Source organism: Pungitius pungitius, chromosome 1 (genome assembly GCF_949316345.1).
Source record: "Pungitius pungitius chromosome 1, fPunPun2.1, whole genome shotgun sequence".
NCBI classification, from domain to species: domain Eukaryota; kingdom Metazoa; phylum Chordata; class Actinopteri; order Perciformes; family Gasterosteidae; genus Pungitius; species Pungitius pungitius.
Window position 1 is genome coordinate 26,133,984 of NC_084900.1, and position 140,760 is coordinate 26,274,743.

The 140,760-nt window shown below is 42.2% G+C and overlaps 11 protein-coding genes and 1 long non-coding RNA gene across 25 annotated transcripts in view; 6 read left to right on the forward strand and 6 right to left on the reverse strand.

The window, feature by feature from the left end:
• Window positions 1–7,711: 7,711 nt before the first annotated feature.
• LOC119223261 (NLR family CARD domain-containing protein 3-like) lies at window positions 7,712–15,419 on the reverse strand. 2 transcript variants are annotated; one of them, XM_062563725.1, is made up of 8 exons: window positions 14,964–15,419; window positions 14,101–14,775; window positions 11,669–13,466; window positions 10,660–10,836; window positions 9,914–10,090; window positions 9,677–9,723; window positions 8,876–9,379; window positions 7,712–8,776 (listed from the first exon to the last, which is right to left on the reverse strand). In XM_062563725.1, the coding sequence occupies exons 1-8, from the start codon at window positions 15,349–15,351 to the stop codon at window positions 8,484–8,486; spliced, it is 4,059 nt and encodes a 1,352-aa protein (XP_062419709.1). In that variant the 5' UTR covers window positions 15,352–15,419; the 3' UTR covers window positions 7,712–8,483. The 2 variants fall into 2 exon arrangements, with proteins under 2 accessions (XP_062419709.1, XP_062419708.1); XM_062563724.1 differs by having other exon boundaries at window positions 7,712–9,379.
• Window positions 15,420–15,703: 284 nt separating this feature from the next.
• Window positions 15,704–16,870, reverse strand: LOC134131227 (uncharacterized). Its single transcript, XR_009956631.1, has 3 exons — window positions 16,772–16,870; window positions 16,095–16,151; window positions 15,704–16,007 (listed from the first exon to the last, which is right to left on the reverse strand). It is a non-coding gene; the product is annotated as an uncharacterized LOC134131227 (long non-coding RNA).
• An 8,182-nt stretch (window positions 16,871–25,052) lies between these two features.
• LOC134131229 (uncharacterized) lies at window positions 25,053–26,731 on the forward strand. The gene is made up of 2 exons (XM_062562949.1): window positions 25,053–25,647; window positions 25,842–26,731. The coding sequence occupies exons 1-2, from the start codon at window positions 25,354–25,356 to the stop codon at window positions 26,529–26,531; spliced, it is 984 nt and encodes a 327-aa protein (XP_062418933.1). The 5' UTR covers window positions 25,053–25,353; the 3' UTR covers window positions 26,532–26,731.
• A 622-nt stretch (window positions 26,732–27,353) lies between these two features.
• On the forward strand, window positions 27,354–29,335 carry LOC119222225 (uncharacterized). The gene is made up of 2 exons (XM_037478682.2): window positions 27,354–27,453; window positions 27,883–29,335. The coding sequence occupies exon 2, from the start codon at window positions 28,070–28,072 to the stop codon at window positions 28,721–28,723; it is 654 nt and encodes a 217-aa protein (XP_037334579.2). The 5' UTR covers window positions 27,354–27,453; window positions 27,883–28,069; the 3' UTR covers window positions 28,724–29,335.
• A 113-nt stretch (window positions 29,336–29,448) lies between these two features.
• Window positions 29,449–31,020, forward strand: selenok (selenoprotein K). The gene is made up of 4 exons (XM_037478683.2): window positions 29,449–29,581; window positions 30,107–30,197; window positions 30,420–30,494; window positions 30,921–31,020. Exons 1-4 carry the CDS (start codon window positions 29,563–29,565, stop codon window positions 31,018–31,020), a joined length of 285 nt encoding a protein of 94 aa, XP_037334580.1. The 5' UTR covers window positions 29,449–29,562.
• A 768-nt stretch (window positions 31,021–31,788) lies between these two features.
• Window positions 31,789–36,179, reverse strand: actr8 (actin related protein 8). The gene is made up of 13 exons (XM_037478668.2): window positions 35,886–36,179; window positions 35,465–35,635; window positions 35,024–35,134; window positions 34,789–34,893; window positions 34,532–34,705; window positions 34,349–34,442; window positions 34,076–34,208; window positions 33,590–33,743; window positions 33,315–33,410; window positions 33,051–33,191; window positions 32,631–32,940; window positions 32,363–32,526; window positions 31,789–32,189 (listed from the first exon to the last, which is right to left on the reverse strand). The coding sequence occupies exons 1-13, from the start codon at window positions 36,018–36,020 to the stop codon at window positions 32,046–32,048; spliced, it is 1,932 nt and encodes a 643-aa protein (XP_037334565.2). The 5' UTR covers window positions 36,021–36,179; the 3' UTR covers window positions 31,789–32,045.
• Window positions 36,180–36,348: 169 nt separating this feature from the next.
• LOC119222224 (uncharacterized) lies at window positions 36,349–40,919 on the reverse strand. Of its 5 annotated transcripts, none has more exons than XM_037478679.2 (10): window positions 40,724–40,919; window positions 40,613–40,634; window positions 40,030–40,149; window positions 39,302–39,411; window positions 39,058–39,178; window positions 38,923–38,980; window positions 38,701–38,723; window positions 38,324–38,428; window positions 37,728–38,002; window positions 36,349–37,628 (listed from the first exon to the last, which is right to left on the reverse strand). In XM_037478679.2, exons 1-10 carry the CDS (start codon window positions 40,787–40,789, stop codon window positions 37,197–37,199), a joined length of 1,332 nt encoding a protein of 443 aa, XP_037334576.2. In that variant the 5' UTR covers window positions 40,790–40,919; the 3' UTR covers window positions 36,349–37,196. The 5 variants fall into 5 exon arrangements, with proteins under 5 accessions (XP_037334576.2, XP_037334573.2, XP_037334574.2 ...); XM_037478676.2 differs by having other exon boundaries at window positions 38,674–38,723; XM_037478677.2 differs by having other exon boundaries at window positions 36,350–37,628; window positions 38,701–38,721; window positions 38,897–38,980.
• Window positions 40,920–40,984: 65 nt separating this feature from the next.
• chdh (choline dehydrogenase) lies at window positions 40,985–47,935 on the forward strand. Its single transcript, XM_037478669.2, has 10 exons — window positions 40,985–41,093; window positions 42,027–42,477; window positions 42,694–42,924; window positions 43,290–43,456; window positions 43,808–43,959; window positions 44,164–44,293; window positions 44,446–44,580; window positions 44,877–45,019; window positions 45,649–45,751; window positions 46,023–47,935. The coding sequence occupies exons 2-10, from the start codon at window positions 42,053–42,055 to the stop codon at window positions 46,439–46,441; spliced, it is 1,905 nt and encodes a 634-aa protein (XP_037334566.2). The 5' UTR covers window positions 40,985–41,093; window positions 42,027–42,052; the 3' UTR covers window positions 46,442–47,935.
• Window positions 47,936–55,660: 7,725 nt separating this feature from the next.
• On the reverse strand, window positions 55,661–109,751 carry cacna1db (calcium channel, voltage-dependent, L type, alpha 1D subunit, b). 8 transcript variants are annotated; one of them, XM_037478658.2, is made up of 52 exons: window positions 108,928–109,257; window positions 106,922–107,393; window positions 106,535–106,640; window positions 88,739–88,878; window positions 88,452–88,594; window positions 85,938–86,087; window positions 84,354–84,550; window positions 82,528–82,631; window positions 82,217–82,386; window positions 79,564–79,638; window positions 77,842–77,926; window positions 77,634–77,660; window positions 76,996–77,156; window positions 76,655–76,880; window positions 76,285–76,492; window positions 76,060–76,180; window positions 75,788–75,902; window positions 75,576–75,636; window positions 75,388–75,448; window positions 74,844–74,988; window positions 74,625–74,754; window positions 74,001–74,060; window positions 73,854–73,913; window positions 72,538–72,644; window positions 72,340–72,427; window positions 72,098–72,205; window positions 71,945–71,997; window positions 71,692–71,838; window positions 71,396–71,597; window positions 70,925–71,083; window positions 70,512–70,622; window positions 70,144–70,221; window positions 69,434–69,517; window positions 67,229–67,270; window positions 66,342–66,470; window positions 66,143–66,208; window positions 65,838–65,929; window positions 65,574–65,733; window positions 65,338–65,465; window positions 65,099–65,195; window positions 64,548–64,650; window positions 63,846–63,947; window positions 60,815–60,951; window positions 60,443–60,559; window positions 59,417–59,841; window positions 58,850–58,876; window positions 58,501–58,680; window positions 57,911–58,068; window positions 57,495–57,607; window positions 57,246–57,380; window positions 56,755–56,931; window positions 55,661–56,325 (listed from the first exon to the last, which is right to left on the reverse strand). In XM_037478658.2, exons 1-52 carry the CDS (start codon window positions 108,953–108,955, stop codon window positions 56,020–56,022), a joined length of 6,876 nt encoding a protein of 2,291 aa, XP_037334555.2. In that variant the 5' UTR covers window positions 108,956–109,257; the 3' UTR covers window positions 55,661–56,019. The 8 variants fall into 8 exon arrangements, with proteins under 8 accessions (XP_037334555.2, XP_037334563.2, XP_037334558.2 ...); XM_037478666.2 differs by lacking the exons at window positions 70,144–70,221; window positions 79,564–79,638; window positions 108,928–109,257 and adding an exon at window positions 109,579–109,751; XM_037478661.2 differs by lacking the exons at window positions 70,144–70,221; window positions 74,001–74,060; window positions 108,928–109,257 and adding an exon at window positions 109,579–109,751.
• Window positions 109,752–110,408: 657 nt separating this feature from the next.
• Window positions 110,409–118,108, forward strand: dcp1a (decapping mRNA 1A). The gene is made up of 9 exons (XM_037478670.2): window positions 110,409–110,595; window positions 110,906–110,946; window positions 111,622–111,749; window positions 113,596–113,662; window positions 113,814–113,952; window positions 114,299–114,394; window positions 114,996–115,610; window positions 115,770–115,991; window positions 116,789–118,108. Exons 1-9 carry the CDS (start codon window positions 110,416–110,418, stop codon window positions 116,867–116,869), a joined length of 1,569 nt encoding a protein of 522 aa, XP_037334567.2. The 5' UTR covers window positions 110,409–110,415; the 3' UTR covers window positions 116,870–118,108.
• A 2,217-nt stretch (window positions 118,109–120,325) lies between these two features.
• Window positions 120,326–130,540, forward strand: LOC119223483 (transketolase-like). Its single transcript, XM_037480811.2, has 14 exons — window positions 120,326–120,611; window positions 121,601–121,718; window positions 121,906–122,019; window positions 122,911–123,008; window positions 125,291–125,482; window positions 125,607–125,725; window positions 126,545–126,741; window positions 126,902–127,066; window positions 127,196–127,352; window positions 127,841–127,971; window positions 128,132–128,215; window positions 128,304–128,397; window positions 128,501–128,623; window positions 129,780–130,540. Exons 1-14 carry the CDS (start codon window positions 120,505–120,507, stop codon window positions 129,965–129,967), a joined length of 1,887 nt encoding a protein of 628 aa, XP_037336708.2. The 5' UTR covers window positions 120,326–120,504; the 3' UTR covers window positions 129,968–130,540.
• A 6,861-nt stretch (window positions 130,541–137,401) lies between these two features.
• Window positions 137,402–140,760, reverse strand: part of LOC134132258 (uncharacterized) — a 4,442-nt gene continuing 1,083 nt past the window's right edge. The window contains exons 4-8 of one of the 2 annotated variants that reach the window (XM_062563771.1): window positions 140,272–140,349; window positions 139,584–139,731; window positions 139,259–139,338; window positions 139,073–139,166; window positions 137,402–138,591 (exon numbers count right to left, since the gene is read on the reverse strand). In XM_062563771.1, coding sequence (XP_062419755.1) covers window positions 138,182–138,591; window positions 139,073–139,166; window positions 139,259–139,338; window positions 139,584–139,731; window positions 140,272–140,349 — 810 coding nt within the window. In that variant the 3' untranslated portion in view covers window positions 137,402–138,181. The remainder of the gene's footprint in view (window positions 138,592–139,072; window positions 139,167–139,258; window positions 139,339–139,583; window positions 139,732–140,271; window positions 140,350–140,760) is intronic. The other variant, XM_062563764.1, reaches the window with a different exon arrangement.

A 140,760-nucleotide genomic window follows, 5' to 3' on the forward strand; every position in this document is an offset into this window, starting at 1 on the left:
AACACAACGGCTATTCACTGTAATCTTCAGCAGGGAACAGTATGCTGTCTCTCACTTTACAAATAAATAGAAATATCTGACTCGATCCTGCACCTACGTAGCAGGCATCTACTGTATTGTGCTGCCTCAGTTATAAGCATGCAGTCCACCTCCAGCACCCACTGCTGCATTAAGCCTGCAGGTATGTTGGGCAGTGAATGGGAGTGATTTGCAGCGAATATTTGAACATTAATCACACTTTCAGAAACGCGATAATCCTTCCCTGGGTTAATCTTGAGGGGGAATTTGAAAAAAGGGTTTGGAAAAGGTTTTGTTGGATTTTAGTGCAGCATACCACTGATTATTTTAGCTGATTTACGCCCAAAAATGTCAGAGAGCTTAAGTCGTACACGTGAGCCTGCTGCTCCTCAATATTCCTTTTCCAGGGGTTTTGTGCCGGTCAACTCTGATTTAAATCTCTTGCTCATCTTTCCTGAACTCGGATTTATGACACAACTGTATTAAAGGTTATATTGCCCAAATATGTCTTAATTAATTGTGTTGGATATATGTTAACTTGTTTTCTGAGTGAGTTCAATTCTTGTTCACATGCTTTAAATATCTGCAGGCATTTGTCCTGCTGTTCTCGTTTGAGAGACTGCATGCTGTGATCGTCTTGCATGTCGAGGTAAAGATGTTTCATTTGATTAGTTGAGTCCCTCTTATTCAAAATGTTTTTACTTATCTGACTTACTATGTCATGTGCCTCTTCCTGTTGCATTTACTGTACAATGAGTGATCATCAAGTTAAATCAGGAAAGATATTATCAGGATGTTAAACAACTTGTTGGAAAAAAAACAATAAATAACAAAATGTTTATTTCTGACACGATCAAAGCACTTATTCACTGCACTCAAATAGATCTGACTGACTTCTGTGCCATGGAAGGACACCAAGAAACCATTTTGTTAGCGATAAATAACTTTCACACTCATTAAAGGCAGTCAAGAGATGAGAAAATGATGATGATCAGCTATGTTGTACCTCAATAAAAGTCGGGATGATGTTCGCATTCATTCTTTCCACCAGCTGCGAACAGGAACTCTTACGATGTCTTTATGTCGTGCTCTTGAAAGTGGTGCTTGACACAAGTTGGTGTTGGTGTACAAAACCGTTATTAGACAGATCTTAATTAACTAAATCAAACCACCCGTTTCCAAGAGGTCTTCAGCTGACAAAATACAAAATGATCCGAGGAGAGAGAGGAGAAGAGGAGGAGACAGAAAAACAGGACTGTCACTCTTATATTGAGTCAGTGGTCCAAATGGGAGTAACGGAGAGGAGGCTCCCCAAGCCGCTGATTCCCAAAACCGGTCCACACCCCCTCACTGCTGATTTATCACCACATCATCCATCTTTCCATAGCAGAGCAGGGAAACCCTGGCACCTGGAAACATATCAGAAGAGGTGAATATATTGCAGAGAGAAGGAAACGCTGATGATGAAATTGAAAGGAGGAGTCATTTGTTAACCAGATGGTTTTAATAATGATAAGACGATGAGTTTCTTCTAAAGTTTCTTTGGAAATGAGTTGATCAGTTACCAGATCAAGTGAAGGACGGCTGAATTTTCTGCTCATGAAGTTTGAGTTTCTGTCCAACTGTTCCTCTCAACCATCAGCTCACAGCAAACTCCCTGAGGCAGCCAATAGATTTTGGTTTTAACAATGACTACAGAGCTCTTAAAGAGACAGGAAACAGGGAAATGTTGACTCATAATGAAGCAAAAAAGTCATATAATGTGCAATACATTAACATCATAATCCATGTTGGAGTTTAAGGAAAACGGCCGAGACATGCATACAAACACAAAAGAAGGTCAAGACAAAAATGCACGTGAAGACAGGACAAGATGGACCAAAAAGGGCAAAGAACCCACCAGGGGAGAGTTAAGGCAGCAGGAATGTATGATCAGAAATGAGGTCCGCGCTCAAGGAACAGCAGCCGTTCGGGGGGTGATAAATGTTGTTTTGACACGTGCGTATCCACAGGCCCACAGGTCGCAGTTTAACAGGAGGAACGAAGGTCAGTTAAAAGTCTGGGTGCAGTCAAATATGATTCCCGAAGTGACGAGTTTGGAATTTACCTCTATGGTTCAGTGCCGCTCAGTGAGAGAAGGTTTAACATAAAGATAAAGTGAAAAAACTTAAAATAATGTGGATACATCCACCATGTTTATGGAGATAGATGTAATAATGTGTACAATGTTTTTTATTAGAAATTTTCTCAAATGTTGACAAGACGGCACAAAATGCAGGAAATATATAAAAGTAAAACAACAAGATAGATACAATAGATTTAGACTGAAGGCATGCAGAGAAAAATGGTAGACAGGAAAAGTAGTGGAACAAAAATTGAGAAAAGGTGGGGGTGGGGACAAAGAATGTTGATGTTACAGTCATACAACAAAGGAATGAAGGAAAAAATAGGTTTAAATTAATGTGTGTTAAGTGTTGTTGCATTTTACCAGCAGACACAGTTATTAAAAAACCTACAGAAAACCTGGAAGCAATTACTCTTTATCTGCAGGCCTTACTCAACATGCTGGGTAATCAACACTAACCCTGTGTGTGTGTGTGTGTGTGTGTGTGTGGGTGTGTGTGTGTGTGTGTGTGTGTGTGTGTGTGTGTGTGTGTGTGTGTGTGTGTGTGTGTGTGTGTGTGTGTGTGTGTGTGTTACTAGATACTAGTTGTTAAGTCTGATGTCAACTATCTGCAGGAAACACAGACATAGCACAGTGGAAAGTGTTGACATCACAATCACACACGTCCTCAGTATGACTCCATGAAACATGGCTCAGATCATTGAATAAACTGATATTATGTCCCAGCACAGGGGAGAGGAGACAGATCACTGAAACCGGAGGTCAGTGTGGTCACCGCAGCTGACCACACTGAACTGATGGATTGTTCTTTGTCTCCAACCAAATTCATTTTTTTATGGTCTCTGATATCTTCATTTGTTTTGTTGTTGACTCTTAATTTGGCCAAAAGCTAACACAAATAAGGACAAAGAATTACCTCAGAATCCAAACATACTCCCTCTCTTGCAGTGTTAATTTCATTGACAAAAACTTTGACAAAAAATATTCGCTAACGACCTTTTTGCCATGACTAAGACTAGACAAAAAAGGATCGTAAAAAATAAAAACTATGACTAAATCTATGCTAACCTGAGACGAGACGAAAATGTTACTTACTTAAAAATACTTTTTTTTTAAATTTGCGTGCACCTAACAGACATGGGCAACGTACGGACCCCGTTATTAAAGTGTCATGATGACATCATCCACGGACCCAGAGCGCTCGATCACTGTGGGGTCAGCGGTGGTCACAAGAAGACGACTGTTTCACGCTTCGGTGAGGGTGCGCTTCCTCGGTTCAGCTCAGCTGTCTCCGTTTAGCTAACGTGTTAGCAGGCTAAAGCCGCGGAACTTTGTGCGTGGAGATGAAGACCCGTCGGGCCGGCAGAGATGTTCATGCGGACTAACCGTACGTTTGTTACGTTACAGTTGTAGACACAACACAGGGGGTCCCTGGGCCTGAGAAGGGAAGAAAAGGAGTTGGTTTATTACTGTAAATGTTTCTTTAACTTTACAGCAAAACTTTTGTTGAAGGTTTTGATGCTGTCGAATACATAATAATTCCTGTAACGGTCCCTCCAGTGAGCAGAGACAACATCGATGGACCCATTGGGGATAAACCCGGTCCAAAGCGGATTAAAGCTATCACCGTACATTTGTGTTGAGGAGTATCATGCACCATTTGTCTTTCTTCACCACTTCCCTCCTCAGCGATAGAGACATTCATGTGGTCACTGATAGGTGTTGGCCACAGAGAGAGATATCTGGACGAAATGAGCGCAGTCACAACAAAGACAGTCAGACAAGCTGAGCACACGCATGTGCATAAATATGACACCGCTCTGCACATTTTAGGCTTCATAATATCCATGCTCCCCAAGAGACGTCATTGTTTTTCATTATCTTTTGTAAACATTGACAATCTGACGCTTTTGTCTTACATATTCATTTCTACCTGCCCCATATTCTGAATTAGTGATGTATAGCAAAATCTCATTTGAAATATCACTGTCAGATAAAAAAAAACACATTAAAAAGCAGTGACCTTATTCAGGTGTACAGTAGAATTCCAATATCAGAATCATTCAAATATGTCCCCAGATGTTTTTGTTGTGTATTTATGCACAACACCATGCTTTAATGTTTGTTTTATTGTAAAAACAAGTTATCCATGTATTTTCTCTGACAGGATTGTTCATATGTCCTTCAACACGTGTTTCCTGTCTTGTTCATCCTGAGTGTCTGCCCTAAGTCTTTCAACAAGTGTGTGTGTGTGTGTGTGTGTGTGTGTGTGTGTGTGTGTGTGTGTGTGTGTGTGTGTGTGGAATGAGAGAGACCAGGCTGATGGTGGATCATAAATAAAAGGTCACTAATGTATGTTCTTTACATGTGTCACATATGAAAGGGGCGCCGCTACATGGAAACACATGTTGGCTTTGAGATAACCTCTGTCTTAAATGTAGAGAGAAAACAGGAAACTAAAAGCAAATAGTTGAGAGAAGATGAATGAGATGAGAAGCAGATGCAGCTCTTACATTATGAGTCAATAAAAACATAAATCTCTCCAGATTTAAATATGTTTGATGCGTCAAATTAAAGCTCAAGTGAATCTTCGTTAGGTGAAATGCTCAGACATCACAAGACTGATCAAAGTAGAAGTGCTTTGTCTTTGCATTAAAAAAGGAGCCAGTTAAAGGGGGCATCTATTTGGGGTTTGTAGTGAAACATGTTTACATGCTTTCATTTAGTAGTTTAGGCTAAAAAAAAGTCTAAAAACCTTCAGTTAGGTATTTTTAATTGGACCTTACATTTTTATGGAAGTAAATCTGTGCCATCGGGGGTTGAAATAAAAAGTTGATTGAATTTCTAGCACTGAATATTTATGCATTGAAATTATGTACCTGAATGTTTTTCAACATTAAAACACCGCAAAAAAATTCAACCTAAAAAAAAAAATGTTGAAATATTCGAAATGGAGGCTACAATATTCAACCCCAAAAAATTCAACCTTGGCACACCAACATCCGGAGGTTACAATATTCAACCCAAATAAATTCAACCTTGGCACACCAACATCCGGGACACTAAGGTAGAGCAATCGATTCTAGATTCAAGATCAGGAGCGTGCGTCAAGCTAAAGGAGCGAGCACCCAAAACACCTTCGGCTTCGGATTGTATCCATGTCCAATAATAACGGGGCTTTAACTCTTCTTCATGCCATCAGTGTGGCAACGTATGAAGAAATACATAAAAGAACATATAATGTTCACCCTAAACCATAACGTTTGCTTGCCACTGACGATATACAACTCTATTAAAATATACAAATCAACTAAAATCCCTTAAGCTTGGTTGGCTGAGTGGGCAGCACAGCCGCTCTGTGGCACCACGTTATTTTGCGCGACACGGTTCGAATCCCGGTTGTGGCGGACTTTTAATAAATGTTCTTTTATGTATTTCTTCATACGTGGCAGTGACGTAGTGCTCACTTATACAATCGTAATCGCTGCAATGGATATGGGATGCATTTTTGAACATTTTCAGAACAATATGTTTGCAAATGTGTGACGACTCAAGTGACGGAGGCAGACAACACCTGCCTGCCGGGGGAAAACAAACACGCACCCGTAGCCAAACCAGTAGTTCAAAAACCAGTAGGCACGTAACACCGTCACTGAAAAATGGGTTCTCGTTTCAGACTTTACGAGCAAATACAGGATCCCTTTGAGATAAATTCTAAAGCCTCGCATTAAGACGTACATCCCTTTATGTAAGACTCTGCGCTACTTGCAGGTCGCTGTGTTGTGCCAGATCCTCAATAAAGTTTACCCATGGCCATGAAGACTCATTTAACGTTTCGTGGACTTTGAATGTCGCTTAATACCCAACTGAGATCGGCTTGTGCCGCTGTGAAAAAAGATCCTTTCACCGACGCTACTGCGGTTATTCCTGCATGTCCTGTCGGGTTTATGCGTCTGCACGCTCCGCTAAAGCCGCTGCCCCCCCACTACGATACAGCGGCTCATGTGCCTCTTCAAGCGCGTTCCTGGATTCAAAACTCCGCCAATCACTCCTAACAGCTTGTCCAAGGATCTCAGCATTATTAAATGAATTCAAAACTAGAAGAAGAGGCGTATTGTGAGCGGCTGTACGCTCTCGTTTAACTTCCGCTTAGTTCATGTCCAACACAGTCTGTTAATGTACAAATGTCAGCTGTCTATTACGGAATCTTACAGACACAAACCACACTGATGACATGAAGAAGAGTTAAAGCCCCGTTATTATTGGACATTTTTACAATCCAAAGCCGAAGGTGTTTTGGGTGCTCGCTCCTTTAGCTTGACGCACGCTACTGATCTTGAATCTAGAATCGATTGCTGTTCCTTAGTGTCCCGGATGTTGGTGTGCCAAGGTTGAATTTATTTGGGTTGAATATTGTAACCTCCGGATGTTGGTGTGCCAAGGTTGAATTTTTTGGGGTTGAATATTTTAGCCTCCATTTCGAATATTTCAACATTTTTTTTTTTAGGTTGAATTTTTTTGCGGTGTTTTAATGTTGAAAAACATTCAGGTACATAATTTCAATGCATAAATATTCAGTGCTAGAAATTCAATCAACTTTTTATTTCAACCCCCGATGGCACAGATTTACTTCCATACATTTTGGAAAAAGCCATTTGCTTGACTAAATCTCACAGCCTTAATCCTGTCTCACAGTCAGAGGGTGACATGCTGTCAGTACGGGTGCTCATGGATGTCTTCTTATGAGGACACATACGAAAGTCCTTGTTGTTTGAGGGTCAGGATTCAGGGTCAGGTTCAAGTTCAAAAGTAGGTTCAGAACTTGCTTCTCCAGCGGGAAGCAACACTGCTGTTTCATACATTGTATGTATTGTGATGTAGTTTGAGGATCAGTGTTGGGCGTTATATTGGGAAATATTATGTCAATGACTGTCCTCACAAAATACATTCAAACATGTATGTTTGTGCAGCAACAAAGTAAAACAATATTTATTCTTTAATGGATGATGTTACAATGCTCTCCCTCTCCCCCCTCTCTTCATCCCTTCCTATCTAACCGCATCAGCTCTCATTTAATTACTGAAGTACCAAAGGGGGGTGACCTCATCACCCCAACGCCATGGTAACAGCCCGCAGCCGTGCACCCTTGGTCCCCGGGATCCTGGGAAGGTGGAGGAATGTGGAACGTGATTGGTCGGCGAGATGCAAAGTGGACGCAGAGGGTGGGATCAGAGAAACCTGAGGATGGATTAAATGACAGCCAGTACACACACACACACACAACTCTGACATACTGGGAAGATTCAACTCACATGCAGGCAAACACAATACGTTTCCTCTGTTGGCCAAAGTATTAAACGACATAACATCCTAGAGCTACATACACACACACACACACAGATCATTACACATTTGAAGCCTGAAAAGCTATCAGAGTCTAATTCACTTTGTCTGTGTCCCAACATGTGAGGTTATCTGTCTCTTTCAGGCCCAAAGTGCTATTTTAAGTTGTCTGTGTCACGCCGGGGGCTGAGGAGGAGGAGGAGGACGCAAAGTGAAGGTTCAGCAGACAGTTCTTTTATTCTCCAACAAAAATCAGGAGAAACTTTGGAAACAAAAAACTCCTCCGAAGAGGGATGGACGGGGGAAACACTCCGCTTGACCAGTAGCGCTGGGCAATACTAAACAATGGGGAAAGCGTAAATTGCTCTGAATAAATGAAGAGCTGAAACGTTCAAAAAATCAAATGCAAAAACCAAAATCTCTCTTACCGAGGATACAACAGAATACTCAATTCGGATGTGCAGGACAAACTGACATGACGCACTTGGCACAGGACAAGGGGAGACGCAGACTATAAGTACACATGAGGGAAGTGTGTGAACAGGTGGAAACAATCAGGAATCGGGGGTGACACATGAGGAAGGGCAAGGAACCTGAAACGAGAGGAGAGTTCATTTCCAAAATAAAACAGGAAGTCACAAAACAACCGTGGAGACAGGACGAAAACTCAACTTGACATACAGGTGTGACAGCCTGTGTAATGTCTGAACGTGTTGTCAATTAACAGGAAATATTCTAATTGAATCAAACAGGTATGTTGCTTTTATGCTGTCTGTCATGTGGACCTAGAACTCAATGTTTACCTCAGTTTCAAAGGTTTGGTGAAGAAGTAGTTTTATTTAAACGATGAAGCAGCTTGTAAAGACAGGACCTCAATGGGCTAAAATCTATTAACGTCGGGTAGAAAATATACATTTCTTAAACCTGTCCGCATTCCCCCTCATGGTTTTGAAATGATTTTCACCTCATGGCTTTGAAATATAATAGTGTAGATCATCTACGGATCACTACACAAAGTCACAGAGCCTGTCTTAAACCAGAAGCATGGGAAGACAGGTTCTGTGAATTTGTTATGAAAGGTGTGTATGAGCACCTTCTTTTCAGGTTTGACACAGTAATAAGACAGAGTACCGGCTTCCCAATCCAGAAAAACACCTATTTTTTTGCAGCAGTGCTCGTTCTCTTTAAGATTAACAGCTTTGGATGTACTCTCGTCGTTATGATCTTTGAATGTCTTCCCATTGTTGGGCTCAACATCTTCGTACTTCTTCTGGTCGTTGGGCTCAACATCTTGAGATGTCTTCTTGTCCTTATGCTCAACATCTTTGAATGTCTTCCCATTGTTGGGTTCAACATCTTCGTACTTCTTCTGGTCGTTGGGCTCAACACCTTTGGACGTCCTCTTGATGTTAGCCTCAACTCTTTTGGAAGTCTTTTTGATGTTAGGCTCAACACCTTTGGACGTCCTCTTCGTGTTAGCCTCAACACATTTGGACGTCTTTTTGATGTTAGGCTCAACATCTTTGGATGTCTTTCTGTTGTTGGGTTTGACATCTTTGGACGTCTTTCCATGAATTGCAGTGTATCTAGTCCCAGAGCAGAGCAGGCTCCAGGACTCCTCATTGCATCCCAGGCCACCACTTCTGTCCCATTTTCTACCCACCGTACTGTATGCCACTGCGATACCGACCTCCCCTTGCCACTCCACCTCCCAGTAGCAGAGACCGTTTAGGCCTTTCTCACAAAACACCTGAGTCCTCTTAAATCTGTTGTTGGTTTTAGGATGCTCTACTTTCTCCTTCACCAGTTGTACAGTTTTTGCTTTCCTGCCTCCATCAAACAGACTGAGCCTCTTGCTTGCAGTACTTTCATCCAGCTTCAGATCATCGCCATCTGAAAGTGATACAAAGAACACATCATTGAGGGGTTGTAACATTTCAAGGCTAGAAGATTGATGAAAGGGGGTTTAGATAAAACACAAACAAAATTAATTCCAGATTAAATCTAAGCATGTTGAATGTAACAACTCGTACAGGGTAAAAAGTTCATACAAGGAAGGAAGCTAAGGAAGTGGAAAGCGTTTATTGGAAATTTATTTCAAATATTTGGGCATGAACTTGTCTAAGGCTCTATTGAAGTGATTACAGATTAAATAAACAATACAATTCATTGGAATAGTAAAGAACGTACACTTCTTCAGTCCTGCCTTTAACCGATGTGCTCCATCGTGGTCCAAACTGCAAAATAAGGATAGCGTTGTCACTAACGGACATTTTCAAATTAAATTCTATACTCAAAAACATTGTTTGAAATATTTGTTAATATATTGTGAGTTAAGACTACATGTAGTCTTATTATAATTAGGAGAACCAGCTATGTCAATAAAACTCTACACATATAAAGGCACATCCTAACATCTTGACGTACCAGAGTTTCTTCAAGCTCATTCTTGGATCTCCAACTATAGCCTTCAGCATTGCCTTCCCATTGACTCCCGGGTGATTGTAGCTCAGATCCAACTGTTTTAGGGTGGAGGCCTTATTGGACTTGAGTGCAGATGCCAGGGAGGAGCAGCCTTTCTCCGTCACCTGACAACCTAACAGCCTGCAGACAACACACACACACACACTGTGTTTTTATGACTTGGGGACATTTCACTAATTTCCTGTAGACCCTAACTCTAACCATAACAGTACCAACAAACACCATTTCCCGTATTTCTAGGTCACAGATTGAACACCAAAACATTGCTACACCACATCTGAGGAGGCAAGTCTCTTCTATCTAATAAGCACAGAAAAAACATTACATCGTTAGATCATGAGCATCTTGCTCACCCCTCCCCCTCCTCTAATTATCTGTATTGTCTCTTCTGATAGAAATACTGTGTAGTAAATTGACTGCACTAACCTGTCAACTTTTATGACACTAGTCAAAACTCACCTTTTTATATTTGCTTTTAATGTTTAATTAATGCTGTAATGTCTACATTTATTTTAACCCTGTAAAGCGCCTTTGAGTATTTTGAGAAGCGCTATATAAATAAAATGTATTATTATTATTTTTGTTATTATTATTATTAACAGCACTAGTGGAGTTTTTTTCCCCTTTAACATCCTGTAGGTTCCCTGCGCCTTGCTATAAAATGTAAAGTAAATACCCTGTACACTTACTTGAGAATCTCCAGCCTACAATGTGGACTCTGCAGGCCTCCCGCAAGCATCTCCACACCCAAATCCAACAGGTCGTTATGACTCAGGTCCAGCTCTGTCAGATTAGAGGACGGGGAGCAGAACACTGAGGACGTGAGACCTCTGCAGGACTCCTCAGAGAGCTCACACCAGCTCAGCCTGTGAAAACATTTGTATCCATAAATAAGCGTCTTATCGTTAGAACACAAATTACTAAACCTCACAGCAATTTGTGGATAGGATGAAAACTGTTGCATTCAAAAAGTTCACTTTTTCTCTACTAAACATATTTCTAATTTTCATATATTGATATATTTCATATATCTAATTTAATAGGTTGAATGATGATTTCAATCCAGAGCCTTCTCCTGAACATTAATGCTTTTTATATTGCCAATTACATTACTCATATATTTCTAAAGACATAATATGCATATTAACAGTCTCAAAACAAACCTCCTTTGGAATAAGAAAGGATCTGTGCTAGGCCCATTCATACATATATAAACAATAGTATCACTCCTATAAATATAAATACAAGAAAATATATCTTCTATTACTACATCACAGGAAAATATCTGTTCTGTTGTCTATAATTCCAGTTAAAAGTTCCCTGCCATTCCTGTGATCAATGCTAGCCAAATCGAATGATCCAATCTTTTTTGGGGGGGGGGCTAGAAAGCATCACATTTTAAAACACATTGAGCACCTGGCACCAAAATAAATGGCATGCAGAGAGCAGGGACCTCTAAATAGGGGGTTGAATTAAAAATAAATATCCAAATGTTATGTTCTTTTCCTTGGGCCCTGCTTCACTCTTCTGCTAACTTTATTAAAATCAGAGCAAAGATTTGTTTTCCCAAAGACGACAAATCATAGCCCAATATCAAGCCAGGTAAACTTGACTCAGTTTGAAATAAATCATGTATTGTATAACATATATAGAAAAATACTTATACTTATTTTTGAAAAATAATTTTAAAGTACTTACAAAGCTGTTTTGGAGACTTTAACCACCGGCAACATTCCCAAAAGAACTTTCTCTGATTTCAGGTACCTTTTCAGATCAAACACATCAAACTTCTCATCTGATGTGAGCAGCACAAAGGTCAGAGCTGACCACTGGGAGGTGGAGAACTCTTCAAATGTGGCTGTCTCTGATTGCAGGTACGCTTTCACTTCTTCTACAAGAGAGTGGTCATTCAGCTCATTCAGACAGTGGAACAGATTGAGATTCTTATCAGCATCACTATTCTCTTCCCTGATCTTTTCTTTTATGTACCCGATGGTTTCCTTGTGGATTTTGTCGTTATCTTTTGTCTTCTTCAGCAGTTCTTCCAGTAGATTCTGATTTGTCTCCAGAGACAAGCCTAACAGGAAACGGAGGAACAAATCCCATTCTCCAGTTTTACTGTCTAAAGCCTTGTCCACTGCTGTCTTGTAGAAGTCTGCAGGCGAGTCTCCAACAGTTGGAGAAGGCACCGCAAGCAGATTTTCTCCTGTGTTATTGAATTGTAGAAAGACGTGAAAAGCTGCCAGGAACTCTTGAACGCTCAGATGGATAAAGCAAAACAATTTGTGTGGGTACAGCCCAGAGGTTTCTCGTGTGACCTGTGTGAACAATCCTGAGAAGACGGCAGTTTTTTCGATGTCAACGGCGCAGTCTGTCAAGTTCTCTTCGGTGTACAGAAGGTTTCCTTCCTGGAGCCCATCAAAAGCCAATTTTCCCAGAGACATGATTGTTTCCTTGTTTGTTGTATTCCAGCACGAAGGCTCGTCATAAGTCTCAACTGTCACCTCTTCCCCGTACTTCACATTCGCCTGTCTGCACTGCAACATTATGAAGTGTATGTACATGTCAGTCATTGTCTTGGGCATCCTTCCTTCCATCTTTCTGATCACAAAGTCCTCCAGAACCTTCGCCGTGATGTAACAGAAGACAGGGATGTGACACATGATGTAAAGGCTCCGACATTGTTGGACATGTGACAAGATTTTCTCAGCCAACTCTTTATCACTGAATCTCTTCCTGAAATACTCCTCCTTCTGCTCGTCATTGAATCCTCGTACCTCTGTAACGCGGTCTACTTTATCAGCAGGGATGTGGTTGGATGCTGCAGGTCGGGAGGTGATCCAGATCTGAGCTTTGGAAAGCAGGTTTCCTTGGATGAGGTTTGTCAGCAGAACATCGATTGAGGTTCGCTTTGTCATTTCTTTCCATTCTGTTCTTTTGTTGAAGTCAAGATCAAGGCGACATTCGTCAAGACCATCCAGGACAACCAGGATTCTGTACTGGTTATAGTTCATTATTTCTGATGTCCTCATAGTTGGGAAAAACTGATGAAGGAGTTCTTCCAAACTGAGCTCTTGCTCTTTTCTCAAATTTAGTTCCCTAAAAGAGAGTGGAAACATATAATTTATGTCCCCGTTGGTCTTGTCCTCAGCCCAGTCCAGCATGTACTTCTTTGTGGCAAACGTCTTTCCGATGCCGGCCACTCCCATCGTCAGCACAGTTCTAATGGGTATATCTACTCCAGGAGTAGGTTTGAAGATGTCATGATATTTAATCATTATTTCTTCTCCCTCTGGTTTGAACTTTGCATCTTGAACTTGTCGGATCTCATGCTGAGCATTGACCTCTCCCCTCTCTCCCTCAATAATGTAGAGGTCTGTGTAGATCTCATTCAGGAGAGCGGAGGGTTTCTGCATATCGGTCCCCTCAGGTACATGGGAATATTCCTCCTTCAGCTGAGATTTGAGCATCTTTTGACTTGCAATATCAGGCTTGCCTATAGGACAATAATTATAGTTATTAAGGATGAAAATTAGACAATAGTTGTGACTTAATGCATCACCTCAATCATAGTGCTGTTCATCAATTCCAAACTAAAGGATGAAGTAGTAAAAATGAAGCAGAGCTCAGAAATTGTATATATCTGCGTAAGAAGATACTGAATGTGAATATTATTAATGACACTGTAGTTTGTTGGTTTGAGTGTGAATATTATTTCTCCCCCTTATCCTGCTGGTCTGATTTCATGATTGTTTATTTAACATATTGTTAATTAGCTTTCTTCCTTAAAGTACAGTTGTACAGTTGATTGGCAGCTACTCCCAATTGGTGCTTATACAGACATATTTTAATGGATGTTATCAGCTAAAATAAAGTGGACTAAGTTGTAATCCTTTCTTTACTGTTCTATTGCAGCGCTGCTTTACCACTCGGATCAAGAAGCTTGGTAGAAATAAGGTGAGGCAGATAATATTCAGCAGTCTATAGCTGGTATTTCACTGGTTCAGACACATGTTTAGTCAACAGGAAATATTACTATAGGACTCTGCATCAGCAGACACCGATGGGTTTTCCTTTCATAACAGTTTGGATCTTAAAAAAGAATGTTTGATTTTAATTAAAACACTTACATCGTATTTGTGTGATCCTGTCGACACACGCATCAGGCAACTTCAGTGGGAAGGTTATCCAGATTCTGGCAGAAGGAAGCAGGGTTCCTCTGATGAGGTTCGTCAGTAGCACATCCAGTGAAGCTGGCTCCCTGACATCAGTTACTGTGTCTTTAATGTCAAAGTCAAGAGCAGGTTGGTAAACTTCTAAACCCTCCAAGACAAATAACACTGGGAACTGGTCAGAGGTAGAGATCACAACTCTTTTAGTTTCATTGAAGAAACGATTAAGAAGTCCCATCAAACTGACTTCTTCTTTGAAATTCAGCTTTAGGAGGTTAAGTTGAATTATGATGTTATCCCTTAAAGGTGACTTCCTGTCATTTTTCGCCCACTCTCTTAAGAATTTCTGCACATGGAAAGATTTTTCTATTCCAGCTTCTGTGGTGGTCAGCACAGTTCTGATTTTTTTCCCGTTTGTTTCTATAAAGATGTCCGATCCTCCATTGACTCGTGTCAGAGATTTAGCTTGAGTGTGTCCATTTTTCTCTTCACTATCATCCTCACCACTTCGATCTTTTCTCACAACATGCTCTATGTTTTTCTGGTTTGGATGATCAATGTCTTCTTCTTGAGGGTTTTCTCTGAGAATTCTTTCACGCAGGGCTTTAGTCAGCTTCTGCCATCGCTTTGTCTCTGAATGAATAAAACAACATTAGGGATGATGAAGGACACCAGCAGCGTTTATCAGTTATTTTTAAGCATCATTAAGGTGGATGGTTAGCAAAGACTATTCATTGCATGATAACAAAACAATAATAACAAGTATTATACTTATATATATATAGTATAAGTATATACATATATGTTACTGTGTTTCATACCTCGGCATTCTGTGACTTTCTTAATGTAATCAGGAGGAATCTTGTTAACTCCTGATGGTTGGGAGAGGATCCACAGCTTAGCAGAGGGAAGCAAATTCCCCTTGAGGAGGTTTGTTAGCAGCACATCCATCGAGGCTTTCTTTTTGATATCCGTCAGTTTCTCGTTCTTTTGGAAGTCCAGAGGAAGTTCACATGTCTCCAAGCCATCAAGGACAAAAACTACTTTACACTGTTTGTAGTTGTAAACTCTTTGTTCATCCTCATTGAGGGACTGACGAATCAGATCTTTGAGACTTTGATCTTCCTTTCTTGATTTCAGCGCATCAAAGTTAAGTGACACAATCAAGTCTATCTCTTTGTTGGATTTTTGTTTTGCCCAATCTACCATGAACAACTTTGTTTGAAATGTTTTACCAACACTTGCCAATCCCTTCGTCAGCACTGTTTTCACTTTGCTGGATGTTTTTAAAGCGAACAATTCATCAAAGGATTTGAGGACTTTAGCTTCCGTGCTTTTGCCATCCTGTATCTCGTAGAGTTCTGTCCCTGTTTCTAATCCTCTCAGTGCCTTTTCATACTGATGGAGGATTCTTTCCCGCACTGCTTTGGTCAGCTTCTGCAATCGCTTTGTCCCTGAATAAATAAAATAATGTTATGGATGATGAAGGACACCAGCGGCATTTATCAGTTATTTTTAGGTATCATTAAGGTGGATGGTTTTGGTTTTTGGTTTTGGTCAATGTGACCAGCAACTGTACATCATCGCACAATAATGCACCCCCCGTGACTCAATCTCAACCAATCAGAATGCTGGATTTTATCTACCCGTGTTATAATGAGATATAAAGTACAGCGTAACAAGATGTATTGTGTTCTACCTGCTGTTAAGGCTCAGAGACAAATGCAAGGACAATAAACAAATGTAAATCTACATTTGACATGTTTTGTCTTTGACTTAAAAGTCGTTATAAAGTATATACATTGATCGTTCATTATCTACCTGTCCTGATGTCTTTCCCATCCTGGTCAGTCTCCATTGAAGGACTGAGGTGTAAAGTCAAGATATGTTAGTGTCAATACAGTTAGACAGATTTGTCCTCATATCATTAGTTTTATTCTGTTATTACTCACAGTACACTGCATGTATTTTCCTTTTCCACAGCTGAATGAGGGACAGGTCTGTTCCAGCTTTAAGGGTAAAATATTCCTTTAATCACAAATGATTGTCTTAAATGTATTTCTCTTTGACTCTGAGTTGCTCTGTGCCAAGCATCCAACATAATCAGCACATCTTACCCTGGTTCTTCTTTACTGAAGTTGGGAGGATCATCCCTTGAGCGTACACTCATCCCGGAAATAGTGCTGGACACACATTAGAATAACAAGTATTAATACTTTAACATATTAATTACCGTTAAAACCCCCTCTCAAGTTGTATGGAAATACTGCACTGTAACCAAAAGTTACACCTTGAAGTCAAGCGCGGCGATTGGAACGGAAAAAGATGAGACTGGCGCTGCAAAGAAAAGCACCCCCACCCCCCCCCCCCCCACCCCCCCCACGTTGACCGCTAGCACCCCACCTGACCTGAATAATTTGTCACACTGCGCATGCGTGAAATTTGTTTAAAAAATTGACGTAATAAACAACAAACAACTAATTAACGTCGTTAACACGCTATTTTTGACAGCCCTACATAAAACATCTTAGACGTTTTTGAGTCGTGAAGTGGAATTCATAGTGTGTTTCTGTTTCAGTAAATTGATTTCTTTCTGTATCAATTATCCAACATAATCAGCACATCTTACCCTGGTTCTCCTTTACTTAAGTTGGGAGGATCATCCCTTGAACGTACACTCATCCCGGAAATAGTGCTGGATGCAGGAGAGACTGGTCTTTCTAGATCGAGACATCTTTAACACACATTAGAATAACAAATATTAATACTTTAACATATTAATTACCGTTAACCCCCCCCCCCCCTCAAGTTGTATGGAAATACTGCACTGTAAATACAGATGATTTGAAGGGTTGTTTAACTTCAAACACTAGAAGGAGTAAGCTTGATTAAAAAATGATCTAACTGAAGAACCCAGTCCGGGCTTGACAACTCTTTTTGCCATTAAAATGAACTAGCTCATCACCACATATTTCTCTCCTGTGTGCGTTGAGACCGAGCCAATTAAAAAAATTAGTCACTCACGTGTCAGTTGATGTGGACTCTGCCTTCTCCTGATGCACATTGGTTTCACACACAGTTTGACCTGTTTTCTAAGAAAATTACATAATTAATAGAGCAGCATATTATGTTCGAGATTATTTTCAGTTCCTTGTCCCTTTTACTTACTAGAGTTTCCACAAAGAACAATGTGATGGACATGAGTTTGGTGATGCTACCATTCATCATGGTGAAGTTATTGAATATTCCTGTATTATGATTTTCGGCATTGCACTTTGCAGAAGGTCCGTGGGCGGCCACCCATTAAGATCAATGTGATTTGTACATAGGGTTGCCAACCGTCCCATATTACCCGGGACATCCCGAAATATGGGCAATTTTGATTTGTCCCAGCCGGGACAGCTCCAGTCCCGATTTCCAATCACAGCCTCCTAAGTCAATGACGCGCGAAAAACTCCCGGTTGTTGTGAGGTTGTGGCGCATCAGACCAGTGTGTGCGCGGGTGCCGGGTGGCCAGAGCGGAGCACGTGAGGTTGTGCAAACAGGTGTTACACCGAAATCTGTGACCCATCAGGAACTGTGACCGCAGAGGGCGCTGTTTCACATCGTCTGCTCGTGCGTGCTAGACAATTACGCAAACGGCATAATGAAAACCTAAGACGAGCACGTTGTCCAGAGCTTCATTAGCGAGAATCGTCACAGTATCTTCAGTTATCTAAAGAGATTTGCAATATCAATGCGAGAATGTAGGCCTAACCACGAAGGCTACACAGCATGTCCGATGTAAAGAAATGCAGGCGAACATGACAGCAGTATACTAAATAATATATAACGTTACACATTACACTATAACGTACACAGACTACATTGTTCTTACTAGTACAGGTATCGTTGGAGTCTTTTGGCCATTCTTCTTCTTCTTCTTCTTCTTTCCTCCACCCATCTCTAACGCAGACTGCAGAAACTGATTTCCTCCTCTGCAGCGGGACTACAGCTTAACTTTAACTTTCACTTTCTGCGATTGGACTTTGCTTTCTGAAGATAACCACACGAATATGTAAATAAGTTACCAATGCATATATGGGTTCTGTAAATCAGCAATTGTAGCTTGTGATTAACTCATTATTGTCTGTTTGTTCATATTCTTGTCTTCATTTAAATCAAACGAAGCACTTGTAACCTCTGTTTTTTCATATACTAGATCGGCACGGCATAGGGTGCCACCTTTTGTACAGAAAAACAAAAGGCGCTACGGCCGACGGGGGGGGGCGGACGTTACGAGACGGGTGCGACTCTGACTCCTCTTCCACTCTCATCGGTACTTCATACTTCAGATGGACGTGTGGGTTTCGGGGGCTGCCAAGACCCACCCACCCTCCTCTGGCTCTGATTGGTTTGTTTTCAGGTTCACGGTTAATCAAACCAACGATGGCAGCGAGTATTACCCAATCAGGGACGAATAGGACGAGTCTTCACAGAATTCGGGTGGGATTATTTGCATGGGATGCTGCATTAAAGACCACTTCAAAACGGGACGCGCTATTTCGTTCTCAAATACGGGACCGCGAAATCGACAGTATGCGCACAATGGTGCTGCAAAACCATATGGCACTCGATTTGTTAACTGCAGCATCCAGTGGTACCTGTATCTTCCTAAATACGACTTGCTGCACCTATATCACTGATGATGTCCACTCCCAGAACATGACAGACGCACTAGGCCGCCTGACCCAACTACAGAGGGCTATGGTTGCTGACCACGTAGGCCGTAGTGCGAACTGGTACGATTGGATGTGGTCCGGCACTTGGATTCATCTCCTCGTAAAAGCCGGAGTAGTTTTTTACAGCGGCCTCCTTATCTTTTTTCTGTCTTATGACCTGTGTTATCCCGTGTATCCGCTCAATGATTACCAAATCTATAAATGCCTCAGTAATCTCTGTTGCCAATAAAAGTGTTGCCCTAGCTCACTATATGCCCCTGTCCCGACAGGACCCAGAGGAATATGACGATGGTAACCCGAGTTCAGTGTGATGTACCTGTTTTAAACTCCCTTGTAGGAACGAACAGATGCTGACGTAACGAGCTCGCCTCTCCAAGGTCCTCATTGCTTGCTTTAAGTAAAATATGCAAACAATAAGTTACAAAGCATAAACAGTAGGGAAATAATAGGGCACGGTGGGTGATTATTATGCTTTTGGAACATCTTATACTAATCTATCACGTGCAGCTGGGGATTGGTACAGCACCAGCTGACTGTAACACAGGATGTTATACAGATAGCGTGTGCATGTGAACTCTGCACCCGACCCAGGATGTTGTACAAAATATCACGTGCATATGAACTCTGCACCCCTCTAGAACACAGAGGAAGCCCCCACATGTTCCACCCTGTTGTTGTGTATGTGTGAAGGATGCAATAAAAGGCTGGTGAAAAGGGATGTTTGGCGGAAGTCGACACTGCATACGCTGTGTGGCTGGGCTTCCCCTTTGCAAAGCAAAATATACACGACTTGTCTGTGGTTTGTTCTCCCCTTTCAGTAAGGTAGCAGAAATAAAAATCAGATGGCCCTTTCCGGGTTTTTTTCTCCTTGTTAATAATGTTTTTCTGTCTTCCATCGCCAGTGAGCGACCCCCCTCCTCCAGCAGTGACAGGTGACCTGGAAGCCATCGCAGTGATTGGCCTGCTGTTATCTTCTCAAGGGGACTGCCGGTATGATGTGTGTCTGCGTCTGTGAGTGTGTGCATGTGTGTGTGTGTGTGTGTGTGATGGTAGATTAATGGAGATGATATGAATATTCAGGACAAAGAAGGCTTTCACTGTGGGAATCAGACACCACATCAGCCTGACATTCCAGAGATGGCTGGACTTGGCGTGGAAACATGCACCTGATCTTTGTAAACGCTGCTGGGCGACAGCTTTCCATCAAAAAGCACTTTCAAGAAGCTCACGTGTTTTCCCCATTTAGGCAAAAATCCACAATCACTGCCTTTTAAATGAGGTGATAACGTGCATTCGAGTGAGTTCAAGTTAACGACGATCTTGTGAAAGTAGCTTAGACTGAGAGACGGGACGGAGGTGAATCAGACGGCGATGAGGGACAGACGGAGGGGACACCTGCCCCAGAGAACTTGGTCGATAGCTGTCAGAGACGCTTCACTCCTACTGTCAGAGGCTATTAGAGGAGATCAAGTTGTTCTGGTTAGTGACCCTGGAGTTGGACACACACACACACACACGAATGACAAATTAAGAAATTATACTATACTGTAGTTCAATCAGTCAAAAACCACAAATTATTTTAAATCTCATTTATATTTGACCGATGTTTTAATGTATTCATTAGTAACTTCCTAACCTAGTGTGTAGGAGGCGACAGTAGCTTCAGCAGGCTGTTTTTCTTGTTCTCCTGAGAGAAAGGGTTAAAAGGAGAGTAAACCATGAATGAAAATCCTGTTTTCTTTTAAGGACATTTCACAGACCATTTCATTTAAAGAACATGCGCCTGCACAACATGGAGCACTTATGCTGTCATGTCCTAAATTACATCAGGAATAGCACAGAATGGTCGCTATCTCACGATTCTTTTTCGTCCTGGCTTTGTATTTTTGGCTGAAGAAACTAATTAACAAAAGTTAATACTGGACACAGCGAAAGAACCGCAGTGAGGTGCAACGCAGGTGCACCTCCCTCGAGAAGTGCCGGCTCACAACTCAAAGCTACAACAGATGCAGCTTCTTTTATTTGTTTAAAGCTGAACGGAACTATTCCTCTGAGTTAATTAGATGCTCATCAAGATCACCTGTGAAGCAGCATGTGGCAACTGGTTGCTAATGAAGAATTGAGAGCAGCTTGGTGCATTCCTCTCCTGGCCAATCAGAGTTAGACGACACGCTTTCTTTAGGTCCAACTGCACACCGAGGCTGTCTGACCCTTTCTCACTAGGGGTATGAAGCCTGGACTCTTCAGTTGAGTCATTACGAAAATGAATTTGCAATACATGTTGAACACCAGAAATACAGAAAGACACAATTGTTCAATAATTCATTCTGTTTTACTTTGACTGTCTAAATATTTCCAGTAGAAGAATTTAACCTCTGAACTCTGCTTTTCATTAATCAGTGAAGAAGTGGACACAGAGTCGTAGGCGCATACAGTCACGGGCAAACACACTAACAAGCACATATGGGAATACACACACAGACACACACACTTACAAGCTGCCATGATGATTCATGAGGGCATGATCATTTCCCTAAAGGCCGCACTTTGACCTTCGACCCCTCCCAGCTGCAGCGTAGTTCACCCTCAGAAGTCACATCCTTACAGTCGTCTGTCCTCTTCTTCTTTCACCTCCGTTTGGCTCATTCGTCGCTCCTCACCTTTTTACTTTCTGCCTTCTCCAAATTTCCTCCCGGCCTCCACTCGGAGGGAAAGTATTACGCAGTTGGAGAAATGATGGGCTCCTGTAATGAGTTTTTGTCATTCAGGAATTCACAGCTACTCATTAAGTTAACATGTAATTTCCTGCATCTGGTCATTTTTATGACTGACTTGATGGATGAACTGATGAACACAACGTATTACCTTTATGACGGACTAACTGAACAGACATCACAATAATCCTCTCCCATGCAGTGGGGAATAATATTTACATTTTACGCCACACATTTGTACAACATGTAATTTAAAGATATATACATGGTTAGACCAACTACTTTACAGATCAACGCATCATCATTAAACAGTTTGGAAAATGTCCAACGATTTTTAAAGTAGTAGCCACATGTAGGTGCTTTCATGTGAATGCATCAATTTTTACATAATATCACAGCTACAGAAATGCAAATCCTCGCCATGTCTACGGACTTACACCCGAGGGTGATTAGATTTACAACTCAGACACCAACACGGCCTTCCTACAAAATACATTTATCCACTACCACTGGCTTTGTCAAAAATCTTCCCGTTCTGAGTTTGTGTGTGTGTGTGTGTGTGTGTGTGTGTGTGTGTGCGCCCAACAAGTCAATAAACTCTTTCTCTCTGGTTCCTCCTTCTTGTCTCCTCCAAATGTTTAATAAAGTGATCACTTGTTTCCCAAAGGTTATCATTTTGCCCTTTTATATACACACAGTTCAGTCCTAATCAATTAATTTTCTTCTCACTTATCAGTTGCAGTGACTTATTGAGTCTACATGCACGGATCACCAGCCAGGAACTGTGTCCTAATCCCTGATAACCGTTACCAGCTGAGACCCACTTAGCTGCAGTAATTGGGGAACGGTGAAAGGGAAATAGGCGCGAGAAGGAGGAAAAAAGAATTACCAACAGCCTGCTAACATTTCTCTATGTTGCTCCTCATCTTTTTTTCATGTCCAGAATTGTGCAGCGAAGCCCACAAAAGCATCTTCATTTCTCATCCTCATTCGGAATCTTATTATTCTCATTTCCTTTTTCCTGTCCTCATCCTTCCACCTTTTTTCTCACCATCAACGTTTCTTGCCCTCCACCTTGAACCTGGCACCTTGACGAATGATGGCCAAAACCACAAAAAAGACCCGGATTGTAAGGAAAATCACATTTGTTTAACTAATTGATGCCATTTGAAACTTCTGGCTTCCTGCTCTTCATTTTCATGATAATTTAAAATCTATGTGTCCATAATCTCTCATGGTGCCAATGCATATGACTCTAAGCCATCTAGGATTATTTAAAAAAAGATGTGTCCTTATCAGCATGGCCTGTATCCTAAAAAGATAAAATGGCTTGCAGACAAAACACAGACGCACGTTTAATCAAACAGTCTTTCCTGTTACAAGCCACAGTGATGGATGTAGATGCAACCTACGTCTGATTGAAAGACTTTACATGTCAGTTGATTAGGAGAGGCTGCAGTGTTTCAGCGTGTGACCCAGTCAGTGTGTGTATGTTAAGAGAAAAGACACTGCACAGCACAACACTGCTTACTTCCCTCCCCTGGAAATGAATTTTTTAAACTACATTACCAGGATGGATTAGTTTTACCTGTATGAGCAGGGATAAGCACCATCTCTGAGGGACAGCTGAATGTCAGCCAGGCAGTAAGAACGGAGTGAAGTGTACTTGTCCTTACTCAAACGTAAATTATCTGATATCTGCAGTACCATTTTCAATTATATTTTAAATACAAATGTTATACTTTATTAAAATGTATCCATTCATCCAAAAGTTTCAATTAAACGACTACTTCCACACTTGGTGCACACACACACACACACAGACACACACACCAATGCCAATGTGAATGACATTGGATTCAAGTCAAAAGATAGAAAGCGAGCCATGGAAATAGAGAGAGAAATCCACACAGAAGACATTTCAACAGTCAATAACTGCAGATTATTTCCCCTTATTGACTTCAGTCAACCTCAAGAAGATAGAAGTCTGAAGAGAGTGAGTTCTCGATAAATTTGGGTGAAATATGGAGCTGAGATTTTGATTCAGAGAAAGAACCAGGAGACCACTGAAGGGGGACGAATAAGTCATGACCTGGGAGAAAGGAGATAATGGAAAGGACATGTTATTTAGGCCACAACTTAGTCATTACAAATGCATATTAGTACACATTTTAATGAGGAAAACCATACTCTTCTTACCTTCTCTCTGGCTCATCCTGTTACATGTGATCCCCATTCTCTTTGCCTTACTGTTATTTATGACCTTTCCCCCCTTGATGGGTCAACACTCAGAAGAATTGTCCTGTTTTGTCTGAACTTCTGACCTTTTCCCCTCTATCCCGGGTCATGGCAGCTGCAGAGTAACACCACAAGCTGCTTCAAAGACACTCAACCCCTGAGAGTTGTTGAGCCGTTTCTTTTTGTTTCATTAATCTTTGCCAAAGGGTCACCTAAGAACCAAAAGGGTCAGAAACGTGTAAGAAATTGTGTATAAACCTTGTTAGTTTGTTAATGAGTGCGGCGTTCAGTCAGACAGTAACAGTGTCTAACAAACTTTGGCGTCTGCTGCCCTCTAGAGGCTCTAAAGTGAACACAATATTGTTACGGTAAATGCCAAGGAAGCACTTTGAATGTGGAGCTTCTTTCATTTAAAATGCAATGGATATTAGTATCCTTAAAAGCCAATGTTGTGTCAGGAATGGCACTTATATTATGGCGTTGTTTTTTGTATTGCTCAATTAAAAAATACGATGTTACAGTTTTTCTCTATTGGTTTGGCTCATTTTTTGAAACAGAAATTACATTCTCAAAACAACTCGTGCAAACCTCCAAACCACTGGGCACTTGCTCACAACAGATTTGAATTTCTCATTCCTTTAATCAAATTGCAATTGTTTTAGAAACTCCTTGCAAATGACAAGAACAATTGCCTACAGCTTGCACACATTTCAAATGATTTAGCACATCTGTGCAAACGGTTAGGTACAATTGCCTTCAGTTAGCCCAATTGCCAATTGAATACACCTTGCTGGTCTAAACTGACTGTTGCTTCTCAGTCAAGTGGTTGTTCTCTGCAAAACATCTTGGCATAATTTCCATGTGTACATCATCACCTGCACAATAGTTCACTCCACTGTCAAAATCGTTCAGGCACATAATACCATGAAAAACATCATGGTATATACTATAATATGGATCATCGGCTTCATTTTCAGGTGCAACTAGAATTTTACTAATCAGGGGGAGTTACTCACATCCGATCACCAATCACACAGTCATTTTAGTTAGCTGACAGGTGCTATCCAGGAGTATAAATGCTTCCATCAAATATCTAGGGCTTGACCAAGTTCAGTAGTTTATGAACATGGAAGCACATGGCCAGGTAAACGAACAAGGGCAACTGCCTGTTCGAGGAAGAGGAGGAAGAAGAGGAAGAGGAAGAGGAGCAAGGGTGCGTGGTGGTGGAGTAGGGGGAAGAGGCCGAGGAGGACGAAGACAACAGGCTGTGCCAGATGCAATTCGGGCTACACTTGTGGACCATGTGGTCAACCATGGCCTCACAATGGCAGAGGCAGGTCGTCGAGTTCAGCCTAATGTGCCACGCTCTACAGTGTCCTCGATCATCCAAACATTCCGCAGGGAAAACAGGTATGTGCTCAGTCAACTATGGAATAATTGGTGGTAGAGTTACTAACTGTAGTATTCAAATGTATTGAACTAAAGTAAAAGTAAAACAACTAAATACAAATGGTAATAGTGTCTATTTGTGAATTCTAATGTCTAGGATTGCAAGACAACCTGGTGCGGGTGGCAGAAGAGCAATTTTCAGCCAACAACAGGAACAGGAAATTTGCAATATTGTCGTGGCCAACAATTCCATCACACTGCGAGAAATCCGGACCACAATCCTAGAGGACAATGCTGGCATCTTCCAAAACGTAAACGCTGTCAGCATCTCGACAATTGACAGGGTCCTGATTAAAAATCTGATGAGCATGAAGCAACTCTACAGAGTTCCATTTGAAAGGAACTCTGAGAGAACCAAGGAGTTGCGCTATCAGTATGTACAGGTAAAGCAGTGGTGTGCACTACGCCTAGTAAATTGTACAGTGTTATGCGGTGTATATCATTATGACCTGTTTGCAGTGGCGCATAGAGCCCAGTTTATTGAACTTGCAGAGAACGCAGAACATTGCCATGTAATTTGTTGTCTGATTCTACTGCATAACCAATTTACAGTAATATTGTGTTTACTGTATCGTAGAGAATAATGGAGCTGGAGGCGAATGAGAACCCTCACACCCTCATTTTTGTTGATGAAGCTGGGTTCAACCTGGCCAAAGGAAGACGGCGTGGCCGGAATGTCGTTGGCCACCGGGCAACGGTGGATGTCCCAGGACAGCGCGGGGGCAACATCACTATGTGTGCTGCAATTTCAGAAAATGGTGTAGTCACTCACATTCCAAGTATTGGCCCATACAACACCCAGAAGCTCCTAGTGTTCTTGGACCACCTGCATGCTGATCTTATCCCTCTACATGAGGGGGGTTTGGTAGGGCCTCACTTGCCTACATATGTGATTGTGTGGGACAATGTGAGCTTTCACCGTGGCCCACTCATTAGGGCGTGGTTCACTGCCCATCCAAGAATGCTGATGGTGCTCCTATCGCCTTACTCCCCATTCCTCAATCCTATTGAGGAGTTTTTTTCTGCATGGCGGTGGAGGGTGTATGAGCATCGGGCTCTAAACCAGAGGTCTCTTCTCCAGGCAATGGATGCTGCTTGTGTCGATGTCACAGCAGATCAGTGCAGGGGATGGTTGAGGCATGCACGGCGATTCTTCCCCCGTTGCATAGCAAGGGAGAATATCAGATGCGATGTTGATGAAAATCTGTGGCCAGACAGACGTGAGCGCGAGGATGAGCAGGAGAGTGAGGATGAACTCCAGCTTTGAACTCCAGCTTTGCTTTACTTTCCTACTGTATTTTATTTTTGATGTGCTTTTTTTTACAGTATTTTTTGCTGTACACATTTTCTGTTTCTGTTTTGCAATTACTGTAACAATTTCCATGGCAGTATAAGTGCAATACAGTATGTGATGTGAAACCTTGTTGGCTCCTCTTTTTTCTGTTTGATACACATATTATTCTGGAAAGAAAACATCTACTACAGTAACCATTCAGTGTCAAAGAACTAAGCCAAGATTGAAATGTGCACATGAGGATATTTCTATGGTCCACTGCCATAGTGACAAAACATCTAAACATTTTGACCTGCAGTGTTTAAACAATGACAAAGGAACTTTTCATTTTGGGGGCACTGACAATTTGTATGAGAAAAGGAATTTGTTTTGACTGATGAGTTGTCTGTTTTGGGAGAGATATGACCTTTTGCAGGTGTGCCATAGTGTTTTGCTAAACCATCTAGGTTATTTTGGCAAATGTATTTAAAGCTTTGAGAATGTCGTTTTTTCGAGAGATAGATGAGCCACAGCAATCGAGAAGGAAGTTTTCATTTTGGGGGCACTGACTATTTTTATGAGAAAATGATTTGGTTTTGAAGCTTGAGTTAACTGTTTTGGGTGAGATATGACCTTTTGAAGGTGATCTATGTAGTTGTGCTGAACCATATAGGCTATTTTACCAAATGCATTAAGAGCTTTGAGAATGTAATTTCTGTTTCAAGAATTGAGCCAAACCAATGGAGAAAAACTGTAAAGTAAAAAAAATTGAGTAACGTACGGTCGTCGTGACACTTTTATTATGAAAACCTTGGACCGGAAGTTCTATTTCACGTCTCTCCGGCAAACGGCTGAGCGGCTCGATGTCAAAGTAACGTCAGCGGGGGACATGCTGCCGACTTACACAGTCTTAGTTGTAAGTAAAACGGCATAAATAATACAGACTCCTGTAAACTGGCACTTAACCCTAAAACGTACCTTCACTCTGAAACCCTATTTTGTTAAAGGGTGCTAGCGTCACAGCTAACGGACCTGATTAGCCTAAATTACAGCATCCACGATTAATTTAACATCGAGTTAATTGAAAATCGTGACTGTCGATAAACCCCGAACGGATGCCAATGAGCTTCTCTACTTGTGTATAGTTGCCGCTTGCCTATTGTACTTTAGTAAGAATTGATTTGATTATATAGTACAGCTTGTTATGTATGTTCTGTCTCAGATGGTTGAGTCCTGATGACGTCATCGTCACTGGATTCAGACTAAAACAACATCTGTAGTGAGATGTGTCAAACAAATGCAATATCGTTTTGTTAATTCTTCTCCCTTTTTTATCCGTTAATAGACTGTCTTGGATGTTCACCTACCCGGGATCTCTCCGCTCCAGTGTACTAAATAATGGAAACCCCGAATGACAGAGGACTTGGAGCACCCAACAGTGAAGTATAGCAGCTGCTACCTGCCTGCCAGTTGAGATGTCCATGTGCTCCAAAAGAAGCTGTTAGCACCTAAATAACTGGGTTAAACGCAGTATGAGTGATTTAACAGAGTTTGAAAGATGCCAAATAGTTGCTGCACGACTATCGGGTGCATCCGTCACAAAAACTGCACAGCTGTTCAATGTGGCGAGGGGAACGGTCTCCAGAGTCATGACTGTGTACATCAAGCATGGACGAACGGCATCAGCAAAGAAGAACAGCGGGCGCAAGTCAAAGCTCACTGAAGAGGACAGACAGACACTTCTGAGGATAGTTGATGAGCACCCTGAGTATACAGCCTCAAAAATCACCTCAGAGCTGAATAGCCAACTCTCTCACACCGTGTCAGTAAAAACGATACGCCGAGAGCTCCACAAAGCCGGTGTTTTTAGAGGAGCAGCCAGTCGGAAAACGGAGGCCGACGCACAGAAGCCAGATGGAAAGAATACTAAACCTGGAACTGAAAAAGAGATTGACACTCAAAAAACTTGTGAAGAGAGCACAAGACCTGAAAGGCAAACCAAGGACAAAGAGTGGGGCACAGAAAAGACGGTGCAAAACATACCTGTATCTGAACCTCATGTGAAAGAGTACTACACAGGAGAGAGGATCCAACCTGAATCCAACGTTGGTGAGGAAGAGTACAGCACAAAAAAGCTGCGTGAAGAGAGCAGGGGACCTGAACCTCAGGCCGGTGTAACAGAATAGTGCGTTGTATTTCTGCCTTTCTAAGATGTCCTCATTGTTCATGTTAAGGGAACATCATCCCTTATTTTGACCACCGTGACACTGGGTTTGGAATTATGTTTCAGTTTCTAGGTTTTAGTATTTATTTTTTCATGCAAAATTCGGACTCCTCCCATGCTTTATTCATATTCCTTTGTAACAAGTGAATGGTAAATTTGAATGTATAATGTAGAGGGAAGTATTCAGTACTAAAAAACACAAGTATTACAATATTTGAGTGTTTTGGTTCATACCGCTGCTGTATTCTGTTGCTTTTTACTGCTGTATCTGGGCATGATTGTTGTTACATTAAAAGTTTTTGTGGTTGAATCGTCAGAATTGCATTATGTTTTATATGATCATTTGTTTGTAATGGTCATGTCCAGTGAGAATCTAGAAAATGTTGCCATTGGCTCGTTTTTCCTCAGTTAATTAAATCCAAGATGTAGAAGAATTTCTCAATCCATATAGGACAACCTGATCCTTCAATTTTCAGAACTAAGTCAAAGGAAATTTGGAGATACAGTTTTCAATAGACAGTAAGGAAAACTGTCATCTGAGATATTTACTAAAAATAAATATTTTAAGTGTGGACTCAAAGAATGCCTCTGACATCGTTTATAATTTAATGTGTATCTGTTTCATAAAAATAAACGCAACACACACGACAAACGTGCCCTGTTTAATCAATTGATTCATTTCCACAGCTGATGCACGTGTACGTCTCTCACAGTTGTGACTGCGTAGAATGACGCAACACCAACAAACCCGGAAGTGCAGCTTCAGCTGTAAACAAAGCTGTGGAAGCTGTTAAGTTAAAGATGGTGTACGTGTCTAACGGTGAGTGGTTTGTCCTGTGCCTTCAACAATTTCCAGATTTTTAGTGAAAATAGATCACGCTAGCTGTTGTGTTGACACACCTTCTTCTTTCCAGTTAAACCTTACGACTTCAACATGAAATGTGTGGTTGTAGCGCGGCTTTAAGCTGCATACAGCTAACGTAACAGTTAGCACATTAGCAGTTAGCCGAGATAGCTACGGAGCAGGAGGGACTGCTCATTTAAACAAACAAAGTTTTTTACAAGGAGATATCCACTAGTGGTTCATCTATTGCTCAGCATATAACGTTAGTTCCGCTAATAGTAGCTGGAGTGCTAACGCTATATCAAATGTTAGGCAATGTGTGTTGTGTCGCGTTCATAAGTTCTGATTCGCTGCTGGCCTGTGTGTTTAAACCATTAACTGGCAAACTGAGGAAGGAATGTGTAAGTAATCTTGATCGTAAATGCCAGTGACGTCGCAAGCTTTTCTGTTTTCCATTCAGAGATCCCTGAATCCTCTCACACGGCTTTCCGTCTCTCTCAGGTCAGGTTCTGGACAGCAGGTCCCAGTCGCCATGGCGACTGTCCTTTCTGGTCGATCTCTTCTGGGGAGCAGTGGATTTTATCGGCCTGTTGTAAGTGCTCAGTTAAATAATATTGTTTATTGTATTGTTGGCTGGACTGCTTTGAGCTAAACGGTTATGTTGGCCTCCACATGCTAACATGCTGAAGTCTGAATTTGGTGTTTACCATTTTTTAATGTAAAATGTGTCTGTTTTGTTGTCATGTCGAAAGGACAGTGATGCTTTTTCTACACCCTCATGACACCACACTGATCTTCTTTGTCCTCTTGACAGTTTCAAGACCATACTTAACCCTGACATGACGAAGGATGGAAAATCTGGTGCGTCCCGCTTCAGTGATGGCAGAGGGTAGGCCCAGTCATTTCTCTACTGTCACTAACACGGGGGACAATCCCCCTTAACATTGACGGTACCTTAATCCAATGTCTGAGGGAAAACCGCTTGTTACTAGAATCCTCTTTTAAAACGGTCCTTAATCCAAGGACATTCCTGACCTGGAGGCTGCAGTTTAAACATGATTTTAGACTGTGGCAATCCTCACTTGTGTCACTAGGATGACACAATTATTTGTTTGGGGAAAATTTTAACACTGTTAGTTGGACTATAATTTCCCTGAATGAGCAGCAGCATAGTGAGTTAAGTGTGCTCCTCGTTGATGTTTAAGTTTTGTTTTTTTTAAATAGGAGAGGATAAGACAAATTAGAATATAGTCGATGGCCTATTTTAAGACCTCCATCCTTATTTTATGTTCTTGCTTCTGTCACTTGTTTTCAGTCCTCCAGGTCCCCCTGGTGGCAGAAGGCGTATGGGGAGAATTAACCATGGTGCAGGTCCCTCTGCTCCACCAATGGGTGGGGGAGGATGAGGAAGGTGAGGATTTTTTTTTTTCAATTAACGTCACCCATATGATAAAATCCATCCCGATATCTTGTGACATCTATTTATGGAAGTCCTATAACAAAGTCAGATCAGGGTTTTTTTGGTGGCCTTAAAAATAACTCGTTTTGTTAGTTGCCTCACATATCTGGAGATGATGTGAAGATCTAACTCCTTCATCGTATAACCCTCATTTGTCTCCAGGTAAATGCCTACACTAAATGTGTAGGCGTGGGGCCTGGCACAGTGTCCACTTGCTGAGAACCTAAAGAAAGCTGATGTCACAGTGCTGAGGCCCCTCTTCGTCAGCTGCCGCTGCGACAAGCAGTTTCTTGACGCCTTTCTGGGAATTCCTACTCGTAGGGGCCAGAGAGGCCGATGCAGCAGCTCTCCACACTGCCCCGTCACCCTCTTCCTGGAAATCAAAGTTGATTGTCTTTTTTTTTGTATCTTTGTTCAATTAAAATGTGTAATGTTTAGACATGTTACTGAGTTTCGTTAATATCACATTGTGTGACGACACAGCACTCCTCTGTGTAGACCTCTGCAGTAAGGACAAATCGAGGTGGTATCCCTTTGACCCTGTTCTTAATACTTAAATTAACTACTTATTAAAATATAAGGGGTATTGTCTTTGACGAGTAAACTGGAGGCACTTTAAACTGAGATGCTTGTACTTCTTACAAGCTGAGTTACTGGGTTTATAAATTGTAATTCAATCCAATATGTTCATAACTCCAAGAAAGGTGGATTTACTGAGTCATGATCAAATGTTTATCCAAGTTGGTTGGGTTTATTTACACACATCCAAACTTTTGAAACAAGGCAACAGTTTCAATATTATTTACAGAATACAATACAACTTTTAAAGTTATACAATAACAACTATCTGGGCTTCTATTGGATGATAACAAATGAGGGTTGTTTGTTTGGTGGAAATTTTCAACATGGTGTTAGCCGGACTATAATTGCCCTGAACGAGCCGCTCCCGCTACACCTCCAGTGTGGACTCAGCGTTTGGATTCACCAGACAAAAGCAGCTCTCTCACGGAGCATTCGAACACCAAACCGCTGCCACTCCCTCTGATGGATCCACATCTCCTGAGTGGTGTCCAGACACGCCAGCACCGCTCCACCCTTCCATGATATGAGCCGAGGGTCCATGTCCTAGAGCACATGCACGTCCATATACAAGAAAATCAGAGAAGTTGTGTATTGAATGTACCCATGTCTGCAGGGTGTATGTACAGTATGTTGTTTAGCACTGATCTGAAGGAAAAGCCGACATGCAACTTTGATCTGAATCCGACTTTACAACTGTCCAACGTCGTCTACGTTACCTTTGGCCGCGTAATTACTTCCAGGTTGTCCACCAGCCTTCTGAAGGAAGGGGGCATTTTGTTGATGATGCGGTGAAGTAGAAACTCCTGAGCACCTTGAAACATGAGCCCTCCTCCCACTACAAGGATGGAGCTGTACATCTTGCGTTTGGTTTCATCGGATGCTAAAAAAAAATAATAAAAAATACAAGATGAGCTTAAATATGACACCTCGAGCGATGTAAACCATCTGTCCTCCAGATGCCTCATTACATGCGTCCTTCCTCACCACAGCAGTCGATGCTATGCAGGATGGCCTTATCCAGGCCCAGTGCCTTGCTCTCAAACTGGCTCATGATGGCAGTCTTCCTGGAGAGGTGAGCAGACAGGGGCTCTTCCACCTCCCCGACCCCCATCAGGCACTCCCCTTGTGCAGGCCCAAACTCCGTCTCCACTTTCATCCCTCCTCCACCGCTGCCACTCCCACAGCTCCTGTTTAGGTCAGAGAGCTCCCCAGCCCCTCCCTGACTGCTCATCTCCCCCTCCAAACCACCCCCGGGTCTGGACAAACCCTTTCGGTCTGCAGCAGATTTGGAGGACTTGTGAAGAAAATTGGATAATAATTGTTTTTAAAAAAAGACAGGTATCAAAGAGCCTCTACTTAACGAAGAAATAACTACTTTACAATATCTGTGTTACTGAGTGTTACCTGGTCCTGTTTGCTCTGTGTAGCCATCAGGTAGTGTTCATCATGAGGATCCTCTGAGTCTCCTTGGGAACGGTATTGAAGTGATGTCATCTTCTGACCTACGATGCCGAATGTGGTGGGGTAGAAAAGACCCATAGGTGCCTAACAGAGATGCGAGGCAGAAAAATCAAGGAGGGGACGCAAATACGGCCGTGGATAAGAAAGTACTTCCAGTACACAAGCTCCAGACTGAACATCGGAAAATAGAATATAAGACTTAATTACCTGTAATTTTTCATCTCCCAGTCGAACCTGGTAGAGAAGAGCCGGGGCTTCTGGGAGACGGATCTGGAATTCGTGATCTTTTAGTCCTGATATGTCCTATTGAAATGAAAATACGCATTTAGTATTTTATCTGAATAACTACAGATTTCTCTCTCCATTCTTGAAAAGGGCTACGGTGATATAAAAAGACACAAAGCAGTTGTATAACTGACGCCACAGTAAAACAGACCCCAACCCCCCACCCCCCCCCTTACATCCTGCTGACCAACACGTACTTGGTTGAGATGGCAGAAGGTTTCTTTCAGATGCTGCAGCAGCTGACAGTTCAGTCTGCTGGACAGCTGACAGTCTCTGTATGGAAAGCCGGCTCTCTGCAGGAGCCAGAAGAATGTGCGGGTCACATCTGAGCCTCCATAAGCCAAACACAATCTGCAACAAAGTACGACAGACAGAAAACACCATGTCACCGACGCTTGGTTCTCCCTGTCATGTCATAACTGGACCAACTAGAGGGAATGAACAAATATTATGAGGGAAAGTCAAACCTAATGCTTAACGGTAATGTTATTGTAAGGGAATGCAAAAAAAAAAAAAAAACACTGTGACATTTTTGGGGGGCAAAACAAACCATAAATGATTTATTTATCAAACATTAAGTATTGTCATCCTGTGTATGACACAGTTGTGTAAAAGGGATCCCTGATATCTGCAATTTTAGTACATCATAGTAATAAATTAAGTATAGACGGGGTCAGTCCCACCTGGAGTTCCGATGGGACACGCCATCCTCTACACAGCAAAGACTGGACTTCTGGTCTCCTACATCCACCACACAAGCACTGCTCAACCCACTGCCAAATGTAGCACACACAGACTCCTGGTGCACGATGATTGCTGCACGCACACGCACAAACACACACACACACAGAGCATGAGGCGTTGCCAATAGACCCAGCCTGCCTTAAATTTGCTATTGGAGAGGATTACATTGTGTATGTACATTTTAGTTGTGTATGCAGCCATACACTTAATACCTGAGAAGCCCATATTGAGCAGCAACATGTTGACGACTTCTTTGATGTGCTGCCTGTTACAGATGTCCGGGACCAGTAGGATGCATCGGTAATACTGCCAACAGGTCACAAAAGAGAAGCTTTAACATGAGAAAACTAGTCGCACAAGGCTTTTGTGATACTGAGCGGGGAGCTTTCTCCTACCTTTAAGTCTTTGAGGGGAATCTCCAGTTGCTTTTGAATAACATGACTCCAGATTGTCTCGAGGTCAGCCAGTACGGCGGTCAGGGAGCCTCCAGCACCAGCATGCACATTAAGCTGACCTCGGACTATCGGCCAGTGGATGTTGTAACAGTCAGAAGGATTTACATGAAGAGCCTACATTTAGAGAGGGAGAGCAGGAGAACAAAATGGATGAAACCGAAAGGAGGAGCCTTATTTCATCAGAAACGTGGACTGACCTCCTCTCCCACAAGATGATGGGGCTGGTGGGCTGTGTTGGTCCACTTCACCCTGGAGCTGCTCTCTAGTACTGCCGGACGGATCTGACAGTTATAAGCTCTGGCCTTTTTTCACACAGGTAAAAAAAAAAAAGATGAATTTCTGCACACAGCTTCACTTTTTTTTTTTTTAAAACTCCCCACACAATTTAAATGATGACATATGCAGCAACTTTCTCTCCTTCATAATCCACACCTGTTCAGCGGATACAGGCGTTCTCCTCACTCCGTTCGACATTTTCTTGGACCAGATGGCCTGGTCCACCATTTTAAGCCCGTTCTGCCTCTGCTCATTACTCTCTGCTTTCTGTCAAACAGGAAGCAGATGCAAACACACACAGTAAATTCATTCGAGCGCAGTGGAAGATGACAAAAAAATGTAATAGACCTACAGCAATGTATAAATCACACATTCGTGTGAAAGGCGGGGAAAAGGTGTTAAAATAGCATTTTAAATTAATTATTGTCCTTCTGCGGTGGTGCCTTTGCCTACAAATCATATTGTAAAGACTTGTAAAACACATGTCTGGGAAAGAAACCCATAGACGTCACACAATTATTATTTTAATCTGCAAAAATACATGTCAATGAGCAGCCGAACGAATGGCTGGGCCGTATCTGGTCATGAGTAACCTACATTCAAGCCGTCTCTCAACAGCCAGGCGTCTTCATACCGAGGCTGCCCAGGTTGTTTGTGCCTGCGCGCGATCACGTGCGGGAGTCCCACCGGCAGGTTGTCTGTGGCTCGGCCGATGCGCAGCGTCCTTGAACCAGGGTGGATGACGACTATAAAGTTGCTCTGTATTTGCTGCGAGAGAAGAACGTGTGCAAACAGAGGGAGGGGATCAACACAAACAGCCACGTCGTGCACAGTTATTACAAATCATACAACTGAAATCACTGGAATTGTGCGCTAACGGCCTTTACTCGCTAAAGGGTTTTTTTTTCCTACAGGGATGCCCCTCTCTTACAGCTGCACGCGCATAAGTGGAGTCCAACACGGACGCTTGTTCGCGGTCAGTCTTGGGAGCATTGAAACCCTGGACTTCCCACCTCACCTCCTGAAGCGGGTCCGGGATGACCGGAGGAGCGATGGGTCTTTTCACCCCGCGTTGTTGCTCCTTTTCTTTCTCCTTGTCGCGTTCCTTTTCTTTCTCCTTCCCGTTGTCCTGCTCTTTCTCAGCCTGAGTCATTGTTGTTGATGAATGTATTCGACTAAGTCGATTGATGGTGATAAATATTGAGTCGCGACGTCTTTGTGCTTCAACAACATGCAATCGTAACCGAGCACCTTAGAAAGTTGTGGAGCAGTAGATTCTACTTCCGTATTTGATCACGTGCTACAAGCTGGCGGCTTCTATTTGTCGAAAGACATTTTTACTCTGCACTGCCTCTTGTGTTTGACGAAGGTAATCACCTATCATCATATTGAAATTACTTTTTATTCTCATTTTGCATTTAGTTACTTAACTTGAGTATGTAATATTTTGAGTGGAAAAAACAACTGTAAAATAAGACTGTAACGTTTGTTAATAACCAGCCACTAGGGTTGTGACGAGGGAAAGCAGTAGACTAACAGCACTGTTTAGCTTGGAATGTAAACATTCATTTCATTTAAAGACAGAGACCCCAAAACATGCTTAATTGAGATGTCAGTGTGGTTGTAGAGCAAAGATGCGGTAAAGACTTGTCCACAGCACACTGACTACAAATCCTGGCGAGGTAATCGTTTGTACATAAGTTTGCGTAACGCATCCCATGGAAATGCAAAAATAACAAAAACAACAAAAACAAATTGCTCAGCGACACTTTTAACAAAGCCCCTGGTCTTATGGGCCCCTTGGCATTTTTGGCATAGGATTGTTCATTCATCCCTTCCCTGACACATGGGTATGAACCGTGTATTAATCCCGTTCAGGCTCAGACGATGCAGGTCTGTCCTGTAGCCACCTCTTTCGTTAATGCGAGACAATTTAATAATTTCAAATTAAATACAGATAATAAATGCATTATTTCTTAAATCTATTACACAAACAAAGAAGAGGGAAATTGACAGTATTCATCCTCTTTTAATTTTTACAAAATGACAATGATGCCGGATGATACACTAACCCAGCATGTTTGAGGTGAAAACCAAAAATGGCGTTATTACAAAATAGAGTAACTTCTTACAATATGCAGTACTGGAAAACTCAAACAAATTAATCAAGCCTGTGTTTCAGTTAGCAAAATAATCAAAGGACTATGCTGAAATACAATTGATACACTAAAATGCACTGTAGAAAGCGTAATAAAAACTCTTAAACTATTATATTATATACTATTATATATTATATATAAACTATTCTGACCCATCCTCAAACTCATCTTCAAATAATGGTAACCACAGATTTCAATGGTTCTGCCTCTCTGGAAATATTTGGCTGGTGTCCTCCGATTTTTTTTATAGCTTCCCTTAACTTCGCTGTACAGTTTTCCCTGTAGACGATCCTCGGTCTGAAGATTAAATCAGATATCTTCTTTTCATCCCGATCCGTGCTGTGAAGACTTCTGCACAGCTTGGTCAAGTCCTTCATCAAACAAAAACGCTTGCAGGCCCTTAGTTCAGGGGTGAGGTTGGAAGGCCTGGGGTCCTGCTCCTCGCTCAGCTGCACGACGCAGAACTTAGCCAGTTCTCTGGAACTCTTTGCGTGGCCCGCCACCATGTTGAGAATTAGGGGGTAAAGGTCAAGAGCTGAAGCTGGGATCGAAGGCTCTGGGAAGGTGTGATCGGGAGGACAGCGGCTGCGTCTTGAAGAGGACTGAGAAGAGAGAGTTGTTGTTGTTGTTTTTAAAATCACTCATAGCAACAGTGAGTTAAAACATGATATATTCGATATTGCATAGAAGGTACTTCCTACCTTTGGGAAGACAATGAGGACTCTTTGTGCTGTCTTGACTTTTTCTACCAACCAGCGCATTGGGCCCAGCTCTGCGATCTTCCTTTGTTGCCACATGTCTACGGCCACGCTGCATCCGCCGTACGAGTGCAGGAACTCAACCAAGGCCACCACGGCCCCCTGGAAAGCTGGATCCTCAGCAGGGTACACCACGAGGATGGGCACGAGGGCCATGGGAGGTGCAGGCAACTTTTTGAAACCCAATGACGTGGCGACGTTTGCTCCATATCTTGTATCTGCAGAATTTCAGCACTTCCTTCATTCAATCTACACATCTAGCAGGTGAAGCATATTTTGTTTGCAGCTAACAAGACTTTTTGCTTAAGGCTGAGCTCCTTTGCAATTTCGCAGAAAGGTTAGGGAGAATTTTTGCAATTTTCCAACATATGGATGTAGTAGCTATGTTACTGAGGACAGGTCTAATGCTTGTGTTCAAGATCGGTGAGTGAGTCTGTGCATCAGTCTTAATTTGAACACAAATTAACAATTTATTTTCCCTACACGTCCCTTTCATAACTAAACAAATATATATTAGATATAAAAATGGTTGTAGTTACATAATATATAGCAGGAACCCAGGGTCATCAAACCGGCCAGTCCTCCAAAGATGGCCGAGGCTATGCTGGTGAAGTCGACCATACCAGGGACAGGGTCTTTTAACTCTAGACAATCAGAGAAATGCAAATAAAACAATTACCCATTTAACTTAATGCAATTATATTTAGATTATACTGCATTTCTTTCAAGTAATGGTCAAACCTAAAAAGTTGATCTTACCTTCTGTTTAATTTTCCAAAAATAAGTTTAGTCAAAGACTTAGAATTATCAATCCCTTATCTCTTAATGTCATATCTTTTGCTTTGCATTATATACATACATTCATTAGCAAAGAAATTGGATTGCCAACCTTTACTAATTATGAAATAGACATTACCAGGGACGGGTTCTTTTAATTCTAAAGAGACAAAGAAACACAAATGAAAACAATTCCCCATTTTACTTAATGTAGTAATATTTAGATTACATTGAAGTGCTTGAAGAAATGTGCAGTCATTCCTAATGAGAATGTATTTTTACTATGTATTATATACACACATTCAGTAGCAAAAAAAAAGAAAGAGATTGCTCACCTGTAGTAACTGTGATAGGTTTTGGAGTAGTAACTGTGATAGGTTTTGGGTTAGTAACTGTGATGGACGGGTTTGGGGTAACACCTGCAAAAAATATTTTACTTTAAAAAAATGTTATGAAGTATCAAAGGAAGTGGACATTTAATAAAACAAGAACTTACATGGTATTTCGATTATGTCATACTTATATGCGAGGCCGCTTTCCGCTTGAGTCACTGGCAGATTGGCACCTTGGATGAGGATTGAGCCGCAGGGTGCATTTACTAAATAATAAAATTGTTTCTAGATTTGAAAAAGACAACAGTTATTCCATTTCCCTCCCATAAGTCTAAAATGTATGTGAGTCGTGTTGTGTACCCAAAAATAATAATCAACAAAGAAATGTAGTAGTCGAGACTCAATAACCTGCTGCAATCCACGGAGGTCTGCCTTTGCCAGAGCTGGTTTGTATTCACAGATGTACGCGTATCCCCCGTCAATCACTATCCGGGTGCCTTCCAGATATTCAATACTAGCTGCAAACCGAGAGTTTCCTACATTGTCAATGCCATGCTCTCATTCCATGTTTACCCTTTCACACAACTATTTGTGTGGGAGGGCACACGCACAAACATTTAGACACACACACACACACTCAAAACCACATTTACTGTTTCTCTACCATTGGTGGGCTGTGAGTTTGAAGTCGATGCATAGGTCAAACAAGCACAAGACAGATTACATTAAAATATGACTAACAGGGTTTAAAATGTATTCATTGTTTCTTACAAGCTTATTTTGTTGTAGCAAAGGAACAGCTTCCATAAAGTCAGCTTGATGTTATAGATCCTTTAACAAATACTTTGGTTTAGTTACAGGTCAGGGCATTGTCTATAACATTATTATAAATTATATATATATATTATCTATCATCTAACAGAGCTCAGTAACCTGAAGATGGCAATACATGGTGTTGCTTTGTACTGCCGTAACACAATCGATAAAGGTCTCTTTATTCTAGATTGTGTGTGTGTACCATGGTCTAGTACAGATTAAAGTCCTTTTCGAGAAAAAGAGTTTCTGGGAAATTTCCGCTTTCATTTGCCCAAGATCGCAGGTATACCAACTGTTATGTTTCAAGTGTTGTATCTCACCATCAATGTTGATTGCCCAGCTTATGTTCACTTTTCTTTCTCCATCAGTCACTCGCACCACTTTCAGGTCCACCAGTAAAGACGGACAGGTGTCATGGTAGGAAGGGAACTCTGAGGAAACTAACAATGGTTCAATATTTTTTAGCCCCTATTATTATTGTCTGACATTTAATCTGATGTTGTCAGATAATTCAGCTGTACTTTTAGTTGTGTAAAGCTCAATGTAAAAACATACATATTCACGAGAGTTTGGAATCGCTGACTTCACTACAGAATTAATTAAAAATCAGGCAGACAGAGCAAATGAATAACTTTGGCCCCCATATGAAATATAAACTGTATTAGTAACTGTATTGTTGTATTAGTTAGTCTTTCTTTCTTATTCTGATGGGCTAACTATATATACGATGTAGTAAACAACTACATCTATAAAAATAAAACAAATTAACAGTCAAAAATTGCTTAGAAGATGGTCTCTGTATTGGCCAAAAAATATTAATTTGAAATGAAACCCAAAGTTTCTTTAAAACCAGCAACGCTGGAGGTCAGACCTCATCAACAGTATTAATAATAAAGGACATACCAGATTCGTGACACTCCACTTCCTGAGAAAGAAATCCCATACATAGATTACTATATACACATATATTTACATCCCAGAAACAGTTACTTGCTCGACAAGTCGATAACTTACAATTTCTTGTGATGTCACCTGTGCAGCGAGACAGTAGAGCAAAATAAGTCCGACTGCCCTCATCATCGACACCTGTTTATTACCTGAATGAACATAGAACCATAATGGACAAACAGATGAACGAGGGCTACATAAACCTCTTCAATCCACAGCCTCTGACGCTTTTCCTCGCCTGCACTTGTTGGATTACATCTCAGTGACTGCTGCATACCGCCGGGGGGGGTTTCGTCACGTCAGGCAGTGATAAAAGCAATAGCGCTAAGCCCCGCCCACCGCGGTCCCCTTTTGGGTGCTGGAGCCTGCACGGTTAGTTTCTCCAAAAGTCCCACGCTCGTAGGCTCCAGTTCCACTGTGTAAAAAAAAAGAAAAGGTAAGGCTCTTTCCCTGCTCCTTCTGTTTCGGCCTTAAGCTCCGGCACCACCTCGGTTCATATTAGACATAGTTTGCAAGTTTTGCACTGAGTGCTAACGATATGCCGTTACGTCCAACTGCCAACTGCCAACTGCCGACGACGTAAATGGCGACGTTAAACTAAAACGTAACGGTTTAATAATGTTGAGTCCCCGGAGGAAAAGTATTTCTGCAACGCTGTCCCCATCGGCCCAACCAGTTTTGACCATTTCACTTTACACCTTAAACGTCTTCTCGAGAACTCGGAGGCTTTGAAGTGTTTTAATGAAGCACAACCGTGTCTCGCATGGTGACGTTACGTGGACCCGTTACACCGATAAACTACCGGCCTCCAGTCACAGTAACATTTAGCCCCGTTTTGAATAAACCATAGCATCTGAGTTAGTGAAACCTGGAGACATTTGTCTTGGTCCCACTCGCAGTGGATGTGTGCGGTGTCTCAGGGGCTATTTACCGACATGTCAGCTATTTGCTGATTCCACCTTATCGCGTGCACTCTGTGGTTTACTGCTGTGACGGTCCTGACCTAGTTACATATGCCTCCTGAGTGAGAACACCTTCTCCGTAAACTAAATACACGGAAACCTGCACCGAAAGGTGTGCAATGCCAGTCTGAAGAGGTCCAACTCTAGTAACAATGTAGTTTAAACAATAATCTCTTTTTTATATATCAATGGTTGTTCATTATCTTCCGGTCAGTTGAGAAGGACAAGGCGTGGCTGAACTAATGATTAATAAAGTATCAGCAGCCCTTTCCTCTAACCCACATTTTGCATACTTAGCTGAACAATTCAGAAATGGCTGTTAATGTTGGACATTTCATTAGATGCACTAGTTTCTGTCCCAGCTCCAGCTTGCCCACTCAAGTGAACCATTTAACGTGTGTTTTCAGTGAATGAAGAAAACCCTCCCAGAACCATGATGTTGTCTCTGGTCACGTCGGGCCAAACGGCGGCCCGGCGAATTGTCACTGCGACCCGGGGGAGGCTTGTGAGGGATGGCAGGTGTTTGCTTACCTATTTGCCAGAGTTTGCCCTCAGGACCAAAAATACGGGCCGGTCCTTTTCCCAATCCTTCTTCAACCATTACAGATGCTTCAGTGCCACAGCTGCTAACCGGAGCGGTTCATCACCTACAGCCAGTCAGAACACACCGTCCTACAGTTATGTCATCGTTGGGGCAGGGTCGGCGGGCTGCGTCCTCGCCAACCGTCTCAGTGAGGACCGCCATGAGTCTGTGCTGCTGCTGGAGGCTGGGCCCAAGGACATGTTGCTAGGCAACGTACAGCTGTCGTGGAAGATCCACATGCCAGCTGCGTTGATCTACAACCTCTGTGATGACAAGTACACTAGTTATATGATTTCACAAATGCTTTGTTGTGGATGTATTACCTCGTCATTCCTTACTAAAATGTATATTAGATGTGTGCAAACACAAATACCTTCAAGACCTTGTTAGTCTATCATTTTGCTATCAATGTACCATATAGTTATACAGTTGTTGACAGATATTGCTTCCAGTCAGATGCCGTGCTGTATTTGTTTCCATTCCATCTGCAGGTATAACTGGTACTACCACACTTTACCCCAGGCTCACATGGGCGAGCGGGTGATGTACTGGCCGAGGGGCCGCGTCTGGGGCGGGTCCTCTTCACTCAACGCCATGGTGTACATCCGCGGACACGCAGAAGACTACAACCGCTGGCAAAGGGAGGGGGCCGAAGGCTGGGATTACGAACACTGTCTGCCTTACTTTAAGAAAGCTCAGTGTCATGAGCTGGGTGAAAACAGGTACCCAAGAAAAATATCTGTTGGACATTTTCCTTTCATCCGTATGCTCTTGGTGTACTTTTTGACTGGTGTTTGAAATATTCTAATACGCAGTCCACGTTTGAAGGGGACTCTCGGTTCGGCAGTGTTAGTGCTCCTGTCCCAACAGACTCCCAATGCTTCACTTATGAGAAGACAAATTAAATGTCTTCTCGTAAGTAAATATACAGTGGTGTAGCTGGGAATTAAAAGGATTAATGGCAATGCAATACCAATCATTGAATACCTTTACCCTGATTCCATTTCTATGGACAGATGTTTCATTTTGAAAGGGAAATGCTCTTGTTTATGTCACATTAAATGTGCGCTTTATGTGTGTACTGTAGGTACCGGGGAGGCAGCGGACCTCTTCATGTGTCAAGAGGGAAGACCAACCATCCCCTTCACCGAGCTTTTATTGAGGCAGGGCAGCAGGCGGGATACCCTTTCACGGATGACATGAACGGGCAGCAACAGGAAGGCTTGGGCTGGATGGACATGACCGTCTATAAAGGTTAAAGGAACCATGATCTTCTTTATCCAATAACCATTGAGAACACTTGCAGCCACATTTCTGTATTGGAGCTAATCAGCATAATTTCGGGAGCAAGACCACGCCTCTTCCCGTATTTCTATAAATACAGCTCAACCCATTCTTCTTGTTCTCGAGTACGCATTCTGAAAACCCCACCCTCCCAACCCCTTTTCTTTTCTTTTCTTTTCTCTCCCTCCCTTTTCCAACTTTTTGTAAATTTCACGTTAAACGCCTTCAATGGATGGCGTGGTCTTAGCTAGTGAATTCATCCACCTCGTAACAACCAACTATTAAATATTGTCCATAAATCTCCTCCCCTAATCTGTCCAGGAAAGAGGTGGAGCACAGCCAGCGCCTATCTGAGACCCGCCCTGAGTCGACCCAACCTGAAGGCAGAGGTGCGCTGCCTGACCACCAAGATCCTGTTTGATGGCAACCGGGCTGTGGGTGTAGAATACACACAAAAAGGACAGACGAAAAGGGTAAGATGGGTACAATTACAATCACTTTAAAAGATAGATGCGTAGAGGTCATGCTTATAATATTTAAAAAACAACAAATATTGTTTCAATGGATTGTTGTGGCTCAGACGCTGCTGACGTGTAATGAATTTGGTCACCTGCTGACTGCCATCCACCGCTGCAGGATGCCGAGCATTCTCATACATTTTTCTGCTTTCTCCTCAGGTTTTTGCAGATAAAGAGGTGATTATAAGCGGAGGAGCTATTAACTCTCCTCAGCTTCTCATGCTGTCTGGGGTGGGAAACGCTGATGACCTGAAACCACTTGGTATCTCTGTGGTTCAGCACCTACCAGGTAACTGAAACAAGCAAAAAATGAGAAACTCTTCCAAAAACCTGCTTGCATTTATTTTAGGATGCAGGGAACACATGACCACATCAAACACCGATACACACTGACAGAGTGATACATTTACCACCGGTATTCTTGTCTCTGTTGTCTTTCAGGTGTTGGCAGTAACCTGCAGGATCATTTGGAGTTGTACATTCAGCATCAGTGCACTCAGCCCATCACCCTGTACAAGGCCCAGAATCCTTTCCACATGGTCAAGATTGGCCTGGAGTGGCTCACTCAGTTCACTGGTAACCAAAGCATATGTGTTATAACACACACATTATCCTTAATGTTCTAATAAAAATACGTTTTTTTCATTGAATTTCAATGTCAAGTATTATTGTGGGAAATATCAGTTATGTGCAGGTACAGGTTAATATAAAATTTGGATTTGACATTCTATTGGTAATGTTATTTTAATTTATTAGCTAGATTCTGCACATTGTACACGCAGAATGTTTGGATCTGTCGTTGCCGCCTTCTATCAGTTAGTGTGACGACGCTGAATCCAACCATCCAACTTACAAAGGAAACTGTCCCTTAGGTTACGGAGCGACGTCCCACCTGGAGAGCGGCGGGTTTATCCGCAGTCGACCACACGTCCCACACCCTGACATCCAGTTTCACTTCCTGCCCACGCAGGTCATCGACCACGGTCGGGTTGCCTCCAAAATCGAGGCGTATCAGGTGTGTGACCAGGAAATGTCGGCTCTTCTATGTTAAAATGGCCACGTTGTTTTGGTTTGACATCACATGAGTGTGTGTGGGGGAGTTTTGTATGAAGGTTTGATTGTGATTTACAGGGATGTGGGTATCTCTATGCATGACTGTGTAAGATAAAATTCCGAAGTGCACGTTTAGACTCCCATGTGGAATTCCACAGAAAGCCTCAGAGAGTCAATGAACAGGAGCTTAAGGGGAATTTCCTGTGGGTTGGTGACATAATTCCAAAGAAGTTTAACCAGGAACAAGTCTGGGGTTACGTGCTGTGTGAAATGTGTTTTTTATTGAATTGCTACAACAGGCTCTGTTTTCTGTTTTTAAAGAACGGCCAGGTTTGAGTTAATGTGTGCAGTATCCCCGAATGCCCAAAGCAATAATACTGGAAATGTAACTTTTAAAGTAAACAAGCTGTTTTTACCTAATTAGAAGCATGGTCTAAAAACAGATAACTTGACTAACTTGAGTACTTTATTTTGTAGAATATAACAAGTTTTTTCTTGCAGGAAAATGGTAATAAAATACATGAACTAGTATGTCGTCACAGTCTACATGGAGGAAGCCTTACATTTCAAAGCCTAGTGTTTGTGTTTTAGGTCCATGTTGGGCCGATGAGGAGCACCAGTACGGGCTGGATAAAGCTGAAGAGCGCCAACCCTCTGGATCACCCGATTCTCCAGCCGAACTACCTCTCCACGGGTAAGATTCAGCCACTCGGCAGTCTGCTACGGAATTCAGCAACACTTTTGAGAACTTCCTTATGTTTCCAGAGAGAGCCTTCCTTCTACGAGACCTGTTATATATATATGTCGCTTTGACACTTTCCTCTGATGGTTGATCTTTTGTTTGCAAGCATCGTTGTTATTTGAGATGTATAGTGTATTCATGAGGATTTTGGAGTTAGGTAAAATGGTACACTACTTATAATAATTATATAATAATTACGTTTCCATCTCCTCCATCCTCTCAGACATTGATGTGTGGGAGTTCAGGGAAAGTGTCAAACTCTCTAGAGAGATTTTTACTCAGAAGGCCTTCGACCCCTTCCGGGGTCCAGAAGTCCTGCCTGGTCCTCACGTCCAGTCCGACGCCGAAATCGACGCTTTTGTTCGAGAAAAAGCTGACACCGCTTACCATCCGTCCTGCACCTGCAAGATGGGGTCGCCATCCGATCCGATGGCTGTCGTCGATTCCGGCGCTCGCGTTCTCGGGCTGGAGAACCTGCGCGTGGTCGACGCCTCTATCATGCCCAGCATCGTCAGCGGCAACCTGAACGCTCCGACCATCATGATGGCAGAAAAGGCTGCTGACATCATCAGAAGTCGCCCGGCTCTCGTTGACCCGGGGGCTCCCGTGTACCGACCTCCGACACTCGACACGCAGCGCTGAACAGGGGGGGGAAAGAAGGGTAAAAACATAATGATCAGCATTGCATTATACCGTGTTAGGTACATCTGTTTTGATGAATAATGTTGTGTTGTCTTGTTAACACACCTGATTTAGGGCTGGTCTATGTTTTTTATATTGAAAACCATAATTGTTTGCTGATTTTACCCGTTTACATGTACAATTTAGTTCTTCACTATTGCACTTGATGTCTTGACGAGGATACAGTGGCACTTTGTTTTTTTAATAATGATTTTAGCCTAATTTCCTTTGTAAATGGCAGATATCTTTTATAAGCTTGAAGCCAATGTGATAACTCCCTAAAGGCTCTGACTGAAAGCTCCAGCTGAGTACTGCTGCTGCTGCTGCTGCAGGAGGACTGGACTTATATAAGAATTCAGTCTAAAGGAATTCTGAGTCTATTCATCACTAGAAAGATGTTATCAGCGGGAAACAGTTCTAATCAGATGACACTAATGTAAAACGGGTTTTGTAGCAGACTTGGCAGGATTGGACTTGTATTATTAACTATTTCAGGTCTGGCAGCTGTTTAATCGTAGTAGGAGTACCAGCAAATGATTATTCAGCATATCTGGCAAGCGTGGTGCCAAAATACTTTTAATATAAATTTTAGACACAAAAAGAGCTGCCACAGTCACTTGTGTTCATACTTTCTTTCTAATTGTATTGTGGATGTTCACAAATAATATTTTGACGTTATTCATGTATAACGGACCGGATCACCACCTGAGCCTGTAAAATCCTTCTGTTTTTATCTGTGTGTGAATCACTGCAGCTTCTTAATGATTAGGTGTGTTTACGCAGTTCCAGCAGGACTCATGCACATCTATGTTGAGTACGTTTAAGAATCAGCCTCACTCAACAATCATTCATTTCAATTGAAGTATAGGTCTGTATAGGTGCTAGAATGAATACAAATGACTAAACTTTGCACTACACTATTAAGTATCTTCAACAATTATTGTTCACATGAAACAGCGTGTGTTGTATTGCATGAATCTAATGACTTGATGATGATTGAGAAGTTCTTCCAGCCTCTATGCCTTTAATGTTTCTACCTTAAATTGTAAACAAACACTAGAAACTGCCCTGACTTCGTCCTCATGACTTTATTCGGTGATCCTTATAAAACGTTTCAACAGGTTCTTTGTCAAGAAACAAAATGTACAAAACAGGGATTTTGTTTTCCTTTGGTACAAAATCTACATGATACTAGTACTTGTGCTACAGAGTAGATAGCTATATATCTTTTTAATTTCCATACAACAAATGGGTAGAAAGAGGAAGTTTTTACAAACACTATACAGATTGTATACATTGTTATTATTTGATAGAAATGTGTTAAGCAGTGGAACAGTAAAAGTCTTATTTGGGTGCTTGCACTGTGACTAGGCAGCGGATGATAACTGTTACTTAAACTCCGCTGGCCTTTACTGACTCAAAAATAAATCTGGACTATACGGTCATGTTGGTCAATCATTTCTCCGTTTTTTAACGTAGATGTTTGTAAATTCAATCAATGACATCACTGAATGAACCGTTCCTTTTTAGTGTTTTGATTTAGTGATGAGTATGTTTCTCCCATTGGAGGAAGCATCACAATCCACTGCTTTTTCAGAATGACATATTTAGATTAAAATCAATATTACTGTTTAAATTAAAATGTGTCAAATGAATGCAGCCATGTATATATATATTTAAAACTGCTATAGTTGCGGACATTATTCTTAGTTTAACACCATTTCTATGCATATTGTCTACCCACAATCTGTATGTCTGTGCATGTGTAGAATGAGCACACGGGAAACGGTGTCATTTTCTTCAGTAACTTAAAACGACAGACCTGCAATAATAATTGAAAATCGATGCAAATGCGCTTAATGATCCCTTGTTAAGGTTTTATTTTTTAAGAAGCCCTTTGATACACAAAACAAGTATTCAAATCCAGGGGGGGGGGGGGGGGAAGAACAAGATGGCCTTTCCAAGACCCAAAGTTGGTTATGTAATAGATGCCCCAAAGGCATTATTACAGTTGGCAGTGGTACAGAAACACAGGTGAAAAACAGGTGAGAAATGTTGCCTCTCTTTAGTGTTTCTATCTGCAGGCCGTCCTTCAAACATGCACACTCTGTCCAAACATATTAAAACATCATTTCATTCCAGAAACCAGATATATTGAATTAATAAAGAAGGAATCAGGAAACCCTGTCTTTTCAAATATACAGTTAGACCTTTGTGTTGGAGATCTCTGTCATAACCTGACCTGACATGAATCAGACAGCCGGGGGCCTAAAGGGAATTCCACTCTTTCATTGCTGCTTAGCAGCGGCGTGTTGTGGGATTCAAAGTAAGCGCTGGAAGCAAAGCTGTTGAAAAGGACGAATGATGTCAGACGGATGTCACCGTTGCAAATACTCACAGTATAACAGATAGATTTCCTTTCCAGCTGTTTTTCAGTCATGTTTTCAGTGTAAACACAAAGAGACTTTGCGTACTCTTGAGGATTTAGTAACAATGAAATGGTTTCTCCTCCCAGTCTTCAAGGGGCTTTGATACAACTTGAGGATCACTTTGCAACATGTCTGACATGGAAATTTCACTCTATCGTTTCCTTTTTTTCCAGGGGGTTAAAATGAACTACGTTAGGAAAGAATGGGTGTTACTGTAGTTTTGGTTGGTGGTGGAAAGGGGGCGGGTGTGTTTCTGTTATCAGTGTGAGACAGAAGGATATGCCTGAGGACAAAGTCTGTTTTCGGTGATATGTGATTTCCATTTCAAGTCTAGTATCGAAGACGAGCAACATTTAAACCTGGACATAGAAATATTAATTATATTAAAGGATAGTTAAATCATTTTATATATTTTTATTTATATTTTTTCTTCAGCATTGAGGCCAAATTGTAATGTAAATAATCAAAATCATACATTTAACGTATGTACATGAGATCAAACTCCAACGGAATGAAGGGAACCTGGGAGTCATCGGGGCACCAAAGACATTTTGCAGAACGACTCCTTCAGACAGCGAGGGATTTAGAACTTTGATCCACTCTCGGCCTTCTTTGTACAAAGTAAAACAAGAGAAAAGAGAAAGCAGAAGTAAAACTTGGCAACAATTATACTCAATACGGATGCAAAAACCCTTATAAATTATTAAATTATAAAAGCCAACAAGGTTGTTGTTTCTTTCAGTCAAAATAATAAATTATATATATATATATATATATATGAATAACCATGTCAGTATTTTACCAAACTGTCCGGCATTGGGCAGCTGGACTTGATCCTCGCTGGATGTAGAGAGACGCTAATGAAGGAAATAAAAAACACCCTTTGGGGGGGTGTCCTGAACCCCTGCTAAATGACAGGCAGGCTGGTCTCAACGTTTGCTGAATTCATCTCAGCACTTTTGTATCTGTTTTTTTTTCTCCGTAGCTCCTACAATTCTGCACAGAAAGAGAAAACAAGGCACTTTGCTCTCTTGTCCATCGGTGTTCTACGTGTTCCGTCTCCTGCAGGATGCCCCTGAACAGCGAAGTCGAAGTTTCAATTGAAAAAAACTAAATGATCCCGCGTGAGCCGCTGCTATAGCGACGTGATGCATATCATCTCGTCTGCAAGGTCCTCCTCGCATTTCAGAGTCACGTAGGGCTCCTCGTCGCTGTAGTCGCGGATGCTGCTGTCCCTAACGTGCGCGGTGGCCCGCGGGTCCGAGGCGGCGCCCCCCGCTGCCCCGGGGTTGCCGTTGTCCAGACTGCCGTTCAGCAGGTTGCTGGCGGCGCTCTCCATCTCGTCGATGGTCATCTCGCAGGCGTCTGCGATTTCGTTTTTGGTCGCTGTCACGAAGTTGGGGTCCCTGGCGTATTTCCCCAGACCCTCAGAGATCAGCACCTGAGGTCAAGCGACACATAAATCAGAGCAGAAGAGAGAGCTTTGTTTTAATGAATTCATATACAGAATTCAGCTTGATGTGAGATTTTGGGGGCCGACACCAGGAACATCTGGATTTTCCGTGCATGGTGCACTTTTCATGCTAGGTTGTTTTCAAGGAGGCGTCCAAAGACCTTCAATGGTCCTCATGAGGGTCTCAGAGACTACGTTGTTAGTCTGAGGTTTGATATCATTCCTTCTACGAGACCTGTTATATATATATGTCGCTTTGACACTTTCCTCTGATGGTTGATCTTTTGTTTGCAAGCATCGTTGTTATTTGAGATGTATAGTGTATTCATGAGGATTTTGGAGTTAGGTAAAATGGTACACTACTTATAATAATTATATAATAATTACGTTTCCATCTCCTCCATCCTCTCAGACATTGATGTGTGGGAGTTCAGGGAAAGTGTCAAACTCTCTAGAGAGATTTTTACTCAGAAGGCCTTCGACCCCTTCCGGGGTCCAGAAGTCCTGCCTGGTCCTCACGTCCAGTCCGACGCCGAAATCGACGCTTTTGTTCGAGAAAAAGCTGACACCGCTTACCATCCGTCCTGCACCTGCAAGATGGGGTCGCCATCCGATCCGATGGCTGTCGTCGATTCCGGCGCTCGCGTTCTCGGGCTGGAGAACCTGCGCGTGGTCGACGCCTCTATCATGCCCAGCATCGTCAGCGGCAACCTGAACGCTCCGACCATCATGATGGCAGAAAAGGCTGCTGACATCATCAGAAGTCGCCCGGCTCTCGTTGACCCGGGGGCTCCCGTGTACCGACCTCCGACACTCGACACGCAGCGCTGAACAGGGGGGGGAAAGAAGGGTAAAAACATAATGATCAGCATTGCATTATACCGTGTTAGGTACATCTGTTTTGATGAATAATGTTGTGTTGTCTTGTTAACACACCTGATTTAGGGCTGGTCTATGTTTTTTATATTGAAAACCATAATTGTTTGCTGATTTTACCCGTTTACATGTACAATTTAGTTCTTCACTATTGCACTTGATGTCTTGACGAGGATACAGTGGCACTTTGTTTTTTTAATAATGATTTTAGCCTAATTTCCTTTGTAAATGGCAGATATCTTTTATAAGCTTGAAGCCAATGTGATAACTCCCTAAAGGCTCTGACTGAAAGCTCCAGCTGAGTACTGCTGCTGCTGCTGCTGCAGGAGGACTGGACTTATATAAGAATTCAGTCTAAAGGAATTCTGAGTCTATTCATCACTAGAAAGATGTTATCAGCGGGAAACAGTTCTAATCAGATGACACTAATGTAAAACGGGTTTTGTAGCAGACTTGGCAGGATTGGACTTGTATTATTAACTATTTCAGGTCTGGCAGCTGTTTAATCGTAGTAGGAGTACCAGCAAATGATTATTCAGCATATCTGGCAAGCGTGGTGCCAAAATACTTTTAATATAAATTTTAGACACAAAAAGAGCTGCCACAGTCACTTGTGTTCATACTTTCTTTCTAATTGTATTGTGGATGTTCACAAATAATATTTTGACGTTATTCATGTATAACGGACCGGATCACCACCTGAGCCTGTAAAATCCTTCTGTTTTTATCTGTGTGTGAATCACTGCAGCTTCTTAATGATTAGGTGTGTTTACGCAGTTCCAGCAGGACTCATGCACATCTATGTTGAGTACGTTTAAGAATCAGCCTCACTCAACAATCATTCATTTCAATTGAAGTATAGGTCTGTATAGGTGCTAGAATGAATACAAATGACTAAACTTTGCACTACACTATTAAGTATCTTCAACAATTATTGTTCACATGAAACAGCGTGTGTTGTATTGCATGAATCTAATGACTTGATGATGATTGAGAAGTTCTTCCAGCCTCTATGCCTTTAATGTTTCTACCTTAAATTGTAAACAAACACTAGAAACTGCCCTGACTTCGTCCTCATGACTTTATTCGGTGATCCTTATAAAACGTTTCAACAGGTTCTTTGTCAAGAAACAAAATGTACAAAACAGGGATTTTGTTTTCCTTTGGTACAAAATCTACATGATACTAGTACTTGTGCTACAGAGTAGATAGCTATATATCTTTTTAATTTCCATACAACAAATGGGTAGAAAGAGGAAGTTTTTACAAACACTATACAGATTGTATACATTGTTATTATTTGATAGAAATGTGTTAAGCAGTGGAACAGTAAAAGTCTTATTTGGGTGCTTGCACTGTGACTAGGCAGCGGATGATAACTGTTACTTAAACTCCGCTGGCCTTTACTGACTCAAAAATAAATCTGGACTATACGGTCATGTTGGTCAATCATTTCTCCGTTTTTTAACGTAGATGTTTGTAAATTCAATCAATGACATCACTGAATGAACCGTTCCTTTTTAGTGTTTTGATTTAGTGATGAGTATGTTTCTCCCATTGGAGGAAGCATCACAATCCACTGCTTTTTCAGAATGACATATTTAGATTAAAATCAATATTACTGTTTAAATTAAAATGTGTCAAATGAATGCAGCCATGTATATATATATTTAAAACTGCTATAGTTGCGGACATTATTCTTAGTTTAACACCATTTCTATGCATATTGTCTACCCACAATCTGTATGTCTGTGCATGTGTAGAATGAGCACACGGGAAACGGTGTCATTTTCTTCAGTAACTTAAAACGACAGACCTGCAATAATAATTGAAAATCGATGCAAATGCGCTTAATGATCCCTTGTTAAGGTTTTATTTTTTAAGAAGCCCTTTGATACACAAAACAAGTATTCAAATCCAGGGGGGGGGGGGGGGGAAGAACAAGATGGCCTTTCCAAGACCCAAAGTTGGTTATGTAATAGATGCCCCAAAGGCATTATTACAGTTGGCAGTGGTACAGAAACACAGGTGAAAAACAGGTGGGAAATGTTGCCTCTCTTTAGTGTTTCTATCTGCAGGCCGTCCTTCAAACATGCACACTCTGTCCAAACATATTAAAACATCATTTCATTCCAGAAACCAGATATATTGAATTAATAAAGAAGGAATCAGGAAACCCTGTCTTTTCAAATATACAGTTAGACCTTTGTGTTGGAGATCTCTGTCATAACCTGACCTGACATGAATCAGACAGCCGGGGGCCTAAAGGGAATTCCACTCTTTCATTGCTGCTTAGCAGCGGCGTGTTGTGGGATTCAAAGTAAGCGCTGGAAGCAAAGCTGTTGAAAAGGACGAATGATGTCAGACGGATGTCACCGTTGCAAATACTCACAGTATAACAGATAGATTTCCTTTCCAGCTGTTTTTCAGTCATGTTTTCAGTGTAAACACAAAGAGACTTTGCGTACTCTTGAGGATTTAGTAACAATGAAATGGTTTCTCCTCCCAGTCTTCAAGGGGCTTTGATACAACTTGAGGATCACTTTGCAACATGTCTGACATGGAAATTTCACTCTATCGTTTCCTTTTTTTCCAGGGGGTTAAAATGAACTACGTTAGGAAAGAATGGGTGTTACTGTAGTTTTGGTTGGTGGTGGAAAGGGGGCGGGTGTGTTTCTGTTATCAGTGTGAGACAGAAGGATATGCCTGAGGACAAAGTCTGTTTTCGGTGATATGTGATTTCCATTTCAAGTCTAGTATCGAAGACGAGCAACATTTAAACCTGGACATAGAAATATTAATTATATTAAAGGATAGTTAAATCATTTTATATATTTTTATTTATATTTTTTCTTCAGCATTGAGGCCAAATTGTAATGTAAATAATCAAAATCATACATTTAACGTATGTACATGAGATCAAACTCCAACGGAATGAAGGGAACCTGGGAGTCATCGGGGCACCAAAGACATTTTGCAGAACGACTCCTTCAGACAGCGAGGGATTTAGAACTTTGATCCACTCTCGGCCTTCTTTGTACAAAGTAAAACAAGAGAAAAGAGAAAGCAGAAGTAAAACTTGGCAACAATTATACTCAATACGGATGCAAAAACCCTTATAAATTATTAAATTATAAAAGCCAACAAGGTTGTTGTTTCTTTCAGTCAAAATAATAAATTATATATATATATATACACTCACCGGCCACTTTATTAGGTACACCTGTCCAACTGCTCGTTAACACTTAATTTCTAAGCAGCCAATCACATGGCGGCAACTCAGTGCATTTAGGCATGTAGACATTGTCAAGACAATCTCCTGCAGTTCAAACCGAGCATCAGTATGGGGAAGAAAGGTGATTTGAGTGACTTTGAACGTGGCATGATTGTTGGTGCCAGAAGGGCTGGTCTGAGTATTTCAGAAACTGCTAATCTACTGGGATTTTCACGCACAACCATCTCTAGGGTTTACAGAGAATGGTCCGAAAAAGAAAAAACATCCAGTGAGCGGCAGTTCTGTGGGCGGAAATGCCTTGTTGATGCCAGAGGTCAGAGGAGAATGGCCAGACTGGTTCGAGCTGATAGAAGGGCAACAGTGACTCAAAAAACCACCCGTTACAACCAAGGTGGGCATAAGAGCATCTCTGAACGCACGGTACGTCGAACTTTGAGGCAGATGGGCTACAGCAGCAGAAGACCACACCGGGTGCCACTCCTTTCAGCTAAGAACAGGAAACTGAGGCTACAATTTGCACAAGCTTATCGAAATTGGACAATAGAAGATTGGAAAAACGTTGCCTGGTCTGATGAGTCTCGATTTCTGCTGCGACATTCGGATGGTAGGGTCAGAATTTGGCGTCTACAACATGAAAGCATGGATCCATCCTGCCTTGTATCCACGGTTCAGGCTGGTGGTGGTGGTGTCATGGTGTGGGGAATATTTTCTTGGCACTCTTTGGGCCCCTTGGTACCAATTGAGCATCATTGCAACGCCACAGCCTACCTGAGTATTGTTGCTGACCATGTCCATCCCTTTATGACCACAATGTACCCAACTTCTGATGGCTACTTTCAGCAGGATAATGCGCCATGTCATAAAGCTGGAATCATCTCAGACTGGTTTCTTGAACATGACAATGAGTTCGCTGTACTCAAATGGCCTCCACAATCACCAGATCTCAATCCAATAGAGCATCTTTGGGATGTGGTGGAACGGGAGATTCGCATCATGGATGTGCAGCCGACAAATCTGCGGCAACTGTGTGATGCCATCATGTCAATATGGACCAAACTCCCTGAGGAATGCTTCCAGCACCTTGTTGAATCTATGCCACGAAGAATTGAGGCAGTTCTGAAGGCAAAAGGGGGTCCAACCCGTTACTAGCATGGGGTACCTAATAAAGTGGCCGGTGAGTGTATATATATGAATAACCATGTCAGTATTTTACCAAACTGTCCGGCATTGGGCAGCTGGACTTGATCCTCGCTGGATGTAGAGAGACGCTAATGAAGGAAATAAAAAACACCCTTTGGGGGGGTGTCCTGAACCCCTGCTAAATGACAGGCAGGCTGGTCTCAACGTTTGCTGAATTCATCTCAGCACTTTTGTATCTGTTTTTTTTTCTCCGTAGCTCCTACAATTCTGCACAGAAAGAGAAAACAAGGCACTTTGCTCTCTTGTCCATCGGTGTTCTACGTGTTCCGTCTCCTGCAGGATGCCCCTGAACAGCGAAGTCGAAGTTTCAATTGAAAAAAACTAAATGATCCCGCGTGAGCCGCTGCTATAGCGACGTGATGCATATCATCTCGTCTGCAAGGTCCTCCTCGCATTTCAGAGTCACGTAGGGCTCCTCGTCGCTGTAGTCGCGGATGCTGCTGTCCCTAACGTGCGCGGTGGCCCGCGGGTCCGAGGCGGCGCCCCCCGCTGCCCCGGGGTTGCCGTTGTCCAGACTGCCGTTCAGCAGGTTGCTGGCGGCGCTCTCCATCTCGTCGATGGTCATCTCGCAGGCGTCTGCGATTTCGTTTTTGGTCGCTGTCACGAAGTTGGGGTCCCTGGCGTATTTCCCCAGACCCTCAGAGATCAGCACCTGAGGTCAAGCGACACATAAATCAGAGCAGAAGAGAGAGCTTTGTTTTAATGAATTCATATACAGAATTCAGCTTGATGTGAGATTTTGGGGGCCGACACCAGGAACATCTGGATTTTCCGTGCATGGTGCACTTTTCATGCTAGGTTGTTTTCAAGGAGGCGTCCAAAGACCTTCAATGGTCCTCATGAGGGTCTCAGAGACTACGTTGTTAGTCTGAGGTTTGATATCATTAGAAAGTTAAGACTGTATAAATGTAACAATAAAATCTAGATGTTTGCGCCCCATCATTTGTCATCCTAGATAAAGTAAAACAATTCAAGAGTTTATCTGATATAAACACAATAAATACACCGACTATAGAGTGACAGTGATTTTATGTCCGTCTCCATGGCACTGGTCAAAGTTTAGCAGATGTTTGGTACCCACAGCCTCCACCACACTGTTGGCGCTGCCTCTCTTCTGCAGAATGTGTGGGCAGCATTCAGCGGGTAACTTCAGGCGTGACGGAGAGGGGCTGCGGCTGAGGGGCCCGTCTGAATACCACGAACTCCTCTTCACCGCTCCGGGGATGCTGCAGACGCTGCCGGGTCTGTGCCAGTCCACCTGAGAGCACACACAACACACACACACACACACACACACACACAGGCAATTTCAAACTTCATGTTTCGTCAAGATCGAGATTGAGATTCTTCTTTTATTTGTCTGGTATCGCACTGTTTTAACTGATGTCAAAGGCTCGATAAGATATCTATATTAAAACAGGAAAAATGATGAAGATAGATAAAATAAGTAAATCAGTGGTTTGTCTGTGTCCCTTACGTCTAGCTTTCTTTTCTTATTTCATATTACTGAACCAGTCTTTCCCAATAATAAAAGCATAGCAGGTGAGTCGGGGGTCACACAGTGAAGCGCACCTGTATGAGTGGGGTGTAGCAGGTAGAGCAGTCGCGGGCGATGGGTGAGGCGGGAGGCGTGACCCAGGAGCGGAGCGACCGCGTAGGAGACAAACGGTGGATTCTGCTCGCATCGAAACCAGCCACCGCCATCACCTGAGCATCAGTCGCAGCAGATAACGTGCCTTTGTTCGTTACAATACTTCATTCATCACTGCAGTGTCAAGCAGTAAAGGGCGTGTGTGTGTGCGTGTGTGTGTGTGTGTGTACCTGCTGCTGCACCAGGTGTAGTGGAAGAGCTGTGCAGGATGGAGACAGAGGGGCGTCCTCCTGACTACTTCTTCTGCGAAGACACTCAAAATTGAACGTCGATTTGTTGGAAGCTGAGGAAACAAACACCGAGAATATTCAAGCTCTGGATTCCAACTCATACAGCAAATCAAAAAGTGAAAAGTACTCCACAACAAGCAGACCAATAACAATAAAAGCTCATTTTAAGCACTCACAAAACAATTACATTGAATGAATTCATAATTACACATAACAATCAAACTGACCTTTTCCTTACAGTTACTTGCTACAATAAAGAGAATTTAATAACAACGGCACAACTTGATGCAATACATCTTGACGGAGTCAACAATCTTTTGTAAAACAATTGTAAAACTGCTGACGTCGTGCGTCACCTTGAGGTGAGGGTAAAAGCCACCTCCTGGGCGACCGGCTGCCAACTCGGCAGATCGGCTGCTGGTCGTCGTCATAGTAACCGTCAAGCTGGTGGTTGCTCCTGGAAACCCCGAGGTCAAAGTCTCCCTCCGCATCACGGTGGGCTTTTTTGGACGGCCTGTGAAACATGGGAATAAAATATGTTTCTAAATGTGTTAATCATAAAATGAATACAAAAAAGTTCAAATAAATCAGATCGTGAGAGCGTGGGATATCTTTGTTATGTTATTACTGGTGAGCATGTACTCAGTGTAGATACATCGATTCTCGCAATAAATGTGAAGTCAAACTAACAACATACAGTAAGCAGCAGTGTGGTACTGAGGATGTACTGTAGTACTGTAGCTTCCTGGTTCCCAACTGAGTTTAGCTGACTGTCACCCTTCCCCTGAGTTAACTATAAGCTCATCCAGTTCACCTGTTGTGCAGGATGTGCTACGTGGTCCCGAATTAAGAATTGAGAGGATTTTGGATCCGAGCGCACACACAGCACATTGTGATCCTATTTATTAATGATCGGAACCCATAACGCCACACGTTGTTTCCTCACATCACATCCGGCTGGCAGCTGCTGCTGGCGTCACAGTACGGCTCCTGTGCCAGCATGATGTCGTCTTCCTGAAACTCCTCCCCGCTGTAGTACTCCCCCGAGCCTCGCCCGTCCTCGCTGTCTCCGTCCCCCGGCTCCTCTGTACGGATGGTGGAACAGAGCCCATCGCCGCTTTCTGACCTTGCAACGTGGCGTCAAAGACGATTAGGGCACATTTGACACTTAGGAAGTACCGTTTTTTTTTTTCCTGGAGGCCTCAAAGCTGAATCTCCCAGCAATACTTTAACAATCCCAATCCCATGCCAAAATATATTAGATATTGGAAGGGGCGATAAGATCATGCACATACCTAATGTAGGCCTCATAGTAACGTGTCCTGCTCCGAGGGGAGGAAGTGATCAGTCACACAGACAGGAGTATTTGCAACAGGATATCAGGAAGGGAAGGGAAAGAAGTCACAGAGACAAGAGGACACAAATTAACCAAACATTTGCACCTGCACAAGAATTGTTTTATTATTACTCAGGCAGATATTGCATAGGCTCCTGTATGCAAGGAGGAGTTTCTATCGAGCAGGCACTTGGTCTTTTATTGTTACCCACTCGATTGAGTTTAAGACGGGAGTCTGCGAGGTGGAGTCGGGCTGGCTTCAATCGATATCCCAATATCACTCCGAATAAATTCAATAAACTCGAATTGAATTGTCACCCAGTGAGAGAACAGCTCATCGACATTGCTCTCAAACGGCTACACGTGGACAAGGATTCTTTTGTTTCTACACTCAACGGAAATTGTTGTCAGTTCTCAATCATGCAAAACATTGGTGTTGCTGGTGTTGCTTTAGTTAATGCGAAACCCCGATTGGGAGCTGCACACCGGTGCTACTGGCCATGTGACAAACGTCGTACCAACTGACCTCGAGGAGTGGGACTTCCACGGCTTGTCGTGTGCTCCTTTGCTGGAAGCGGCCGCCGAGGATCCGTTTTTGGCGGAGGACGCACGGCCTCCCCTTAACGAGCGCTTCTGCAGCCTCCCATTGGTCACGGAGAGGAGTGAGGGCACGTTGGCATTGTTGAGGTTGGCGTTGGAGGGTATCGGTGATTTATGAAAGGTGGGCACGCAGTGAGGGTCGTGGGGGGTGTGGTGATGGCGGTTGTACCGGATGGGGGAAGAGTTGGCCTCTGCGTCGGCGTCTTTGGCTCTGCTGCCCGTCGGGGCGGGTCGGGCTGAGGCACTGCAGGAGAAGGGCAGGATCTGAAGCGGCCGTTGGGTGGCGGTGGTCGGGTGGAAGCAGCCCTGCTGGTCAGCACTGACGTGGTTTCCAAAAAGGCTGCCGTTACGCTGCAGAGACACGACAGAAACCGTAAGGGAGTAAGGGATGTTTCAAGTCAGGGTTACGACGATTAAATGCTCAGTCGTAAACAGCCCAAACAATGGGAGGAGATATCATAAATAAAGGATTTCTGCCCAGCTCTTCACCTTTTGTTTACATTTGTTACACTGGACATCAGAGCCTGTAGTTGATCATTCCCCCTTGTACTATGCACTATAATTAACTATACATTAATTACAGTGGTTGGCTAAGATCTCATATCTGAAGGTGTTGAAAGCCTGAGATTCACAGTAACACCCCAGAGTTTTTAACTCCTTCAGTTTGTGTCCCTCTATCAAAAATATGATGAATTGTACTGTGAATAATCACAAAAGATGGTGTAATGATGCACAGGTTTGAAAGCAATAGAACACCACACACTGTAGCTGCCCTTGACTCATTCATTCATTAACATATTGAGCTTATGCTCCTGTAAACTGTGAGCACAACTAATTGGCTTCGTGGGACATCTCAATCTTTTGAGAGTTTTGTCATTTAAAGTTTAAAAAATGTGTCTTTTTTTGGAAAACAACAACTTGATGCCTGAAGGGGATCTTAGGGGATGTTTACCCTGTAGATATCCTCTTCTTCCTCTCCATTGTCATCTACTAGCCCCGCCTCCTGCAGGTCGCATGATATGGCTCGACGGATCTCTGGTCCAATGTCATGCAGCGTGCGCAGGCCGGCCTGCAGACAGAGCAGCTAGAATCTCACCTTTTCTTTTGCAGGTGGCAGCGTATCTCTGCCCCGTCTTTTACATAATCATAAAAGTGATAACACAGTTATTCATAAAAGCTGATAACGTTGTTACAGCAGAAATCTGATATTTTTATTGTTCTTAAGCTTTGTGGACCATAGGACAACCACATTAACCTTTAAATTGTCCTCTCAGCCAAACATGGCGTCCGACCTATGCGGTTTCTAACCTGGATGATTACTGACCTGTAGAGCCATGGTTGTGTTCAGCCTCTCCCACGAGCGCATTCCTACAAGACCTTGCTCTTTGCGCCTCTTGAACTTCCTGAAGTAGTCCTGTATCAGGAAGGTGGCATAGAACTTCCCCACTGTTACCTCGTCATCTGAGTGAACAGACCAGACACACCAAAGCCTCCCAGATCAACACCAAAATACTGAAAAACCTCAACACGCTTTATATCCACACATCTAACATGCGATCCCTCAATAGACATCTTCCTCTCCACTATCTCCCTGAGGGAGAGACAGAGGACACACCTCGGCAGTAAAGTCAAATTCCATTAACAGTAACATATCACAACAATGTAGCCCCTCTGCTGCAGAGGGCTTTATGCAAAGAAAATGTACGACAACACAATGAAACAAAGTACTTGTGTAACAATCCAAAGGAATGAATGCTAATGATGTGTTAGTAAACCCTCGCTGCAGGGGCACTATAGTACCACCCAGTTGAGACAAACCTATTTCAAGATGATCACAACACATCAGCACACATGTACCCATTTCTTCAGAAGCGCATGAAAAAAAGCCAATAACAGCAATGTAGCGAGACTTTATCTGTTGTTGTAGTGAAATTGAGCGGGGAAATGTCATTATCAAATGTCAATCACACGCAAATGTGTGCAGCATGTTTCAACACGACCGCAGATAATCTCCCAGTTTCCATCTATGACGAACTGCGCGTGGTTATGGAACACGCCTCTTACACGGAAAAAAGTCCGCACACGCCTATAAAAAAATGCCCATGCAAGCCATTGCAACATGTTTGGAAACCAAGATCAGACTTTTGTTGTTGATGAGTTTATACCCCAGTTGTTTATGACGTCTTTGTCGGCGAGTCAGTCACTTCCCCCACAACATCCACTACTTGTGGTGTTTCTATATCTCTATGTCCCGGGGAAACAATGTGATCCGAAGGAAGAAGCACATGCAAAAAGCCGGCAAAGGAGAAATAGCCAGGGTCCCCTCTCGGGGGCGAACACAGAAACAACACATAGCAGGAAGCTGTGACTAAAGACACGGTCATAGAGGGAGGCTGATGAAGCGCGGCCTGATTCACTCAGATAAGGTTGCTCAAGCAGAACGGGGAGAGACTCAGGAGAAGCAGAAACTCGGGGCGCAGGAAATGTGGTTTAAAAAAAAAAGAGTATCATCAGCACTTTTCCTAGACCCCTTTTCGCCATCCGAGGGATCTAGTAAAGGTGACAGATATGACAAGCATGATGGCTGCTTTACGATGGAAGCAGCATGCCATCTGGATGTGGGGATCCATCCTAAAGCAGCTGACACATTTCTCTACAGCACCCGACGCAGCCAGAGACAAACTAACGGCTCTGTTCAGAGAGAGAACCTGCGAATATTTAAGGTCGTAAAAATGTTGTTTTTATCTGAGCTAGAAGGCCGGATGTGCACGAGTGAACGTGTGGGCCAATTGTTTATCAGATCAATCAGATTTTCTGGATTCTGTTTTTGCCAGCAAGCATCATTTTGATATATTTTCCCCAAAAACAAATGGATCCAAGTTGGATGTGTGATAGGTCTACTCATTTTCCAACTTGGCGAGGGAAGATCAATTCACGGTACTTATTGTGCCCACATGCAGGTCGCAGCTGGTTCTCTTCCTGGACAGAGTCTCAAGTTCTTAGAAAGGAGGTATCAGTAGTTTCATGCCACCGGACTCAAACAGAACTGCCACAGACAGTTAGGACGGCAGAAAGAGAAGTAAAGAAGGCCGGCGACCGACTGAGCGCTCTACTGCAAGCAGGAGGAGCTGTGGAAGAGACAGCCTGGGCAGAAGAGCTCGACAGAAAGGAGAAGAAGGGTTAGCAAGTGAGCACACACAACGACATGCAGCTGAATCGAGTTAGAGAGCTTGTGAGCATTGCAGAGGACCGGCGTGAACATGCTGGGCTCCTGTGTACTTATCATCAGCACTCCATTACAATGAATTCATTGTGTAAAACTAACATGTCTCATCTAAAAGGGTGAAAACCTGTGTAGCTTGGCAGAATCTGTCCAATAAAGATGACAAAAATGCTCAATTTATTAAGCTTTATTCTAATTTATTTAGATTTAGATAGATTTACTCTGCAGAAGAAGTTGGATATGTATTTAGGGGTCAGTTATGTCAATCGGTAATCTTCGATTCCGCTTATCCTTAGAGGGTCGCAGTAGGGCTGCAGTCAATCCCAGCTAACACCGTGGGGGATGTAACTCATGTTATTGTTATTTAAAGTCCCTCAAAATAATGCTAAAGTTTAATGAGCTTGGCTTTCATTTGGACACACATGCAGATAAAATGGTTCACAAAGGAAACGTACAGTTCACTTGCATGCAGAACCACCAGAATGAGATCAATGATAAACAAAACTTCAGAATTATGACGATGAGACTGTGGCTAAACTGTAACCGGCGGATGGCAATAAGATGAGTTTCTGTGAAATGCTTGGTTTTGGTTAGCAAGTTGGCCCCACTGCTTCATAATAGCAAAAACAGGATGTTCATCACAAAAAAAGAGCTTGTTTTTGTGAACAGAAAACCCATGATGACGGAGATCCAGATAAAAGTTGCAGTTTGACTTTAAATAACTTGATTTCAGGAAGCAGAGTGATTCAGTTATCGCACCAAAATGTTTTTGAACAGTCTGAAAAACCAACATCAATCTGCAAAGGAAACGCATGTAAATAGCACCGACTTCCTTTTCTAAATTCAAATTTAGGGAATAATATATAAGCATTCAAATACATTTGCATCCGTTTTCTTCTATGAATACTCTGACGTAGGATTTCCAGGACATTTCCCTCGCCTCACTACGTGGGAATTAGTCATTATTTAATTCTCGGGAAAATACAAATGAGAAGCAGAGCGTATTCAAATCGTCAGGGAGAAAGAAAGGTACAGAAGAAGGGAGGGAGGTAGTGAGGTCTCTGTAAAAGCAAATCACTGTTAATGAACAGTGTTGACCACGTGCAAACATGTGTGTGTGGTGACTACTGACCGCCTGCAGGAGGCACCACCTGGTCCAGCAGCTTCATGCTTGTCCTCTTCCAAATCTTCTTAATCACAGCTCTAAGCTCCTCATTGGCTTGTTCCAGATTACCTTCAAAATGACAGAAAAACGGAAGTGTTTAAGTGAACCAAGTAACTTTGGTTAAACACTCACTGATCAATACGTTTTACATTTTTTTGGTATTAACGAGTATCTGGCTAAAAATGTAATGTATGAGTTATCAGAATTCCAATTATTTTCTCTCTCAAACGCAGAAAGATTACAGCACAAAATGTAAAGTTTAAAATTGCAGCAAATACGGAACATTTCACACGTTAATATGACATAACATGGGATTAACATTTAAATGTTGGCCATGTAGGAAAGATTCACATTAAACACCTACGGCTCCCTCTTGTGGCAAAATGTTGAACTGGACGATACCAATTCAGTGAATAAAGGAATACTATAAAAGTCAAAGATGCATGACGTGATTAAAAAGTGTAAAAAAAAAAAGTAAACAACGAGTTAAACCTTTTCCATCATTTTTATTTTCTTTAAAGATCTGCAGAGCTATAGATGCTCTTTATTTACTATACGTAAAGACAGTGCACAGCTAGAAGACGCTCAACCATCATTGCTTCCATCCCCACCATGGGGATGGAAGCAATAATGTTACAGATCTTGAATTGCTCTCAAGTGTCGACTCACCCTCAGTCTTAATCTTGAGAGCAGTGCGGACCAGAGCGAACAAGGTGGCATTAAACATGACTGTCCCATCACTGTTGAGGGGCATGTTCATTGCCACCAGACGCTGCAACAGAAGTACAGATTATTATTATAATTATTATTAATTTGATTATGAATATGCATATAAATATTAGTATAACTATTAATACAAATACACATTTGAATATAAATATACATATAAAAGGGAATATAAATATTATTATGAATATAAAATGTATATTAATATGAATATAAATATAAATAAATACACTATACTAATACTAAATACTAAGACAAATATTAATATGAAGATAAATATATTGCATATATTACTATTAATATTGATATTAATAGTAATACAAATACATGTTTAAATATGAATATGAATACAAATACTAATACAAAAACAAATATAAGCTATGAATTGTATGATGAATTATTTTTTTTGGTCAACCTCAACATTCCCCACATTCCCCTGCATTTCTCCATCTATATCTACAGAGGTGAGGGTGAGTCGTCGTGTTGAAACCCACCTTGCAGGCCACCCTGTGAGGGCAGAGCTTGCCAAAGCCCAGCGGAGGCTGGATCCTCCTCAGCAGAGTCACCACATCGAGATGCTTTATCCGGCCTCTGACAACAAGATGAATTCATATTAAAGGCACTCAGATGGTTGATGCTCATGTGCACTGATAGAAATAGTCCTTAGCTGTAACGTAGAGTGTGGCAAATTCTGTGGATAGTTCTCCTCAAAAGGGGCCCACTGGGTACTCACTTGGCTTCAGGGTCGTATTCGGACCAGATTCTTTTAAACTCATCCAGGTGATGCGGACCAAGAATGGACCAATCCCGGGTCAGATAGTCAAAGTTATCCATGATGACAGCAACAAACAGGTTGATGATCTGAAACCAGGTGGTGCAATTATTCATCTTTTTTAATTTCATACACAAATGTGCCTGCTCAAGTCTGTGCTGAAACACAACCGCTATTGCACACGGTGAAATGATTACCAGGAAAGCACAGAGCATATAGAAGCTGATGAAGTAGATAATGGCGAAGCCGCTGCCGCAGGTTCTCTCCTCTCCGGGGTTGTAGTCCGACTCTGGATCGCACAGCTTCCCCGGCAGGCAGGCCAGCATGATCTCCTGCCAGGCTTCACCTGTGGCACACCTGACATTCACACAAGAGCAGGATGAGCGGTTTTCCCTCATGTATTTGTACATTTGTGATGACTTCTAATGACTGCGAAGCAACCATTCAAGCTCGACCAACACCTGAAGAGCATCAGGACGGCCTGAGGAAAGGTCTGAAAGTTGTTGTTGCGGTTGATTTGAGTTCCGTCCACCATGGCTATTTTGCCAAACACCTAGAAAAGATGAAGAAACATCAGCCAGCTTGCTCTTACATTTTGGACAAACTAGAACTCCGAGACCATTGAAAAGCAATGCCTTGTTTTGCAACATTAACTAAAGTTTTAAAGTTTTAAAAGAAATAGCGACTGAGATCCACTTGAACATATAATTTGATCCTTGTCTAATGCCACCAAGTTTCATGCAGGGTGTTAAACGGGTTGAATTACCTGCATCCCAATCACAGCATAGATGAAGAACAGCATGGCTATCAGGAGTGCAACGTAGGGAAGAGCCTGAGAGAAAGAAATGAAAAAAAGAGTGAGATACTGGTATTTTCAGTCAGAGCTCTCACCTAACTCGTGAGGAAAAGGTGTCAACTCTCTTTGCATTGGTCCATTACGTTGCACATTCATGTCACAGACTAACCTGGAAAGACTTGATGAAGGTCCACAGCAGAGTCCGGATGCCCTCCCCCCTGCTCAGAAGTTTGACCAACCGCATTACTCTGAACAGGCGGAAAAAGGTGATGGAGATGCGAGCGCTGTCCTCCGTGTTCTGCAGGGGGAGGACGTACAGAGTGATGAAGGCGTGACACGACCAATGGACGACAGGGATGGCGCTCTGTTCTACTCGTTTGTTCATGCTCTCGGTTACGGATGCATTCGTTCAATCTTCATGTGTGAGTTGCACTAAGCTAGCAGCCCCCTGTAGATGGAAAGATGTCTTCACATGTGTGATCTTTTTGCATCTCTGCAAAGACTACAACTAGTGTGCATGCAGAGTAACTGTTTCACACACAATGCCCGGAGGACTTACACACAGTAAATGTAACTCTGGATAACTGGTTGAAAACAGGCAACACACAATCCACACTCCAAAGACAAGCAAACCAAATGATAAACTGTACGTTTTGAGAATTGATGCAAACCAAGAATGGATTTATTCTAATGTTGAAATGCGTGAAAACACGAGACAACAGAGCACTGAATTGATCAGGTAGTTGTCAGATCGCAAACACCCGGGCAAAGTGTGTTGTCATTTTAGGAACAAGACAGAAGGTCATACGGTGTTTTCTGTCAGTGTCATGCCATGCTCCCAGATAGGTCCAAAAAAGGTCAGTTTAACCACAAAACTAGAGCCAAAGTGCACAGATCTTTGACAAACATTGAGAGTTCAGTCACAAACCATCACAAGTTGCATAATGGAGACCATATCAATGTTTTCATCAGTAAATGACAGACAGAGAGTGAAAATCAAAAGGTCGTGATGCTGAGTGATCACAGAAGGGCGACGTGCTACAATCATTTCCTTACCCCTGCCTCCACTATCACCTTGACGACGGGAATGGCTGCTGACTTGAAACCAAAAGCCTCAGGTTAATCCGAGATACATGAACCGGCTGAACACCACAATAAAGTTCACCAGTCATGAGTCATCTTAGAATTGCTCTGAAACACCTTCACTTATAAACAACAACACAGTATTACAAGTTATACCCAAAAGAAGAATATCATCATTTTGAAAGCCTGTCATGCAAAAGCCTTACCCCATATTCCAAACAACAACAACAACAACAACAGACGTAAGATGCAAGCTGAAGGAAAATGCTGACATTGTTTTTCTTTATTTTTCTTTATCATCACTACCTTCCACACATTCTCCCAAAAATACACATTGACTTTCACTTATAATGTTGTAATTTACGCCAGGTGTAAAAACATAATTCCAGGGTTTAAATGATATGATCTTACTATATTGAGCCTAATTTAGATTAACTGTGGCCCTAGTTTACATTGAAATACATCTTTTTGGGGGGATTTTCTTTGAGTTCCAGACCAACCAAACAGCCCTCAGTAAACTTGTGGCGGCACACGTTGCTTGTCTCTTGTCCAAAGTTTGAACATGAACACATCGCACAGACTCTCCTCCACCATCAAGTGGTGATACTCGGTATTTGTCAAAAAGGGAAAAGCCAGGCCATTATTGTAATACTTTATCAAACAGAGGAGTATTTGCCGACCAGTTTGTCACCAAACTCTCCCTCATCACCTGGCTTCATTCCTGATGGCCACGTAGTGGTGAGAATAGGAATGCATTGGAATGACCCCATGAGATGATGGTGAAGAATAAGAAGAGCCGTGTGTGTGTCCTCTCATGAATTAATTGCTTACTTGATTCACCGATGTCAAACAGCAGTTTTTCCTCATAGATGAGCTTCTATCAAGGTACCACAACGTGCCGCTTTAACCCACTGACCGCTTACAGAACAACCTCCTAGACCCCCCCCCCAATCTGGTTTCAAAGCGCCCCCGTCCACTAACAGTGCCTTCCTCGCAGCTGCCATCAGACCTCTGCTACAAGACCTGTTTGCAGCGATTAAGACTGTTAAAACCGGGACGTTGAGCACTGTCATGCAACGTGCATGGCTCCTCCTACCACCAGGTACGCACTCACACGGCTCACACCGCGCCTGTCAAGGTACCATCTAAGGCTCAACCTGCACAAGATCTTGGGTTCCTCCAGGGGAAAGGGTCTTCTCAAGGAGATTCATCACCAGTGAATAGCAAGATCAGTGGGATTAGCCCGTAATCCTAGCGCCTTATTTCTCATTTCTGTAAAACATCTCGGAGGACATACACTGTAGCACTAAACGCGCTTTTTTGTTTATTTGTTTTAAAAAGGATGCATTTGTTTTGTGCGTGAAAATGCGTTTTGATGGAAAGGGATAAACTGAAGGAGAATAGTGTCGTTGCTGTTAAAAAATTGAAAGCAGACTTGTATTTTCTGAGTTCCGCAACTACACAGCATAAACTCAAGTGCCGTGTACCTGCTGCTCTTCAGGCCTTCTGTTTCTGCAGAATGTATTTTACAGCTTACATCATATGCTAGAGCTTTTATCGCTGGACAGTGTGTTCCTGACCTCAAACATTCATTCACTCGGTTAGAGACGGAGAGGACAAACAAACACATTCATTCGGTGTGCAGTCTGTGTTTAAAAGCAGTTGCAGAATGCTCTTTGAGTAGGAGGACAGCCTATTCAAAGGAGAAAAAACTGTATGGCACAAAATGATAACATCAGAGATTTCTAAATGATAACTGAGCTGCATTCAAAATCAAAAAGGCTTTTCTGCTGTTTCACCAATTCATTGAGGAAGTAATACAATTGGGCCGGAATTAATAATACATCTTTGTTTGTTTAATCATTTTGATTAAAATAGGCATAATACAAATGTTGAAAATGAAACTTTATTATCATAACCTGTAGTTGTTATTTACACCAAAAGGGAGTGACAAGTCACACGCCATTTATCTTTTATTCTTTACTTCTGTTTAGTCAATGAATAATTGAATGTGCACAGGGCGTCATGCTTCTTATAATAAACTACAGGATCTTGAGGTTCTGGTTATTTGACCAATTGCAGTTGTGTAGAAAGCGAATTTTGGTCTTAAATGCAACTCTAATGAGCATGACAGTAACCAATAAGACAGGCTTTTATGTGCTATAAATGATTACTTACATTAACCTCAGTGATGGCAATGTCAACCACGCTACCCACAACAATTAAGGCATCAAACGTGTTCCATGCATCAGCAAAATAGTTCTGCAAGCACAAGCGACAAAGACACAGAAAAGAAGAAGAGAGTAAGAGAGGAAAAGTAAAAGAAATACAGATTATGGAAGACAGAGAACATCAAAAAGTTGTGATTACATCAAGAGTGAAGTTAAAAGTCAAATCCTTCCTGCAACTGAATCTGTGAGAGTATTAGCTTTTCCAGATTATCCAAATAATCTTTGAAAAATGAGCTATTCTTTCTTGTTAACCACCTATTTATTTATCTACAATTAATCTACAATTTCAAAACGTGTTTGTTACTCTGACTGATGCAGTTGCAGGCTTGAATAAATGCCCACCATAGACTTAAAACTGAGCAAAGACGTAATGGCTAAGAAGCAAGGCTTTCATCTCATTCGTGTGTTGGCGTTTACCACACAGGCAGTCGATGGTCCATCAACCAGCATGTATTTACTCTATGGTGCTCATCAACCATTAAGCCCACAACAGATTTGACAGACCCGCGTCAAGAGCACGAATTGGCTTAACACGTCAAAATCAGACGGGAAGGCAGGCGAGGAAGAAAGATGTGAAGGGGCAGAAACAACAGAGCAGCAGCAGTGGGAGGGCGGGAGGAGGGAAGGACAGGGTTGGACATACTGACGTCTTTCTACCTGGCTCAGTATGATGTCGACCACACTGCCAATCACGACCAGGGCATCGAAGACGTTCCAGGCGTCTCCAACATAGCCCTGATTATGGCAGCATGCACAGCCAGCAGGAGGAGACGGGAAGGCAGGAGTGGAGGGGGGGATGCAGGAGAGTGGGAGAGGAGGAGAGGTCACGGAGGGGAGTAATGGAAGGGGATGATGAGGGATAAATGGAAGTGGAGTCATAGCCAAGGGAAGAGTTTATGAGGGATATTTTTACGGATAAAATACAAGGGAGATCTAAAAGGGAAAACTACAAACAAGAGGATTAAAGGAACTGGAGGTAGTTTTGCTTCTATGTAAAGGAGGAGAGGAGAGGAGAGGAGACTTACTCTGGGTTTGAAGGCAATGAGCTTGAGGATCATCTCCACCGTGAAAACCCCAGTGAAGACCATGTTGAGGATGTCCATGGCATAGTTAAACAGATGAGACTGACCGTGGTGCTGCAAAAGAGACGGCCGCATAGACTGATCAGAAACATAAAACAATACCACAGCATTCAGAAATCGCCACATGCTTTACAGCCACAGTGCATTATTGGAAGAAAGGTCATAGCAACCATTGCTACAAACAAACTGGTGTGTACTGCAAGCAGAGTAGATATTTTTAGTGAAAAAAAAGCAGTTGTGTTTTTTGACAAAGAGAAAATTGCATTCAGATTATTAGGAAAAGCAGTTTCACTGATTCCAACTAAACTAAACTATTACGTTTCCAGACATGCATTAACTGAATGAAGGGCACTCACCTGAATGGCCAGACACAAGGTGTTGAGGATGATCAGTACAAACATGACGTACTCAAAACCAGTAGAGTTGACCACATACCAGAACTTGTACTGGTAAGGGTTTTTGGGGATGTAGCGCCGCAGAGGACGAGCTTTAAGCGCATATTCCACGCACTGGCGCTGCGGTGGCGGAGGGAGGGGAACATAGACAAATAGACATCAAGAGAAACATCTGTAACGAGGTCTGGTGGATTATTCAACGAGATGTTTTCCTCGACATAGTCTAGTTGTTTCACGTGAACACTTTATAAATTTATAAATAAGTCAATTTGAGAGTAAATGAACAAGTGTAGCTGGACATTTGCAGGGAAATGCACACAAAAGTGGGATACATTTATCCTGAAAACCGTTGTATGAGAAAACAATGCAATGACACAAAATATATAATAACAACACAAAAACACACACACAAACGTCAAAGGTCCTTCTTACCTGGTTCTTGTCCAGCTCACAGTTCTGGTACTCCTTCTCCCCTTGCTCCTGAAAGGTGACGATAACGAAACCGACGAAGATGTTCATCATGAAGAAGGCAATGATGATGATGTAGATGATGAAGAAGATGGAGATCTCGATGCGGTAGTTGTAGATGGGACCCATGTTCTCTCTGTTAGAGTCGATGGCCTTGTAGAGCAGACTGTATGGAGCAACAAAACACACAGAGACAGAAGAGATAATTAACCGTAATTATTGATTTAGATATACGAGCTTCGGGCCACAGCCGTACTTACGTGGGCCACCCTTCAAATGTGGAGACGGTGAAAAGAGCCATCATGGCCATGAGGACGTTGTCAAAGTTGAAGTCACTGTTGTACCAGATCCTCTCTTTCACCATGGGCAGCGCTGTGTCCCCGTTGTTGTAGAGAATGTAGGTACCTCTGTAATTTAGAGATGAAATATCAGCCACATGGACGCACAAGAACATACGCAGGGACACTGCTGCAGGCCAGAAACAAGAAATACATACAAATAAAATTCACTCACTTGCAGTCATCTGGACTGGACTTGGCGTCATCTGTGCAGCGATAAAACTTCCCCTAAGACAACAGAGAATATTGTTCAAACAATATTTGTAATATCTTTAAACTCCTGCTGATTGTGACCCATCAACCTCTCTTTTCACTTCTCCTCCTTCACCTTGAAGAGCTGCACTCCGATGCAAGCGAACATGAACTGCAGCAGCGTGGTGACGATCATGATGTTGCCGATGGTCCTGATGGCAACAAACACACACTGGACCACATGCTGCAAAGGACACACACATTGTCAGTAGGGCTACACAGCGCTGTATCACAAGTAAAGGCGCATGCATTGACAATAACAACAGACGCACACCTGCGGATACACTTTGCACTGAGTTGTGTTATTGTCATTCTGACCTTTAGTCCTTTGGCTCTGTTGATGGCCCTGAGCGGGCGCAGGACTCTCAGAACACGGAGAATTTTCACCACTGAAATAGCAGAGGACCTAAAGAAGACGGGTGACCGGCATGTTCTCACAGACGCATTCCTTTCAGATTTAAGTGTCAACTGCTCAATGATAGATGTCAACATTACAAATGATTGGATGATACATACTGGATGCCAAAGGAGACCAGAGACACACCAACCACCAGCAGGTCTAACAGGTTGAAGTAGTTTCTGCAAAACGCCCCTTTATGGAGAAAGGCTCCAAACGCTGTCATCTGGACAGAAGAAAAGCAACAGTCAACACTAAAGAAGACGGACAAGCCATCACGCAGCTTTAAATTAGGCTGAAATTGAATTAAAATGACGTGGATACTATTTAAATGTGTCAAGAACATTACAAAACATTTGATGACTCTTGCATCATCATTTTACATTGCCTTGCATTCACATTCACTTCTGCAATGAAAGGTAATTATGTTGTGTAAGTATGTTATTTAGGTCAAGCACACTAAAAACAGATTAGTATTTCTAATATTGTGTAAGTGAAAATAGTTTCAAGCAATATGTTTTAAAAATCTTGTAACAAAAGAATAAATTGATAAGATAAACCGGGATTTGAAACGCTTTAAAATGTAGTCCGAGCCAAACATCTATGTGTTGCATTACATTTACACACACACACACAAATCAAATGGACAGATCATACAGTACGTGACACAAAGTGGTCACACAAGACACAGGGAACATTAATCAAAAGCTGCTACACTCATTTCCAGGGCAGATTAAGCGAGGGACAATGATTTTAATCCTCTCCTGATCGATTTTTAAGCTTTAGCCATAATACAGAAGATTGTTTCTGCCCCTTAACACCGGTACAGTTATGCCATGAGCAAAGGGTAAAGGCAGAGGATTTAAATCTGACAAAAAAAATAATAATAATGTTCTGTATTTTTCTACCCATTTCTTCCATTTCTTTTGATTTTTGCGAGTGCAAAAGGGTGCACATCTGTGTGTTCAGTGAGCAATCATGTACAAGTTCAGTCCATCTCTCCACAGTTCAGAATATTTAAAATCAAACCAACAAATATTGTCAGGTGTCAGTGTCGGGAAAGCATAAGGGTTGGTGAAAGCTTTCAAATTGCTACCAATCAAAGTGCAAATCAAGTATATTATTGGTTACTTGGTGACTAAAAAAAAAGAACTGGGATTCGGGCCAAACAGATATTTGTAGTCTGGTCCATAAACGTTTGTAGGGTGAAAAATGGAAGTGCAATGAAAAAACTGACTGACAGACAGAAGAATGTGTGACCAAAAACAAATGACCTGCATGTTTACGAACTGGCGCCATGACAACAAGACAAGCTGGCGTCCATTTCAAACAAAAGGGATGGAGACAAAAAATGAGGGGAATGAAGAGAATGTGTGCAGCATGCTTGGAGGTGATTGGTGGTTGCTGAGGCAGCGCCATAGTTTCAAAACGTTACCTTAATAAGGATCTCAAAAGTAAAAATACTAGTGAAGACATAGTCTGCATAGCCTAGGATCTGAGGAGGCAATCAGAGGGACATAAGCACGCAGGGTTACCAAAGCTCTACCCAGCACAGCACAACACAGCAAAAGAGGTCATTTACCTTGAACAGGATCTCAACAGTAAAGATTGCGGTGAAAGCATAGTCAAAATAACCAAGTATCTGCAAGAGGCAATGCACAAGTTCAAGTCATCAAGTCAACAGAAATAGCACAATAACATCCCATGGGTATATATACTATTTCTTTGATGCTGAGTTCAGACATCAGTGCACACACAATTACAGTAAAACTGATGACAACTAACAAAGCTGCACTATTCTGATCCAGTTTAAAATGCACAATCCAAGAAAATGACTGTTGGTCACATGTGTTGATGTACCTGACCTCTAAATCATGCCCATGTACTATGTGTTCCTATGTTGCAAATGTCAGTGATATAATCTCATGTTATTTGATGGTCCTTTGCCACAAGTGTTACTGATAATATCAGAAATGGCTGTGTCTCAATTATCCATGAAAGTTTGACAGAATGCACAAAACCGGGACCCAGGATTGTTTATATTTGCTTTTCTTACTGTAGCATGTCCAAATGCTTGCAGTAATAAACTCAGATTGTGCTACAGCACAAGAGCTACAGAGGGACAAACAAACCCTCCAAATGTGCTAAGCGTTGCGGAGCCTTATGCTGCTGATAACGACTGAGGTCCTAGATGTTGTCCACGTACGATATTACGAGCAGAGAAGTTGCGTATTGGGTCCTCGGCAGCCAGAGAGATTGAGCTGAGCATTATGAAAACCAGGATTAGGTTGGTGAAGATCTGATGGTTGATCAGTTTGTGGCAGAACACACGGAACCTGAAAGCAGAGAGGAAACCAAAGAAGGAGATCCAGACAAGTGCGAGTAATAGCTGGACTTGTGACACATCTTTGGCTTCGTTACTCACGGGTTGGTGCTGCTGAAGATGAAGAAGGCGCTGCCCAGCGGGATGGGCGGAGTCTTTTCTTTGATGCTGAGTTCAGACAGCCTTAGATGATGCGACCCTGGCGGGACCTCTGGGACAACGCCACCGTTGTCGTCGTCATCACAAGCTACAAACAAAACTGGAGTTATTTCATAATTGCTCAAAATAGTAAAATCAGTCCTCAGTGTTTCCCCCTGCCATTGGCAACAAAGGGCTATGTTATTGTTACTGTATGTGTGGGGTTAAAGTGAGATCTCCCTCAGAATGAATGTAAGAGCTTCATTCCCTTTTCAATGAAGCTGTTCTCTGTAGTTATTTATATTATTTATTGCTTTCCACCCTGCAGCATCTTGTCAGTAGGAACATCTGAAAGATCGTGCCACCATTCTGACATCCACTCTACCTCTACTTCCACCTCTGATTGTCGTCATTGCCCAAACCTCCAGTCAATAGCAACACAATGGAATTGTAGGAACTGGGGGTTTAAAGGCGCATCCCCTCCTAACTCAGGACTGGTGTCCCTTACCTGGAGAGTCAATGGCCGGGTATGACACCTTGTCTTCCTCCAGCAGAACCTCTGCTGTCGCCTACGCACAGGGATCAGGTTTAGCTTCATAAAACAGACAGTCACTCAGGTGGAAACTATACAGATGACTCACTTTAAGACGATCAAAACAATTTACGGGATTTATGTAGAGAACTAGTATATTTTACCTTGGTCTCTCCGTCCTTGACGTCTATTATTTCAACTCTCTTCGCATCCGTGCTTGTGTCCCTGTTAGGGACAAATCAAACAGGCAGTCACTAATAAAGTAGAAGGCTTTTTTGTCGACTAATAGAAAGTGCTTTTATAAAAGGAAAAAACTGTCTACACAAACAATCAGAAAATAGGAACCGAAATTAAAATGTAAATGATTTAAGTTTACTTGACACTATTCTTTCTCTTCTTGGCCTCCTCTTCCTCCTTCTGCGCTGTGTTGAGGCTCTCGGCGTCGGCCAGGTTGTCAACGGCGATGGCCAAGAAGACGTTTAGCAGGATGTCTGGTCGTGTGACTTAAGGAGGGAACACTGTGCAGCATGAAAAATCTAGATGGGCTTCCAGAAGATGAAGACACTACTTTCTTACACAAGCAGGAGTGGAAATGTGTATGTGTGTGTGTGTGTGTGTGTGTCTGCGAGTTTGTGGCCAGAAGGATACAGTTTCCACAGATGAAAAGGATGATGAAGTAAATGCAGACCACCATTCCAGAGGAGGCCGGACCGCCATACGCCATGATACCGTCATACATCACGGTGTTCCAGTCTTCTCCTGTCAAGATCTGGCAAGCACGACACACAATAATGTGAACCACGAACACGCATCATAATTGTCATAATTCTTGCACATGGCATCCGACTGAACTGAACAAGGCCAAACACTCACCTGGAACACTGTGAGCAGGGCCTGGGGGAAGTTATCAAACGTGCTCCTTTTCGTCACAGTCTCGTCAAAGTTGAACTTGCCCCCAAAAAGCTGCATGCCGAGCAAGGAGAAAATAATGATGAAGAGGAAGAGCAGCAGCAACAGGGAGGCGATGGACTTCATGGAGTTGAGCAGAGAGGCCACCAGGTTACTAAGAGACGCCCAATGACTGGAGAAGAAGAAATATTAAACAGGTTAACAGAACGATAGACACAGATGGAACTCATAATATTGGTTAGAAAAGGCAAGAGTACATTACATGGTATATATGTATATATATATGTGTGTGTGTGTGCTATTGACTCGTCGTCTGGGACGCTGTTTTGCTCACCGTGTGACCTTGAAGATCCTGAGGAGCCGCACGCATCGGAAAACAGAGATGCCCAGCGGAGACATGATGGCCAGCTCCACCAGGATGGTCTCCACGATGCCCCCGCACACCACGAAGCAGTCAAAGCGGTTAAACAGCGACACAAAGTAGGCCTGCAGCCCCAAACTGTACATCTTCACTAGCATCTCCAAGGTGAACATCGCCAAGAGAACTTTGTTGGCCACGTCTGGAGAGAAGAGGACTTACTTGAACAACAAATCATCACACACGTCATAGTTGAACAATGTCAAGAAAAGTGGTAGAAAACACGAATGGAAAGAGAATACAGCAACAAAAGATACCCTGTACTGTGGTCAGCCAGTCCGGCTGGTTGTAGTGCTCAGAAGCAATGGTCAGTGTGTTGAGGAACACCAAGATGATGACGAGCCAATAAAACGTCACGGACTTCACAGCTGCGCGACACTTTCTGCGGCAGAACCGGTTCCACCTTCGCCACTGACGGCTGGGACACAAATAGTTCCACTTCAGGATGCATATGGACGCCCGTGTTTAGGAGAATTCCATTCAAAATCCAACTTAAAATGCTACAATAGAAACTCATTTTGGAATTAACTGACATTTGAAGTCATGTGTATGTATTTAATTTTTTATGTTACGTAGAGGGTTATACAGGAAATAACGTGACTACACAATGAACAACAGTGAAATACAAATGATGAAGAGGAACTGATAGATGTTTGGTTAGTAAACAGGGAAACACAATGATGAAAGCGAGGTAACATCGGGATAAAGACTGATTGGTCAGATATAAAACATGACAAACATCAGGTCAATGACAATAAATTAATTCAAAACATTGAGGATCTGAGCAATTCAAATGCGAGGTGAAAAGGACTCATGCAAGATGAGCTTTAATCAATAAATAAATGAAAGAGGAATGCATCAACCATGCGGGGTCAGACGGTACCACGGTACTAACCTGCACTTTGACTTAGTAATTTTTTGACTGCGGAGGATAAAAAGTGAGGCAACTTAAAAAACGGCAGCAACAGGTGAATTTGTGCACTCTGTGTTTCACATTATTATTATTATTGTTATGTACAACAGCCATTGTGTCTATCGACCATCCTTTATTAACCCTCTTTTAATTAGATCATCATAGCAACAATACTGCTAGTCCCACTCACCATAGCGGCCCACAGCAGGGGGATTTATTTTCCTCTCCGTTGTGATTCTCTGTGTTTGCAGACTCGGTCTCGCTGGGCATACTCGCTGTGGTATCACACACACACACGGACACACACACACAGTAAGTTGAGACAAAAGGTGCCACGGTAACAAAGCAGAAAAACAGGTTGCCCCAATGAATTTCAAATTATACTAGATTTCCATATTGACACACATGCCTTTTTGGTTTGGCTTGATTTTATAAAAAAAAAAGAAGAAATCTCTCATTTTAAACAGATATTACAGTGAAACTAACTTAACTGAGACTTAACTGGAAAAAAAACAATTCTTGTGAGCCTTTACAACACAATAAACTTCTTCCCGTCATGTTACACAAAGCTCATAGTTGAAGCCCAACCACCGGAGAAACAAAAATGCAGGTTTCTGCATCGATCCAGTCACAGTGATGCTGACAGACCTGAGTCAAATTACACTTTGTAAATGATTTTTGTAATTTTTTTTAAAGCATCTCTTTAAGTGGAAACATCAGCATGTAAACATTCTGACTCATATAAAAGAGTTATGTGGTTGGATTTGAAATCTTTTTAGTACTGACTTTGACTACTGCATTGTTCAGTTGACATATTTGATTGTCCTATTTGGTTCAGGTCTGTATGCGTATGCATATATTGGAAATATTATATAATGTACAGGCATAAAACATTTTCTTTATAGATGACAAATGAAAGGAAAATGATTGTGATTGGAAGAGAGATTTGTACACAAATACGTTAACTATAAATTTTAGTCCACCCAAAATATAATTTAGAAAGAGCTAACATAAGACATTAACATGAATCTGTTAATAAGTTTTACTTCAACATTTATACAATGTTTCTCAGAATCAGCTTTATGTTACATGGAATTTAATTGCAATCATCCTATAAATAATGCTGTTGTATGCTCATATATACATATATATATATATATATATATGTATATATATATGTATATTATTATATGTATAATATTTTCTTGATTTGTGTTTATTGTATGTACTGTGTATGTACATTGTGAGCACATGTAACCAGTGTCAATATGCATCAACATACATGGGAAATAGCTGATTCTGATTATGAGGATGCAATATTAAAAGTGTTCGCAAACATCTAATTTCACACAGAATTTGCATGACATTGACCGTAAAGGGCATTACTCATTTTAAGTCATAGTTTTTGAGACATACCGACATTTCTTGCCTTTTAAAGTGATAATGCCTTTTGAGAGTGATAATGATAAACATTACACAAGTTCATATCATTTTCAAAATGAATGGCAATCTCTCTTGTAACATTCACGTTATTGTTCCTTAAAATAAAAGTACACTTTCTGTGTCATAATTTGGTATTCGGTACACATCCCCCTCACTGTGACATGGAGGCCGGAGCACATTTTCCTCCAGCAGCCTTTTAACTGTTATAACACACAAGTGTTGCTTAATTTAACTAGAAAGGCTGTTTGCTGCTGGAGGACAATGCGTTTAAAGGTCGATAATGAGGTGCATTTGCTCCATGAAGATGCGGATGGTAAGGATTAAACAGGGAATAATGCGAGACGGGGCATGCAAACACAAAAGCATAAGCAAAGCACATGCAAGCAGAGGCGTCCTCCACGACAAAGATGAAATGGCTCTTGTGAACATGCGCAAAGAGGCGCACACTCCCAGACACAAACGCATTTACCCTGTGTCTCTGTGGACTGAGTGAACCAGCCAAACTTTCCTTTCTTCTTCTCAGTGAGGTCAGCCAGAGTGACCCCTTGGAGATACCAACATGCAGTTCACACAGCCAGACAGCAGAGGAAGCAGTGAGTCAGTGCGGAACAAGAGAGACAGCTGCAACACAAACTACAGCACAGACACAGCTAGCAGAGACACCTGTTAACTACAAGATAACACTGGTGAGCAGTAGAGGAGAGTTCAGTGAGGCTCCTATGTATCCGCTTAATGCAGATAAAGCGTTAATGACTTAAAACAAGGAAGTGTGATTACAGAAATGCCATTTAAATGTTTGAGGTACTTTGGAAACACAGTGGGCCAGACATTGTCCACATGTGAGTGTTTACTGTAAAATGTCTCACTCAATAAATATATCTTGCTCTCAGTTCTCAACTAAATAACACCACTATATCAGCCTTTAAAATCCCCTGAATTTTAGGGGTATCATTTCTGGAGACAGTGCTAATGAATACAATATTACACCGGATTAGTAGAAAAAACGCCTTCAGAAAAGAAACAGAAGATAGAAAGCAGAGAAGAGTACAACAACTCGCAAAAAGATAAAGACACAATAGGGAGAAAAGGGAGAAAGGGGAGAAAGAGAGGAAAAACTACTGTTAGCAGCATTTTCACAAGGCTCAAAGTCACTGCGGGAGTCAAGGAGAGAACGTTAGTGCGTTGCCTTTGGTGTCTACAACAAGAGCAGCAGAGGTAGAAGCAGGGCAATTACTGGAGGATGTACAGACTGACAGGTAACGCTTTAAAGGCACTGCAGCACAGAATTACAGAATCAAATCTACCCACACCAATTACCCAGAATGCAACTCTTTCGCCAAACTACTGGGTGTGAGAGTCATGTGAATCGAGATTGTAGCTGCGAGCAGCATCAAACCTACAAAGTATATTTGTGCTCAAAAAGGCATTATTGACCTGGAATATAAAGTATCTGCAGACCCATTCATCAGTGGGTATGAAACGGAAAAGCCTGAAGGAAAAATATTAATGTCACCACCATGTCAATGACAGTGAGGTAGAGTCCTATACGCAGACTTAAGAGAAAAAGCCAAAGGCCAAACAATGTTAGAAAACGTTTTTCTGAGCATCGTCACCATCTCAGCCAAAAAAGTTAATCCTAAGTTAATAATGATTGTAGAAATGGCCTTTTTTAAAGAGAGAACTGCATAGCTGCACCCAGACCCTAACAGGACTAGCGGTGCACATGCACGCTGCTGTCAGCTCGGTGAGTGTTATATTGTTTTTTTATGGCAAGATTGTGTGACGTGTCTTACACAATGTTTTTGCGACCATTGCCTGCATGTCGCACACTGTTTTTGTTCCAACGAGGCGTGTTTGAAGCTCCCCTGGATGTGGTGGGGTTGTGTTCGTTCAATTGAACAATACAGCAGTGGTTGTTGCAAACACACCTGACTGAGGTCTGCACTCTACTGAGCGGCCCTTCAAGTGATTAATGGAAATGTAGTTTAACAATTTCTGGATTGCTTTGAAGAGTACCATACATGGCCTTGCATAAGGAGAACACACTCAATGATTAAAGCTGCACTATGAAGAGAGAACTTGAAGACGTGATGTGGTTTTTCATAACTGCAGTTTTAAAAAATCTGCTATGAAACCACCCACAACCTATTTCATCAGTTATACAATCAATTCATTACTTAATAATACATTTATGCAAAATTATTACGTACGTACACACACACACACACACACACACACACAAAACTGAACTTCCAGAGCTACTTCTGTGTTGTCATGGCAACGGCACGCACAAGGCCACGCCATAGATTGGACCAGAATCCTTGCACTGCTGCCACCCACTTTCTTTATGCTTTAAATGAAGTCGCCGCCATGGCTGATGTCACAGTTTTCCTTTTTAGAGTCCAGTAGCACTAAAGCATGAAAATAACCTTGCACATATGGTAGGTATAGTATTCATGACCTAATGCACTAAAGTAATATAAGGGTATTGTAAAATACCCAAACAGCACACTGTACAGTATTATGTTTGCTTCATTCAATAACAACTCATTTTGCCAGAGAATTAGATTGAGAAATTTCAGCGGGAAAATGTCTCATTTTTGTACAATAACTGTTTTCTGGTTTGTTTCCTTATTAAGATACCGTATATAATATTTGTAGTATCTGTGTGTGGTATCTGCAACATACAACACTGTCTCTTTGTACTATATTCTATTGTGGCTGTTTGTCATCAGTGAGTGAAATCCGTCAGCATTTCAGTGTTATTTGGCCCCTCTTCACTTGAAAAAGCCGGTCGACATACACTGTAATTGTGGAGGAAAGTCACGTGTTACTAGGGGAGCCGGAGCAGTTGGTCCTCGATACACAGAATATTTCCTTCATGATACATGAAAGGCAAAGCATCAGTGAGCCTATCTGAGTGAAAACAACAACAGATGGATGAATAATGGTTTTCCCTCCTCACCTGCCTCCTTTCACTATCAATGAGACAAAGGCAACATGCAACTTTGTGTGGAGGCAGAAGAGTTTGGGGCTTTAACTCATATTTCTGTTTGCATTCTTCATTTATCTGCTTTAGAAAGGAGTAGAAGGACACAATTTATTCAATTCAGGAAACTCACGGTTACGCTTGCCCTCCTCGTCCCCCTCCTCCTCGTTCTCGGGGTCGATGTCCTCCGCCTGGGTGATCCAGTCCAGGTAGCCTTTCAGGTCCTCCTCCAACTGCTGCTTCTCCCGTAGCTTCTGGAAGTCTCCCCGAGCCTTGGCCTTCTCTCGCTCTTTGGAAAACTCTCTGGACAGGGCAGAGCAGACGATGTCCAACCGGACTCACAATACTGTCCCCCATCAGAACACACACCGAAGCAGAAATCTGTCCTTCATCTGAGCCATCTTCATCTCGAGAAAAACAAACGAAGGCTCCCTTAAAACTTACCCGCTCAACACACCCAAAACCAAGTTGAGAACAAAGAAGGATCCAAAGATGACCAGACTGACAAAGTAGACCCAGGGCAGTTCAAAGCCCATTGCATCATTCATCTAGAGAGAAACACAAGGAGCGGAAATATTAAAACATGGTTTATTCACATGTTTTGCTGTATATATTCTGTAATTCTATAATTGCATCCAATACCGTTTTCCATATAACTTATAGTAGTGAGCTGATCTACTTGGCTCTACTTGCTGATGGTTTGATCATCAAACACCTCAACTAACCTGCATCTTTTCAAACCACATGCATTGTAGATTGTATTTATGGCCTCTGATTGCTCCGGGTATTTATAGTTTACTTCCAGACAAAATATATGTTTGAATTAAGTAATCACATCTACTGCAACAAACACAATTGTTTATTTTTTGTAGTGCAAGTACATCTTAGGCAGCCATAGGGAGCTATAACTCCAGTTCTTTAAATAAAATCAAAAATGGGGTCAGTTCGAAGTTCATAATGTCCTTCGGATGGAAAGAGATCTACAAACAACAACAACCAACAGTGAAGCAGGAACAGGGACCACGAGGGGGCCCAACGCCTGGGTTAGAAATGAGTGGAGGAAGTATTAGAGGATGACGTGTCTTTTACTAATGAGGATGTGGTTATCAACCTCACTACAGAGCTTAAGTGCACTTTCGTCAAGCTGTTTGGCAAAGAGAAAGTTGATGGTTGACGTGTGTCCATTCATAACCACACAACAGGCTTTTTACACGGCTCCATATAACCTCTACAAGCTTGACACTTAACTTTTTGTTTTCCCACACATGCATGCATGCACTTAATACTCCAGTTACTTCTGAAAATAACCTCCCACCAGTTTGCATGAAAGGGGTAATTTGATGATTTGTCTCTGCCAGCTACAGCACAATATGGCCCATATATTGAAGTGATTTCTGCTGAAAAGGTCAGAGGTCTGTCAACCGAGCTATCTATCGTTCTGTGAGGCCTGTCTCCTTTTTTCATTACTTCAACAGCAGTATTAGCATGTGATTGCCATGGCAACACAGAGTCTGTGAGGGAGAGAAAACGGAGGAAACATAAAGGTTCATTACTTCATAGATGAGGGTCTCTATCAATAAAATGATGTGGGTGGATTCTGAATAAACCTCATTCTGATTTGGGCTTCAATGCTGAGTGTTTTGTGTAATTAAAAGCTGTTCACTCTTGCTGATGAGAAGCTAAGGATTTTGATGAGGATGTTAAAGTGAGCCTGCTTTGTTTATTAAACTGAAAAAATAATGAAGGTTTAGGCTCAGACTACGGCTCTCATTTAGGATTGATTTGTGAATATTGTGAGCTTGATTATTCTAGGAGAGAAATTGAATGTCATGTAATATATTAAGAGTCAGTACTAAGTTGTTTTTTGTAACTCAAGGATTTTAGTTCCACTGTATCATTTATCTTCAGACATGTTGTGTATGACTCTCTTTGACACTTTATTTGTATCCATGTTACGCAACAAATAATGAAATGGTAACACTTGTTGTGGAAAGCTGCTCTACGAATAAACTTGCCTTGCCTAATCAAGGCACATCATGACACCTTTATGTCACGTATTTAATAACTTAGTACCAACACCACTTCAAATATTATATAATTCAAAATAAGGAAATTCAATTCCTTTGCCAAAAAATAAATACATCTATGCAGGTCACTCATAAACCCTGTATTTCACAAGTTTTAACTAAACTAGAAAGTCTCTATCTATTTTGAATAAAGCCTTCTTATATGGGCTTCATCAGTCGCTTTGATGCACAATGGCAGATTACCCAGTAGAGAACGTCAGTCCAGCCCTCCATGGTGATGCACTGGAACACAGTGAGCATGGCAAACAGAAAATTGTCAAAGTTGGTTATGCCGTTGTTGGGTCCTTGCCATCCCTCTCTGCAAGATGTACCATTGAGCAGGCAATGACGGCCGTGCCCTGAAACCGCACATGGCGTGGCCTCTTCTTCTGCGAGGGCGCCTGAGGGGCACAAAGTCAGACACGTGAATCAACAAATCCAAAGAGGGTTTTAGGACAACAGAGGCTAACAAAAATACAAAGCTATCTGCTCAAGAAGAATTATAAAACTGGTCTTGGTTTCACTATTCAATCATCTCCTTTTACTGGTTATCGTCCACATTGCCTCCTGTTACTATTTCCTTAATTTGACTGTATTCATTTGTCAAAATGTGCACTTTTCTTTTCTCCTACTTAGTTTATCTTGTGTTCTGTAAGAGCATTTATCTTGCATATTTTATGGAAAAGTCTTCTGAAATAAAAGTATGACCGTTACAATTTGAATAATTCCTTTATAAGAAGAGAATAAAACCCAGTTATTTCAGCTTATTACAATCAGACCACACGCAATCAGCAGTTCATACGTCCCTGAAAAAAGTCCTGTGGGTTACTTTTAGTACTAAATGTTTTGTCATCATGCATCATTATGAGGCCATTACAGACACACATACACAGCCAATGCGCTCACAAGATCTACCTCTACCTCTCCTTTGACACACACATCTACGCATCTATTGTTTTGTAGTGGACACAAAGTCACCCTCCATCCAGACGTATGACAACTACGTCATCACTAAGTGGCTTGCTCACAGCAAAGAGAGCAGACACGAGCGAGGGGGGATTAAAGGGAGCTTTCAGCTCGCACGGTCAGGGACACTCAACTTCATTTTACAATACTCCTGACATCCACAAGAAACACGTCAAAACAGAAAGACAGGTAAATCAATAAATGTATCTTTACTCTTATAATAATAATATTCCTGCCATGTGGCAGTTTTGGTACAATTATTTTTATTGACAGTCTAGATCTGCTTGCACAACATTTTTAGTGTAATTCATTTAGCCAAAAAGAAGATAAAACACACAGCCTAATGAAAAGACGTTAAAGAAGAATATAACAGATATATCACTCGTAATATTTTTAAATTTTCATTACATATTGCGATGCTACTGTCCTTTTGGTCACGATAGCCCGGTCGTGAAAAATCTGATATTGAGAAAGCCTTAGTTTGGAGCAATGCTAAAGCAAAGGTCAAGCCTGTTTACATCATAGTCCAGTATCAGTCATCTAATCACTGGACTAATCCACCCATCTGTTGTTCTGTTTTCACCGGCTCGCCACCATTCACATTCAGGGAACATGTGTTCATTCATTCACAGGGATTAAATCAATGAGACGTATATCCTGTTCATACTGTAGTGTGGAGGAAGGACTCCATTAAAAAGGATAAAAATAAAGGAAAATATGAAATGCACAAGGTCTCTTGGCTGAACAATGTGACACAACAAAATGATACCAGAAGTAAATGAAATCAAAAATGTAAAATAATACTGCAGGGCACTACCATACCTGTTTGCATCATACAGGTTGCATGCATTTTGCCAATGAAGAGCTCCAGGCCGATGATGGCGTAGATGATAATGACAAAGAGGACCAGCAGAGCAATGTGAAGCAGGGGAACCATTGCTTTAATAATGGAGTTTAAAACCACCTGTAAACCTGCAAAGGGAACACATGACAGTAACATAAACGTGTTGTGCACTACCGAATTCTGAGGTCCAAATGAGAAAACTAGCAACAATGTATTCGTTCCTTATTTTAATAAACAGAACTTGAATATGGGTTCATGTATGCCATACCCACTCAAAGCTATCAGTTATTGGAAAAGCATGGCATTATCTGAGTCTCTATAATCATACAATGGACGAAAAAACAAACCAGGAAACAAGCCAAAATATCACAGCTTAATTAAACTGCACAGCACCCCGCAGAGACAAACGGTAAACCACATTAGAACCGAAATGTCGTAGACGCTCAGTCCATCTCCCCAAAAGTCTTTCCCTCCAAGGGACGAGTGGACAAAAGCAAAGCATTAGTGTATTAACCCTGTTCCTCAGGCAAGCCCAACGATGCAATTTTAGTACTTGCGTTCAACCAATACCAATAAATGGGAAGAAATCTACATGAACTTAAATATTGTATTTTATAACAAAATGTTATTTTGTTCCCTAAAATTTAAGCAGCTATATGGAATTCAACTATTGATAATTGTGTTATGTACAATAATCGTTATATTATTATTAAAAAGCAGCAACCAGAGCGCACTGAGTGTTCCGCTCCCTGCACGCATTGACTGGGTGGGCGGGGCTACCAGCTCTCACACGTGCAACAGGCAGCTGTCACTCACATAGGGAGACATGTCCTCATGAGCAGGAGCTGTTGACCACCGTCCTCGGCTTGTTGAAAATAAAGATGCCAGAAGTGACTAAATACTTCGGGTACAAAGTATGTTTTATTTTACGCATTTTTTTGGTCTCAAAAAAAGGAAATGTCCGGATAAAAGAGGAGGTCTGCTTGGTCCAGCGTTGCACTTGCTTGATGTTTGACTGTTAGGAAAGTTGTTGTCAAGCCAACAAACACAGCTACAGGCTGCCATCTCTCACGGTTTCCCCGTGTAACACACACGCTTTTGCAGGTTTTCACACGCACTTCACGCCACACATCCACTTTCCTACGCGCTGGTTCATCTCCAACCTCGCCGACGGTAAACGGCGGATCTGTATCTATGTGTCTACTACTGTATGTGTGTAACTATTCGCCGCACGTAGCGTTCAAAGAAGCCGACGCGAGAGCACTTAATAGCAGCATCAATGTCCACGCGCGTTATAACCAGCTGCTAACATCGCTAACGAGGGGTCTTGCTAGCGGCCAAACTTAGTGAAACCTCGCTTACTTTGTTTATGACAAACAAGTCAACAGATGCGCCACTTACCGTCTGCGAGGTCGTAATAAATCACATGTGTGGCGTGAGTGCGTGTGAAAACACGCAAAAGCGTGCGTGTCCCACTGGGAAACCGTGAGAGATGGCAGCCCTGTAGCTGCGTGTGTTGGCGTGACAACAACTTTACTAAGAGTCAAACATCAGCAAGTGCAACACGAGACAGAGCAGACAGCGAAAAAGTTACTGAATAGTCCAGCAGAAATATATACATGCGAAATGACCTACAATTTCATCATGAGGTCAGAATGCTCACAAAATTGTACCAAATAATACCCAATTGATGCAATTTTCATAGTGTTTTTTCAATAAAGGGGAGAAATTTCCCTTTAATTATGTGTCCATTTTTAATGTACCCAACCCACATAGCATTGGTTTTTTTCCACCTCAAACAGACATCTGTGAAATGATGTAATTCATACTTATGGAAATAACTATGTAGTCATAGTCAGATACGGACAATAGGCCTACATAGCCGTGTCTAATCAATGCTATGATCTTACCATGTCATTTTCATTAATATCGTGCTGTGGGCTAATACAAAAAAGAAAAGAAAAAAGCTGTGCAACGAGCTGGTAAAAAGGGAACCTTACAGATGTTTTATTTATTACTATCATAGATAAATAGTCCAGTGTTTTACTTGTGGTATTATATCGAAAGTATTGGTTATTGTAATATTTTGGCAGGTATGGTATCAAAGTCATAATTTTGGTATTGTGACAACCCTAATTCAGAGCTTTAGAGACTCAGCTCAAAAGCCCAGACGCACTTGGCTTTTTTTTTTCTTCTGTTGACTGACTTCCAACCTGTGTGGATGTGTACACACTTGGCTTGATTGACAGATGTCTACATCTCCCTCGTTAGCTGTATCAATACATTTTTTGTCCTTATTTAGAGCCTACCCAGAATTTGCTGACCGTGGCCCATTTCAGATGTCTGGTATTCATGTTGGCTCGGGGTGCATATAGGACCACCAAACGGCAAACTGAATAAATCCCTATATAGTATGTGCAAGTAAAAAAATAAGGACAAATAACTAAAGTCTAAACTATTTAAGAGGTAAAAGTAGCGTTGTGTTAACTCACTAGGAACTCCAGAGACAAGGCGAAGCGGTCGAAGCACTCGAAAAGCTCGAAGGGCCTTGACATCAAACCCCCCAGGTTTGCCTCCAGACTGGCCGCCAGAGTCAGCGTCTTTGGTTATCATCTCCAGGACTACACTGAACAGACTGATGGACAGGAGAGAGCAGTGTTAAGGGTTAGGGTTAAGGGAAAGGGAGGTGAGGTAGAGGAGAGCAGGGACAGAGCAGGGCTCATAAATGTGATGAGGCTTTTGATAGGTACATATGATTCTTGCACCACGGTGTACTCACCCTACTATGACGATGACAAAGTCCAGCATGTTCCAGCCGTTTCTCACGTAGGAGTTTTGGTGCATGACCAGACCGTAAGCGATGATCTTCAGAAATGTCTCTATAGTGAAAATGATCAGAAAGGCATATTCCACTGTTTCCTGTGTGGAGAGAGGGAACAAAGAACAAAAATAGAAGAAAACTCTTTAATCGTGTACCTTTACTGGAGAAATTCGCAATGAGCCAAATAATGTGGATGGGGGGGTCGCTAGAAGAGGAGACAACGAGACAAGAACCTATAAGATACAACAACAAAGAAAACAGTTCCCTGATTATCACAACAGTTGGCATGGCAACTATTTTTATTTTTGTCAAGGCAAATAGAAAAGTATCATCGACTTGACTTTGATCAGATCAACGGCCTCCTGCTCCTGAGTACTGAAAGAATTAAAACCATCTTTAGTGCCATAATTTAACATTCTATTGTTACAGACGTTAACATACAGTGCAGTCTTTAAGATGTGTTGTGAGTCATAGTTTTTAGCTGACACTGAAAAGACAATGTTTTTTTTAAAAAAACTCAAGGTTTTCATCCAGCAGCAGCACTGTGAAACATGTCAAACCCAGAGAGATGTGGGTGGAGAAGACCTGTGTGAAATGATGCCTTATGCCTTGCTCCACTTCATGACGCAGTAACCCTCCTCAGAAACACAGCACAGCAAGTCATGCATTTTGAGTATTGAGCATGCATGAGTAGTTTGGAATAAAAGGAAGCACTAAGTACTCAACATGACCAGCGATGGACATTGTAGATAAACAGAAAAACAAAAAGATGTGACAGTGTTACCAGCACTGCTTGATTCACATCATAGAGGCAAAATGCAGCACAAAAACAGAAAGCGGTGACCACACAGTATAACAAATATATATATTTCAGTGCAGAAAAATAAATAAAAATTCTTCAATCATATTGTACTACATTCTGCTGCATCATCAGCATGTTTCCATGGCAACACTGTCTTGTGACCAAAACAGGTCCCTGAATTTGAACATATCCAGATACATCTATTGTTACTCTCCTACATGTCTCTCCCTGTCTCCCCGTGTCTCTCCCCCAAAACTCTCTCCCTTTCTATCCATCTATGTCTCTTTCTGTCTCCCTCAAGGCAAAAGGTTAGTCTGCAGATTGAAGGACCATTAAGCAAAGCACCTCTTGATTTAAAGGACACAAACACAAAGGCTCACACAGACACATTCATTCCCACTGAAAGACACTGACGCTCAGACATCCACCCAAGTGGGCGAGAGACCACACACTTCCTAATGCCCTTCCCCCACTCCCGGCTTTGCAAAATAATTAGCAGTAATAATAACTAAATAATCCTGCTGCTTACTAAATGTACAAATCACTATTACATTCCTTTTATCATCAGCAGAAAAGGCCCAGATTCTTCAGATCAACATCTCGGCTGCAATCTGGATGTTTATTTTTCCACAGTGGCCCTGTGTGTGTTTGGCTGCTGGTCGTTCTCCGGTGTCTAATAGGTGGGCGACTGTTCAGGTCAACAGACACCACAACGCAGTGCTGTTTAAAACTGATAAAGAGCCTCCCAAGCACAAACACACACACACACCTGCCTCCATCTGACATTCTTGCTCAATGCTACCGTTATGTACTCAGGTCTGAAATGTCCGCTCCTCGGCTTAGTGAACAGCTGATAAAGAGTATGTGCGTATGTATGAATCTGCTCAGCCATCATACTAATAGCTTTCCAGTGAAAGGGCTGCAGTATGATAGCGTTGCTATGAAGTCGTTGTAGGAAGAGCTGTTATTACTGTGGTTAGTTCAGCCTGCACTGTTAATTGCTTTAACTGAGTGAGCGCACCATAGTTTAACATTTTAAGTATTAATACAGAGGAGAAAACACAAATGAATGCACTGTTGCAGAGAAAAACGCTCATCAATTCTTAACAGCTCCGTAGCGCAGAATATTTTTAGAATAATCAAATTCAGCAAACTAAGAAACCCATCAAAAACTAATTTTGCACTAAACCCGATTTGTGCTGATGTCACATCCCCTTCCCTCCTCCCTGCAGGGAGTACGGTTATGGATTCAATAAGTATAAGCAGAGTCTTTGCCCTCTGCCCTATTACATACCCCCTGATGGCTTTAATACTCGTGGCATGATGTTACATAACAAACGTTGAGTTTCTTTCATTTCTCACATGGTTTCCTTTTGTGAGTGAGTGTGGTGAGCAGCACGTGGCGCTGGGTGTCAGAATAATTGTGGGTGGGGGGGCGGGGCGTGCTGATCAGGAGGCGTAATGAGAGAGAGACGCCATGGGCCACCTGAAGCCTTGTCAACCCTGGTCTCTGCAGGCGACCCTTCGTTCTGTTAGAAGTGGGATGGAGGCTGCGAAACGCAAGGCCCGTGCTGGTATCCTGAACCACCAGAGAGAACCCTTTTTATTTTATTTTGTTTTCCTTAAGCCGCTTCCCAAAAGGATGAATTCAAACGACCTATTTCCTCAGTCCAAACCCAGTGAAGACCAGCACAGTGCATCGCAGTAATCTCCTTCTGTGCTTGTAACACAGCTATGATAGAGATAACGTTGCCATGGAAATCGGGCTTTTTTCATGTGTGGGCAGAGGACGAGACTTGAAGTTGGAATACTTAAGACAACTGCCTTTTGTACAGCACCCATAGTCTGGTACATGGGGAGGTTTTTTTGTAAAATTTTCCAACCTATAAAAGCCAACAAGTGCCTAAACTCGGGGCTGCAAACATAAAACGTGAGTGACCAAAGATCATTTAAGTGGGGTTTAGCAGTTCATTTGCTTTGTCTGATGTAAAAACATATTCCCAGTACATTTAGGATCTAAATAACTAATGATTGTGTGTGCTGGGGGTCTTTTATAAAAAAACATTACTCACTCAACAGTCAAAACCACATAAAAGAAGCAAACATGTGTTTGATTGTTTTTACCTTGGATGTCCAGCACTCGTCCTCACAGTTATTGCATAATGTTATTCTAATTAAAGCTCCATTCAGGATCAACCCACAAAGCCCAAATTTGGATTTACTGGCTTCTGATGTTTTTCTACACTCAATAATTTCCACCGGTTGCGTTTGTCATGAAAGCAGGAGGACTAAGTGCATTTGCTCTTCTTACCCTATAACTTTACCTTCCCCCTTTGCTTTGGGATACTGACCCACAGCACAGCACAGGCCCAGGGACACATAACGACGAAGCTTAAGTGATTTAAGAGGGAGCAGTGCTTCCTGTAATCTACCAAAATCTTTTGGGCGCTGGACAAGAAATGTGTGTTGCTGAAGCCAAGAGAGCTCACAGTCTCTGCCGAGGAGAGAGACAAAATGTCCAGATGATGTTTAGGGGAGGGGGCTGTGGTGCATGTTTTTAGTCAAGAGGATTCAAAGTCTGTAAAAAAAAAAAAAATAAACTCAGGGTGGTGCTGTTCATATAGGAAAGGTCTTATCCTGTCAATCCCCATGAATGTATTGATCGACCTATCAGCCTGGCTGAACCACAATCACCACTTGAGATTGAGCTGTACGACTCTCCTGCACTCAGACATCAACATGATATGATAAAGAAAGGATCTGATCAACTCAATCAGAGCAGAGGAGAAAAAGAAGGGAGTGAGTAGATGTTCACGGATGATCTGTCTGTAAACTAAACGATAAATATGAAAGATAAATACAGGTAACGCACCCTATTCCATTGCAAGCTTGTTTTGTATATTTGTCGTTTTTGCTGTTACTTGACTGTACATCAGTCTGTAAAATGGTAGAGTATACAACTGTGTTCTCCAATAAAACAAGCGGATGGTGAGTTACTCTGCAAGTGCCACATTATGCTGTGTGAATCTTCGCAGTTATACCAACAACTTAATATGTTGCAATATCCCACATCTAATTAATTATCTGAATGTGATTGCATCTGTCTAATTCTGTATTTGCTTTTCTACTCTCATCAGATAGGCTAGTACCATACAGTGTTTTGCATTAGCAATGTAGTACTCAAGATATGTTTTGGATCTATTGACTTAAAATAAATAAGTTTTGCCATTGAATGCAAGTGGCAAGGATTATTTAGGCAGTTATTGGTCTAGTGGTCAATGATTGGTTTTGAAAAAGATCCACATCTTCAGTATATAAATATATCCCACGCTGGTTAAACCTTAATCAAAATGTAGTTAGTGCTTCAGGAAGAAAAAGAAGAATACAGTTTACACATTGAAATTAAAATTTTGTATTATACGATTCGTAAAGAATAAAAAGATTTGACCTTCATAAGGTAAGTAAATTGCCTTGTCACTGTGTAGTGTATATTCTCCCAATAAAATGTGTATGTGACTAACAAAACCTAAATCCATTGAAAAAATCATGCACAAACGTATAAACAAGCAGAAATAATTCAAGATACGTGGAAGTGATATTTAATGGATGAACTGAAGCTCAGCCAATTAAATGCTCCTGCAGTATCCAGAGAATATTAAAAGGATTTAAACGATCGACCTGTAAACCTTACACTTGAAAAATGTTTTAATTAAGTATTAAAATGGTGTATGTTTTAACAACAGGCTGTTTGTTATTGTTTTGGATTTACTGCACACTTTCAGACTGAACCTCCAGACTACTGGCACTCAACTTAATTTCACCTCAACAAATCTATTAGAATCATCATCAATTTGTCTGGATGAGCAGTGCATCTTATTCTGAGAACAGCAATCATGGAGACATTATGATTTGGGGGTGAGAGAAAATCACAGAAAGAGGGGGGGGTTATATTATGGGCTGGTTTGTTGACTGTTGACAGTTGTACATTAAAAAAGTGACGTTCTGCAGATGACCACTGTGCTGACATTTTCTTTTCTGTCCAATCGTTCATGCAAACTGTGTTTTCAGCACTGCCTGATCTGCTATGTGTTTTTCATGTGACTGTATTCCCCCTCTGTGTGTGTGTTTGTGTGTGTAGGTATGCTTAAATTGATCAGAGCCAGGAGCTTCACACACACACACACACACACACACGCACACACACACACACACACACACACACACACACACACACACACGGCAGATGCGGGATCACGCGATGTCACTACCCACATTGATGATAACACCAGCTGACATAACACTCGATGCCATGTGGCCTCAGCGTGTGTGTTTGTGTGTGTTTGTGTTCAGTCTAACCCGGTCATCCTTCACCCCACCCAACAGGTACTGTATCCTCCCTTAATCCTCTGTCTGTGAGCAAGCGCTGCAATCATGCCAGGCTCAAGCAAATCTTCATTTTTAGGCCTCAACATTGATTAGCAACAAGTTGCATTAAAGATAAACTAGATTCCAAAGCATGAACAAATCTTTTGCAAAGACAAGAAGAACACAGATTGTCTTCTCTGCTTAGTGCAGCTCTACTGAGGTCTACTCTCCCACTCTGGAGGACTGTAGAACAAGCTGGTGGGATTACGTAGAGAAGTTGACCACCTTTATAAGAGAAAGCTGTAATCCACAGCCAGGCTGCACGGTAGTGATTTTAGTGTGTCGTTTAGCAAGTGTTCACCATCTTAGATCCACATCTAAATTCCACAGCAATCCATAATATATGTAGCTCAGACTGATATTGTCATCCCTTAATCATGGCTAAGCAAGACCACACATGCTATTTTACAAAGATACTGATAGGCAGATCAGACTGCCTATCTTCACATCATGGCAATAAATCACAGCACTATTGGGTGAAATGACAAAAAAACACCAGGTTGTCTTGATGTGTCATTGTCCTCTGCAGGTGTGTGAAGAATAACTCAGCCCACAGAAACAAAGAATCATCTGTTATTGTCAAAAACCTCAGCGTCTCGGTCAGTATCTGCCGACCGACTCGCTCAGAGAAACCCTGGAAGTGTTATGAATATATTTCTGTTGTGTCGGTGTGGGCTGCTACGAGAGTGTGTCAGTGTCATTCTGTCAGTGTGCTAGTGTCTGTGAGGCTGTGTGCATGTCAACGAGTGCATGTAGGTTGAATCAGCCAGGCTGCCAGAGACAAGCTAATCAGCTCCTATTAGCCTGTGTTCCCATTGGTCTTAATAAGATTAATGAGGGCCAGAGAGGCGGACAATGTTCATGCTGATGGCTCCAGAAAACGACCACAGGCTGAACAATAGAGCCACCAACATCTCATCCATAAGTGCTCCTCTTGCTCTAAAAAGACTAATAGGGTGTTTTGCTTAAATCTATATCACCTGTCTTCCACAGGGCTGTTGTGATTGGAATTGATGCTAAAGCCATTCTATGCGTCTAAATGTTGTACATTTGTGTTGTAATATACTCTACGAGTGCCTCATTTCAAAGGCTAAGGATTATCATCAAGGTCATAGAGTACTTCCTGGGCCGTTTACAGAGGATTTAGGTCTCTCTCTCTCTCTCTCTCTCTCTCTCTCTCTCTCTGCGCATGTTCATGAGAAATAACCAACATGGTTGTATTATGGATTTTTCAATGGGACGTCTATTATCTTCCCCTCTCATCGCTGCAGGTTAGATCTGCACATGTTGCATCCATGTGAGGATTTGAAGGCTTTTGTTAAAACAACACAAAACAAAATTGGTACAATAAAGTACTGGTTTCATGTGAGCTTTTAGTTTGGTCTAAATGACCAACAGCTGACAGCAGCTGAGCTTTCACTTTCGGATGTGCAGGATTTTTTGCAAGAAATTAGAAATCACTATGAATCGTCTCTCTTCCCACTGATGTACTTGCATTCACTAAACCACGCAAATTTACAAATCAGTTTTAGAGTTGATTTTGAATGCACACGCAGCATACTGTTTCCACTTTAAACATGTTACATTTGGTTAATTTCTTCCAGCAAGGGAAGGAAGAAAGACTGTTAGAAGAGAAACACAGAGACGTGATGTATATTGTCAGCTTCCCACCTCTCTTCTCCAGAATGTCTGTTTCTATCACGTCTCTTCATATTCCTTAGTGTGCTTCTCTTTTTTTATCACCATTGCCATACCTCTCACCTCCAAATAACATCTTGTCCTGTGATCTCATGTTGGATGGAGATGACATAAAATATCAACACAGAGGACACTGTAGCTTCTAGGTGCTAATTATTAAGCTGATAAATCTTTCCGTTTAGTCAAGGTTGAAAATATTTCAGTGTGTATTCATGTTGAATGTGATATATTTTTCAAAACCCTCTATTCTGTCATAGTCTCGTAACACAGCAAACACACAAGCAAAGGTTTAACCGAAACATAAAATGGGATCCTTTTAAACATTTTGCTGAGAGCTCTATGCGGAGTCAAATCTAGTTCATAGTTGCTTTCATTTTATCCCACATAGAGTAAATTATCTTCTAATAGAGTAAAAAATACTCTCAATAATTAACTTTGAGGCAACAGTAGATTTGACTCTATTTAGACTGAGGCCAAATGTTATATTTTCTATCGTAAATTTTTCTTCAATTTGAGTTAAATTTACTTTGATAATTTTACTGTGTAATGCAGGAGCCTCAGATTAAAACCATTTTAATACAAGGAGCCACACTCACTTTTGACCTTTAGATTTTCCACCAAAAGGTTTGGTTTGCATTGGGAACCCAAATGGACCAAAAGTTGATAATGTAGCATTTAATCATTTTTGCTATGATTTTGTAACTATAGTATGTACTTAGAGATGATTGGTGTTGCCAATTAAATGAATAAGGTACGAGAGGCTGTACTTTATCATCCAATAAAGTAACAGTTCGAGGGTGTAGTTGGGCCAGGTCTGATTGGTTGAGAGTGAGTCACTGGGATGCATTATTGAGCGATAATGTACAGTTGCTGTTCACATTGACCTGAAGGTTCCATATCACTCAACGTAACACGTAACAGATTTTGCGCGGCCTTTTTAGCTTTTAGCTCTGTGGCAATCGCCAAAAAAAACCCGGAAATCCCACAAATGATCGTTTTCGGACAATGCGAGCTTTCACAACCAAATGCTGACGCTGTGCGTCGGGCCTAACAACGCCCTCGAACTGTTACATTATTGGACGAAAAAGTACAGCCTCTCGTATCTTATTGCTTTAATATTCAATATGTGAATTTGACTCTTTGGCGCTTACTTACTTAGTTACTTACTATTTGCGTACACTTGCTGCACACGTACCCTTTGGTAACAATTTTTGGTTAATTTTTATAGAAAGAAAACTAAATACATATCACAAAACACTTTCTTATGGATTCTGTGTTCAACATCTGCATCCAACCATTTAATAAACAATAGATTGACTTCAACAAAAAAGCGCTGTATAAAATGAAATTATTATTACTGTCCCTCACTCTCGTTTAGCTGCGTGTCAGCATCGGTCCTGACAGCGTTATTGATTGTTGAGCAGCAAACTCTCGGGGCCTGTGCATTCCTCTTCTCTCTCCTTTCCAACGATGCCCATATAGTGATCTATTTTTAGTTGTGGATATCATGGTCCAAGTGTCAAAGCATGGCCACAAACAGTCAAAGCAGCCCACGTTGAACTGGCTACTTCCTAATGCAGAGTTAGTATTGTAGCTTTGCTATAGAGTGTAAACAGCCACGTGTACCATGACATGGCTTGTAAGTAGTTATGATACAAATATACACACACATTACTGCTGCATATCAAAGTTGGTCAAAGCAGCAGCTGAGTGAGTTTAAACACGTTAAAAACAGATTAACAGCAAATCTAATTCATCAAGAAAGTTCATCTCGTCTCTTCATTTCTCCTCACTTGCTTCACCTATCCTCCTGTCTTCCTCTGTGACTCTCCCCTCGCTCATCCTCTCATCTGCTCGTTAGCTAGGATCTTAACCGCTCCTCTTCTCCCTCTTTGTGTCAGCCCCTTCTTTTCTTTCTCTTGTGATCTAATCACAATCCTCTGCCCTCTTTAGACCACGCTTCTGTTCTCGCTGCTATTTTCTCCATGTATTATCCTCCTCTTTCTCCTCACTGTGCCTTTTCTTTCTCCTGTCGAAACCTTCTCTGATACTCCACAAGTCTCCATGGCCACAGTTGTCACGGCAGCAGGCTTTGCTGTATGCTAAACAAGGTGAAGGAGCAACGCGATGAATATGAACACCAAGCGTTAAAATACATATACAGTACAATACAAAGGAAAACGTTGAATTATGAACAGCAGGGAAATGTAGATCATTTGGTTAATAAATGTATCTTTTACTCCTAAGATCAATTAGTGAAGTTTGATAAATACGGGCAACTGTTGGAAGGATATTTTGTCAGTACCTACAAAAAGAATATGTTTAGGTCTGCCACTACGATGGATAATGTTTGGTTTGGTTTAGGCACAAACACTATTTTGTCGGGGTTAGATAAAACCACTTTAACTTAAGGGCATGAAAGAAAACAATGTTGGTTGTCTGTTGAATTTAAAGTCAAGGGACCATTTTCTCTTGAACCCAGATGCGAACAGAAACAATACATTCTGGTGCACTGAAAGGTTCATTTCATCCATTGTAAACACAGAACTTTGATAGAACAGTAAAATGTTTTTCCTTTTAATGCATGTTAGTTCAAATACTTCACTTTGTTAGGCCTTGAGTCCCACAGCCAAGCTCCCTTCTGTAAAGACAAAAACTGTTGCAAGCTACAGAGAGTTTTAAGTTCTCATTCATCCCACGAGCCATAAACCTGCTTAGCTGTAACACTTAATCTCCGCATCATCATTTCTTGGTCATTCAGTCTCCTGCCACTTTGTATTATTTTTAAAGTTGGTTTTTAATGATAATTATTTGTCATTTGAAAAGTGCAAAATAGAACAACATTTTCAAAGGATGATTAATAACAAACATAATAATGATGATTAATACAGAAAATAGAAACTCATACATCCACACTGAGTTATTAAATGATAAAGTAATTAAAACAAATCTTGAATTGATGCATTCTTCGAATGCAGTGAAAATGGGTTTTTATTTTCATTGTTCACGTCAAACACGACAGCTGGCCGTGTCCATCAAGGACGGGTTCACGCGTGGTACACTAACCTCAGCTTCAATATTTGATTTGTACATCTCATCTTTTCATTGACCGGACATCTATTTGGGTTAAATCCAGCAGAATACTGCGTTTTGAGTTCTTCAGTCTGGAGCACGAGGCTTAGAGCATTAGAGAGAGAGAGAGAGAGTGTGTGTTTAGGTGTTTGTGGACCTTTGGGTGCTAAGCAGTCTGTCCAACAGGCCTCCTGGCATCTGGGCATCTGTCACCCGATGACCTAAAAAACTATAAAGCCTCTGGGCTCCGTTTAAAACACACAAACGCTTGAATAAGACTTAGAGCTGCTCGCGCGTATGTTTGTGTGTCACAGTTTATTGTATTTCTCATTCAAATTAATACCATTTTTACTATTTTTAAAACGTCAGAAAAACCCATTTTCTGATGAGCTTTGCTCTCAACCACTGAAACATCTTCTTCAATTTGATTGTTTACTTAGCAGACTGTGTATTTGTGAGCGTGTTTGCTGTAATTATATAGATGTTCTAAAAGTAATGATGATGATGAGTAAGAGAGGAGAGCGAGCGCTCAGGGAGGGAACGACATGACTCACAATTATGGGACTGCTCTCTTTTAGAGCTGTTTGAACACAGATGTCCTGAGGCACCTTCAACACACACACACACACACACACACACACACACACAAACACACATATGCTGTGGTTACTAAATACATCGATGCTGCTTACAAAATTACAACAAACAACCGAGAAAAGATCACTCAAAGATTAATTTTTTTTGAATGGATGTTTTTGACTCTTAGTCACTCAGGCCTGAAACTCAATATGCTTCTATTAATGACTTTTTCCACAGTGTGACCTTTTGACATGTAACAGCAGGAAAATCCCAGGTGTATTCAACAACGGTAACGATGGCTGCGTTCCCACCAGGAGATCCAACACCTCGATGGAATATGGACCTGAGCCATCGCTAATGTTATCGGTTCCAGGTCTCCTGCTGTGACGAGTCCCGACTGTCTTCAGGGTGGGTGACGTGGATAAATACTGTAATTCTAAATATTTGTTTGCAAATTTCTACACTTCTAATTACAGTAAGTAGCCACGAAGCATTTGGCAGAGTGCAGTCAATGAAACACACGGCGTATTAAAGAAATGCATGTACAAATTCAAGTAGATACAGATTTGGTTTCTTTCAGGGAAAAAAAGAATACTATCGCCCACAATTGGGTCATATAGATGTTAAAGAGATGAACCACATTATAGTATCAGTGCAGCAAAAATATGTAGAAAAGCTGTGACATGAAAATGTTTGGTATTTTTATTGATTCATTACTTGTTTGTCCGAATACATATTAACCATAAACATACTGCAGTCCCGTTTGTTAGCAGCACATAAGGTCGCCAAATAAATTACATTCAAGCAGGAATCTTCCTTTCTGCTGATGGCGTGAACACACACACACACACACACACAGTGGAGAGTGAGTGAGCTTCAACAGACTGTAAACCAACAGATTAAATGAAGCTTTAAGAATATTAACAATGTGTTCTTCACACCGTCCCACCCACTCTCCATCCCTCCATCTCACCATGCTTACATCCATCCTGCCATCAGTGCACTAATGCTGGCTAATCCAGATGTGAGCTCAACACTCCAAAGTCTCCCCAAGCGAGGCCTACATTCATAGAAACATGATCAAATATGATCAAGAGTCTTTGTGCGCGTGGTCGCTCCCATCTTCATCCACTCATATCCCGCTGAGATTTTAATTCAGTTGAATTTGAATGAACTAATTTAAGGACTTGTTCTATTTGTGTTGAAGGCGAGTGTGTGGGCAGCAGTGACGCTTGTTATCTGATCACAGTGTGGAAAACGCAGCCTGCTGTTCAGTGTTCCTCACTCTAGTCTACGGGAACAAGTGATGGAACACACAGTGCTATTTGGTTGTCATCTATGAAAGAGACGTGAGGACTTGATTAAAAGGTTTAATGGAGAGATCCCTCATTCTGAGGCTTTGAATCACAGTGTTTGTAATGTTACACCAAAAATGCAATAGTGTCATATTTTTGTATGAATTTCATAGGATTTTTATTACATTCGCAGTCAAACGCTTGGACACATTTCGTCATTCAATTCAATGAGAAAGTGTGACCCAACTTTTTACTTTTTACTGTGTATGTTGGTAATAAAATAATACCCTGGAGGCTGGTGACTTGCCAGGCCAACAACCAGTAGCACGCTGCTTTAGTCTGATCAATAATACGATAAATTGATCTTTCTTTCACTCTCTCCCTCTTTCTGTAGCATTTTAGATTAGGATGACACCTGACATCCAATACAAATCTTTTTTTAATAATATGTGGCGGACATAAGCAAAATCAACTAAAAGAGTCAAACTGTTGTTTTGTGAAAATGTGTTATATATGATTTCACTGAAAGTCCCTTCCCCTTTAAACCTTTAATCCTGGACTAAGAGGAAAATGACGCAACCTGACATTCTCAGAATCACACACACACACACACACACAAACGTAAATACACACAACATACATGATTGCAACGCATGCACATACGCAGATACACAGACTGCACAGTGAGTATCTATGGAAACACATACACAGCCATAGTGTGTGTTTGGATTCACACAGGCATAAAAGCACTCATTTATAAACACAAACACACAGCAGTTTGTACATATGCACGATCATCTGAGGTCAAAAATATATCGTCTGTCCTTTGACGTCCAACTGGTACTAAACGTACATGTATCACACTGTTTTCTAAAAAAATATATACATGTATTTATGTATAGTGGCTCTAATGAAAGACAGCAGGAACCAGTACAGTAAGTGCTGTGCTTACAGAGGGTTTTAAGTTCATTTTTTTGGAGCTTGTTTCAAATTGCACTATAAGTGTAATTGTCAAAGATACCAAATTGCAAAATGAACCCTCTCGAGGTTAAATCTGAAACTAATGAGAAACAAAAATCCCTCTGCTCAGCCATCCAGGTTTAATACGCCGTGAATAAACAGGACCTCGGCTGATCTAATAATTAATTTGGACAAATCAGTCAGACAAGGACTCAATTTGTTCAAAATTACGTGGTTTACGAGAATCGGTTTAACATGCAAATGAATAAAACTAAGAGGGAGGTCTGGATGTTTGCTGCTGTTTGTTTTGACGCCATGTCTCACGCACACTGAAACAGCCCTGCTGCAGTTTGCCTTCAGTTTAAATAAAAAAATGATGTGGCTTGTTGCCATGCCTTCAACTCCAATATCCAAAATAGCATTGCATTGGCCAAAATATTTGGTCTCTGCCTCGTGCTGTTTATGTGAAGGCTCAATCACATTAAGATGAAATGGACACAGAAATGAGGACAGAATGCAAATTCAACCAGCGAGAAGTGGTTACTGAGAAAGGTCTTCTCATTCTACGTCATTGGTAATCATCCACAGACTTACATATCAATTTAAAATGCCAGGTTTCCGTTTAAACAGGTGCTCCTTGAGCTAAGGACTGGGTCAACGTCTTTTTTTAACATAAGACAAATTATCAATGTCCCTCAAATATATCAGAAGTAACTTAAGATCTAAAACTCAAAACACATATTTTATTTTGGAAATCATAGAATTGCGCCAAAACACCATGGACAAAATCTGACTCAATAGAATGAGTCAACATTTTATCCTAGATATCCTAGTGTTTTTATATTCTCGTGTTCATATTGCTGTGTATTTGAGGAGAAGTTGTCAAAATATTCTTTCTAACCCACTTTAGCTAGACAGTAGAATACAAACATTGAGTCAAACCAGAAATCCTTTCATTGGAGTTCACTCAACATCCTCCACACTGATTTATAAATAAATCCCCTTTCGTATTTTGACATGATTTTAAAGCCCTACTTTGGATGTCAGAGGCAGGGACGGTTTGCTGCAACCAGGTCATTTCAGTTATTCATGCAGGGACACACCCAATGGCCCTAAAACGCCTACACACACTCCGATCAGATTTAGTGTCAACAGCATGACCTGAAACCCAGCGTGTACACTAATCCGTCTCTAATTGATACAGTTGTCGCAGCAGAGTTGTTGTGGAACGGAAAGCCGTTTCACTGACAGGGAGAGCCTGGACAGTTCGACCTTTGGCCTTTTCTTACCATTAGTTTCCAGAGTTGACATTTAACCCTGAGTGGTTAAGGAGGTCAAACGTCACACGCTCATGCTGAGAGTCGCCAAACTCAGAACTTTATTTTTGATTTGTGTGGAGATCCCCAAACTCGCATGTACCAAACATGTCAAGCGGACATGTGTTTAAAAGTGGAATTAGCCTCCAACCAAACCTACAGACAGAGTTTCTAGACTGTAAATAAATACTTCAAGATGAAGATGGAAGATAATATTTCACAGAGAAGACGTTTGTATTTATTGATTTAATTATTTTGCATTACATGCATTTGATGTGTTCCTTCCCCCTACACTCGTACGGGAGATTCACACAGATCTCCTATGAGATCACGAGCTGATCAGCAGTGTTTGTCAAAATGTCCTGAGGCGCAGTCGTGAAAGGGGCCAGCCGTCATAACTAACCGGCTTAATAGGATATTAATCATTCTCCAATCTGCACAGGAAGCGGAGGCAGGGGAAGAGAAGAGGAAGTGACAGAAGAGAGAAGACAAAGAGGAAGATTGGTAAACGCAGGAGGAGACTGAGGCCGTTAAGCAGACAGATTTAGTCGTGTGGAGCTAATGGAGAGACTAACGTGGCACAAAAGTGGGAGCAACAAAACAAAAAAAAAGAGAACTGCAGGCCTTCATGATCAATTCCAAATCACCATCATTATTGTAATTAATCACATTTTAGTAACTTTTATCAATACACGCCAACTATTGCACCTGTGCGTCTTATTTATATTTGAATTATTTATATAATATGCATTTAATGCGTTGTGACACTGTTATTTGGACACAGTCCTGTACACCGTGTACAGATTGTAAAACCACTGAGGCAAATTTGTGGTTTGAAAATTAGCTCGTTAATTTGCATTGCAATTACATATTTAAAAAGAAAACAGGTGAAACTGATCAAAATAACCCAACCTTGCTAAACTTACTTACTTTACTAGTCCATTTGCACAATTACTTGAGAGTGCTTTGTAAAAAATAGGGTATCTATTTACTTAATTTTTATTTATACCTAATTTAAAGTAGCTAAATCTGAGTGAGTCAGAAGACAAATGGATGCATGAGTACAGTACATACAGTGGATGGATGGGGGGGGGCGATGGACTGGACAGCTCCCACCCTACATATATGTCTTTTCCCCCGTCTATCTCCAACCTCCACTCATTTACTGACGACTAATCCACGGCTCAGATTAATCCCTGGGCCGCCACACGCACACGCACACGCACACACACACACGCACACACACACACACACACAACATCACAACCCAATCTCTTACATAAAATAAAACATACTCAAATACACAGAAGCACAGTAAACACTAACAGTGACATTTTGATACTGAAAACACTTCCCAGTTCAACGACATTCATAAATGATTGTCCTACTTGTATGAATAGAATTACAACTCTTATGTAAACAGAGAAACAGGACCTGGACAGGCTCAAAAGCTGCAGGTTGAAATGAGCTGTGTTTTATCAACTAAAAGTCAGATATGTCTTACATTACTGCAGACATGTTTTCAAGATCACCACTAGCATTGTTGGATTACTTTCATACTATTCATTCTGCATAAATGTCAACAAACCATTAACATTTTGAGATTCCTGAATTATAGTTTTATTTGTGTAAACCAGTTTGTGAGCTCATTAATGTGGACTAGTTACAGTTCACGTTTAGTAGAATAAAACATAGCAAACGACAATAGTATGGGCATTTAAAAGGTGTAGCATAAAATATATTAAACAGCAAACCCCACACTGCACAAGTGACTTAAGAATGTGGGGTATTACTGTAGTGCATTATGGGTATAATCTAAGAGTTACGACCAGAAAAAAAATAATAAATTCAATCTTCTATGTGAATACTTATTGTGTCCACCAAAGCGTTCGTTTTCTCCTTCTCTGTCCTGTTTCTTTCTATAAATTAGACCATTTTGAGGTAGAGAAATATATTTCCCCCTCCATCTTTTGTGTGAAACGAACTCTTGTACATCTACCAAAAAGTGCATTAATCAACAGAAATAAATAGTATTTGAAATAAAATAAAGAGCACCATTTCCTCTTAAAGTAGAGGTATTTGGTAAAACCGTTCTAACCACCATTAACCAACACAATGACATAGGGAAGCTTAAATATAAATATTACAATAGTATGTAAAACAATACGTTATTTTTAAAAATCCATTCAATACAGCTAAGATGAATAGTTACAATGACCAAATACATCGTTGGAAAAGCAAAAATAGCACAATTACAGATGATAAATAATCACATCTCTGAAAGCATAAAAGAGCAGCGTGTCATGTGACCCGTACAGACACATACTGTACAATATGCAGAGTGATGACTTGGACTGCGTGAATAATCCCCATCTGTGGAGCGAACATGCTACGTTGTTGAGTCCGTCTAGCACTATAACACTCACGTACACAAACATCTCCTATCAGGCTAAAAAGCCCCCTCGCCAGCCTCAAAGAAAAAAACTGCATGCACTGCATGACAAAGTTTTGTAAGTAAAAGAATTCAACGGTGACTGTCAATTTTAAACAGGCCCCACGGCCCCAGGGAAAGGTCTCAAATCTGTGAAACAAATGGCATCAACCCCAAGAATGCTGCTACAACTTATGAGACATTATAGAGCGTGGGAATGACCAGCATCATGTTTCCTGTCCTTTTCAACCAATTCATTTTTGACAATTAATACATTTTTATTCATGATTCATGACAATAAAAACCTGTCACACAATAATGAGCTGATAGATATCTTAAGACCAAAAAGAGTAAATGTGGGTCTCTCCGAGTTAAACTGCTTGCTTTGTTGTAATGTGTAAACGCATCTGACTTGCCGACTTTGCTTTGTATTCAATAACAGTGATTATTATGTTGTGAGTAGATTTCATCTCTCACTGCGTTTCTGTCTTTTCAACTGAATGCTGCTCCCACACCACAGGGAGCTGCTGACACACAGGGGGGATGATCTACTGTGTGTGTGTGTGTGTGTGTGTGTGTGTGTGTGTGTGTGTGTGTGTGTGTGTGTGTGTGTGTGTGTGTGTGTGTGTGTGTGTGTGTGTGTGTGTGTGTGTGTGTGTGTGTGTGCGCGCGCACCAGTAATTGTGTGGGTCCAAACAGAGTGAAACCCGACACAGCCATCCAAATATTGCCGGGAAAAAGCCTGTGACGCAGTCCACACGTCAAGCCAATCACCTGATGATGAAGTGTAATGATACTAATCTGCATTGCTTGATACTACTTGGGTAAAGTAAGAAGATACGACTGCATCTTTTATCCAAAGAAATCCAAAAAGTGCGGTGGCATCAGTGACAAGCAACACCAAACCTGCCCCCGAATGTTGTCACTACTAAAGTAAAATACTCTAGAGCTATACGGCCCAAAAAAATTCAGCTAAACACAAACTTTCCAGTGGTAGAAAATACATATTTTTGACCAATGGATTTCTTCTGACCTCTGAACCCAAACCAATGATCTGAACCGTCATATCTACAGCAGAGACATACTGTACAGTAGTATTTAATAATGGATCGACAATATCAGCAAACCCCGGTTTCATGCCCGCGCCTTGTTTCCGTGTTTTCCATCCCCACTCACCAGTTCTTGGTTGGTAGAGTTGGAGTCATCTCCGGGGAAGGGGATGTAGATGGCTAAGGCCACACAGTTGGCAAAAATAGAAAGCAGTATAAAGATATCAAACGGTCTGGAAAGGAAACTGTTAAGGAAATTAATTTAGATATTGAATTTTATTGCAATTATGGAAGTTAGTGGATCCTTGGATGTAGCAGGGTTTCATACATGTACGTTTCTTAAGTTAATGACAGAAGTGCTTATTCATGGTGTGTGTTTTACATCGGTTCATCAACTTCCCTAACCATTCATCCGCTGAGCTATGAGGCGAGCTATTCATACAAACAGACATAATCCAAAGCATCTGCCTTCCATCCATCAACTAGACCCTTCTGTCTGTGGGATAAAGGATACTTCCACTCCACCAGGCTGATGCAGGCCCTGCGGATGGGGTTGTTGAGGGTGAGGCAGAACAGAGCCCTGGGTGGCCTGCTGCTGGTGGATCCTCCCTGCTTTTTGCTTTTGGCGTACTGCTGCCTCTTCCTCTGCGCCAGTGAGCCCACGGGCGCTGGTCCCGTGGTGCAAACCGCGGTCGGCTGCGTCCTCATGTCGGGCTTTTCGACATCGTCCTGGGCTTGGCGAGCCGCACTAACGGCGGCGTGCCAAGCGAGGACCGGACTGACACCGGAATCGGGGCCACTTGAGTCCTGGATGCCGCTGTTGGCCCCAAAGAGACCACAAGAGGAGCCGACGGGCTTGCCAGCGCTGGGGGGGGCATGCAGGGCCTCAGGAGGATGCAGCTGATGCAGACGGGTTTGGCTTTCTGACCAGAGTGCTGAAGTGTCACCGGGGGGAGTGGTCCTTTTGTTGCTGGCATACTGTGCCCCTGGAGGAAGAGGACGCGGTCAGAGACAAAATGGCCATGACCTTAAGAAACTGTAAGTTTGAGTATAAACAAAAACATATGCTAAGACCACGTTGCCCTGATGCAATATTGGGCAACATTATTCTACCATTTATATTCGTAAAGGGCATTTCAAGGGACCAAAATGTCTCAAGAAGAAAATAAATTCCAATCCAATTCCAATAAAATGCAACATGTCATAGAGTTGTTATACGTTCCGATTGGAACATTTTACACTGTATGAAAAAATGTTTGCATAACTACAGTAGGTGTTTTTTTTTAAATAAAATGGGAGAAAGAGGCAAAGACAAACATTGACAACGTCATTATACAGAGATCTCTGAAGTGATGATGTTTATTTCTGTTAGGAATGTGGCCTTGTTACTCTGAGCACGGAAGAGACAACATTTCATCTGAGCAAAGGGGAAAAAATTGTTCACTGGGGATTCTAACGATGTTGTTTTTGCAGATAAGAGCAGTGTAATTTCACATTAAAGAGCTGCCTTGTCCAACATTATTACGTAATTAAAAAGGTTTGCAACATGATCACTGGTGTAGATGAAGATGAAAACGGAACTTTAAAGGCTTAAAGTTGTAACAATACCTTGAGCAGAAAAGTGAAAGGACATTTGCAAAGTGTGTAGAGACAGCGAGTCGGAAACACTGCCTCAATGAGAGAGACAGAGAGTCATTAAAATCAATGCAAACCACGAGTTAAAAAGACAGTGCCCTTGACACGTTCACTTTGGTTCACTGCAACTCTACAGCCAAATGGCATCAGCCACAGCTGAGACACTGAATGTTAAATATCCCTGGATTTGCTCTTTTTTTAAACTGTATTCATAAAATATTTTTTTTTAACAGAAATTGTCCTGCAGTTACTAATCTGAATCTCAGATGAGTCTCCCCATTGCAGGACACCGCAGGTGCAAAATAACAAGTGCAACCTGTTACTTAACGATGGAAGATGCTTCTCCGACGCAACATCTGTCACAAATTACTGAAGAAACCACTCCTGCTGCTGCTGTTGTCGAGTTAAATGATTTACGCGTGGTGACTTTTTAAAACACTACAATGTTTTTTAGAGCTCTTCTTGAATGGTGAATTCGCGCTGGTTGAAAAGTTGATTTGGCGTGTCTCGGTTCACTGTGGGAGGCTCACGCGGCGCCCAAAGAGCATCCTCCCCGAGCTGCCTCGTGGATCAGAAACGCGCTCTTGGAGGTAAAAGAGACGGATCACCGGTCAACCATTTTTTCAGAGAACTAAAGTAGCAACTCGTTTCCCAGTGGATGCGATGACCGCTGCCATTACAATCACGCAACACAATAAACAAAGAACAGCCTCTTAAATCCGTGCTCTCAAATAAACTGGACAAACAAACCCTGCACACAGACCATAGAGGCACAGACACAGCAGGCATCCAGAGAATAAACCAAACGAGCGCTCATCGCTTCCTTCCAACTCTCCCACCGCGCTGCGCGGACAGCTTTTTTTCTTATTATTATTTATTTTTTACCTTCAGACTGTTCATCTGCTTCTTGCATCCTCGAATCCACATTGAAACGGTCCTCCTTAGATCCAACTCATCGTTGGGAGGAGAAAACACCAAAAGGTGTCGAAGCGCGCGCCCGAAGCGAGCCGTCAACCTGAATTGTAAAATAATTTTCCCGAGCACAAAACCCCGAGAGGAGCGCCGAACATGTTCGCCACATCCGGGTGCCCGCCTGCAGATTCACGGCGGATCCGACGGGCACGCGCTGACCGCAGCAGTCCATCCACCACCGCCAATTAGTATCCGCGCTGAGGTCTACATCTACATGTACATGTACACGGGCTACGCACTAATGGGGACACATCAGAGCTGGATGTGCACCTGTTGCTGCCCACCAGACGTCTAACGCGTTTGTTTAGCATCTCAACTCAAGAACGAAGTCTGGCAGAATTGCCAAATGTTTTTCGGACACACCGGAATCAAAATGTGCTTTAAAACAACAGTCACTAAAACGGATGCTGGGTGTTCTTCATTAGATATTTGCATGAAACTTAGTAACAATCCATTAGGCCGCATGTGACACACTTGGCATGCGTGGAAATCACTCTATTTTTCCGTGTCGGTGTTTTCTGCATAGCAAGATAAACGCCATCCTACCCATGGAGGTCTACTTACTATATTCCAGTTCCTTGGATTTGCCCCTGAGGGGTCTTCCCCTTATAACGAACGGCATTCGGTCACCTGGCTCTTCTCTGGGGCCTCATTTCGCCGATTTCTGGCTTCACTCCGCGGCGACTCGAGAGGAAATGAGTTGTCGTATCTGTGCTGGAAGGTTACCAGGGATTGGATTACCTGTGCCTGCATGGAGGACAACAGTTTCACGGTAGCGCGTAATCCTGCGATTATAATCCCTCCTCCGATGTTCCCTCAATAGGTGGATCAACAGGACCAAATGACCAAGCAGGGGATGTTTAGCTTGCGGAGTAATATGGTTTTAAGTACACTACAGAGTTCTTCCATTTTGGGGATATTTGTTTCCCCAGCATACTAATTTTGCATTTTGGCAAGCGTAAAACAATGAACAAAGTCAAGATTTACCATACAAACATCTTGAGTAAATTCTCTTGGACCCAAAATGGTGAACTTTGATAGAAAAGTGCACAGGATTTTCTCGCAGAGATTGGAGCCTAACTATTATTATTAATATTGTTATACGACTTAGATATATTGGTAATATTGTATAAATATATAATTGTGTTGCAATTTTTTAATGTTTGTAAATTAATTACATTTTCATTATTACCAAGTTTGCAATTCACGACGAGGATTTGTTTTAAACTTTTCAATTTGATTTATTTTGTTTATTTGCAGTTGTTAAAAGCACACTGGTTAATACTGAAACGGTATTTCAACCTAATGAGAACGAACTATTTTACAGATTAAACTCTGCAGAATACATAAATCTCTAAGAAACTTTTTTTTCTTGATTTCCGGTCTGACCGGAAGTCATAAATGTGTCTCCAGAAGTCCGTCCGTGCTGGGGCAGCGACTACAGTCAAGATGGAGACCGTTAATGCCGGCCAGACGATGAGCTTAGCGGCTCTGCAGAGACAAGACCCGTACATAAACAAGCTCCTCGATGTGACCGGCCAGGTGGCTCTCTACAACTTCAACTCCAAAGTGAACGAATGGGTACGTGTGCGCGTCCCGGGCGCTATGCTAGCGTGTGGATGCTAACGCTAGCTCCGTTATAAAAAAAAACATCCGTGTGTGGGTATTTTTCCAACTGTCACATATATTCACATGCGCACTGTGTGAGGTGTCATAGTGTTTATGTCACGGTTTATTTTCGTTGTAAATAAATGACGTATCTAACGTTGTGTTGTAAAGCTAGCAGAGCTAGCAGAAGGTAGCTAGCGTCGGTCGATGCTATTATTCAGCACGTTTTCGATCAGCGGTTGTTTGTGTTGTTTTTTACACACAATGTCACGTGTCGTTTCAGGAGAAGACTGAGATCGAGGGGACCCTTTTTGTTTATGCCAGGTAAGCATAACACATGTTGTTGATGTTGATCACTGAACACCACGGACGTTGTTTACTTGTTGAGACTTTGCGTGCGTTGTCCTGCGCACACGTGTAGGCCGCCGACTTTGTAAACAAACATTCACTGCGTTTCGATTGGAGACTAATCTGATTTCCTCATGTTTGTTTGCTTTTTATTGCAGCCGTTTGCACATAGTGTTTATGTATTAACTTGCCTGCAGTTTTGTATGTCCACAGTTTTGACCTTAAGCTGTTTGTAACAGTGGATGATAAATATATACTTGCTGATCATATTTAATTGACCTTTAAGCGTTATTATCTTTAGCGTGATTTAGAAGTTAACAAAACCGCCGTCGTCAAGATGTCCTGTTGTCCCTGGTAACTTGTTATACCAAATACAACACATCATCTAATGATATAACTTATTCATATATTAATAATCACTATTTCTTATCAGTTACTTTTCAGTGTTTTTAATATACCTTTAAACATTATATATTATCTTAAATGCCTTAACTTTTGTATACATTTATTTGGATTCATGCATTTAAAGAATTGCAGGTCTAGAAAGTTTGCTAGTGTCAAGTCGTGAGAAAGCTGTGGTAAAGTGTAACCAGGAATGTTTTGTACTGCCAGAGAATTATCTCACAGTGTCACAATCTCTGCTCATCTAAGGTCCGCCTCGCCTCACCATGGCTTCACCATCATGAACCGTCTGAGCACGGAGAACCTGGTGGAGCCCATCAACAAAGACCTGGAGTTCCAGCTGCAGGATCCCTTCCTTCTCTACAGGAATGGAAACTGTGAGTACGATGTGGGATGGAGGCTCTAACAAGCCAAAAGAGTAGATATCTTGCAAAGTACCATCATGTTGCCGCGGACTGTACTTGGATGTGATGTGGGAGTTTTATTCAACGTAGCAAATTAACCTCCTTTGAGTTTTTCCAATATAGCTAGTTGCAAATACCAATCACACACAGAAATGTGCGATATTGTCCGGGTGAAAATGCTCATTGATTCTTTGTCAGTGAGAATACGTAAACTTGTATCTCCTTCTGGTAGACAGTTGTGTTGGGGTTATTAACATTAAGAATTACATACAAACTAATAAAATATAATCTTACCTCTGAAAATGCCGAATATACAACTCCCCAATGTTCTTTGGAACATTTCCTTTCCCTTCTGCTTGAAGTCATTTTGGTGTTTTGGAGTCGCATTTAGCAAGAAAACTTCTTCTGCTGCATTTCTCGCGCTCATGGCCTCACACAAGCTTCACACAAACCGTTTCAGCTTGTTTTGGCCCCAGTCAAAGTCATTCTTCATGTGGCCAACAAGGTTTGATTATAGATGCAAACACCTCTTGATATAGATTTAATTATGCATGTTATTTTTACTGATTGCGTCATCTGGTAAGATGCAAGTGCTAAAGTCAGACTCCTTATAGAAACAGTTCTGCAGAAAGTTCAGGGAAATAAAAGGGTGATGCAATTCCTCAGATCTTGAGAAAGTAACTGACAGCGCTGCCTCCAAGGTAATCTATTACAAGTCTGAACAGGAGTTTAATCACAGCAATGAATAAGGAATTCGACTGTTTCCCCAGTTGTTTGCTTATAAGAAAAAACAACATGGCCAGGCTCAAGGTCAGAGTCGGCTGCTCCCCTTTTGGACTCTGTTTGCCTATCAGCCTGCCCGGTATGGAAGACATGATGTAATTTCTCCTTTGTATTCAGGCCAGAGCAGCTTCTCCCAAAAACGTTGCTGGAATCCAGCTTCTATTTCCTGAGACTGGTTTCAGTTAAAGAGTTGCGTAAAAACTTGTTGATATTTCCCAGGCTGTGACGCCGATGCTTCAAGCTTTTGGCAGCACTCGGATGGAGTGATTCCGTCTTTTTAGTCCATTGATGCTCTTCAGGAGTGCAACGTCCTGGCTGAAGGTCCTTTTGGTAGATCAACTGGTCATCATGTTGTACCGGTCTTGGTGATTGTGCTCCTGTGAAGGTGTGGTTGATGTGAAATAATCCTCAAGGTGGTTTTAAGACGTTAAAGCAGGACGTGCACAGACGGAAGATTGTAGTTTGATTCAAAGGTCCAACGCAGGGAGGCTAGATTAGTCAGAGCGACTCGATCATTTGGGTCTTGTTCCTTGAGTCCTGCTGATCATGCTGTCTACGGTTCACAATACAACTTAATGCAAAAACCAGTGCTCTGTGTACACCTGTTTACAACCCTGCATATTCCCCTTGGTAGCAGTTGATGCTGAAGGGAGGCAAACATTCAGGTTGCTAGGTTACCTCGTCCTCTGAAGGGAATTATAATACCCCATTATTGCATCACATTCACACACTGAAATGATGCACAAGCAATGTAAGAATGAACTAGTTATTGTTTCAGTGCTGACATACAATTGCTTCTGATTTCTACATTTTAGTGTGCAACAAGTAGTTGGCTAATGACTATTTGGTGTATATGCTGGGCAGTCTGTCCAGTTGATACACAGCATTGTGAGTGACATTTGGAATCATTCTTTCCAATAGGTCATGAGCTAAATTTCTAAACAAAATGTAAACTCTCATGTGGGAATTGCTTTGTCATATGTAAGTCTCTCTCCATTACACATTGTAACATGTAGTATTTGCGGCTTTCTTGCAGTGGGTATTTACAGTATTTGGTTCTATGACAAGAGGGACTGTCAACGCATTGCCCAGCTGATGGTCAAGTAAGTAGCTGTGTATTTAGATAAGATGCAAAAGTACACTGATAGCTCTTCAGAGTGTTTTACCTATTATATTTATGCATAAGAAGCACTTAAATCTACATTTGACAATGCACATGTGTGAGTTATGTGTCACGCTTTAACTCTTCCCCAGTATTGTTAAACAAGAGGCACACCATGCCCAGAGAGATTCACCAGAGAGGGCAGCGTCAGGGAGGACCAATGGTGTCGCAGAACCACGACCCTTCGACATCCTGGAACTACTCAGCAAAGCCAAGGATGAATACCAGCGAGTGAGGAGGCAAACACACCTAACAAGTTATTCATGTACTTAGATGAGCAAATATGTCTACGTCTAGATCACAGGGCTGAGGAAAAATGTAGTACGTACTAGTAGTTTTTTAGCTAAGGCATAGCTATTTAACACTCTGTTCTGTCTGGCACAAAGATACATACTCATGACTCAAGTATATGAATATCTGATATGCGGTAATACTAACTCTTACTTCTCAGCATGAATTGTGAATGTATTTCTTGCCCCGTTTTTCAATAGCCATTTTTTTGTTCTACATATTTGTCCTGTGGCTCTTTTTGATATAACACGTTTAGAACACCATTTGATTTCTGTGTGTGATGCAGGCCCAGGCAGGTGAAACAGATGTGTCTGCAGAGGCGAATGGAAAAGCAGCTATTAATGCCACAGTGCAGGCGCACAGCACTCCACAACCTGAAAAGGTACATACATTACACAAATGTCATTGCAGATTAATATCTATCCACTTATCCTCTTAACTCGGGCATAAAAAAGACTGCAGGAAGCGCAGCGTTTTGACACAATGCATTAACTTGATTGAACCTAGAAAATGTATATTATTATATTGAGCACAGCCACATGTTCAATCCGAGGTGAACCAGAGAGTTTAAACATGGACCAATCGTGTGTCTCTTTTCACACACAAAACATATCTTGTTTCGTTGGGTTTATGATGAGTTGGTTTCTTTTGGTTCCAACTGCCAGTTATCAAAAGACCTGTCAAGCTCAAACACGAGTGAATCTCTGTTTTTATTAAACAATTCATGCTCGACATCTTACCCCTGATTATTCACTCCCAGTCCCAAATATACAAATGATACTAAACAATGCCATTATTAAATCACAGTGTAATTTTAGACTTTCAATAGCAAAATGAAAGAGAAAAGCAGCAACCACTCACCCAATCATTGATTTTATTGGTATATAAAATCAATACAGCTGTTAATGGATGATTTTTCTGTTCGTGCACCACAAGTGTTTGATTCCCACCACCGCTCACACGTTTATTTTTCTCACCCCCAGAGCTCTCGTACAATGGTGAAGCAAATCACAGTCGAGGAGCTCTTTGGCTCGTCCTTGCCTAAGGACCCCCCCCTACCCACCCTGCTGGCACCAAATGCCCCCCCTGCTTCCAGTGACAATGACCCCTCCACTGCTTACCTCCAGAACCAGTCTTATCCCACTCCGGCCCACCACAACCCCGTCTTTCCTCCCCATCTCTCAACCAAAGACCCCGGGGCGAGTCAGCGGCACCAAGTCCCCGGCCTGCTCCCAGCGCCGTACGTCATGCACCCCAGCCCCGTTTTCCAGTCAGTGGCTCCTCGGTCCGACCCCCAGCCTCGCTGTTCAGTCTCCCCTCTCATGGTTCTTCAAGCCGGCTCGGAGGCCCGTGCTGGTCCCGCCGTTGTTTCAGCACCTCCCACGCTGTATTTAGGACAGGAGATGCTCAACACTCTCAAAGCGGCGGTGCCATCTGTGAATTCGGACATCCACAAGCCCATGTTGGCACCCAACTTCCTGCCGAGTGCGCTGTTCCCCCCCCACAGCTTCAGAGAACCTGCAGGGAATCCTCTTCTCCAGCACAGCAGTGACATGGATGTTTATTCTCAGTCTCCAAACCTGATGAAAGCAATGTCTGTGAGTTCAATGGGTTTTTTTGTGGATCCGTTGACGGATATTAGCCTGATCTGTTTCTGGTCTTGTCGCGCAGACTTTAAACGCCACATATATTCAATTTTAATCTGACATATTGTTTCTTCCTGTGCCGTTTTCTCTCTCTTTTTTTTCCTTTAACAGGCTGTCCCCATGAGTCCGGGTCTTGCTTTTCCAATGCCGCCGATTTCTGTGCTTCTCTCCCCCAGCGCCTTCCAGCAGTCCGTCAGTAAGACACCAGCAGCAGCATCAGTGGTCCCAGCTGGCCCAGCTGAGCCCTCCTGCGCCTCTGTAGGAGCTTCAGAGGCTCCACAGGCAGCCTGCAGCAAAACGCAGCTACAGGATACTCTCATACACCTCATTAAGGTACACAAAGGGCATAGAAATAAATTAAACCAATATTTCTGGCCTGTTTGAGTATGCAGCTTAATCTAAGCATTTCCATGGCATCATCAAATTTTAACGGCTCTACTTCAACCAAGTTACAAAAACATGAAATCCTGCTCTTATCTGAGTGCGGAACCGTCCCCGGGTACCATGGGGCGTGTGAGGAATGCACAGTGTGCGCTGCGGGTGATTGTAGAGAACCCAGAAAGAAGTTATTTTAAAGATTAAATAGATCTACGGGACCCAATGCTGTTTACATGAATGTACAGAGACTATTTTTCCTCTGGACCGATGAAATGCGATACACAACGTTTGGTGGCTACAACTATATTGTGCTGAAAGGCGGTTATTTACTTACCATTTATGATTTCGCTGGTACCCGTGTTATAAAAGCAATAAGGTACGAGAGGCAGTACTTTATCTTCAATAATGTGACTAACTACCTCGACCTGTTACATTATTGGATGATAAAGTACAGCCTCTCGTACCTTATTGCTTTAGTAATTAGTCTTTGAGAAATAGTACCCTTGTATAGTATCCATTGATAACGTTGTCTTAATATTCCTGAGTTACACATGCTCCTGTTAACTTTTAATTGCTTCAATGGGAATCAGTCATGGGTTATTTTAAAAGTCCCCACCATCCAAATGCTTTAGACAAATCAACTGTCTTACAATTAGTTATCTAATGACAGAGTGAATGTCACCTTGTTGTTTACATGAACACATCGAGACGCAGTCCGTTCATTCCTCTCTCGTTCCCTTCCTCCCGTCTAGAACGACCCGGATTTCCTCGGCGCCATCCACGATGCTTATCTGCAGAGTTTGTCCAAGGACCTCGGCAACATGAAACTATAGTCCACGTCGACCCCCCAGGACGGTGCCCTCCAGTGCTGCCACCCCTCAGCGTCCTTTAAAGAATCCAGAGGTCAATGTGACTTAAAGAAAGTGCCGACACCGTTTCCCTTCCCTACAACCCTTCAAAGGTAGTCCGTGATCTAAGGCCTCTTACAGCATGCAGCACGTCCTTGGACTTCCTGCTCCTGCCTCCCAACAGGGTTTAGTCGTTTTGTTCTGCGTCCTCTTGGATCTACTTTTGTCTGCTTTGTCCAACCAGAACTACTGTGGGAGAGAAAAGGACAAGAGACCACAGTAGAGCAGTAGGCCACGTCGAGCTGTTGCTGGATGGAATTCCCTCGAGGACGAGACCACTTCGGACCTTCAGGGACCTCAAATCGTTTTGCTTTTGACCTTGTTGGAAAAGCGAATTTGCAATTTTAACATTATTGGAATCAAAGACGCTGCTTCACTCTCTCCTCTCCCCCCGTGTGGACTTCTCGCAGTGAGGGGAGCACTGAGGACACACAAAGACTACTGAATTAGAAGAAAGACCTCAGAACTGTTGTGGGGGGGGGGTCCAGACAAACTGTATCTCTATGGAATACTCCTTTTCCCCGTTTCCACTAATCCAACCTTCCCCTCCTGTACCGTACCAACAGCCACCACAGATTAGGGTCTTTTGGGTTTGTCTCCGGATGAGAGCGTTTAAGGTTTTCTTTCAACCCTCGTCCCAGGAAGATGAAGCAGTTTCAGTATTGTTTGGAGAAGAACTCTCCGCTACTCTTTTTAAAGTTACGTTACAGACTGACATAAAAAAAACAGCTTCTAGCTGCGTTTCCCTTTCTCCACTTCTCTCCCCGTCCTTCTTCCTGCTCCTTCTTCTCCTCCACCAGCTGAGGTCAGTTCTTGATGTCCTTTGAGGGGATAGTGCAACAGGCGACAAGCACCAGCATTTTGGGATATTTCAGGGCGGTACAGTTCAGTTCATTCATGTGAACCCTGGGATTATGCTTCTGCAACAATGTAGAATTTAAATATTGTGAGAAAAGCAATTGCTATCAATTTTGACTTATCATTAACACGGCCAGCTTAAAGCTTCAATTGCTTGAAAAATCAAACATACCGGTAATTCAAACCGATGAAAAATAGAAACTACCTCCATTCCTTTTTTCCAGAACCGTCAAACCTGAAGTCACAAAGACAGCCTTGTTGTTTGGAGGTTTGTCGTTTTTTTTTTTCCTCCCCTTTTTTTTTTTTCGTGCAGTAACGGGTTACTGCAGCATGGAATCGTAAACCCTACAGCGCTCAGGGTCTGACGGCGTCTCCTCATCTTGTGCCACACTTCCGTAAACAAAGGAAGCTAATCCAATGTTCATCACAATTCAAAGATTATGGGGAAGAAATGTTTATTTTGCATCTTGTGGGTCTTTGTAAACAAATACAACAGATTGCAAATGGGTTTAGTTTACCCTGCTGTCTCTCAGCATGTCCATTACATACAAGATCAATAATAGAGTATAACGATCACATTGAAGACCTATAATTCTAAAAATGCTCTAAATACCTTCCCGAAGGCAACGTTAGCAGAATACTTTTTTTTGATGAAGATGAATTGCAGAGAAAACGTCTCCTTTGAATGTTTTCTTGCAGAATGTCATGTAATCAACATTTGGAAATGACTCAAGGAATAGTATGATCTTTAAGTACCTGTTTTCATGGTGATACTAAATCTTGATACATTATGTTGCTGATTGAATGTATTTGCTTACTCGCCGTATTTGTGCCAGTCTCGTTTTCTCCAGTTTAACCGGCTTTTAGTACCAGCTGCTGATCATGTTTTTCTCCCCCTTTTTGATTTTACAAAATGTCCATTGGAAAAAGGCAACAAATTCAGATCATTTGTACCTTTTTGTATCTTTGCCTGGTTCATAATTTATCAATAAGTAATCTTTCCAACAAATCTTTTTGCCACATTTGTGTTGGTTAAATAAACGCACAAAGGAAGAATGCTTAAAAAGTAGTTTTTTTTGTTGTTGTTTTTAATCCAGGGCATATATTTAAGATTTTAAGGTTATTTTTGGCTTTGAGATCATTAATCTCATCGACGAAAGGGAAAGAAAAGAGAATTTTCTAAGATTGTTGCCACTGTACATCATTTGGTTTATTTTGACTATTTTGTGATATTAAAGAATTGAAATTGAGTTGCTTCCTTAGTTTCTGTGAAACTAAGCTTTAAAGATTAGACAATATATATATATAATTATATTTCAGTTTGTTTTGAAGCGGACGATATTGACAAACTCAAAACGATGACGCATTTCCTGAAGAATGCTCCTAATTTGAAAACTTTGTAAGAACAAGAATTCAGAGAAATCCAATCGGATTTGGCCAGATGGTTTCCTCTAAAGTGCGTCATCCAGTAGAGGAGAATGATGCATTTCCTCCTTTTCACCACCCGATGTCACTGTGTACTCGCTGTGGATCATGCAAGGGTTTATTAAATCTCACCACTTGATCTGTATGGCTTCCTCTATTTCAGTGATGAAGCAAAGGTCTGTCCTTTTCTCCACTAAGTAGAGTGTCATGGATGTCCTTTCCTTTCCTGAATCACCCTCACAGGGCCACTGCTGGCCAAATGGGGGACGTCCAAATGTGGTCTCAGGCAGGACCAGGGTCCTCTAGAAGTCCCGTAGAATTAACCTTTTATGACTTGGTCAGAACAAAATAACCCTCAACAACCCGTCCGTCACAAGTGAGTCCGTACCTGAATGTAAGCGCAGGTGCAGCTGTGCTGTGCAGTTAATCGGGTCAACCTGCCTGGGAAGATTACTGTCATCTGATCCTTCCTTCTGCACGTCGCCTGCTGTCGACGTGTAAACGCTGTGACTTCACACGACAATCAAGAAGGCCATGATTGTTTAAAGAGAGATCCGCACACACTTGACTGAAATGTTTGTTTTTTTAGGTTTGTGCTCTTCAAACGTTTCCATCCCAATCACAGCAGAAAACATTTCCTTTGGCCCGTGGATCAGACCCTCCACAGCCAAACGTACAGTATCATTCAGCACATTGCTCTAAGTCTATGTGGACTGTGTGTGGTGTCTTGGGGACAGGGGAGCAGACTATGATTATGACAACCACGTGACAAATACGTTTTATAGTATTTTACAATTCTGTCTGTTTTATATCCGTCTGGAAATAACTACAACAATACCCAGATGTTTGCGTTACCAGATGTTTTCTCGGTTCACCCTCACTTGTAAAAACGCCATTAGATCAGTTGTGCGATGGAGGCTGAACGTGAACAGAGTGTCTGCGTGTGTCCCGTGTCAGCGCGTGCGTGTAGTTCAGGACTCAGCCCAAAAAGCCCTCCCACTGTTTGCTTATTGGTGGTCATGCGTGACGGTTTGCAGCAACTGTCGGCTCCTTTTAGCCTTGGATTACCCCCCTAACCCTAACCCCCCCCCCCCCCCCCCCTTCCTCTCCCTCCTCTCTGCCTGTCAGGATCCAAACCGCTGCCTCTTCTCTTTAACCCGTGCCACCGGCTGCCGCACAACTATCGCCTTCCTTCTCGGGACAACGGATCCGTGGGCTTTTAACTCTTCGCTCCATTTAACCCGCTCGCGTGTGCGTGTTTGCTCTTCTCCGGCCAGATGGAGGACTACCATAAACCCGACCAGCAGACGGTGCAGGCGCTGCGGAACATCGCCACCAGGCTGCGGATCAACTCCATCAAGGCGACAACTGCAGCGGGCAGCGGGTAAGAGAGCTGTAGAAGAAATAGTGTGACAAACCAATACGAGTGTAGACTGCTTGCTGTCCTGGAGCAGCTGCTGCGCGATTCGTGCACTTGACTCTTTCAAAGCGGAGGAGAGCAGAGCAGAGCGTGTTTCCAAGTGGTGTGACTGCGCGCAGCAGATCGCGTGCAGGGGGATCAGCTGTGTACAGCAGCAGATGCTGCACAGCGCAGCGTGAACGTCCCTTGTGATGTGGTCAAAGCCCCAAAGAATGGACAATGTTTTCCTTACTTTCCTTATTCTGTGCCCGCACAATGCGTGATTTACGCGCTTTGTGAGGTGAAAAGTGTCAGTGCACATTACATTAAGTCATCCGACGTGTTGGCACAAATGCCATTTGACGTTTTAGAATGTGTATGAGATCGTGTCATCTGTGGAGGTCGGGCATGAGCCGCTGCAGGTGCACCAGTGTTCCTTCTCCCTGCGCCCTCTCCGTGATCGGTTACTCTGTGACACAGAGGAGCACCGGGGGACCCGGTCGGTGAGTGCATGTTCCCGTGCACTCAGCCCGTGGGTCGTGGTGTGAGGCGACAGCCGTGAACGCAAGGACGCGCTCCTGCAGGTCGGTCCGTGCGCGCAGCCTCGCACGCAAATGTCAAGCAGCTCCACAAATACGTCCTGTGAGACATTTCAAGGTGAAATCCCAAACGGAGTTCAACCTCATCGGAGTCATAGAAAATAAAAGATAGAAATGAAAATAGAACTGTGCTTGTGCTATTCCACAGCCCGGCTTTGACTCATTTACTGTGTAACGCATGCTCAACCCACTAAGTCCAAGTTGACAAAGAGTTATGCTCCACTTCTCATTCCTAATGATTGCCTTTTCCTGTGCACATGTGCGTGAACAGCTCTTAACATGCTAATAGATTTATATCGCAATCCAGAGACCGGTCACATTTTTAATGTCGTTGCTGTGTGTTTAATTTTTCTGTCACTATCATTTTTGTTGCAGTCATCCCACATCATGTTGCAGCGTGTCGGAGATTATGTCTGTGCTGTTCTTTCATACCATGAAGTACAGACCAGAAGACCCCCGTAATGCCAACAACGATCGATTCATCCTCTCCAAGGTAAAACACACACACACACACACACACACACACAATCAACCACCCACAGCTGGTTCTAGGTCACACACTTCAAGGGTCAAAGGTTATCCTTTGCTACCTACATTTATTCTAGTAGTAAACACTTCGAAATCGGGTAAGCAGTATGTGATCTTACACTCTCAACCATTTACCCCCCCCCCCCCCCCAGGGTCATGCAGCGCCTGTGCTGTACGCCGTGTGGGCGGAGACGGGCTACCTGAAGGAGAATGAGCTCCTCAACCTGCGCAAGGTGGACTCCATCCTGGAGGGGCATCCCGTGCCGGTGAGCCAGCGCTCAGACCTGAAAGAAGTTTTGGATATGAAAGCTTTTTACTCCAATATACCAACTCAAGTGCATTAAAAGCATTATACCACCACTCTACTGTGTGCTAAATTAGGGTTTTCTGCTGTTTTGAAAGTAAATTGATGTTGACTGCCAAGGCTTAAAACACAGCCAGAACATGGACATTGAGGAAATGTTCATAGCTTCTATTGGTTGTATAAATGTTAGGTGTACTGTGATCAAGATCAAGGTCAAGTTTTCTCATCTGGGAAAACATCAACCGTATCATATTTATATGTATATGGAATAATATTCCTGAATGTAGCCATACTGAAACCTTTAAAAATGCAAAAATTCTAAGATAACTGTATTTCTTCTGTTAGAATTTTGGACTTTTGAACAGTGGTTTGCATGCTGAGAAAAAGCTGCAAGATAAATAGGACGGTGGAAATAATAGTAAATATCTTTATTCCAAAAGCAAACGAAGGTTTTGATTTTCAGGTTTTTCTGTAATCTTTGCCTCATTCCTCTAAATACTGTACTGCTTTGTGAATCCCTCCTTAACACCATAACATTTGCTGCACAGACATAAACACATGTCCACAGATAGCAGACAAACTGCATGCGCTAAGAGACCTGGGGACAAAGCTGTTCTTGTGTGACAGGGATGGTCTGCCCCCGGCTCCTTTCTCCTGTGCTGCAGACATAAATAAGACACTGTCCACATAAACCCACATACAGACAGTCTCGTAGTCACAGGCATGTGGCAACATCACTTGTTTAAGATATTCAATATAATCCATCCTCTGTACTTCACGCTGCCTGTGTCTGCGATCTTGAGCCCTCCTGCAGCCTGAAGAGTGACACGTGTGTGTTTGCGTGTGTTAACAGAAGCAGCAGTTTGTGGACGTGGCCACTGGATCTCTGGGTCAGGGGCTGGGAGCCGCCTGTGGAATGGCGTACACTGGAAAGTACTTTGACAAGGCCAGGTAACGCGCACAACAAAAAGCACACAAACGTCCACTCTGAAACGCTCCTGAAATGCAAAAGACGTTCATGAAGGAGCTCAGCAGCCCCGCTTGCATCTGCACATATTAAGGTAGACCGTGCTAAATGATGCATGATGCATAATGTACGCTGCAGTGGGCGGTGCTGACATGTGACATTTCAGCCTTTAAATTTGGATCAACGCTCAGCTGACAGGCCTGGGCTGTGATTACGTTTGGGCAGGAGATCTGACCTGGGATCAGTTTACCTTCAATCCTGGATGAGTGAGGGCATGTGCTTACTGATCAGAAATCAGAAATAACTAGATCAAGTGCTAAATAAATCAGTGGTAGTGATTCATTTGTTTTTTGTGAAATTCAAAATGATGAATGAGTGATAAATCGATTTTTTTTGTTGTTGTTGAAAAACACTGCACGCATGTTTCGGAAATGATACAAAAATGTCAGAGCTGAACACAGGAGCACGCTCTGACAAATGAAATTCTGGACGGAACAAAGGAAGAGGCTCTTATACATATACAGGCTTTTATACATATTTGCACATCTTTACACATAAGAGACGCAGTTAAACGTGGTTGCAGTGTGGGTTGGCGGCCCTTGATATCTCTCACTCTGCATTCTGTGTGCACTCGATTGTTTCTGCTCTAATAATCACACATGCAAGGGCTCAGCTCCTCCCTCGTCTCTGAGCCACACCCTTTAAACGCGCTCTCGCTCCAAAGAAATGCCATTTTGATTAAAAACACATTGGAATATATTGCATAAACCGTATGTGTGTGGTTGAGCATATGGTGAACCACTGAGACAACGGAGGCAAATATATCAAACCCTCATATACACACAACCTATACTCCAAGATCAATGTCAAAGTGTCTGTTCTCTCTGGTTAAACCGTACCGTGAAATAAACCGATAACCAAGCAGCACTCCGCTTCTCTGAGGGTGTGGTTCATCAAAAACCAATACATGACTGAACATGTCAAATACGCTTTTCCACAGAGCCCAATAATTCTCGCTGCTTCATGCTCATGTGACTCTGGTTCAATACTTGAATTTGAGGTTATTGGATCACACACATGCAGAGTTCCTCCTCATGCTCGTTCATGCTTCGAACCAAAGTGTGTGTGTGTGTGTGTGTGTGTGTGCGTGTGCGGGGTTTGGACTGTTGTCAAGGAGATGTATCACCTTGTACTGATCCTTATTCTCTCACCTTGCAAACACAGGATGAAAGAAAGGCACACCCTCCCCCCACTGAGGGATTACTTTACTGTATTGGACTCCATTCAGGATGTGGTCTTGATACCAGATTGGTTTCATCCATGGCACAGTCTGTTGCAAATTATCACAATCTGCAGTTTTCACTTTTTGTACTTACAAATTGAATACCTCAGAATCGAAAAAGAATGGGGACTAAGAAAACGTTATAGTCTAACGCAGCGATGTACACACTGTATGCAAGAGAAAATTAAATGCAACAAATACTTTATACTAATAAAGGGTGAGACTTCTATGTTTGAGTAATGAATGTGACACCGAAGTCATTTTAGTACAAAGCTGAAACCTTGAAAAAATTAATTGATCTGAAGCCACTAGAGATGAAAACATTACTGAGATGTTAAATTTCCTTCCTGATCCTCTTAAGACCAATACGATTTAAAAAGATGTAAGAATCATTAAATAGGTGAGTAACCTTGATTTCAACACATGCTCTTACTGTGCATCTTAACACCTGCTAGTACTTAACTGAAATAAATGATTCAAGCCGAGTTGCTTAAATGGTCAGCCACGTTTTCTACATTTGAGAGACCTTGAATAATTAACACAAACTGGCCCTTTTCATAGAGTTTTGTTCAATGCATCTTTATAAATCATTACAGATAGTTTCAGCGGACACATTTCAGTCTAACTGTTATTTCCTCTTTCATCCCTCTTTCCATCTCCCCGCCAGTGGAATTCCTCTTTTCTTTTTTTCCTTTCTGTGCCGTTTTTATTCTCGGGGTTGGAATGCGTAGCGTAATGCGGCGTGTCTCAGCCGATCTTCCAGCTTTAATGAGAACGTGTCTATTTGACTGGAAAGCTGTCAGGAGTCGTTGCACCGCAGGAGCAACTAGGGTGGGGGATCTTTTTAGGTGTGAGGCTCAGCTGTCCCGCTGAGCCCCATAGGACCAATCAGAAGATGGGACGATGTGCCAAGAGGGGAAATGAAACTCTACTATTTAGTCTTTATCGCCTCTGAATATAATTGAAATCTCTCTCTGGTCATAGCTATCGGGTTTTCTGCCTGCTTGGTGATGGAGAGATGTCCGAGGGCTCGGTGTGGGAGGCCATGGCCTTTGCCTCTTACTACCAGCTTGACAACCTGGTGGCCATTTTGGACATCAATCGCCTGGGTCAGAGCGACCCGGCTCCCCTTCAGCACCATGTGGAGAAGTACCAGCGACGCTGTGAGGCGTTTGGGTGAGAGCGACTTGAGAGGGATTCTACATGAATTCCAGTGTGAAACATGACTGGAGTTGTTTTTAATTCATAGGAATTCACCGGTAGGACTGCATGTAAAATGTGCTCTCTCCTGTTTTATCAGATGGCAGTCCATCATTGTGGACGGCCACAGTGTGGAGGAGCTGTGTAAGGTGCTGAGTCAACCGCGCCACCAGCCACTCGCCGTCATCGCCAAGACTATCAAGGGCAAAGGCATCCCAGGTAACCAGGCACACTGATCCACAGAACTGTTAGTGGGGTTTTAGTGAGGTGTAAGCTTTGATTCATGAATAAAATCCAATAATTACTATTACTGAGGGATGTTGGCTGCAGAGTGTGTGTCACATAGCGGGCAGTTATTGCTGCTTACCTGTTTCTAAATGCTGACAGCTCACTGCAAATACTATTTCGCTTTGGGGACCGGCCGCTAGTGCAAAGGGGCCCAAACTCACCGTGATCCAGGCCGCGCTTTAGGCTTTAGCTGCTGCAGCACCGTAATCCTTCAGAATGTGTAGGATAGACTTGCAGCAACAGCCCTTTGTGCTCGTGTTGTGATAATGGTCAGGGGCAGCATATGTGACCTTGTGAGAACAAAGGGAAAACTGTTGTTATAACAGCAACAACGTGTGTGTGTGTGCCTTTGTGTACATAAGATTTGGTCAGAAATTGTGATTGTTGTCTTAAGCCTGTGGCCTCCCGATTCAAACCTGTTGGATTTTTGAAGTAGCCTGTTGGGACCCACTGAAGTGGAATATTGTTATTAGTGTGACGGCTGTCGGTTATTTCATGTACATGCCTACTTGTGAAGGAGATAAGTGTGCTGAATATGAGGAGGAACGTGGTGTATGGCGAGTCTCTGTATCACCACGTAACCTTTGTCACCTTTTATATTTTCCCTAAAGAAAAAGATGTTGCTTTTATTATCTCCGCTCTATAATAAGTTGTTCTGCTTTGACAAGAGGTGTAGTTGCAGTTTAGTTGCTCTCAACTTCATTGTGCGTGTGTGTGTGTGTGTGTGTGTGTGTGTGTGGTGCTTTTCAGCGGCGGAGGATAAGATGGGCTGGCATGGGAAACCCTTGCCCAAAGACATGGCCGACAGCGTGATCAAGGAGCTGCAGAGCCGCATAGTCAGCTGCAACAAGCGCCTGTACCCTGCACCCCCCATTGAGGATGCCTCACCTGTCAGCCTGCGTAACGTCCGTATGCCGAGTGCACCCAGCTACAAACCCGGAGACAAGGTGGGTGACAGACAAGCTCAGATCCTGTGATTGACCTTCAAATCTCATCATTTGGGTGTCTGATTGAATGTATTTTAACCTTTCAGATAGAACCTCACATGGCTTCATCCAATCTGGTGCATCTTCTACTGACTTTGTCTGTTTGTTTGTGCGTTTCCAGATTTCTACAAGGAAGGCCTACGGCATGGCTCTGGCCAAGCTGGGCCGTTACAACGACCATGTGGTTGCACTGGACGGAGACACCAAGAACTCCACCTTCTCCGAGCTCTTCAAGAACGAACACCCCAACCGCTACGTGGAGTGCTACATCGCAGAGCAGAACATGGTGAGAAGGAGACTTCGAGAGGGTCATTCTGGCTGTTTTTCCATTCAGTGAACACAAATGAGGCACAAGAGTTTGTGCACACTTCATCCATCAATAAATACCTGCTACTTTTCCGCTCTTGTGCTGCAGGTGAGCGTTGCAGTGGGCTGTGCAGTGAGGGACCGTAACGTGGTGTTTGCCAGCACCTTTGCGACCTTCTTCAGCCGGGCCTACGACCAGCTCCGCATGGCCAGCATCTCTGAGAGCAACATCAACCTCTGTGGCTCCCACTGTGGTGTCTCTATTGGTCAGTTCCTGTGTGTCTTTTTTTTTTTACCAATTGTGACCTGAAATAACTGACAGCCATCCAAGTTCTCAGCAAGCTGCAGAAGATATTTAGTTGTTCATAGTTTCAGCAGACGAGTTGTTGATTTCATTTTATTACAATCTGGGTTGAACCCGTCCTCAGTGCGACCCAGTTTAATTCTCCTGACCCTAAAGCTTTTCTCCCAAACTTCTCACCCCCTCTGTTATCCATCCTCCTCTCCCGGTATCAGCACACTTGCTCCTCCCCCTCTCACTGTCTGACACAGCGGCCATGATTCTCTTTCACCTCCTTCTCCTCCTCCTCCTCCTCCTCCCCCCCTTACTCCTTCACTTCTCCAGGTACATTGCATGAGCACCTTTCCAGACTGAATGCATGTCTATCAGAATTTATTTTCCAGCCTCCGTTACACCTGTGAGTCTCGTTGCATCTCACTCGTCTGTTTGATGCTGAGATGTGTGTATTCTTAGGTGAGGACGGACCATCTCAGATGGGCCTTGAAGACCTGGCCATGTTTAGGGCTATTCCCACGGCAACCGTCTTTTACCCAAGTGACGGAGTCTCCACTGAGAAAGCGGTGGAGCTCGCTGCCAACACAAAGGTACACATTGGTCACCCATGATAAGAAATCAAAAAGATCGAACATTCTGATAAGAAAATGTCGAAAGGTTGAGAGCAGAACGCTTCATGGGATCCGATCCTGCGCAGTGGTTGTGTTGAATAATACAAACTCAATTAGATGATTTCATGGTTTGTTTCAGGGTTTATGTTTCATCCGAACGAGCCGCCCAGAGAACTCCATCATCTACAACTCCAATGAGGACTTCCATGTTGGTCAGGCTAAGGTTTGTACCATTTCATGCTCTATGAACTTGTTTCCTTTCATTTCATTTTCAGAATTGACCTATCCGTTTCTGTTTGGATTCCACTCAGGTTGTGTACAAAACCAATGACGACCATGTGACTGTGATTGGAGCAGGAGTGACCCTCCACGAGGCTCTAGCGGCAGCTGAGCAGCTGAAGAAGGGTATGGAGACCCCCAAAACTGTCACCATAAGAGTATACGATCTTTATATGAACCGTCAGCCGGACTGAGGTGGATTTCTCTGCCCTCCATTCTCCTCCCTCAGAAAGAATTAACATCCGTGTGATTGACCCGTTCACCATCAAACCCCTGGACTCCAAGACCATCATTGACAGCGCCAGGGCCACTCGGGGACGCATCATCACAGTGGAAGACCACTACTACGAAGGTGAGGGGTTGCAGATGACCAGCCCAAACAAAATATATATATATTTATCTATTTAACAAATTATTTTCTTTAAGATATTTTTAACGGGATGAAACAAGGTGCATTTCAGCGTAGAAAACAGGGTGAGCTGTAGCGTTCGTCACATGTCTATCCCATCGGGCGAAATACTTATTACTCAATACCAATTAAACATTTTAAAATGTAAAGCCGTATTGGTGAGAATTCGTAATGTCACATAACCAGCCATTTTGTAGTACACTACGACAGGTCTCAATAATGCAGAACCGTGCAAAGTAGCTCTCTACTGCGTTCATCCACCCAATCTTATCCAATGATCGTCTTTGTGGATTATTAGCAGGAGGGCTTTAACTAGCAGGCAGGAGGATTGTTATGCAGCTGCTTGCATGTTTGTGCTCACAAAAAGAAAAAAGCCCGGAGCACAAACCGCAATCTGCAGACAGATAGAGAAGGAAAGAGGATGAAGAGGAGCTTGAGGAGGAAGAGGTCAGAGGTGTAGGGATTCTGAACGAGACACAGAAGTTGTTTTTGTGGGTTTAATGAGAGATGCAACATGCAGAAGGAGAAGCTGGAAGAGCTTGTCTGGGTTTCTTAATTTCAGCTCTGACCTTCAGGCTCACTCTGACCTACATACAGGAGCAGCATCAAAAAGCAGGGTCCAGCTTTCTCTCCCTCTCTCCTGTTGGCTTTGTGTTTTTCTGTTGTCCTGCACGCAGCCGCTTACTCTTCTTGTTGACAATGTGTATGTTTGCCATGTTGGAACCAAGAAACACACACACACACAAATTAAGATTCGTTAGTTCATTCCGTGCAAGTACAAATGTAAAAGTGCACAAGCTTGCGTATGTATGTAATTATATGTAATTAGTACTCTTGTCCCTGCCCAACTTTCATGTTCACTCACTCATAAATGTTTTGGCAGTTTGAATTGAGAGTCTGTGTGAGAGAGAAAGGGAGGGGGGGGGTGAGAAAGTCGAGGGAGGGCGTTGGCCGTCCTGTCGGTCCACATCACATCGCTGCACAGCTCGATCGCCCATGAAGACAGATTTAATACGACAGAGGAGCCGAGGGGATCTATTTGATTTGAGCGAACTGGCCCTTTTGACCGATGGTCCTGGTGTGCTGTGTGATTCCTCAGGTGGTCTCGGCGAGGCAGTGTGCTCTGCCGTGGTGAACGAGACCGGCTTCACTGTACACCGCCTGGCCGTCTCCCAGGTGCCCCGCAGCGGGAAGCCCCAAGAGCTGCTCCGGGTCTTCGGCATCGACCGCGACGCCATCACCCAGGCGGTCCGAAAGGTGCTCAGCAGCAGCGCCAATGCCAAGTGAGGACGTGGCAGCAGGGGCCCAGAATCTGGTGGAAAGGCCTCTGAGGGTTAACTGGTGATCACCATGGAGACGATGAACCAGTAACCCGACACAGCAGGAGGGAAAGCCCTTCACGCTCTCCTCCTCATTAAACGATCTAAGGCAATCGTTTAATTAAAAAAAAAAAAAAAATACATTACCCGGCTTTCCTCTGTAACTGTCATTGATGTGGTTTTGACACCCCCGATTTTTTAGTAAGATTTTGTAAACACACCCTCTGACCCCCCCCCCCCCTTCCATAGGGAAAGTTCTGCCACTGCTGTAGTGTTCCAGTGAAAGCAGTGAACGTGGTTTGAAGTAAAGTGTTTTTATATTTTCTGTGGATCCCCTCACTTCTTCTACACATCGTTTTGTACGTATGCCCCTGGTTCGACTCTTTAACCCCCCCCCAACACACACACACACACACACTAGGCCCGGCAGGGTGGGGATAAACTCTGGTATGGTCTGTTCAAGCACTGACTGTTTTCAACCTTTTTGACCCTGACTTGGATGGGACTGCTTCACATCAATAAAGGGATTGTTTCTTCACAATATCTGTGTCAAGTCTTTCTTACGGTTCTGATGTCATGAAACATGTCCATTTTTACAGTGAAACGACATTGTACAAAAACCTTTTATTTTATTTTGCATGCACGGCTGTGGCCAAGGCAAGGAGCAAAAATGGTTGAACTTAAAGGGCCAGATAAAAAAAGTCTGATTTGCTGTGCACAGTATTTATTTTGCTGCCACACAGCCCCCTCCAACAGGAAAGTGAACCAGAAGTGTAACTCGTCTACACACTCCTGTGAGACCCAAATTTCCATGACCATTTTCTAAAAACACTTTCTGGGGTACATATGACTACTCTATTTACCTGTAGCTATTTAACTTTCTTTTTTGAATGAAACATTCAATTAATATTGAGTTTTTCTACTAAATACTACTGCATCACTTTTATATTAAATATGTGAAATGATTTCTTCCTCCTACATACACAATACGGTGCCTTTTTATAAAAAAGACCACCCTTTGATTTTATACAATAATATATAAATGATACAATAATTGCCACAAACAATTATTGCTTTAATTGAATTGATTTACACAAAGAGGAATTTGTCTTTTGGATATGATGCAGGACCAGATGGAGGTCAGTCAGCAGAAGTTGGCCCTTTAGCCTCTAATGTCCTCTTTTGTAAGAATGCATCGACAGTTCTGTGTAGAGATCTCAGCCTCGTCTCATCTCATTGCTGTACACGTCTTGGTTAAGTTTAGGTTGAAGTCTACCAAGCCCACATCCCCCATGTGGTGTGCATATCCAATGGGTTTTAATAATTGAAAAACCTATTAAAAGATTCAGCCATATTGCAGCATGTCAGACTTCCAAGAGATGGAAGTAAACAGGTCTGCTCTTGTATACATTTTTTCCTATATTTAAAAAAAATGTATACATGAGACCTACTGGCTCTACACACACAAGCTTCAGTCAGCAAGGAATTGTTTTAGGGTGTTTCTAAATGCTGGTAAATGTAAGGTGCAGCAGCCAAATGGAAAACTAAAATAAGGTCTCCTTTGTCCTTTTAAATATAAATGTTGTCCTACTGTCCTCAAGACTTCTCTACAGGGCGCTGACTGATCTCCAGCTGGTGAGAAGCACTACAGAAGATTCATCGGGATATTTGGGACCTTTCACGTCTTTCCGTGTGGTGATTGACAGGCACAGTGTCAGCTGTGATAGTGTATGAGGGACAAAATATTATAATAATAATAATAATATGAATAATAATATGTACTTTTAATTTTCAATGTCTTTTAATGTTTCTGCTCGTGTAATGCACTTTGAGATGTGTCCTCACATGTAAAGCGCAATATAAATAAAACGTATTATTATTATTAAAAGGGAAATGGACTGACAGATTGTGAGTGCGTGTGCATGTACAGTGTGTGTGTGTGTGTGTGTTTGCATACTGTTCCTCTGTAGATGGGCGGGGGGGGGTGGGGTGTACCGTCCCGGCGGCAATCAAAGCATCTGTCGTATGGATTCTACTCCACTAATGCACAAACCAACGCGCGCACATATACACACACAATGCATATAAACACATGGAGTAGCTCACTTCCCCCCCCCCCCCCCCCCCCCCCCCCCCCCCCGTGTCAAACTTCATTTTGGTTATTTGAATGAATGAACATGAATCAATGACTGACTTGACACGAACATCTTCATCTTAACCACAAAAGCATCTACACAATCCCTCACCAGCTTCTATCCGAAAGGAACACGTCATACAAAAGGAGAAACATTTTTGAACGATCTGTGTGCGTGTGTTTAAACGCACATTGTCGCTTTCTCGACATCTGTAGGTCCACACAGGGTTTCCCAGTTTGTTCTGCCTCACTAGACCCCCGCCCCCCAGTGCGCACACACCAACAGTCTTCCTCATGGCATTCTTCAGACACAAAAGAATATTGATGTGCATTATACAGTCCCATATATATATATATATATATATTAGGGCTGTCAAAAATAGCGCGTTAACGGCGTTAATTAGCTGTTTGTTGTTAATTACGTCAATTTTTTTGACGCATTTCACGCATGCGCAATGTGACAAATTATTCAGGTCAGTAAAGTGCCTCTTCCTCTAGGGAATGCACTTCATCCTATACAACACATTACTGCCACCTGCAGGCATATGTCACGCCGTCAGGTTCAGCAAGTCGTTTGCGCCAGAGACCCGCACCCCCCCCCCCCCCCCCCCCCCCCTCGTTCTCGCGCAGCAGAACAGAGAAAAACAAAAGCTCCGCCCAGCAGCGCTGAGGTAAAGGAAAGACCATCGGAGAGACCCGTAATACTGTTCTGAAACATGCGGAGGAAGAGAAGCCAATGCGATCTAAATCCTCCCAGGTATGGGGATATTTCACACTGAAATGGGGGGTGCTAGCGGATTTCTTTGCAGCGCCAGTCGGCGGGTGGTGCAGCAATATTGTTGTTCGGGTGGAAATCGGGAAAAAGGTCGGTCCGGGAGATTTTCGGGAGGGGCTTTGAAACATCGGGAGGGTTGACATGTCTGGTCATGTCTGGTCATCGCAGGAGCACAAACTCACAGCAGAGTGGGATAAACTGCAGATGCTCAAGACCCTTCTAGAGCCATGCAGTCTGTAACTGATCATAATAACATTGCTTTGATTATTTTCTGAAATGAATTAAAAAATCAAATATCAATAACATGTATTTATGTAAAAAATAATAATGATAATAATGATAATTATGTATCTGTGTCCTGTTATTTATCTTTAGTATGCATTTCAGAAAGAAAAAATGGTTAGGATTCAGGTGTGATTAATCATGATTAATCCACTGAAAATTCTAATTAATTTGATTAAAATTTTTAATCATTTGACAGCCCTAATATATATATATATATATATATATATATATATATATATATATATATATATATATATATATATATATATATTAGGGCCGGGACTCGATTAAAAATATTAATCTAATTACTTAGAAGCTTTGTAATTAATTAATCAAAATTAATCGCATTTTAAAATATATATTTGCATAAATATTTGACCTGAGAACAGTGAGAAGTAAGTTCAAACCTGCTCTCTCAGAAGGAGGGTTTGGTTGTAGTCAGGGCTTCAAACTGTGAACTTTCAAACAGTTTTGAGGTTTAGTAAACAATCCCAAGGTCTAATATGAGAAACGGACACAATGAGGCATGTGCTTGAATAGCACAAGGGAACAACTGAAGGGCTGCAGGCTCCAACCTGGTGTCTGAGGTTGTGGGTTCATGCCCCTTCATGCAGACATCACGTCTGCTTTGAAAGAGGTTTGAGTAGCAGTCTCAAGGTTAAATACGAGAAACAAAGGGTAGGTCAGTGTGTGGTGAGGTAGCACAGTGGAAGAGCTGCTGTCACAAGCCTGCACTGAACTTGAAGGTTGTGGGTTCAAGCCCAGTCTTGGGTTTGAGCCTTTGGCTTTACTTCAGGTTTGAGTAGCAATCTCAAGGTTAAATACAACAAACAAAGGGCTGGTTAGTGTGTGGTGAAGTAGCACATCGGAAGAGCTGCTGCCACAAGCCTGCACTGAACTTGAAGGTTGTGGGTTCAAGCCCAGTCTTGGGTTTGAGCCTTTGGCTTTACTTCAGGTTTGAGTAGCAATCTCAAGGTTAAATACAACAAACAAAGGATTGGTTAGTGTATGGTGAAGTAGCACATCGGAAGAGCTGCTGACATAAGCCCCTGCACTGCACTTGAAGGGTTCAAGCCCAGATGTGGAAATAGCATTTAACAAGAGTTTTGAGGTTTAACTCACATGCTCAAGGTTAAATAGGAGAATCAAAGTTTCCAAAATGTGACCAGGACTGGTAGTGTAGGGGTGAGTGCAGGGTGCCAAAAGCCTCTGTGCGCACCGCCAGTGGGTTCAAATCCCACCCGCCAAGTCTTGAGCGCACTACCGCGGAGGTAGTAGTGGGGGCATTGTCCCCACTGGTTGTTTCAGAGAAGTGTACTCTGGGGGTTATGCAGAAACACGAGGCGCATTCACTTGAGTTATGAAGGCATTGTCAAGAATGATGAAGAATCTTTTGAATGATGACGAATTGACTAAATTTGATGTCAATTGCTTTGCTTTTAGCACTTATTAGCCATGCTACGTAGCCTATAGGGCTCCACCTTTTTGACGGGAGAGAAGGCCGGATGAGTCAGTAAAGATGAGCAGATGTGTCTCATTCAGTGGTCACACTGACATGAAACTTATTACAGCCTCTGAGGGCATTTTTCAAGACAATCACATGTTTGTCTACTTCAGGGCATCCTGTGGACAACCTTAACCTGACAGTCTGGCACAGGGTGTAGATTTGTTTACCCTTTTTAGTGCATCCACCCTCCAATTCTCTGTTACATTCAAATTCAACTCACTTGTGCCTTTACCAATGCAAGAAGGATGAATAGCATGGTTGATCCTCCAAGATGCACCAATCCGTCTCTGGAGCAATATCCCATTATTATTTTTTATAAATGTCAGTTACCCAAAACTAAAAAAGGATTTAGGAAAAGCCACCATGTCCCTTGAGGGTTGAACCCAGATAAGGTTTAAAGTTCAGAAATTTGGGGCATTTGGCATTAGTGACAGGGACGTGTAGGTTGCTCCATCTAAGATCATCCCAGTCATGTCATGGGAAAAAAATATTGTGAAAAAAGTCAAAATATGTAGGGTCAAAAAAGATTTTTTTTTTTTAAATAATAGGTAAAACATTATAAAAAAATATATGTAAGGTCAATATATATATTATATATATTATATTATATATTATATAATATATAATATACACTCACCGGCCACTTTATTAGGTACACCTGCCCAACTGCTCGTTAACACTTAATTTCTAAGCAGCCAATCACATGGCGGCAACTCAGTGCATTTAGGCATGTAGACATTGTCAAGACAATCTCCTGCAGTTCAAACCGAGCATCAGTATGGGGAAGAAAGGTGATTTGAGTGACTTTGAACGTGGCATGATTGTTGGTGCCAGAAGGGCTGGTCTGAGTATTTCAGAAACTGCTAATCTACTGGGATTTTCACGCACAACCATCTCTAGGGTTTACAGAGAATGGTCCGAAAAAGAAAAAACATCCAGTGAGCGGCAGTTCTGTGGGCGGAAATGCCTTGTTGATGCCAGAGGTCCGAGGAGAATGGCCAGACTGGTTCGAGCTGATAGAAGGGCAACAGTGACTCAAATAACCACCTGTTACAACCAAGGTGGGCATAAGAGCATCTCTGAACGCACAGTACGTCGAACTTTGAGGCAGATGGGCTACAGCAGCAGAAGACCACACCGGGTGCCACTCCTTTCAGCTAAGAACAGGAAACTGAGGCTACAATTTGCACAAGCTCATCGAAATTGGACAATAGAAGATTGGAAAAACGTTGCCTGGTCTGATGAGTCTCGATTTCTGCTGCGACCTTCGGATGGTAGGGTCAGAATTTGGCGTCTACAACATGAAAGCATGGATCCATCCTGCCTTGTATCAACGGTTCAGGCTGGTGGTGGTGGTGTCATGGTGTGGGGAATATTTTCTTGGCACTCTTTGGGCCCCTTGGTACCAATTGAGCATCGTTGCAACGCCACAGCCTACCTGAGTATTGTTGCTGACCATGTCCATCCCTTTATGATCACAATGTACCCAACTTCTGATGGCTACTTTCAGCAGGATAATGCGCCATGTCATAAAGCTGGAATCATCTCAGACTGGTTTCTTGAACATGACAATGAGTTCGCTGTACTCAAATGGCCTCCACAATCACCAGATCTCAATCCAATAGAGCATCTTTGGGATGTGGTGGAACGGGAGATTCGCATCATGGATGTGCAGCCGACAAATCTGCGGCAACTGTGTGATGCCATCATGTCAATATGGACCAAACTCCCTGAGGAATGCTTCCAGCACCTTGTTGAATCTATGCCACGAAGAATTGAGGCAGTTCTGAAGGCAAAAGGGGGTCCAACCCGTTACTAGCATGGGGTACCTAATAAAGTGGCCGTTGAGTGTATATTGTAGGGCCGGGACTCGATTAAAAAAATTAATCTAATTAATTAGAGGCTTTGTAATTAATTAATCAAAATTAATCGCATTTTAATTGCATAAATATTTGACCTGAGAACAGTGAGAAGTAATTTTTTTCACATGGATTTTTATTTTTGTTCAACCAATTCCAGCAGACAAGTGTAGCAATAGCATATTTAGAAATATAGTACTTTTAAGAACTTCAGGTAGCCTTCTGTAAACTAGGTTTTTTTAAGTAGACCAATACTTTCAAGTACATTCAGAACATTGGTTATTTTATCAGACGTTAGTTACCCTGGTCCTTAAACCAGTCATCTGGTGCAGTGTGGGTTGGGTGTGGGTCCTTGTACTCGTAGTTGGGCTAACGTCCACGCTAGCTGCTAATTGTTTTGCGTTGAGGTGATACTTGAGGCTCGATGTGAATTCCTTGTTGCACAGCTTGCACACAACCATGCTCTTATCGACGCTTCCATCCGTGTGTTTATTATAATAAGATTTCCCATTCACGGGGCCACCCGACACGGTCTCATCAGCTTCTTCGTTCATGTTCACTGTGGTTTGTTTTTGTCTGAAGTCATGAACGCTAGTTGGTGCTCCAGTATAATCGGTCCTCCGAAACTCATCCAGTGAGAAACGTTCCGCGGTGCAAAAAATAAGTGTAAAAATGCGTAAAAAATGTTTGTGTTATTTTTTGTGTAATTAATTAATTAATCTTAATTCACATTGTAATTAATTAATCATAATTAACGCGCTAAAGTCCCGGCCCTAAAATATATAATATATAATATATATATATATATATATATATATTTTAGGGTTAGTAAATTTAAATTTTTAAATATATATGCTGCAAAGACTTTTTTGACCGCACTAATGCTGAGGGATAAGAGGTGATTGGAAAAATTTCTGAAGATCAAAGTATCTGAAAAGTAAAAACGTTTTGAAGTAAACTTGTTTCTTTACTGGACCACGGTCTGCTGTATTCAGGATGAACCAAAGACCTCTGTGACAATAGTTTCCTTCAGAAACTTTTCCGTTGTTCTAAAGATTTGGAAATAGTTTGTTGTGGTTTTAGATCTTCATTGAATACAAGATAACAAGAAACATTAAGTGTGACGAGAAATGTTGTGTTTACCTATATATAACAATCCTTTGTGGTTATTTGGATTCAACTCAAAGTGGAATATTTATGTACACAATATTGTTTTACATCAAGGCAGGAAAGATTCAAATCATAGTCTAGTCCTTCAACCTTCTCTTGAATATTTTATTTAAAGAAAAACTATACTAAAATGTAAACTGTGTTTGTGTATATCGGTTCAACTATAAAAGCCTGACTAAGAAGCTTCTCTCCCACATTAAAAACATGTGTTCAATGCCTTTAAAAGGAATCAATATATTGTCAAACATTTGGGCACATTTTCTCGTTCTCGGATTGAATGAGAAAATGTATCCAAACATTTGCTTGGTAATGAAGGTAAAAGAAAATCAAACAGACCTCCCCTCATCCTGAAGTAATGTAAATCATTTGAGACAAAACAGCAGCTCCAGTTCTTGTACACAGAAACGTAAAATTATAATAAAAATAATTTGAATTTGATGGCCCCTCCCCCTTTAGTTCCTGTACTCATCCCCGCAGTCCCCGATGAGTGCCATGAGGTCCCTGGAGCGCTGCGTCACCGCTGCGATGGTGGCACGATCCTCCGCTGTCAACTTCAAGTCGGGGCTGCAGCTACGCAGACTGTCACTGATGTGTTGTCCCGCCCCTGCGACGCCTAGCCGACAGCCGACGATGACCACGCCCACTGCGGGGCGATCCAGCACATAACGCGTTGCCACGCTGGCCACTGAGCAGTCGTGTCTCCTAGCAGACGTCTCCAAGGCGACAAGGAGGTCCTGAAAGAGGCTCCAGCCACCCCAAGAGTTGATCATGTTCTTGTACTTCGAGAGGGACGCCGTGTAGAGCTCCGCCCTGGAATGAGGCTCCGCCTTCCCCAGATAACGCTCTGAAAGGAGACCGCCCGCTAAGAGAGGGCAGTGACGGGATGATGGCAAACAAATGAGTTATGAGGAGTCCAGGAGGAGGAAAACCAGGATGAGTTGTGAGGAGGCAGCGGGAATAAAAGGATGGAGGAGAATGATGATGGAGACGGGTAGAGAAGAGGCAGAGAGAGAATGTGGAGATAAAGGAGAGGAAGGGAGGGCAGAGCGGGGACGATTGAGGTCAGGAGGAGGGTGGGATGCAGAGACGCAAGGAGAGGAAGGAGTAGCGATGATGAGGGGGAGGGAGGAGGACAGAGGATGTGTCGTCACAACAGCTGACTCCATTTTAGGAACCCACCATTTTACATCTTTATACCCCGATGGTAAATGTACTGCTTACATCAATTAAAGTCATGGCAAGCTTCATCTTTCTGGAGTTATTTCCATGTATCCAAGTAAATGCAAATAATGAAACATAAACATGTGATGACCACATTTAAATCGTAACGTGTCGTATCTCACCCAGAGTGCCGTAGGTGAGGAGCTGAATGTTGTTTGCCAGACAGAATTTCTCCATTTTGGCTGCAGGTCGCTGGTCAATCAAAGAGTACTGAACCTGCGTGAGAGACACGTCGAATTAAAAGCTGCACCGAAGGACGGAGTCTGACGGAGCGTGGTACCCAGATGTAGGTGCTCGCTGCCAGGCACCTGGTTGCTTGAGATGCGGATGCCTCTGCTGGTGATCTCCTCCAACCTCTGGGTGTCAAAGTTAGTGAGGGAGAGCTCTTCTGCGAGAGGGAAACGGCTTCATCAGAAAAAAAATAAAAGTCTTGGCAAACAAGAAGGAACAAGAAACGATTTGAGACAGTTGAAAGCTGTGACAAAATAAGCTCGACTCGAGGTCCACTTACTGGCATTCTGCCAATAACCATTTACAAGCCAAGAAGTGTATTTCCAAAATAGTTCATCCTGCTTATGAATTGGTCAGATTCGGTTTTTGGTATTGATTGCTGAGTGTGTATTGTGTACGTACGTATGAGTCCCTCCTGCTGCAGGTCGGAGAGGTGTCCCAGCGCGTCCAGGTATCTTTTGTCTTTGTAGTCCCACCAGTGAAACTGAACACAGTCCAGCCGGTCAACCTGCATCCGGCTCATGGAGCGACACAGTGCCTTCTCCACCACCTGCACGCGCACACACACACACACACACACATCAGCCCCTATTATACTTTTAACACTAACAGGATAAAGACAGAATACCAATGTTACATTTTGACCAAGATCAATCCTGAGCATGACATTTTACACTAAAGTCCACTTGCCAGTGCCTTTTGGCAAACCATTTGTCTGTCTACACTAAAATATACACATCTAAAATGAGTCTACATTTAGTCAATACATGACCGTACTTTAATACCAAGGAGTCTGATAACATGAATCACTTATGATAAAACATGAATTGCTCATGTTAGTTTACTGTTGATTTACCAGCATTCTATTTGTACAAAAAAAAAAAATACTGATTACTTGTTTTTGAGAAGGCCTCATAACACACCTTTGAATCCTTTGAACGGACTTGAGAATGATTTATGCAGGGTTACATTGGTTGGGTGGGCCAGCGAGTTGATTATTTAAGGCACACAGTGCTCTCTGGTGGATAAAAGTCGTCACACGGCGGCACACTGAGGGCCATCTAGTCTCAACATGTTTGTAGCAGCTCACCTTGCGGTTCATTGGTTCTGGTCTTGGCACGTATTTGGTCAGACTCTGCACAGCTGCGTCTTTCCCAGAGGATTTGCACTGAGAAAAGATTTTAAAATCACCATGTTTCTTTTAACATTTCGCCATAAATACTATAAAATAATTTATTTTAAAAGGATGAAGGAATTAGAAAGGATTAGTTCAATCTAAAAGTGTCAAAAAAGCCTGGAAGGCCTTTGTAATGAGGTAAAATGTGTGTGAGAGAAAGAAAAAAATTTTTACCAAGCGTAGGTTTTATTCCTGACAATATTATTATGAATGCCAACACAGAAAATACATTGGGTTTTTATGCAAGATCTGACTTTGTTTCTGAGAATCTGTGTTTATTGCATTGCTTCAGTCTCAGTTGTAAAACACACACACAAGAACATTAGCCCCCTCTTGTGTTTGAAAGGTCATTATTCATGTACAGTAACTAAATGTATCACACAAAAAAAATAGAATAACAAA

Coding starts and splice junctions, on each gene's coding strand:
- LOC119223261 (XM_062563724.1), bottom strand. CDS start 15,351: ATGGTAGATTGGGCAAAACAAAAATCCAACAAAGAGATAGACTTGATT. Junction 14,776..14,963: donor GAAAGTCACAGAATGCCGAG/GTATGAAACACA, acceptor TTATTCATTCAG/AGACAAAGCGATGGCAGAAG. Junction 13,467..14,100: donor CAGGATCACACAAATACGAT/GTAAGTGTTTTA, acceptor ATTGTCCTATAG/GCAAGCCTGATATTGCAAGT.
- LOC134131229 (XM_062562949.1), top strand. CDS start 25,354: ATGTCTAGGATTGCAAGACAACCTGGTGCGGGTGGCAGAAGAGCAATT. Junction 25,648..25,841: donor TGCGCTATCAGTATGTACAG/GTAAAGCAGTGG, acceptor ACTGTATCGTAG/AGAATAATGGAGCTGGAGGC.
- LOC119222225 (XM_037478682.2), top strand. CDS start 28,070: ATGAGTGATTTAACAGAGTTTGAAAGATGCCAAATAGTTGCTGCACGA.
- actr8 (XM_037478668.2), bottom strand. CDS start 36,020: ATGACTCAGGCTGAGAAAGAGCAGGACAACGGGAAGGAGAAAGAAAAG. Junction 33,744..34,075: donor GTGTCCCATCGGAACTCCAG/GTGGGACTGACC, acceptor ACTTTGTTGCAG/ATTGTGTTTGGCTTATGGAG. Junction 33,411..33,589: donor CCTTCTGCCATCTCAACCAA/GTACGTGTTGGT, acceptor TCATTTCAATAG/GACATATCAGGACTAAAAGA.
- LOC119222224 (XM_037478673.2), bottom strand. CDS start 40,789: ATGATGAGGGCAGTCGGACTTATTTTGCTCTACTGTCTCGCTGCACAG. Junction 38,722..38,896: donor ACCTATCACAGTTACTACAG/GTGAGCAATCTC, acceptor TTGTCTCTTTAG/AATTAAAAGAACCCGTCCCT. Junction 38,003..38,323: donor GGGTTCCTGCTATATATTAT/GTAACTACAACC, acceptor GAAATTCTGCAG/ATACAAGATATGGAGCAAAC.
- chdh (XM_037478669.2), top strand. CDS start 42,053: ATGATGTTGTCTCTGGTCACGTCGGGCCAAACGGCGGCCCGGCGAATT. Junction 44,294..44,445: donor TGTGGTTCAGCACCTACCAG/GTAACTGAAACA, acceptor GTTGTCTTTCAG/GTGTTGGCAGTAACCTGCAG. Junction 44,581..44,876: donor GTGGCTCACTCAGTTCACTG/GTAACCAAAGCA, acceptor ACTGTCCCTTAG/GTTACGGAGCGACGTCCCAC.
- cacna1db (XM_037478658.2), bottom strand. CDS start 108,955: ATGCAAGAAGCAGATGAACAGTCTGAAG. Junction 71,998..72,097: donor TCGGAGTGCAGCTCTTCAAG/GTGAAGGAGGAG, acceptor CTGTTGTCTTAG/GGGAAGTTTTATCGCTGCAC. Junction 71,084..71,395: donor GTGAGCTGGACAAGAACCAG/GTAAGAAGGACC, acceptor CCGCCACCGCAG/CGCCAGTGCGTGGAATATGC.
- dcp1a (XM_037478670.2), top strand. CDS start 110,416: ATGTGTCTCCAGAAGTCCGTCCGTGCTGGGGCAGCGACTACAGTCAAG. Junction 111,750..113,595: donor TCTCTACAGGAATGGAAACT/GTGAGTACGATG, acceptor GCTTTCTTGCAG/TGGGTATTTACAGTATTTGG. Junction 113,953..114,298: donor CCAAGGATGAATACCAGCGA/GTGAGGAGGCAA, acceptor TGTGTGATGCAG/GCCCAGGCAGGTGAAACAGA.
- LOC119223483 (XM_037480811.2), top strand. CDS start 120,505: ATGGAGGACTACCATAAACCCGACCAGCAGACGGTGCAGGCGCTGCGG. Junction 121,719..121,905: donor ATCGATTCATCCTCTCCAAG/GTAAAACACACA, acceptor CCCCCCCCCCAG/GGTCATGCAGCGCCTGTGCT. Junction 125,483..125,606: donor CGACGCTGTGAGGCGTTTGG/GTGAGAGCGACT, acceptor CTGTTTTATCAG/ATGGCAGTCCATCATTGTGG.